Source organism: Amphiura filiformis, chromosome 4, assembly GCF_039555335.1.
Source record: "Amphiura filiformis chromosome 4, Afil_fr2py, whole genome shotgun sequence".
Lineage (NCBI taxonomy): Eukaryota > Metazoa > Echinodermata > Ophiuroidea > Amphilepidida > Amphiuridae > Amphiura > Amphiura filiformis.
This window is the reverse complement of record NC_092631.1, coordinates 56,573,144-56,717,322: the sequence shown is the minus strand read 5'-3', so window position 1 is coordinate 56,717,322 and position 144,179 is coordinate 56,573,144. Positions and strand designations below refer to the sequence as shown.

Below are 144,179 nucleotides of genomic sequence, written 5' to 3'. Positions count from 1 at the left end.
TAGTCCATGTCCCACTTAGGCCATTTCTCACTTAGGTCATTCCCACTAGGGCCATGTCCCACTTAGACCATGTCCCACTAGGGGTCCCACTTAGGCCATGTCCCACTAGGTCCATGTCCCACTAGGTCCATGTCCCACTAGGTCCATGTCCCACTAGGGCCATGTCCCACTAGGTCCATGTCCCACTAGGTCCATGTCCCACTAGGTCCATGTCCCACTAAGGCCATGTCCCACTAGGGCCATGTCCCACTAGGTCCATGTCCCACTAGGGCCATGTTCCACTAGGTCCATGTCCCACTAGGGCCATGTCCCACTTAAGCCGTGTATTCTCTCACTCTATACTTCTTTATGCCAAGTATATAAATTGAATTTCAAGTAACTTTGTATGTCTTTATTTCATATTATTATAAATATTTCTTCTTAAATATGATAATTGATTCTATTTGGTCATTTTACAGATGGGCAAAAGAAGATAATTTTTTGTTTGGCTTAAATATCACAACACGAGGGTTGACTATCAGAAGGCCTTAACTCACAAAGGAATCCTTTGAGAGTTAAGGCCTTCTGATTGTCAACCCTCGAATTGTCAGTTTAATATTTGCATGTAGTGTGAATGAAGGTCATTTGAATTATCCAAGAATAGTACCCATTAAAAATTGGATGTAAAATGTGGACCCCTCCACATTCACTAGCATGCAACAAAAATGTTTTCTTCACCTCTCTAAAAATATGCATTTTTGGGTTATTTTGAACAGTTTAACATGGGGAGGGGGCTATTTAAAAGTGACGGGTATGTGCCTACCAGAGTCTGGAAGTAGGGCCTTATGTTGTTTCAAAAAATGGGATTGTTATAAATATCTAAAGGTGGTCATTTGCTACAACATTTTGAAAAAAGGGTCATTGAGTACACAATTTTTGAAAAATACATTGTCAAGTCATCGGAGAGAAAATTTCCAAATTTTGCCGAGGCACATACCCGTCACCTCTAAAGTTGAGAGTCCCTAAGAAATTTGTTTTTTAATTTAGACCTCCTTGGATAATTGTACTCCGAAAGTGTAACTTTTTATCTGAGGTAGATTCCCGATTTTAATCCCAGGCCCAGTTTTAACAGCGGTTTTTGAAAGCAAAATGGCAAACACTAAAAAAGTGATTTACAGTTCAGTGTTTTTCATCTCAAAACAAATTATTAAGTTACAAAAATAATTTTCTGGGTGTAACAAGACCAGATTTTACAATTATAAGTAACATAATTATTATTAAGAAATTAAAGGCATGCGTTTTCATTGCTCAAATGCATTTAACCGAAATGTGGCATTTATCAAATTCAAAACTTTGGACTTGATGAGACAAAAATATGTTCAATGATTCGTTAAAAGTTTTGTGTTACTGTTTATGAGCTTTCGATGTTATATTTTAATATTTGAGTGACTATAGTGAGTTTTTGCCAGTTTTGCCGGTTTAAACCGGTCAAAAATGAAGTTTTTGCCACTTTACCGGCAAAACATGTTTTGCCGGCAAAAACCGAACCCTGGAACACACGAAGAAAGAAAGAAACAAACATTTGGATGATAACATAAGCAACATATATAATGTGGGGCCAAAATATTTGCCCCCTCTTGCACAAATTTCTGCCAACACAATTTGCAAACCTTAAACAGCCTGTTAAGCGGTCTAGATAATATTAATTTCCGCTCATGCCTTTCTTTTTCACATGCATATACACATACGCACTTATGGACAAGATCATCATTTATGGATCATTTCCATTCTCCATCATTATGTTGGCAAACAGTACCTTCTTCAATCTCTATCTCCTTGCTTTGTCCTACTGCTTTTCTTTCCTCTGTCTATTCTTCTCCCCCTTCATCAGCCTTTATCCTCCTCTGATGTCTTCCCATACTGCAGTTACTGTCCGTTTTCCTATACACAATACACAGTGCTCTTACCATTGACGCGTGACCTCTACAAATAGCGTACGTTAGAAGTATGGGGATTTGCCTAGTTAACGTCGCTGTGTGAAAAATAACTGGCCAATATTAAAAGTTCTAGAAAATATAGTTTTGTAACATGTCCTAAATTTTTAGCTAATTTAGATGTTTGGAAATATGCGTACTTTGGTGTTTTAGTGTATGTTATAGGTAATAGTACATTGCCTAGTTAACGTCGCTGTGTGAAAAATAACCGGCCAATATTAAAAGTACTCTTCTTAATTTCTAGAAAATATAGTTTTGTAACATGTCCTAAATTTTAGCTAATTTAGATGTTTGGAAATATTCGTACTTTGGTGTTTTAGGAAGGATATGTAAACGACAGATAACACCAAAAAATATGAAGAAATTATTTCCAAACCGTGTTAAGTCAACAATCATTATGTTGCTCATTTTCAAGAATGCTGGTTACAAAAAGCAGACCATTGTCTCATTTCGTGAACAAAGGCCAGTATACCATTGTTACCTTGAGTTTCTTTTATAATCGGTTACCCAACTGAAACCATCATACCAACTCATTGCGATACCGCACAGGTAAAACCAGAGAAGATGAGAAAACAATTCTCATCTTCTCTGGTAAAACAGATTTACATGTGCACAACCAGAGAAGATCTGATTTAATCAGTTGAGCTGTTTTCAATGAGTGTTATCTTGGTTTAATAGCTTTAATGGGGTTTAAGTCCTGCAAAGGTCGTAGTGAATTCTACTATAGACATGACTGCATCATGCTTATCTCCTTTTTCCTTTCTGTTCTTCTACATCTTGTCATCTTTTCATGTACACGTAACTAAGCCTATGTATTGGTCCGAATGGGACATGGCCTAAGTGGGACATGGCCCTAGTGGGACTTGGACCTAGTGAGACATGGACCTAGTGGGACATGGCCCTAGTGGGACATGGACCTAGTGGGACATGGCCCTAGTGGGACATGGACCTAGTGGGACATGGCCCTAGTGGGACATGGACCTAGTGGGACATGGCCCTAGTGGGACATGGCCCTAGTGGGACATGGCCCTAGTGGGACATGGACCTAGTGGGACATGGCCCTAGTGGGACATGGAGCAAGTGGGACATGGCCCTAGTGGGACATGGACCTAGTGGGACATGGCCCTAGTGGGACATGGCCCTAGTGGGATTGGACCAAATGGGATTGGACCAAGTGGGAACTGGACCAAGTGGGAATGGACCAAGTGGGAATGGACCTAGTGGGACATGGCCCTAGTGGGACATGGACCTAGTGGGACATGGCCCTAGTGGGACATGGACCTAGTGGGACATGGCCCAAGTGGGAATGGACCTAGTGGGACATGGCCCTAGTGGGACATGGACCTAGTGGGACATGGCCCTAGTGGGACATGGAGCAAGTGGGACATGGCCCTAGTGGGACATGGACCTAGTGGGACATGGCCCTAGTGGGACATGGCCCTAGTGGGATTGGACCAAATGGGATTGGACCAAGTGGGAACTGGACCAAGTGGGAATGGACCAAGTGGGAATGGACCAAATGGGATTGGACTAAGTGGGATTGGACCAAATGGGATTGGACCAAGTGGGAATAGGCCTTTATGTTTACCCAGACATGTGACACACAGAATGGGATTAATTAAATTGGCCCGGTCGAAAAGGTGGAGGGTCCCCTGACCCCCTGGCCCGGTTCCGCCGCCGATGCTAAAAGGGAAATGCTTTCTTCTATTAGGATTTAGGGCGACAGTTCCCCCATTTACCTACCGTTCTGTTTGCCTCTAACGATATACATGAGGTTATATAATAAAAATATCAATTAATCAGACCGACAAAGTAAAGTCATGCATTATATTCAGTTTTGATTATGTATTTTTCTTATTTCAGACTTTCTGTAGCTGTTGTCGTTGCGTTCCTTGCCTTGTTAGTTGGGTGGGTAATCTTCAAGAAGTATTATCGCAAAGAAAAAGAAGATATTCCTTACAACACATTCTCAACGATTCAAGTCAATAAAGGGTATTTTTAGGGCGAGATTTAGAAGTATTTGAAATCTTAGAAGATCTGGACGAACTTATTTTGCATATAATTTCTATGGGGATAATAATTTACATCCCCGGGTAACAATGGCCTAGTTTGTGATTGCATACGCAAGGGCTCTGGTAACAACGTTTGTACAGTATATTTATGGGACATGAGAGCACATCAGACATATCGAATTACATTCTGAATACGAAGAATGTCTGGTATCAAATAATTTTGATTTTTTAAATTCGCGATTAAAACTTGATATTTTGACATTGAAATTTTGATCTTTCGTTTTAAGAGTTTTGATTGCAATCGGGGTTGTTTGATGTAATGTAAAACTGTGTCATATTAAAATAAAGTTGAACAATGATGGCGCTATTTATCCTAAATCTTGTTTGCATCTTTACAAGGGGTAAACACTTGTATAATGGTATTAGAACATCAGAAAAATACTATCAAATGGCAAGGAAATTTTCAAAACACTTTTGATCATGAATTAAGTCATGTTATTTTGCTCATTTTAAAGTTAAAATATATGTAAATAGCGCCCTCATTTTTCACACAAATGTACAGTTTAGAGAATAAAAATTACCACATAAAAAACAGAAGGAAAAAATGAAACATTTGACATAGAAACGAAAATCTCTTTTAAAAAATAGCTTTAAAATATATGTGTATTAGTGTGATAGCTGTAGAATTGAACATTATAAAATGTTTTTAGTTAGAGAAATTAATAAATGATCACATCAAACAACCGTGAGGGATCCCCGGTTTTGTTCGCCAATTCCCCCGTAGAGCTCCGCAGTTTTAAAAGCGGCTACGTGTTTTTCTTTCATTTTACCTCATTATTTTGTCTTCAACTGATCAGAAAACAGTTGTTATTAAAGCAATAATATGTGATTTGCATAAAGAATAGTTTCTTATTTAAATGTTCCTTTTCACTGATAGCTACTGATCACATTTTCCCTTCGAGCCAAACAAATATGGTAAAACAAAGAAAATTGCTATTTCATTCTAGCGCCTACAATGCGTGTATCATCTCGCCGATCGTATTATTATCATAATTTGGCGGAGATTCGCGCAGCTGATGGGATATGCAATCAAGACGTAAGACGAATGCGTCAAGACGGACAGCGCCTATAATGCGTGTATCATCTCCCCGATTATCATGATTATTGGCGGAGCTTTACGCAGCTGATGGGATGTACAAACAAGACGTATGCCGTCGTATAGCGATATGCATACAGTTTATACAGTACGTCACTGATGCAATGATTCAATGATAGAAAGCCACGCGATGTGTTTATCCTGCAATCGATCGGTGAACTCAGAATAAAACAGGAGATCTCCGGTTTTAATATAAATGTTAAATTTAACTGTAATTAAAGCACTTCAGGCTTAGTCTTTCACAGGGCATCTATGTACACCGATGGCCATTACAATGGTGCAAAAAGTAGAAATTCGAAAAAACTTGAGGGCGTAGCTGTGGAGCAAATCACACATTATGGCTTTTATGTCATTTTTGACAATCAATATAACAAAATTAAACTATGACCGAAATCATACATTATTGCACATATAAGAAATTATATACATTAGGCATGTAAGCTCATGTAAGCCAACAATCATATTTATATTTCCATGTCTTGTGGTTCTTGACTGAAAGCAATATTGTAACATTTCCATAAGAAATAGATTTGCATTCCTATTCCACAAAATGTTAGTTTTCACTGTCAGATAATTTTGAGCAGAACAAATGAAGCAAACCAGAGAAAAACGCTATTTAGTTTAGATTAAAAATTTCATTCCTTATATCATACCATGGGATCTAAATAGAATAAATACGTTTCCTCTGGAGCATCATTTTTTCTTGTATTTTTTAAAGCTAGGTCACGCTAGCCTGCAACTCGCCTTAATGCTTATGCCGGACGTAAGCTTTAATCGTCAGTGTTCTGATTAAAGTCTATTGGATCTATTATATCTAAATTGTGTCCGTTTTACAATACAGTATAAAACAATCAAGGATATTGAACATAAAATACGAAGGAAAGTTAATAGTATTAATAATGACAACTTTCGTTTGTAAGAAATCATTATAATAAGCAACATCGACAATTATGACTGCAGACTCTCTTTATTTGTGTATAAAGTGTGAGAACAATAGAGGTTGCGATTTACACAAACAAGCCACAGGGCCGTCGCTAGACATTTCTCTCAGGGGGTTTAGAGAAAGCTTTAGGGCTCCTGGTTGGTCCAGGGGTAATGCCCAGGTGGTACTTTCTAAGATAACGTTTATATAAAGCAGCTCATGCTCTGGTAATTCCGACCTGTGTTATGAGCAACTCTGTACTGACTATGAAAGCCTGTGAATGACTTTTTAACTTCACTTTTTTTTCAAGCATCTATATCTCAGATTATTACATGTTCATATCGTGTTGCATATTAATGAATAGCTGATATTCCCCTTTACCGTGACACCACAGCGCAGCACATTGAAAGTGGGGGGGCGTGTTGTTCAGTTCCCCGAATGGAGTCTGATTAGGAGCAAATTTTGACGTTTTTAACATTTTTTCCCCCGAATGACCAACAAAAGTGGGGGCCATGGCCCCCCCCCCCCCCTTTGCGCACGCCACTGACACCACGTTTGAAACAATCTCCTTTTTCACGGCTGAGTACACCTCTTGTGAATGTAGTGGGGTCTCAAACTGAATGTGCCAAATTGACCATTATCCTGTGCAGCAGCTGTAATCTCATATCTTCGCAATCTCATGTCTTCGCAATCTGGGACCTAATGCAGTCCTCCAAGATGACAACGCTCGTCCCCACAGAGTAATCAACGACTACCTCATTACAGAACATGAGGGTAGGGAGAATGGAATGACCTGCCATCTACCCAGACCTCAACCCGATTGAACAATATTGTATGCTGTGCGTACCAGAGTATCCAATGCAACCACATTGAATGACCTGCGACGAATCCTGGTTGAAGAATAAGATGCTATCCAGAGCAACGAGTGACCACGCTGGTGAGGAACATAAGGAGGAGGTGCTAGGCAATTCTAGCTTCGTATTGTTTTTCCATCTACTATTGAGGTTAGTGATGAGTGTTTTTTTAACACAGAATAATGGTCAATTTGGCACATTCTGTTTGAGATTCTGCTACATTCACAAGACGTGTACTCAGACGTCAAAGAGGTGATTGTTTCAAATGCGGTGTCATTGTAAAGGGGATATGCAACTCGATATGAAAATGTCTCAAATAATCTGAGATATAGATGATGCTTGAAAAAATTTCCCAAACTTTTGTTGAGGAGTTTATTTTCTGTAAACCACTGAACAGGAAAACTGTGTTATATGTCCCACAGCATAAGTGTCTAATGAGTAAAGGTAAAAGGTAAAGGAGACGATCCTGTATAAACAGTGATCGGAGTGCCCATCTCTCTTTCATTGGCGATTGGACCAGACTCCTCCATGTAATGTTGCTATAGGGGATCGCTACACCTCCTCTACAGCGAGTCTGTTACCTTCCCAGCATTTAAGAATGCCGGTACCCATTTAAACACCTGGGTGGAGAGGAGTAATCGAGATAAAGTGCCTTACTCAAGGGCACAACACGATGGCGTCGCCGGGGCTCGAACCCGCAACCTTCCGATTATGAGTCAGTGCCCGTTCCGCTAGGCCAACGTGCTCAATGAGTAAAGACTTGCAACTAATAATGGAGCTCCAATGTAGAAGAGCCCCGCCGGGCATGAAAGCAAGGTGTCTCCAACGGAATTGGCATTTCAACTTGACCTTAATGTCGTAACTTTAACTTGCTCCTGGTTTTTCGGCGATAAACCAGGTTTTTTGATATGAAAAACCAGGTTTGTTGATTCGAGAAGCGGGGTTTTTGATAAACCTAGTTTATCGGCCGAAACATGGTTTATCGATCGAAAAACTAGGTGTTTATCGAATTTGATAAATCCAGTTCTCGATCATAAAACCGGGTTTCTCGGCCGAGAACCCAAGTTCGTCAAAAAACTTTGCTTTCATGTCCTGTGGGACTCCTCTCTCTATACTATATTTTATTGGAAGTCTACAATGGAAGTCAGCGACCTTCATGCTTTTGCCCAAAACATAAAGGGCGCAAGCCCGGCATGGGACTTCCATGCATTTCAAACTTTTTTCATTGCATTTCTACATGCATACTGAATCTTACAGCCTAGCTCACACACAAATACTGTTTGATGGCAAATTTATCTTGACACTCAGCTTTTCCTCATAACATTTCTTCTCATCTAGATTTTAAGTTTCTGGTACTTTAGTGATTAAGGGTTCCCACTCTTTCTAATTATCCAAGAAGCAAATCTTTTGACAATTCTGAACCGTCGTCTTTCAATAGCTTTCAATGAAAATATAGTACTAAGTTGGTATGCCTCATTCCCACCGTATAAAATGGTTTCAGCTTTGAGATAATGCCACAAAGTATATTATATGCATTTAGTAGAATGTTTGAAATTTCTAAAATGAACAGGAAAGCCCGTTCTTTGATATATTTCAATCTATCTCCATTGCATCTATAAGACAGGGTTGGGCGTATAGAACATCCTCTTTTAAAATTAAACATAGCAGCTCACGTTTGGGTAGTTCTGACCATGGGCGGAAAGGCTGCATTTAGTGCGCAACACTGTGCTATTAAAGTATAGCTGAGTGTGAATAACCATTTGACTACTTTCTCTAAACCACTGAACTGGAAAAACTGTGCAATGTGTCCCATAGAATACGTTTCTTATAAGTAAAGACTTAAGGGGTGGTGCAATAATTATGTGTACCCCGGGGGGGTGAATTAAAAGGGGGGGCAAGATTGTTTGGCAGCCCAAAAGGGGAGGGGGCAAAGATTTGTGGCAGGTCGAAAGGGGGGGTCAAGCGGTTTTTGGCAGGTCGAAAGGGGGGGGGGCAAGCAATTTTTGGCACAGATATTTTGGGCACCGTTTCTATATTACGCCCTAAAAAAGGCGTAGGAAAACGTTACGAACACGTTCAAATATGCAAAATTTCCTGCTCGCTGCGCTCGCATTATATGTTAAGACAATTTAAGGTTTTAAATTCGGGTTCCCCAAAATCTTGCATGTGTAAGGGGGGGCAAAGATTTTTGGCACGTCAAAGGGGGGCAAAGGTTTTTGGCACGTCGAAAGGGGGGCAAAGGTTTTTGGCACGGCCAAAGGGGGGCAAGCGATTTTGGCAGACCATTTTGAGAATTCACCCCGGGGTACACATAATTATTGCACCACCCTAAAGAGTTAACTCAATCGATAAGGCGTTCGACTATGGTGCGAAAGATTGCGGGTTCGAACCCTGGCGGTGCCTAGTACGCTCTCGTGGAAAAATTGAGTTAGCTTGAAATTCACCTGGACAAAGAACTTACTGCTAATTGTCTCGTTGTAACCCGTACGAAACTCGGGGAGCTGATCCTGGTTGCGAAGGTTATTTGGGGAATGTCTAGGGTGTGCGCTCTTGTAGCAGCAAAGTCCCTGAATTGTTGTTAAATGGTTTATGGAATGATGTGGGGCCATAGAGGTCAGCGACAACCTGTAAAGTGTGCTGAGTTTGTGGATCAACGTCTCGGCGTTATAATTATGCCTGTGCGTAGCGCACTATAAATCACTGCGCTTTTTTTAGAAGAGCCCCACAGGGTATGAAATCGAGGTGCCTCTAACGGAGTTGGCATTTTATCTTGACCTTCATGTATTTTAGCAGCGTAAACTTAATGTAACGACAATGTAGTGTAATTACTCAGGTATTTCAATTTGAGGTTTTTTGATTTGAAAAGCGAAGCGAAATTGGTTTCTTAAACTAGAACTCTTTTGCCAAGAAACCATCGGCCCCCCCCCCCCCCCTCCAAAAAAAACCCCCAGCTTTTTCGACGCAAAACAAAGTTTTTCTTTTCTATTGTGCATTTTATACCTGCCATAGACGACTCTCCCCGTGGAAACTTTGTTTTTCTAATCATGATAAAGGTTCAAAGCATCCGAACCAAACTGCAACAATGATTTATGACCTTTGATCTCGTATACATCGGCATTAATCTATATTTGACGTAAAGCTATGTAACTACTTTGTGCCATTCTGATAACGCGTGTCAGAAAACCAGTGTCAGAGGATTCATACCTAGCCTGGTTTTGATACCACTATTACCATGATTACCTGGTAGGATCGTCATTAAGACATGTTTGTGTTACCAAATTTTGACGGTGTTACTACTAGTATACTATTTATGTGTTCGGACCTCACACTAAACAGGAATGAATTATTTATAACTCACTATAAGCTTCTATACTGCTCAGGTAAAACACAAAATACTGCAAATTGATGATACCTGTTTGAGCTGTAATGTGGTGTACTTCATACTTCCTGTATTTAAAGATGGTGTTTTCGGGTTCAAAACTACGGACATCACGGTATTTGTCATGTATAATTGTTGCAATCGTCATATTGACATTATGTAACTTGACCCATGGACAAGCTTGTTCATCGTGTACTAGAGTAAATGACTGTTCTTGTAAGTGTTCGGACGGACGAGTTATTGATATATCAGCTTTGGGAAAGAAATCTGGAGGACCCAAGTAAGTGATAGTCCTAATACAAAGTAGTAATATTAATTTCCTGTTAAAACAAACTTGTCTCATCATCCGGACCTAAAAGTGTGTCTCCGCACGGAGTGACCGTTTAAACAAACAAAACAAAATAGATATCAATATGAAGATGATTTCATGAGAGTCCAATCTGACGACATCTACGAGGCGTGTTATTTTCACCTTGTTAACACGCTCAAAGATGAATGGTCAGATTTTTTCACATTCCGTTTTTTTATATTATATTGAGACCTAACATCACGAACATTAAATTAAAACTATCTGTTTCCAAAGTTGTGTTGTTTCAGCGGTTTCGATATGAGAAGTAAATACCCCGGGGGTCACTCCCATTGTGGCCTGTACACCATCCGCGATAATAAAAACGCGTAAAAAGGGTATTTTTTCGTGGGTAGGCATGATACGCGCGTATCGTGTTTAGGGTGTCAAAAACTCGAAAAATTGGAAAAAAGGGTAGCAAAATTGCAACTGCTAATACAATTGCGGAAACGAAATTTAGGGTATGAAATTTGATGCAAGGAATCAAATCCCTGTTTAGGGTGCTTTTCAAAAGTTGATTATCGCGGATGGTGTACATGCCACAATGGGAGTGACCCCCCCCCCCGGGTAAATACGTGCCATACGTGGTAACAGCTCTGCTATATGGTAGCCTATAAACTTCTGCGGGTTCCCTATTTTTATCGCGTTTTCGTTCTCACCATCTACATACAAAACAATCTCGGGCATTAACTTTTATTAGGGTATTGAGAATAATATGAGCTTTCTTCTTGTACCAAAATCTCAGTTTGGTGAGAAAAATAGGTGATGAGGCTGTAGATTTGGCATCATCTGGCCACACACCGACATAGACACTATCAATGATTCGCTAAATCAGAAAATCGAAAAGATCAACGACAATCAGACTTTTGCGTTTTTGTCAAGAATATAGATATGCTAAGAAGTGATAAGACCTAACTCGACCTAATATAGATGAAAGTGTACATTTTAGTCAATGTTAAAGGAGCTGTTTTTCAGTGGGCTGAGCTTTCGGAACTCTAGCGAGTGCCATCTTCAGACCGACTAAATAAACATGATGATGCGCCTTACATCCTTATATACACTAGGGGAACTGTCAATAGGACATGTCAATGTGATTGACATAAAGTGTCAAGAGGGGGATGTCAGTATGATGATGGGACCTCCCATTTCCCCACCTGTGGCTGACCTGTTTATGGAGCCTTTTGAACGGGGAGCTCTTTTGACTGCTCCTAATCCACCTGGGATTTGGAACCGCTATGTTGATGACACATTCTGTGTAATCGAACGCGTACACTATTAAAGCGTCCTTTTGACCCACCAGAACAATCTTCGTAAGGAATTTATCAAATTCACTTATGAGGAGGAGGCTAATGACCAACTTGCGTTACTTGACATTCTCGCTAAGAGAAAGCCTGACCTTTCACTCGATACTACAATCTACAGGAAGAAAACTCACACTGACCAGTATCTTAACTTTGACTCGCACAATCCAGAATCAGCCAAACGTTCAGTGCTGCGATCACTGTTCCAAAGAGCTGACAATGTTTCGTCGAATATTGAGGACAAACAACATGAGAAGACCCACATCCGACCGGCTTGTGAAAATAGTGATATATTCTTCACTTTTTTACCAACCATTCCTAAAACTGGTACTCCTTTGTGAGGAGTGGGGATGCACCTTTATTGGCCTGTACGGTAGTGGTGTAACCAAAGTCCAGCTCAATTCTCATTAATTTTTGTGTTAATATTTTAGTGCAATTGTCGAATGATCAAGTAAATAAATAAAATAAATTTATTTCAATAGGTTTTCATACCGTCTGCCAGATACTCCGCCACCGTTAAACATCTGGGAATACGCATTCAATCCCTGCTACAAGTTCTCTGATGACTACTGTAAAGACGTCGTGGTAGGTAGCGGATACTTTATAAATAGATTTGTCATATTCTTACGAATATTCTTCAAACCAGTTGTTCATTTTAAGAAGACTTAACATAAAACAAATTGTAACTTCAGCATAACTTTTTGTTGAATTTGAAACATACGGTAAACAAATTCCCATAAGAAAACACAATAAACATATTTAGGCCTGGGAAATAGATTGTCTGTGAAAAATGAGCAGGATCTGACTTTTTATGACGATTTGGCTAAACTTTAAAAATTTCAAAAACACAAAGCTATTCGTGAGGTGGCGTACGCTGTATGGGGTATAGGGCAGTGGCGTAGCCAGTGGGGGGCAGGGGCCGGTGCCCCCGCTCATGATTGCCGTCGGTTCATGTAAGGCCGTCGGTAGACGGAAGGCTCTGGTGAAAAACAAATTGGGTGAACAAATTGACTATTTTTACCGTGCTTAAAAGAAAAGAAGGGCAAAATTGGTAAAAAAATGTTAAATTTTTCATTGGTTTTAGGTTCGTAGTTTGCTCTTCACAACCATCGTAAAAAAAATTGGGTCTACAATTCTAAACATCCGTCGGTAAAAAATATTTCCGTCGGTACATTTACAAGTTGTGCCCCTCCGGTTCCGAAATCCTGGCTACGCCACTGGTATAGGGTGATCTAGTCGGCATTTTTTCTGGGAAAAAATGCTGGACTCCATATATAATTTCTACAATAGATGTCTTCATCTGACCTTCGACTTGCAGAAAGGGTAAGTTTTGAAGAACTGAGTCGCTCTGGAGTCAAGACAATGACGTTTTACCAGACCCTGTTTGTACACAAAGTCAGTGGGGGCTATTTACTGGTGTGCACCCTAATATCGTCTAAGGAATGTTTCTGATATTTTTTTACATAATAATCTCTGCAGGCTTGCCAACGAGCTACAGACCTCCAATCATCATACAAACTAGGCAATGCCAACTCAGCTGTCTGGTCTTCAGATGGAACTTCAGTTACCTATACAAGTATAGGAGGTGATTTACTAGAAAGGTAAGCATCAGATATTATTATCAGATAATTCCAGAACATCACTCTCTCCTTTCGTGGTGTAATACCTGAGATTATAAATTTTGATTCCACCTCGGATTTTTATTTTTGACTCCCTCAAACTGTACATCTAGAAATTAAATATAATACCAATGGCAACCTATCACGGGCCGTGTGGAGTTTGATTGACCGTACGATAGTCATGTTAGACGCTAGCTAGTAGAGCGATTGCGAACTTGGAGGCGTTTATGACCAACGTCGTACGGATTACGTGCGACTTCACCCGGATTGGTGTATTAGATGATAACACTGCCCGCTTTTGAGACTATTTTGCTCCACAACAGGTTTTGATCATCAAATCAGGAAAACATTCCATTTTTGGAAGGGACCATACAAAACAAAATCTATGGATATGAAATTATATTAGTAACATTTAGCCTAATTGTTTAATAATAGAATATATAGGGCTATCCGTTGCTTGCCATGTCGCACGCACCGCGGTTGCCCGTTCAGATGAAGCGTTATATCGCAAACTCATTTTTGGGATAGAATCATTCCAAAATGAATTCGTTCGAAACCGGGGAAAATTCGCAATCTATTCATCTCATTTCATCTTTACAAAGTTAAATTTAAAGGATTTTATGACGTGTGCGACTTTCAACTTATTCTATGAAGTGACCTTGAACTGTTGAATCGATTCATAACGTGATAAACATGTTTCTTACATTTTCTAATGCTTCTTTTCATTTTGAAACATCATACTTTGTGATCAAATTTGACCAATTTAGAACATATTTCACCATCTAGCATGTCTAGGGGGCATAGTTTATAGAAATCGCCGTTGCAGTTCAAAATCATGTTTCACGAATAAATTGCAAACTCTCAATTTTTTGTTATTTTCAAGTACAAACGTGATAAACGTCGCCTTATGATAAACCGTCCACTATTTTGACTACAGAGTGTGACGTTATTCGGGACGTTAGTGGTAAGCCGGTTTTGGCATGATCATGATCACTACTCTAGCTCGGTGAATCACGCGCATTCATGGCATTGGTCAATGAGTTTGCGAAATACCGTTCCAAATTTACTTTGACCATGGAGGTATTCAGCTATAATTTTAGCAAAACATATAAACATCGACTTTGTATTGGATTATAGTGTGACGTTGGTTATAGCCGGTTTTGGTATATATGATCACCACTCGATCACTCGCCCTCGGTGAATTACGCGTATGCCGTAGTCAAAGGAGAGTTTGCGAAATGCCGTTCCGATTTCTCTCTTCGAATTTTACGTCAACTTCATTAAATTCTTCATTCATTGTAGGGAAGTTCAAGTGGTTTTAAATAGATGTTCTTCCACACGGTGAAGTAAACTTCGTTTCGCGAACTCTCCCGTATATGCGGATGAGCACGATGACATAATCTATAGGCCTACGCGTCATGCACGGTCCGTCAGATTGCAAAATTTCATCAGCATGATCATAACCCATCTTTTTGTTGTCATGGCGTGTAGGCCTACCTTCTTTTCTGTGACCATTTTTTGCACAACCATTCACTCTTCTTGCAGGAAGTCCGTATTAACCTTGGTATGCGATCAAAGTGTACAACCTGGTAGTCCTACCTTTAAGATTTACGGAGAAGATCAATCCAACCCTCAACAATATGTGAGTACTAGCCTATACTATTTCGTCCGATTTAATTGTATTTTCATTTAGGCCTAATTCCATTTACATGATCTACAAGAATAATTTTATGATCGATCCTTCATGTAATTATTTCACACTTCTAAATTGTTTTTTGACGAGGGAGACGAAAGGCAGACACCTTCCACAACATTATTTGAGATTTGAGCAACTATAAATACAGACGTCTGTCCCGGGACGTCTGTACAAACATGTATTATTGTGAGACCATCTATTGTAAGAATTTTGTGGAGGGTATCTGCCATTCGTCTCTGTCGTTATAAAAACACCTATTTAGAGGCATATTTGCTTGTTAATATTTCTAAGGTAGACCTATGCTTAAAAAATATGGGACAAGGGTTACCCCAGCCCATGTTACATGTGGCGGCACCAGAAATTGATTTTCAAAGGAGCAATGGAGGAGGATCAAAGTGAATTTCAGTGATCGCAATTTCTTTACAATTGGGCCTTAGTTTGCTCTTCTTCCTTACAAATATTACCATTTATATACTTAATTTCCATATTCTAGGATTTTGAATTGACTAGTATATGTGCCTGTCCTGATGGATGTAAAGCCAGCGGAGGTGGAGGTGGAGGCGGACTCAGTTTTGGATCTATTTTATGTATATTGTAAGTAATTTCTAATCATTTTATTCATTAAGATACAATTAATGATCTCCTAATTTCGCTGTCTTGTTCGTGCAGCACTCTACTAGTCATTTTGCTTTAAAAACGCCTCGACGCCAGAACGCTGAAAACAGCGTTGTCCTGACAATAAGGTTTTTTTTCTAACATCAAGACAAATTTAATACTAAAGAGCGGCAAGTGTACACTTTTTCGTTTGAACTACTCTCTTTCTTACCGTTAACATAGTATCGTTTGCATATCGTTGTATCGTTTACATATCGTCGTATCGTTAACATATATCATCGTTCCGTTTACAAGCTTTTACATATCGCCGTATCGTTTACATATCGTCGTATTGTTTACAAATCGTCGTTTCGTTTACATACATCATCATACAGTACATATCGTCGTATCGTTTGCATATCGTCGTGCCGTTTACGTATCATCGTATCGTTAACACACGGTCGTATCGTTAACACATTTTTGCGACAAATGTTACTATTATAAACCAGCCCTATAATATATCTACATGCCTTGTGGGAGGCGCCGAGCGAGCAATGCAAAAATATATATATTGAAAAGTTAAAATACTTGCGATGTCGTCACAAAGCGGCAGTTTATATAAATCAGATTCGTCACTCTGGAGAAACCTAAATGACAGTTTCTGTGAACTCGAGTGCAATGCATTTTTTTATCATCTGTTTCTTATAGATTTGTAGTATTGGTATTTGTCTACATTGTAGGAGGCATGGTCTTTATGAAGGTAGTTAAAAAAGCTGAAGGCAAAGAAGTAGTTCCTAATGTTAACTTCTGGATGGAGTTGCCTAACTACATTAAGGTAGGCCTAATCGCGGAGAGTTATGCAATACAATTTTATTATGTCTAACTTTTTACTATGATTTAGGCTTCCATTTAGATGTATTTTGCCTTATAGTCTACATGGTCTAGGAGCAAGAGGTTTTGAAAATTGGTTGAGTTCAACACCCATGTCTACCAATTGTGTTACCTTGAGGTCCTAGTATAGACCCTCTAGATCACTGCTAGAGGGGTAGACTTGCTCAAGCCCTTTCGGACCTGAGGTCTGTGATATGATATCTTTTTCGTTTTTTCGTTTATATGGCCCTGGTCACTCCATCACCAAGCCACAGTTCTTAAATATGTTTAAAATAGGCCTATAGAATAGCCTTTTTACATACCAAATTTCTTAGTATTCTATCCATTGGTACATGTATACCCAGCCAGGTGCCTCAGTCCCTGATCATGCTGGTTATCAACTTTCCTGGTTATACTCTAATACTTGTTGTGTGCCAATAATCTTTAGTTATCTTTGCTAATTGCCCTAATCTCTTTTTAAGTGCTGAAGATTAATAGGTGTGATATGTTCTCCCTCCCCTCTAGCTGTTTTATATAGTGACAGGCCTTCAGGGTGTTCTTGCTGTTAGGAAAGAGTGACAGTTGACATATGGTCGAATCCAACCAAAAGTGTCCACGGGCCAAAAGTAAAAGTCCGAAATAAAAATGTCTCCACAATTTTTTCCTTTTGCCCATTGATTGATGACATATTGGCCTTATAGGAACCAAAAGTGCCATTACTAATCTTGAAAAATAAATCCAGGACGTGTGATAGTAAATGTGATATCAAAACCCAATGTTACCTACGAATACCACTAGGATGCTTTCACTATCGCAATACTAATCAACCTAAAACAAATGGAATATTCCCATTAACGCTTTTTTTCGTGTAATGTAGACCACAGGGTGTCAGGAAAATGCTAACTCAACCAAAAAATATTTGTTTTTATTTTTATAACGCGATCAATATGATCTTAGTCAATTTATGCTAGTTTATTTTTGAAAATGAAGTTTAGGTCAGTTTCTGTATTTTATTTATCAAATGAGTATGAATCAATTTACACATTGTATAAGAACGAGTATGATATATGTTTTCAAGAATATTAGGAATTATACGCATACACCTAACGCTTTATACAATGAAAAGGTGAAGAAACCTGGGTATTCGTAGGTAACATGAGCGATTTAACAATATCTATATTGAGTTTATAGGTTTAAATTTTGCTATTATGGTAATGAATTAATAAAGTGGTAGTTTTTAAATCCCTTTCAGATGGTACGTCCAAATGAATAAATGCTATTACCTTAGATCAAAAATTTTTTGTTGCTTTTAGCAAGACCACTTCAATTTGATATACAAGTAGTTAATCAGCAATTTTACATAATAAATAATTGTTGAATGAATCCGTATATGGGTAATAATAGTGTCCTGGGGTACCGCTTAAAGTTTTGACAATTAATTTCCATTGGTAGGGACACTTCATTACACATGTCATGTATTATGCTGTATTCGTAAGTAACATTTCAGTATTTGTAGGTAAGAATTAGACTTTTGGTGGATATCGCAATCAAAACTTCATTTTATAAAGCACTTTGAATGTATTATTTTCTTTATGTGCGTTTATTGATACTTTAGACCCTATCATGTATTAATAATGTCGGTTCACAACGGTTGAAAGAGGATTGAAGTAAGAAACAAAGGCACTAAAGTGACTTTAATTTGCTTAATTGCACGCAAATCGCTTAAAACCGTTATTGCAGACTTGTGAAGTCCATCTTGGAGTCAGTTACGTCTTGTGGCCTTTCGTTTGAGGGCAACTACAATTAGCTTTATACCAGGGTCCATCAATGTGTTGTCTAGATCATGAGACAATGTGAACAGTCGTTTTTTCCATGGTATTCGTAGGTAACCTTAGCGAAAACATCAAAAGTTACCTTCGAAAAAATCAATTTGGACACAAATTACTAAGAAACCAGAAGGTCGGTAAACATTTAAAATGAAGCACACATGACAGTTGACAAATCCAAGTATTTATCCCCTTCTAATCTTCTTTGAATCTGATTTTTCTTTCAAATGAGCAGACCGTCGTCTATTTCAGTACATATTTTTCACCAATTAAGCCGTATTCAGTTTTGCATGGTGGGCATGTATGTGAATTCGCAACTTTCATTGACATATGATTTGATAGCAAACATACAGGCCTTCGTTATGTACCAATATGGGCATTGGCATGAATGGCAGTGTTTCACAATACTGTCATGATGTCAAAGTGTATTCGTAGGTAACATTCGGTTACCGAAATTTACCTACGAATACTTGCTTTTATTGCTGATATCTCAGAAATATTTAAACGCAGGTTATTGAAACTTGGTAGAAATAAAGAGTGTATTACCCTGCACCTATTGCTTAACTATTGTTTACTATTCTCTCACTTTGTGGAAATGGCACAGCTTTTAACATGTATTCGGAGGTAATGCATATTTTTTACCAAACCTACCTTTGTGCCATTTAGAATTTCTGGCAGCTAAACACAATAATGTCCGAATGCAATGCATTTCAGTATTGGACATATCAAAGCTTGTATCAATTGCGCATTTATTAGTGATTTCCATTTTTTAAAGATATATCTAGTGCTATGAAAAATTGTATTCGTAGGTAAGGTAAAAAAATAAATTATCACAAAAAATTCATAATTATGTACAAATATGTGAAAAATTGAACAGGCAATCTTTGAATACACACCTTTCAGGAAATCAATTTAGATTCAATCCAATGACTTCTTTTCATAACTGATTTAGATGTTTTTAAAAATACTTTAAGAAATATTTTGAAAAAATGGGTAAACTCTGTGTCTAAGTTTTTCACAGAAGGGGTCTTATTATATATGGCGCGAAGCGTATGATCAAGGCGAATAAACACAATACAAAAACGAATGCCAATTGATTAATACTTTTAAGTTATGGCCCTGAACATGCCGTGTACACTTTTCGTTGGATTCGACCATATATCTGGACATATGGTCATAGTCATAGTGGTTGACCATAGATGACTTGTGGCTATATTATTTTTAATATTATAAAAACCATGAAAACACTAGTAGTCCATGGATAATGACAAAAGATCTCAGAGAGTAGTATCTGTGTAGAAACCATTATCTTAGAAGCACTTACGCCTTGAAATCAAGGCAACTAGAGGGGCAGTGGACTCCAATTGTAGGGTACGTTTTACGTTAGAGGTCACGAAAGGTCACACAGGGGTAAAAACTTGAAAATGCTTCGATCTTGTTCAGAGGTATATCAAATTACTCGTCTGATGACAATGTATAGTGTGTGCTTTCTAGTCGACCTATCGTTATTGAGTTATCCTACAAAAAACCTAATTTTTAGGCTAAATTACTCGTTTTTGGTTATACATGGATCAAAACTTACTCCAATTTGGGCAAAAATGGTAGCAAATTGTTTGTGAAGCTGAGTAGAACCAGAAAAAGAATAGTTTCGCCTGTCTACCGTGTTTGCTTACTGAGATAGAGTGCAAACTAGGTCAAAGGTCATTGAGTGCCCATAGGCCACTGATGATCTCTGACTTCCATTGTACGTAACAAGTAAACAGTTTAGAAGGTAATTTCTACAGCGTTTCTTGATTCTTTTATCAAGATAGGTTTGCCACCATTTTTGCCCAAATCGAAGTTGACATTTTGATCCCTCTATAACCCAAAACATGTCATTTTGCCTAAAAATGAGGTTTTGTAAGATAACTCAATAACAATAGATAGATAGCACAAAGTATACATTTTCTTAACCCTTGTCATCAGACGAGTAATTTGATATCTGTCTCAATAAGATCGAAGCATTTTCAATTTTTTTTTATCCCTGTGTGACCTTTCGTGACCTCTGGAACTTTAACAAATATTTCACCCCAGCATAAGCTGCCATTTTGGATTTATGCAAATTTGGCACTGTTCCACTACTTCTGGGACTTACGATATCTAATTGTTGCAATTTCATAATTTGACTTACCTAAAACTCATAACGAATTCAATGTGAAACAAAGCCATTTTACTAATTCAACACAAATACCCATTTGTTTTTTATTTTATTTTACTGCAGGACGGTTTCTTGTTTGTCAAAAACGGTTGTAAAGGAGATTCGAATTACGGCAGCATGTGAAGAATTACAAACCCTCCCGGTCCATGGATAACGACTGTAATGTAGACTTCTCTCTATCCTGCAAAACCTCCCAACAATGGGCAAAAAAGGGTGATAAAAATAGGGCTTCAAGCCAGCTCTTGAACAAATTCTGAGACTAGTTACTTGTCTCAGAAAATTTAAGGAATAATATTGGAACATTTTGAATGACAAATATAGGACAACAAAGGTCAAATACAGCAGGTATCAGAGACCAGTCCCAAAGATACTTCCAATATTTGCACGATGTGTGCATCATTTTGGAATGGCATGTCTATAAATAATATACTGGGCAAAAAATAGACACCAGTAAAATATACACTAGTGCAAGTATAGGAAAACATGTTAATTTCCTAAATGTTTAAAAAATATAGGAATTATAGGGCGTTTTGTAACAATTATAGGAAAATAAAGGAAGAGTTCAAAAATGTAGGAAATATATGGCTGCTCTGTAAAACCTCGGATCCGATAATTTTCACACAACATGCTGTTTTGAGGACCTTCTAAAAATATCATTCTACAAAAAAAAAAAAAAAAAAAAAAAAATGATGTGATTGTGAACATGCCTTAAATGTGAATTCAACACTGACAACGCACATACAAAATTATTGCTATGAGACAAATAAAACTTATCTTGGTTCAAGTGTCACCTTTGTCTTTATTGTTTGCCTTTTATTTACTTCAAAGTCAATAAATTACTATTACATTTTGATTCAAATTATTTTTAAAGTTGTAAATCTTGGGACATATGGAAAACCATTAGCCCATAACTAGTAAAGTTGAAAAACTTGGGGACATATGGCAAGCCATTTGCCCATAAGCAAAGTTGAAAAACTTGGGGACATATGGCAAGCCATTTGCCCATAAGCAAAGTTGAAAATCTTGGGACATATAGCAAGCCATTAGCCCATAACGATCAAAGTTGTAAATCATGGGACATATGTCAAGCCATTCACCCATAACTAGCAAAGTTGTAAATCGTGGGACATATGGCAAGCCATTAGCCCATAACTAGTAAAGTTGACAACTTGGGGACATATGGCAAGCCATTCGCCCATAACTAGCAATCCAGATATCTACTAAAGGAGTTTCACCATGTGTGGATTTTTACTGTGGTTGTTTTACAACAAACAATGCAATTGGAATGTCTTATAAAACCACATTTTGAAAATTCTCATTTTCCATGGAGTATCCAAGACCCCAATTTTTGATTCACGCTTGAACCTTACGCTCATTTAATGTGGTTTGAAGAACTAAGTCTACATTCTGTGGTCTTGTTGATGAAAGCCATAAATACTGATAACACTTCCTATGCAGGAATACAATCGGTTGTTTTGTATCCAAGATGAAACAAGCTTCAGACATAATTCTACCAGAAAATATGAGTTTTTGGCACAAATAAAATTTGCTTCCTAGGGTTAATAAATATATGATTTCATTAACTAGTAAGTTTGATCATCATCATTTTAATCGTATTTGTTTAGTTTTGATATAAATTAACAAAAATATTAGCTGACAGAGAGCTACCCACACATGAATTGGAAATTAGCTGTTTGAGAATTATTCAATATTATAATATTTCCAGCTTTACCAACAATATATTTGTTGTATGCTAGTTATGCTACTAATTCTTTTCTCCCCCCCCCCCCCCCCCCCCATTTGTAATTTATTTGTCCAATGTCACACTCTTTTACACTGGTTTTTAAGTGAATGGATTTAATAAGACTTAAAGCTATTACCATTATGTGGCCTAATACACCATCAATACATCCCTAATACTGCACTGGTTGAATACCATGTACCATCTTAAAGGGACATTCAGATATCTGTAAATTCCATGTCAATTTTTGGCACTTTCAGAATATTTAATAATATAGTAATTAATTCCTACAATGAAAAAGCTAGACACTTCATTGGCATGTCAAGTGATACAAATCATAATTCTTTATGCCGGAAAGCAAATCTAATAGGGGCGCCATCTCGAAGATATTTTGCTGGTTTATCTGAATAGAAAATTATTTATGGCATTCCCTGCTCATCAACAATTGTTAAGTGATTTCCATTTTTTTTGGTCTTTGACAGATCTCCGAAGGTCCCTTTAATAAACTCATAACTGAAACAGCTGCAAAATAAATAATACCAATAAATACCAACAATAATAATGAATGAAGACATTATAAATAATTGTAATTATGGTATAAATAACTCTCATTGTTAACTACCTATTTATGAGACAACTACTGTAAAGCATGAAACATTTTCGTGGATGAAAATTTCACAAATTTTGCGAGTGCAGTTGATTTACGAAATTTTCATGCACATAAATAATTTTTCTTCCTATAGACCTGTTAAGGAAATGTATAAAATCATTAAAATTTCATGTCGTAGAAACATGGGTTCTCTCCCAAATGTGAAATTTTAATGCAGCGAATATATCATGCTTTACAGTAATTGGACCCCCAAGGTATTAACACTTACTGTGCCCATCAGTATGGCTGCCAATATATAGTGCCTAGTTCTTATACAAATATAATGCTGGTTTAAGTTCATTTCTGTGTGAAAACATACATTTTCCGTAGATAGTACCAAATTTGGTTGTACTATTTTTAAATGTAATAATTTTAGTGATACTCATGTTAATACTTGGCTGCCATAGCATTATGATCAAGGTATAGAAAAAACAGGAAAATCACATTTTCAAGAATCTTTATTTTATTATCTGATGAAATACAACCACCAAATACGTCAGGCATAAAAGAATTAATCATGCCTTAATTCTATTAATGAGTCTCCAATTCTCTCGCCAATACCATGCGAATCTAGGCCAGGTAGCAGTAAGTGTTATTTTACAATATGAGAACCTTTTGTATTTGGCAATAGAAAATTGTACAAGAAATTCATAAAATGTCCTTTATACCAATATAAAATGCTGCAAGGGGTTTTCTCAAAATTGTGACCCAAAGTTATATCAAAAAGCATTTATAATGCACCCCAAATCTGCCACGCTTCCCTGCTACCATGCTCCACTTAGACGGTAAGACCCCCAGCTACATATAGTTAAATTTGGCAGCAGCCTGTTAATTTCTTTTCACTAGTTAAGCTTACCAGTCTATGGGGTTAAATGCATTTGTTTTTTCTGAATCTAGTGGAGTGCAGACTTTTCATGCCTTTTAACAAAATATGCGAGAAGTTTCCTAAATTGGACCAATTTACCATAACTTTTAATAGAAATAATCAAAATTTGTACATTTTTGGTATATTTGTAGGCATGCTTTTAGAATCCCAGTCACACCTGCCTACCCAATCAAATATCAAGAATCTAGTTATAGCCCATGTCTGAAAAAATAGGGAACTTGGGAACCTGGTTCCAGGAAAATTTTGTGATTTGGAGGAAAATTTTGAGTTCTAAATAAAGAAATGCATAAGGAATAGTGGGAAATTGGGGGGAAATCTTAAAGAGTTCCTGGGAAATTGTGCACTTTTTCCAGCCCTGGTTATAGCAGTCATGTACTTGGCTGGATGACTGATGGATCATTTATTGGACTACTCCACTTGAAATTTACACACATCGGGTAGTATTTGGGATTCAAACCAAATTTAAACATTTAAGGTATTTCAGATCCAATGTATTTAAATATGGATGAAGCATGTAAACACTTTTGGAATTCCCAAATAAAAATCCATCAGCATTCCAAAATCTTCCACTGAATTCTTCTAGAATTTGTTGCAAAACAGGCTAATATTGCCAACAGGATTGAGCATTTGGTACAACTGGAATTGGGATAAACATGTGTAACCTTCCAAAAAGGAAGGGGATTTCAAATGGAATGTATTGCGCTTAGCTCGCATAAGGTGACAGTAAACCTTGCGATAAATTTATTAAACAACTGTTTTTGATAATAAAACCCTGATGTTTGTAACTTTGACATCCTACCTGGGCAACTAGATGTCAATTTTATAAGTACTATCTATAGTATGCAATTTCCTAATATAGCATCATACTAACATCTACATCTATTCTAAGGCAAGCACACAAACTTATGTGATGTGATTCAACAAAACTAAGACAACAGGAAAAATAGTGACCATAACAAATGACAAAGACGTCCACTCACATGGACATTTCACTACATCAGTGCTGCATCTCTTCTACGAATATACACTTGATGGCATGTCATGAGATTTTAAATTGTCCAGCGATCAGTGATGCAATATCATGTAATTATACAAGATATTCAGGTAGGTCAGGTAATATTTGAACATAAATCTTGATCAAAGACCAAAGCTATAGTTAATTTTCTTTTGTACACTGTATTGTATGTTGGTCAAATCAAATCTACTAAACTCCTGATCAACTGGTGTATATTATCATTCCGATCTTGGAAACCTTATAATACTTCCAGTAGTTCCAAAACAAATGGAATTTCAATGAAGTAAACATTTCATTAATTTAGTATTAACACACAGAGTTTGTAATTAATTAATTTTCCTAATCCAATACTCATTTGGTTGGATCATATCACATACATTATATATAAAATATTTATTCTATGCAAGAGGCAGCTGTCTATGATCAATCTTATGCATGATTATACAAATTAAATTTTGACGTAACAAAAAATAGAAACATCCATAAAGCAAAATACCATTTGTGACAAGCTTCATACAACAATTACAATAGGAAAAAATATATACACAAGTAGTACAATCTAGGCAATGGTAAATAACTAATGAAGTAAACATAAATGCCCAAATTTAATAAGGTTAGCTTTTAAATACTGTAGTCGACTAGTCGTGAAACCGCATATAAAGCTGCTTCTTCCTAGCAGGGCTTATTACAGGAAATATGGTAAAAGTTAATCTTAATATTCTTGTCTGTTTTTGTCATTTTCAGTTTTTGATAATTTCTGTTTTTTCTGAACATAATACAAGTTCAAATAGTGCTTTGGTTTCCACAATGTTAAAGTACAAGCTATTTATAATTATATCAGGTTTTGAAAATTGAATGCACAAGAAAACCACCAACTCAGCTTATCCATTCATTGTGTGAACATAACAATGCAAAATATGAAAGAAAATTGTATGGTATTCCCTTCTGTTTTTGAAATTTTCAGTTTTTGTCAATTTCTGTTTTTGTAAACATTTACAACAAGTTCAAATAGAGCTTTGGTTTCTACAATGTTACAATTTTGAAGGAAAGTACAAGCTATTATAACAGGTTTTGAAAATTGAATGCACAAGAAAACCACCAACTCAGCTTATCCATTCATTGTGTTAAAATAACGATGCAAAAAGGAATATTGTACAGAATTTCAAAAACTAGAATTTAAATTCAACAAAACTCCCAAATGATTTTAGGAATACCTCCAGCTTTCAGCATCAGTGTACTTGCTGATTTTAAATTTGGTGGCCAGTTTTAATGTATCTTGCCAACACACATAAATGCTGATCTTATCTGAAAACAGAAAAAGAAATATAGTTTCCAACAAAGTTTCACATATCCTCCGACTTCAATTTCAATGCTTCTTTTGAACGATGCCGGTCACATTTTAAAAATAGGTTTTGGGAATGTTCTATTTTGTAACCTGCGAACACTTAAAAATCTATTCCGTACAGGTGTATTTTCTTTCAAAGATTGATTTAAAGAGAATGGATGCTGAATGGTCTCCCTTTGCTTACAGTCAGTCTGCTCCAAGTACAAAGTACCAACGCGAATGCACACATTGTGCCGACTTTGAAGGCATGCATACCTGAAGCAGAGACGCAGCACTGCACACTGTTTACTCGCACGTTGTCACTTTGTACTTCGGAGTGGACAAACTGTACTTTCCAAAACTGAATAATGCAAAGAAGCAAACATGATACATAAAGCAACTTGATAGCCTTCCAATACATAGCTCGCATCACCTTCCTCCTTGCGTATCTTAAATTGTAAGCTGCACCACGTTTTTGACGTGTGGTTTGACACCATCTACATTGGGCAGCGGTGTTGCAAGCTGGATGGCACCCCACATGCTGCTGTCGGTTTGTGCAGTGGATGAATATGACATAATCTGGCTGTTGCCTTTCAATGCACCTGGAGGGAAATATAAGCGAAAAGATACAAGTCTTCAGTGATGTTCTCATATATTACTATCACCTATATGAATAATAAAATACAAAGTCATTCACATTATTGATGGGGTTTCTTGTTTTCAGATCTCTTTTGTACTTGGTTCTCAATTTGAATAGGAATGTATTCAATTTAATATGGTCACTTGTGTTGAGAGTCATCTTTCTTTTACATGCAGTTGTAGCAAATCTGAATGACACAAAGAAATTAGGGATGGGTTATTCCGTTTATTTTCCTAATCGTTTAATGCATCAGTGATGCGTGCGTTTAACGTATTAACATGCACAGATCCAGCCCCGTCTACCGGCAAGATTTCATGAATATATGATAGGTGCGGTGCACCTCATAAAACCGGAATTTCTAACAGAATATGTTAGTACTGATGGCGCCGTACATAAGGTACAATTCGCGAAGTCAACGACCCAAACATGTCAGAAACTATGCATTATTTCGACATTTTAGTGTTAAATACTGAATGTTTTGAGCAAGGTTCATGTAAATTATTAATGTCGTCTTCAGATTTTGTTACTTTCATGGAAAATTGAAGGTTGAAAATGACTTGCGTGTTACACGTTTACCATAATTGCTTAACGTTTAACGGATCATGCGTGCGTTTAACGGTACATGCGTTTAACGCTCCCATGCCCTAAAGAAATATTATTACATTACGGACACTTACAGGTGACAGCACAGAAGGTGGCACCATTGGATTCACTCTTATAAAGCAGCAGGTTACCACTGAGAACCACAGCACTCACAAACGTAGCTCCATCGATTTCACAGAGCACAGGGGCGCTGCCCAGGACGGTACCACTCAACTTATAAGTTGTGTTGTTAGACTTGATGAGCACCGACACAGCAGCGGTCAGCGTGGCAGGTGCTTCGGCTTGATGGCTCACATTCACCTGGAATAAACAATACATATAACTGTGTGAGAAGAAATTTATATGGGCAATGGGCTGCTTCATGATAGATTTTGAAATTCGATTGCTCAGTGCCAGAAGTGGGTAAGTGCAATAGCTGCCATGTGTAGATGAGTACAATATACGGTGTAAATTGCCAAATGTTCACAGGGCAGCTATTGCACTGGCAATGAGCAGTCAAATTGTGTACGTACAGGAATCCAAAAATATTTATCTCATAAGGAATTGGGTTTTGAGATTGTACATCGGGTGATTACAATTGCAGACCTGAAACTGATCAATTTGTGAAAAAAGAGGAAAATGCTTGAGAAAAATAGCGCAAAATCATGCTAAAAAGCTCAAATTGGGTTGAAAATAACAAATAATGCATAAATTTCAGGAATAAAAAACAAGGAAATCAGCTAAAAAGAGGAAAGTTTCGGCTCTGCAGTTGCTCCTGCATGGAATATCTCAAGTCCCACTAGGCTCAGACTTGATACCTTAGTACATATTTTAAATTACAAAAGGCTGTTATTGCAGTCAAATAAGGAATCACACATTTTGAGTTGGTGAATCAACTTGAAATCAAGTTTCTTATGAAGCAATTGCATGTTTGGTTCAAAAGGTCATCAAGAGCACAAGCTGAGAATCATTTTGAAATCATCTTCAACTCAAACTTAACCTAGGCTATATTCACATATCCAATACATGCTAGAATTGCATGACTCATTCATCTATAATAGTTGTAGTCACGATTGGACGTGATCTAATTGGGTTTCATAAGTCACAAATAAGGTAAATATTTACAATAACTCCAGCTAAAGCTACACCGCAAATTTGTTTTACAAATTTGTTTTATGCAGACAGTGTAAATTTTGTATTTCAGGAGTTGTTTAATATGCAGAATTAAAATGCGCACTGATGTCACCGACTCACTGAGGTGAAAAGTTAAGTAGTAATCTATTGATTTCAAACAAACATCTCATCTCAATTGAGTCGAGAGGTAATCACAACAAGAATCCATTCCAAGCAACAAGCCTTGATAAAAAATGTGTCATCTCACCTGAATTCCAATCTCTTTGTTGAATACTGCAGCATTGACCAGATTGAGGGCTGATGTCGCCTGCTCCTTAAGTAATCCCATACACACTGCAGCTTGAAGGAAGGACCCTGCTTCCTTTAGTTCACCACCTGTATTACACAACAAAAATCACAGTGAAATGAAATAGTATCATCGAATATAATACTGTAATAATACATTTCTGTTCACCTTCACTCCAAGTTGATCTTCCATGCAGTATGCATTAAATCCATCCCCATTGGAGTTTCCACCAGAATCTATCTTCCTTTGTTTTTGAAACATATCAGTTGGCGATCCTGTTACAATGACATGGCAAGACATGGGCACCAAGGTCAGTCGTCACAAATATTAAACAATAAACATACGCAGTTGGCATACAACAATGGAGTAAGTCTACTAAATCACCACTGAATTGGTCCCCACAATGCCCTAGCAGTAGCATTATAGTCCTTTTCACTTCTCAACAAGTACTTTGTCAGAGATGCAGATGTGTACAGATGTTGGGCCACTGATTGCACGTGTAAACATGCCGGCTCAATACTATGTGCACTGGAGCACGCACTAACGTCACTCTCAAAAGGAAGCAAAATGGACTATAGTAGCATTTTGACCCTCGTTTTTAGGTCAAACCATTCACCATAGGCCTACTTACCGTATGTAGTTAGTTGTATCTCAGTCTGACTATTAGCCTTGCCAGTTAAAGCAGCAGCTAAGACGCCTAAACCTTCACCAACTTTAACCCACGGTTTGGTCTCCTCTTTTAATGCGTTTGCCAAGGCAGGGGCATTAAGCTGTAGATAGAAAAAGTATATAACACTAATTAATTAACCTTACAGCATTACTCACCATGGACAGGGTGTCAACAAAAGGCCTGATGAATATGCATCAACTTGGCTTTAGCATCTTTTCTTTGTATAAAAATGCTATCTTTGTTATTCCTGACAATATCACCACAAACAGTTTTTAAGATATGGTCTCACATAAAGCTTGACCAAGTTTTGATTTTGAAATTTGCAGTCAAGCTTTTACTTTGCTCTCTCAGGATGTTTCAGAGAGTGGTCAGGGAAGTAGAATTTTTAAATATTGCAGGTGAGCTATATACATAATTCGCCTGAGAACATTCAACTTGACTTCTATAAATTGTAGGCATGCAACCCACTGCTCCCCCAAGCATGTTTAGGAGAGTCATAAGGAGAGTGATTTCATTGAACATCATTGAGTTTTATGATTGCAAGTGTGCTACAAAATCGCACAATAACATGGATCTTAAAATTTACAATTTATTCTGTATTCAGTCATGTGATGAAATTTTAGGGGAGTTAGCAAGATCCAGGTTGCTGAACAAATCACACTCCTTGGTGAGGAGAGCTTTTAGGAAAGTGTTTGCTTCCACTCGCCTCAAGTCAAAGTCAAAAATACCAAAAATGTATACATTGTAACTTTACATACAAGGCCAAGTAAAATAAAAACCATGTTTCATTTCCGGGTTTTTATTTGTATTTCTGGTTTCTAATTATCACAAAACCTTCCAAGAGTGTTTCTTGTATATTAGCAAGGCCATGAAAAGCATCTTTACTTCCTAGGAATATTTTTTGAAAAATTTAAGTTATATGACTGCACAAAATAAAAATATAATTGAAGAAACCTCATAAAAGGAAGGGGGAGGGGACGTAGAACATGTTCATTTTTTTATTTGGCCTAACTTTACTATTAAAGGTCCAAAATCGTTGGCCGGGTCAACTGGCAGGTTAGTGCAGGAACTAAATACCAACAATTACTAAATGTTTATACTAGGATTTTGGCAGGTAACCTTGTCCTTACATATCACAATGTTCTTTTAGATGGTCAGGACCTTGGCGAGTTGGACATTTTTATTATCATGGATTATGTTATGCCATAAAATGCTGAGCTTGTGTAACACTTTATGAATGAATCCAGATGTGCTGCTAACTCTTTAAACATTCATAACAGGAAATTTTTGTGAGGGTTTAATTTTCCTGCTTTTCAAGGTTGAACAGACAGCCACAAATTTTTAATCCCACTAAAATATTTATTACACATAGTACTTAATGTAAATATATTTGGAAACGCGATTTAAACACTCACTAAACTGTCCAGAAATGATGAAATCACAAAAAATTAACCCATGAAAATATCCCAATATACAGTATTTGATCAATTCATTAAACAGCTAACAATTAAGATTATTAATACAAATAAACCCTATCTTATCTTTGAAATGCCTTGCATAAGGTGCCATGTATGCCATGTTTGATCATCAAACATGGTGTAATACAACGCACTGGTGTTTAATGAAAAGATCCATCACTATGAAAACACCTTTATGTAACTCTGACAAAAAGCTTGGGTTAGAAAAGCTTAGAATTACAATAAATCAATGAATTAACTGACTTTTTCTGCCTTTTAAGGACACATTCTCCCAGTGTTTTCTCCCATTCCATAGGCAGAAGGCTACATGGTCTACTTACTGCTCCAACCAGTGATTTTCCATTGACTGCATCAACAAACTGTTCTGCAATCTCCACGGCAACCCTGACCTGTGCCTCTTTTGTGCTGGCACCAAGATGAGGAGTGGTTACAACCAGTGGGTTCTGGATTAGAGCTTTGTTTGTTGGAGGCTCCTGAAATACAATTGCACAATATCAGCATTAGTTTACATGTTAGAAACATTATGTAATTGTAGATAAAGAAGAGTCGTTGATTTATATAATGCAATTACATATTACACTTTACAGAATGTCTCACACTTTATAAACCATTCATATATAACCATCATAGCCAGGATCTGCTCCCAGAGTTTTTTACAGGTAGACCCCGGGACTAATAGCAGTAAGTTCCTTGCCCAGGGGAATTTCAAGCTGGTTCAAATTTCCCACAAGAAGAGAAAAAAGGCACTGCAGGGTTCAGACTTGTACCAACATGCACCAGAGTCTAAAACCTTTGGCACCAGAAACAAATTTGTTCGATATTTGGATTGACCATCGATACTGCGTTGATGCTTGCTATTAATAAACTATCAACTAATTAATCAGAATGCTAAATTTTCATTTGTCAATATCACTAGAGGTAAAAATTACCATGTTATCACAATCAACAATAGAAAATTAATTGATCTCATATATAATATAAGGATCGATTAAGCATCGATGGTCGATTGAAAGTTCAAAATAATTTGTTTCTCTTGTCTTACCAATTGAGCCAATTGGACAGCTGTTTAGTTTTACAGACAGTTTAGACAATCTTGTGCAAAAGTTTTTTTACAAATCCCCTCACACAACTATTTAAACTTGAGAGCATTCTTTAAAAGAAGCGTAGTGATAACCTTTAGACAAAAAATTTAGCAACATCTTGCAACTTCCTGGATTCAGTGGTTGACCTGTACTTAAAAAACGTACAGTAGCTAATGTTTTGTAAGTCTGACAAAATATGTGCGCACCAAACAAAAGAATGGGATTTGTATGTGAACTGCAAAATACTAGTTATTTAGTATAATTTGGGAGGAATTTGATGTAGGAAAAATTTAAAAAATTTTCCTACATCAAATTCCTCCCAAATGTACAATCTCTTCACTTTTCTCACTGTAAAGATATGAGAATGTTAATCAAGTAGTTAAACTCATTTGGCTGCAGATAGTGCATAATAGCTTGCCTATCATTTAGATGATGAGAGTGTCTATCCAGTTTAAATCACTGACATTCTGTATTCATGTGCAGGATGAGTAGACACTTTATGTGTCAGGGCTTTAAAATTTAAAAAGTTTTTAAAGCCAGTGGTAAACATACCTCTTCAAATACATCCAAAGCTGCTCCACCACACTGACCAGACTCTAATGCAGTAACGAGGGCGCTTTCATCGATGACGCCACCTCTTGCTACGTTCACAACACGTACACCTTTCTTACACTGTGGAAAACTCTTCTCCCCAATCAAACCTGATGATTAAAAGAATCATACATTAACCAGTTAATAATAACAGCACTTAATATAGCGCTTTTCCAACCTGATCAAAGCACTTTACAAAGATACAAAAAATATACAAAAACATATAATACCTGAAAAAAGGTTTAAAAGCAACAATCAGAACAAGTGAGTTTTAAGGTTACTCTTGAAACTATCTACAGTGGGGGAAACTCTGATGTTTAAAGGGATATTGTTCCACAGTTTGGGTCCCTGTACACTGAAAGACCTATCACCAATTAATCTGTTGCTCCTGGGGACAACTAGACGAGTTCGTCTAACGCCGAGCGTAAACCCTCTCTGGTTGGGATATAGATCGTCAAACAATCAGACAGGTATATTGGTGACAGATCATTCAGTGACTTGTAGATGTATAAGAGGATTTTGAACTTGATGCATTTTTCGATGGGTAGCCAGTGGAGGGAGTCAAGAAGCTCGGATGACGAGTATAAGCGGCGAGGGACTTGGAATACAATGCGAGCAGCTCTGTTCAGTTTCAACTTAAAATCCATTTCAAAGAATGCCACTATATTCAACATTTGACATAGGTTATTGTTGTAAAGATTAGATGATTTTCTGATTCACACAGCTTTAACATAGCTTTCAGCTCACTCCCAAAGGTTCTACACCACTCGGTAGAATCGGGTTTCCCACACCTTGAAGCCTTTTAAAATTCAAGGACTTTTCAAGGACTTTCAAGTTCCAAAAGCATGATTTTCAAGGACTTGCCACAACACAAAAATCATGATGCGGCTCTCCATGCGACACATATTAACGAAAGTGACAACTCCTCTCCACTCCCCAAATTTTGTCAAAATTAATACTTTAGGTAAAATTCCAATTTTCAAGGACTTTCAAGGATCTTGTGCAAATTTCCAGGATTTTCAAGGCCTTGAAAAGGTGTTGTCAAATTCAAGCACTTTCAAGGACCACAGGAACCCTGTAGAATTATAGATGGCTGGCAAGAAGGACCACCCTCCATCCAGATCTTGGAACCCTGTTCCAGGGTTCCCCTGTTGCTGATCACCCAAAGACAACTATAGACACAACATCAGTATCATGGAACCTGGTTTGGTAGAGGGGTGTCTGAAGCGGTACAAATCAAAAGGAGGAGGAGCCTCAACAGGGATGGAGGGTCGTTCTACATGCCAGCCATCTACAACACTCTATTAAGTGGTGTGGAGCCTTCCGGTACTACGGTCTCGAAACAGATCTCTGAAATGTGCCACATGAAACAAGTTGGGGTTTAAAATGACTCGGCAGGAATGAGTTGAAAATTTTGAGCTGTTTTTCTAAGCAGTGTGAATCAGAAAATCATCTAATCTCTACAACTTTTTTTATATTTTTTGCACTTGTTCTGTTACCTTTTGTTTGTGGAATGAGTGGTACATGTACAGTGATGTAATCAGCCTTGGGCCAGAGATGTTCCAGCTCCATCCAATCCACTCCAAATTCAGCAGACACTTTGGCAGGAATGATGGGATCATAACCTATGGTCTGTAAAGTAGTGATGAAAACCAGGCATGATTATATCGTTATAAATTCAGCAGATCATGGCTTTCGGTAAATTCATGTTATGCATGCATTATTTTTTTAATTAGAGAACAAGGGATCAATGCTTCACCTACATTGTATAGAGGACAGCATATCATTTTCTTAAAGGTTATCATCATCGACCGTACTGCGATGCACCGTTAGCTATCCCTGTACGCTGCCCTCTTTTGATTACACTGTTATTATCCGATCTCTCTTAAAAATTGATATGCGGCCCTCTATTATGTAAAGCATAGATCCCTTGTTCTCTAATTCAAAAATAATGCACACGTAACATGAATTTTCCGAAAGCTGAATCAAGATTTGGCTGTCTGACAAATTAACGATATGAAAGCATGAAATGATGCTAAGTTTGCACCAGATGCCCAAAATGATGATGTAATCACAACAATGAGGTAGGTAAATGTCATTGCAAATGACACAAAAACACATGTTAATCCTGCTACTTGAATTTGAATATTTTGAACGTTAATATTGGGTGAATTTCAATGTGAGCTGCAAATGGCACCAGATAATACAATTAAAATTAACTTAATGTGCGCTATCCAATTAACAGTCACAAAAAACATTAGAACAATCCATGTAAACATCTGTCCTTACTTTAGATCTAAATTTTGACAACCAATCAGTACGAATCTGGAACTGTTCGAATTATGAAGACTTTTAATGAGCATGCCATCTGGCCACTCCCCATGAAGCATTGATGCAGCGCATGATATGTGTAGACACAACGGAACATAAAAAACAGCAATCATCACATCAATTTACATAATTGGTGTAATCAAGCAATACAAGTTACCGGTTGCGCAAAATCAATTTTAATTAATTTCAGCAGTTTGCAAAACATATGTTATCTAATATTAATTTATACTTGAAATGTTGCAATATTGTATTTCCACTCAAATCACTTACAATAATTGTGTTAGTTTAGCGTCTAACTTTCAACTGCTTATGATCAATAAATTGCACCGCAAGCTCCGATTTCCAAATAGCAACCCGACAGTAATATTAATTTGATTGGACTACATACCGTCATACCAAACGACTGCATACGTAATGCCACTTCCTTGCCAATTCTGCCCAGCCCAATGATTGCCAGAGTTTTACCGTACAGCTCATGACCCATGAACTTGCTTCTATCCCAACGACCTTCATTCATTGACATATGGGCTTGAGGAATGTTTCTGAAAAGTGAAACAAAGAAATCCATGCTAAGTCTTAGTATTTATAATTTCTAGCAATAAAATAAACATCTATAAAAAGAAATTGATCGCTTATGTTATTCCCACTCTCATATATCACACCAAGGAATTCCAAATAGTTGCCTTATTTCCCCCATTATTTGTCTATATATCAGGGACTATCTTTTGGAATTTGCAGGAGAGCATTAACTCTTCTGGAGCCTTCAAGGAGAGCTTTGTTAGTGCATTTACAATAGAATGGTCAACTAAACAGAGCTAAAAATCTCCTACATCAGATTTAATGAAAGTAGTAGACAGCGATTGCTCTGCCTCTCCTCAAAAGGCAGTCCCTGATATTCATGTATCAGCAAGGGTCAAAAAAACCTTATTTCCAGTGGCATAGCTCAACAAGCTTGGATCAAAAACAGATGGAGCATGAGTTTTTGTATCCAATATATTCAGAGGTCATTTTATGAGTGTATTGAGGTTTCTGTGTCCTGGATGGTACAGTGTTTGTAATCCTAGTGTATGCTGCAAAAGTGGACATTTTCGCACATTTATTTTTGCACTTTGCCAATATTTTGAACCATTTCTTGTGTTTTTAAATTAGTGATTCTAAGCTTCCATGCAATTGAGCTATATTCTCACGGTCGACGTTGTTCCATCTATTACACTTAACCACTTCTCACGTCTGTCAAAGGTGACTCCCTTGTGAAATCCCAAATGGTTTGTACACGGCCTTTCAGTTCAAGTCAATTTTTTCAGCACAGAAATACCAATTTGCCTTGTCTTTAGTAATTATTCAAAATTGATTTCCCTGATAAGAAATAAAACTTTGGGAATTGTTTCATCAAGAGGTATTTATTTCATGGCATGTTTTGTGATTTCATGTCTGAGGTGGACGAAATGGAACAGCCAAATCTCAGCAAACCAAAAGCAACCAATGGGAAGAAGTGATCTATCTATATGCCGACCTACAGAATACACACAAAAAAAGGAGTTATTCACCTCTTGCTATTTTTGCAGTAGCTGCTTCGAACGCGAAAAGCGCATGATAAATGCAGCACGAAAACGCCCACTTTCACAGCGGTACATTTCAACTTACCTTGAGAGAGAACAAATCATGCAACATGTGTGTTCAGCAGCACTCATTGTATTGCCACCAGGGGTGCTACAGGATAAAGAAAAACATAACAAAGGTTAATGAAAAAGATTTCTGATTAACAAGGTAAGATATCTTGTTATTTTAATTAAAACTTTGGTTATACACTGCCCGCATTTGTAGCATACTGCAGTGATGCCTACATTTACATCTGGAATCAGGGAGATTTCATACAGTAATCTGAATTCGCTGCCGTAGTGCACGTTAGTAACCATTGGTTACTGGTTCAAGCCTGGGCTCATACACTGGTTCCGAATTATGATATGCCATAGGCTTTGTGTTGTGATCATTTCAATCAGTGGTTCATAACAAAGAAAGCATGAGCCAGTTGACCTAGCAACGGTCATATTCTAACGTGCACTATATATGCCAGCGAATGGTTATCAGCAATTCTTAATCTTTTTGAAATTTTACTTAACAGACTATTTTTGTGGATAAGCAGTTTACAACAGCTCACTTTTTAATGTTAAAATATGATATAACTAGCACTGTGGAGCGGAGATTGCAAGACTTTTCACAGGGGAGGCAGCTGCCCCCCTTGACTACGTGGGTGGCTCAATCTTGTTAGTTAGATTGACAGAAACCGGATGTGAAGGAGCCAATGCATGACTAAGCAATATTGGACAGAGAGAATCAGATTGGAGACTTGGCAATATACAGATAAAGAAACAGATTGGAGATAAATAGTAAATACTGGTAAGTAAATGCATTTCTGGGAACCTCTTACATAATCTGAGAGACATGGCATACCATATTGCAAATAATTTTCAAGAAGCTTTTATTTTCAATGCTAAATTTCATAATTAACTTCATAACCACAAATAAAAAGATCTTTTTTTTTTTATCAAATAGAGGGTTTAATGTGTAGCTTTTTTTAAACTGTGAATTAAAACCATTCTACAAAGCTTAGTAACACCGTAAAAATTGCTGCATATATCACTGATGTCATTACACAGTAATTCTAACCAACTGATCTTCAAACAACTCTGTGAATGTTAAACTTATAATGTACAAAGTGTTGACAGGGCAGAATCGGGTTCAAGTGTAGTTTACTATCAGCTATTATGCGACTGTGATAAATGTTATTATGCCAATGGCAATGGATTGCTAGTTTGCAATTGAAGGCTTGAAAATGGACATTTTAAAATAGTGCCGTTTTTCAATATGATCAAAAACATACTTGATGTGGGGATACAAGTAAAACACAAAACAGTATGCCGAGGGGGACAAAAAGTTATACAGTGTTATAAGGTTCCTGGAGTTATAACCTGCAAAAACAAGGTGGACCAACATGTTCATTTTGTCAGTCAAATTCTTTTTCAAAACCATAGCTCAAATTCAAAATTCAAAATTTATTTTAAAAAAATACAAAGATTCAGATTCAGTCCTTTGACACATATTACCAAAAAATATGTTACCAAAGTTTGCTCATATTAAACTTTGTTCAAAACCATGAACTACATTTGTATGCTCATCTTTTCAAAGTAGTATGACATTTTCATGCAGTGGAAATCCTCCTTCATGCTTTCCTCCCATCTAATAATAACATTATAATGTGTAACTGTTACTGGTACTATATTCCATGTAGTCCAATTCCAGTGCCAAGAATTATGTCAAGACAGATGGATGGAGTAACATAGTACTACTACTGACAGGTATAAATAGAAATGTAAACTGAGTAACAAAGTACCTACACATATTAAATGGCCGCCCAGGTGCTCTGCATAGCCGTGGGCGAGATTGACATTAATAATTTAGTCTGTTGGAAGTTCATAACAAGGTAACACAACTTTTCAGATATCAAATTGCTTTAGATGAATGCAAGAAACTCCCAATGAACTGAAATCTGAATGCAAGAAGATTTAAATTCTGGGTATATATTTCATTCCTGCTTGATAACATTCCAGGATTTTCTTCCATTTTAAAATAAACCCATGATAAACTCTAACCACTGGTCCAAGACTGCATCCACAGGTAAAAAGGGGAAAACATCTTGCCTCAAACACCTACCTTACTGGACATGCATTTTCTTGTTTCAAATTGTACGTTCGTTTGTCTCGTAAAAAAAGTTGCAATTTTCTTGTTTTAAAAACAAAATTTTGATTAAAAAAAGCTCTATACATGTAGAGGCCATGCAGCCAAAAAAGCTGTATTTTACGGTTTTGAGATGTTTCAAATGGACAAATTATGTATCAAAATGTTCAGAAGAGCCAGGTAATGAATATTTTCTGCCATAATGTCAAATTTGTAACCCGCACACTCTACAATGTATTCCATTTCCATGTAAACTGTCACTCTATAGATTTTGTCATTTTTTACACAATTTGGGATGGTGGTAATATGATGCACATACATATTGGCAATGGTATTGTGCAATTCAATTACAATTTCTTTGCCATATTTCTTTATCAGAATGTCAATGTCTTTATCACTCAGACACCAGACATAAAGCCGTACTAGCATGGCCTGGCATTGAACTTATACATGTACCTGGTCCATTCCACATCACACAACATCATACGAATTCTTATCAACAGCACAAAGATTTTGTTTAAATCAAAGGTGCTTCAGATTTGTAATAAAATATTTATATCATTCAGTCTGTTTGAGTTATTTGTATAGTTTGTGTATCAAAAGGGGTACACTTGTAACTTGTGTCCACTTCATAATCTATAAAACAAAATGAATTGGTTTTGTACACATTTCTATGTTTTTCTGAAGTGACCATAAGTTACACATTTGCCCTGCTGGGATCCAAACTTATAATTTTTGGTGATTTTTCCCCAATTTCTTTTCACCTAATCAACTATGAATGAAGGTAAAAAAAAAGCAAAAATTCATGTGAATTGCACTGCAAACAACGCAATTGCATATTCTTAGCAGCCCGAAGGTGCTGTGCAATAATTATGTGTACCCCCGGGTGGTGAATTTTCAAAATGGTCTGCCAAAATCGCTTTCCCCCCCCCCTTTGGCCGTGCAAAAATCTTTGCCCCTCCTTTTGACATACCAAAAAACCTTTTCCCCCCCTTTTGACGTGCCAAAAATTCTTTGCCCCCCTCTTACACATGCAATATTTTGGGGAACCGTAATTTAAAACCTTAAATTGTCTTGTCATATAATATGTTCCTAACGTTTTTCCTACACCTAGGCGTAATATTATATAGAAATGGTACCTAAAATATCTGTGCCAAAAAATCGCTTGCCCCCTTCTTCGACCTGCCAAAAATAGTTGACCCCACCCCTTTCGACCTGCCAAAAATGCTTGCCCACCCTTTTGGCCTGCCAAAAAATCTTTGCCCCCCCTATAATTCACCAGACCGGGGGTACACATAATCATTGCACCACCCCTAAATTAGAGAGATTGTTCAACTTACTTCATAACAATAATACCCTGTCTTGATGCTGCATTGACATCTATGTTATCCACACCCGTTCCAGCTCTACCAATGATCTTCAGGTTCTTGGCTGCATCTATCACATCTGCTGTCACCTTTGTGGCAGAACGCACGATAAGACCATCATAATTCTAAATGAAAAGGAGAAATCATGACAGGAATACTGTTATACTGAAATGGTTTAGACAGGGATTTTAAAATTGGACAATGTTGGATGCCCCAATATGGCTGATGAGATTTTTAGCTGTGAAGTGCAAGGTTCTTTGAGTCAACAATAAGCGTCAACCCATATCTGCTTCATGTGGCATAACCCATGGTCATATCTTGGAGGTTTTTTACTCTGCCAAATAGGAATTCATCTGGATATTAATATACCGTTGGGGTTTATAAATAATGAACCTCACAAAACTAATTCCTTCAAATTATACAGTACAGTTCAATATTTACTGGGCGAGAGTCACCATTACTGTTTTAAATGCGCCCCATCCCTGAACAAAAAACCATGTTTATCAATAGAAATCCTGGTTCCTTGATCAACATAGCAGCTTTTTGGATCAAGAAATCAGGTTTAAAACAGCACTGCGCTCTTCAACCTAACCTACCCCGGGGGTCTCTCCCTGGTTGAAGGTACATGTATTATGTATTTCCAATAATTGGAACTCACAGCTCAAAAGTTCAAAATTTGTAGTTGCTACATGTACAACTAATGTATGGGGATGTGCAGCGTTCGAAATTTTGGTTGTCCGGTTGCCCGAGACAACCAAAAAAGTCGCCGGACAACCAAAAATACTGATTTGGTTGTCCGCCGGACAACCATAAATCTAGCCAAAAGTCACATTTGTAGGCCTACGGACAACCAAAAACTTAGACGGACAACCAGAAATTGTAATCTGGTTGTCCATGGGACAACCATTTATTTTTCCTAAATTCGAACACTGGGGATGTGCCATGGTTTTGAAAACGTTTTCTTTTTGAGGGATTTTGGTATATCGATTGGTTGGTGGGTTTTCAGTGATTGAAGATAATGCGCCCGCTTTTTTGAAGAAAAAAAGTGTCCTTAAAATCACTCACTTACGGTAAATTTGGGTGATTTTCGGGTGCTTGTTGAAAATTGGTATTCTGACGGGCAGCAAAAAGTAGGCAAAAAGTCAGCATGGTACAACCCCGTACAAATTTTTTTTGAACAAACCCCCAGGCCCCAGGAGGAAACCAGTTTAAGTTTTCTCTTTTCACTTTTATTGGACAAAATATGTGCCATTCTACAGGATTTTATGGGTAGACAACCTATTATATGTAGGGCCTACAGTTGTATCGCACCCATCTTGTCCTCTTGAACCTAGAGGGTTGAGTGCAGATATCAGAGCCGGGATGACCCCTTCTCTTTCCGAATAGCTCTGACACTTAAACGTGCACAGGGATGAATCTTCCTGAACACAGGACCAACGGCTTTGTAAACGTGACTTCCGAATCACGGACGTCGCACATACACTACCTATATAAAGATCTGCACGTGCTAAGCAAGGTATGGGGCTGAGAAGAAATTCTACAATTAAATTCTGTGAAGCAAGGCATTAGCCAGAGGGGTGTCTTTAGGGTGTCCAAAATGGTCAAAAATACCTTATTCTTCAAAATCAGGGTGTCCACTTTCTATTCACTCCATTATAAAAATCAGAATTTTAGGGTGTCCAAATTGAAAACAGGGTGTCCAAATGACACCTGGACACCCCTCTGGCTAATGCCTTGCTGTGAAGTAACTTAACTCAAATTCTATTTCCGACCATATAGGAACGTTTTGGGAGGGAAGAGAATTTTCACCTAGAGATGGCAAGCCCAAGGCTCGAACCCTCATCGATCGTATCTCCCGGCAGGCAGCGCAACGCCTTAACCGCTCGGCCATCTCACCCTCTTGCCATACTTCTATTTCTGCGTAGAAGTAGTCCGACGAATAGGACCATTTTTTTTCTCAGGTACCAACTATAGTAGTACATGCACTCATCATGCAGACTCTGATCACTCAAGAAATTATTTAGATTGACCGCAAAAGTCGTCTTACTTGCGCCATATGAGATAGTGATCACACACACTGCACATGATGAGCTGCTACATGTAGCTGAACACAGAAGTAGAAGCGGTTTTGCAGGGTCTGAAATTCGCGACCAAGTGCGAGAATCCTTTTGGATTCTCCCAGTGGAATTTTGCATGAATCCATGGATTCTCGCCACATAACTTTGTATGATAAATTTGAAATATTTACGAGAATCCATTTAGATTCTTGCAATTTTGTTGACGAGAATCTTTGCGAGAATCGATTCTCGGATTCTCGCCGAATTTCTGACCCTGTTTTGCCATCTCTGTATTCAAGTACATCATGCCGCACACCACCTGTGCACATTACACACTGGATCACAGGACCTGAATCAGTGGAAGGTCCTACAAACATCCATGACTATGCATGCATGCATTGATTGAATTTAAAAATCAAATGAGTTTGGCATTTAAGATTTGGGCCTGGGGGAATTGAAAACTCATAACTGTAACTAAAACTAATGGCTATAAAGTGTGAGCTGTGACTGTGTAAGTATGTTTTTGAAAGCTTTGCATTGCAAGCAGTTTAAACATGTATGCAAGAGAATAGGATGGAAAAACAAAACAACAACACCAACCTGAATTTCCTTTATCAATTCGTCTTTGGAAAGCTTTGTCTTTGTTTCCACTGCGATTCCATTTTTCTGTAAAATTTCCGCACAGCCAGGAGCCACGTTATCGCTAATAAGAACCTTTTGAAGTGAAAAAGCCATGTTTCTATAGACTCCACAGAACTGTCGAATTAAATTATGACAAATGCTCATATGATCTGAAAATTACAAGAAGATGCGATGAGCTGACTGCTGCAGTTTTCGAGCTGGTGGCTGGACTGGACACATGTACAGAAGCATGCATGACATAAGTGCACCCACATGTGGTTTCTACACTGACATGTCAAAGGTTGTATTTATTAACCTTTGACACTTCGTGATGGGTTATTCCAAATATTCGGAGGTAAATTGGAAGGTGATACGTGGAAAATAAGCGAATGGCTACAATTTATTTCTCCACAAAAATGGTTATATGCCTGTTATTTAAATAATTTAAAGCCTTTTGGACATCTTAACATGCAAATGCGTTGTTCAGGTGTAAAATTAATGATCATGACTGGTGTGAGATTGTAATTTTAATTTAAAAAAATGATAGGCCTACAGAACTTTATTGGTATTTTCCCTAGTACATAAAAAATCAACGAGTCTGAAAAGTTTTAATTAAATTTCGCGCCACGTCACTAATATTTATGTTGTGTCATCACATGAAAGCCTGATGGAAACCATGGAAATAGTTCCTAATAGTTTGGGAGTCTCGGGGGCCTATTTTAGGCATGCTGTCAGTCTGGTTTCTTAAATTTGCAAACTCGATTGTATAAAATACAACCCCAAATAAGCAATAGAATATTCCCAATACATGTCAATAATAATTATAGCACATGGCAGTGTTAAAATCAATGATTTGATTTTAGAATTGCATCAGAAAGTTTTGACTCAAGGCCATTGGGATGCCCACTTAAAATATTCCAATACTTATTATTAGACCAATAGGACTTGTTTTATAGTCAGGTTTTATAGTCAGATCAGCCTCAGATCATAGACCCTGGCAGAGGCAGGTCTCACTGGAAAAGGTCCTGGTCAGATTTTTTCATAGATCCGTAGCTAGCCTACTGCTCACGTCACATTGCATGCCATTTTTAAGTTTTTTTAATGCCTACGTTTAAAGGCATATTCAGCGATTTGCTCATAAATCTTTGCACCTTTGTTAATAGTAGTGTGCTAACATAGCCTGCCAGTGGTTAAGCCAAAAATTATGTAATTTCTCAGGCTACTTTAGAAATTAGTGTAACGGTTGCGCCAATGTAACGGTTTAATTTTTAGGGTGATTTTCTTTTTGTTCAACTTTGGATCCAGGGACTTATTCGGGCGATATCAAATGTCCAATCCCGTTACACAAAATAAATAGACACACAGATGGAAACTTGAAGATATATACGATGTTATACTCCGGCTTTAATATAATAATATCTGATGATTCGTAGAAACAATGAAGATAGATGCAATATATTTAATGAATATGATGACGATTGAATTGATATTGACAAGTTGGCTGCTAAGATGGAATATTTGATGTTAATCAGTTGAATGCTCGGATGGAAGTGAAGTTAAAATGATCAGAGACAAGTTCATATGGGAAAAACACTTGAAAACCAATTTAAGTACCATCTCTGCAACAGCATAAATAATAACCTTAACTAAGCATTTACTTAATACAAATATTAACAATACATAACCTGATAAAGAGATAAAACTTTCTCATGAATAATTCATAAGTAAATGACCTACACTCAATCTCAAGCTAGTGTGTTCCAAGAAACAAATTAATTGGATAAGAGGCAATAAATTTACACCACACTTAAGTTTTAGGATAACAATACACACTCATATAAAAGGAATCAATTGCTAAATTGCTCTTAAAACTTCTATGAATGGAAGACAATAAACAATGAAGACATAAAACATTTGATGAACTCATAAACTTGAGAAGCAAAGGATGCCTACAGTTTCATGATCAATGCATGAGGTGAATGACCTTTTCAAATTAAAGATAAACCATGACCTATTAAAAACAATTTTAAAGACAATAATGATTACGATGGAAAATAACTTAACTTGATGATGATTATGATCGATTAATTACACAACAGATAGAAATATAATTTGATATGAAACCAAAAACCTACATTAATTAATTAAGAATGACACAATCAAAATAAACAAAATAATAAACATGATAAATAATGATATTACCTTAAGTACTAACATTTCAAACCCTACCCTTATTATTAAGATCAACCATTCTGATGCCGGTTACATTCACCCCTGCTGCAAAGAAGATGACGTCTCGGCATTTTACATGAAATTTGGAAAATGATAATTTGAATGTTACAAATTTCAACAAAAACATAATAATCAAATACATGTACATACTTAAGTGATGCAACTATCTCTTTTCAATTTAAAGTGCATTATGACCTGCTAATTTGGTATGAAATCCAAAAGGTACACTTTGCTGTAAATAATACCAAACAATACAAAAGAATCAATAACCACACTTCCACTTTTATGACTTTCATGACCACATCCAAATCTGACTTACAAATCAAAAGAAACTTTTCATGATAAACCAATTAACACTTTGGAAGAAACAAAACTTCACAATGTTATGAATACAATGCCTCATTTAAATTAAGCATGATAAACAAGACTTAAATTTGGAAGAAAATAAAGGCCTACATCACTGTAGAATACATTTTTGAGATTCTACTTTTAATTTAGTCATGTGAAAATGACACAGATCAAAAATAAACAAGTGAATAACTTTGCATGAATACGAATACGGTGGAAAACAAACAAGTTATAAGATGACAAGATAATTATGAACTTAATGAACTCAAGATGGACGATACATAATTAACAAATCATAAATATTCCTGACAATGAAATCAAGAACAAAATAGAACACAATGATTGATGGTTCTACATATAACTCTTTCATGTAGATGATAATGATACATGATGATATCATGATGATGAATGAGACATGATATCATAAAATAATAAAACATTTGGTGAGTAGCTATTTGGAAAAATGTGATGACATGTTGCGCTAATTAAGATCATCTTTTTCTGTGATCTTCATGCCAAAAACATAATTAATAAAATATAGGTTCAGTTTATAAAACCTACACTACTCAAACAAAATAGTGACCCATAAAACTTCTAAAAACAATCCTAGCAAACCATAATCTTTATGATATGATTATTCAACAAAATAAAACAACACAATGTTAAGGTTCATAACTTAGATAAATTGGTTGGCAAATTACTCAAGATGGTATCATGATGGAAATGAAAAATACCTTTGTTTAAATAACTGATGCCAAACACAAATATTCAGATGATTTGATGATAATTTTGTATTGACAATTGCATGCAAATTGGATCACTTTTGGTAATGATCTAAAATATGCCAAAACACAAAATACCACAACAATAGGTTTAGTTTGGAAACCTCTTCAAATCAATTCATAAAACATCAGTTTGCATAATGAAAATCAATAAACATGTAAAACAACAGGAGACTATCAAAAACTCTGTTTTAAGAGAAATTGGATGTGAGCAATTATGATGCTCAACTTAACTCCTTTGGCCTACATAAAACATTGAGTGAAATAAAATAATGAGGTAAGCAATGGCTTCTAACTCAAAGCAATAACATGATTAATAAAATGCTATCAGATTTTATAAGGAAAATAATAGAATCGCAAAAGAGGACCGCAACTCTTAATTTGAAAGAGGAACTAAGTTTGAATAAGTGCACGTCTTCAAACTTACTCTTTGCAAAACTATATATATATAAACATGATTAACACCTCTAAAATAATGATTTAAGAATTTAAGTTGTACACAAGAAGACAACAAACTTAATCATGATCATAAAATGAAGCATTAAGAAACATTATTTGACAAACATAATATAAAGTTACTGAGATAGGGGTGACACCTACATTCAACTCTGCTGTGAGGAAATGGCGTCCTCGACATTTATATAATTATGACAGTTTAAGACATGATGACAATAATGTTTGAACTTTGATGCAGATTTTAGCAATATACACTTCATTATAATATTTTGATAGAGTCAGTATTTGAATGATATTATTCAGATGACAAAAATATGTAGATCGCACAATAATTTGGAATTTAAATGTTGTATAATAATGTCATTTGAAGTGTTTTTCAATAGTCAGTTTACTTTTGTTGTTCTACTGCTCGCTGGTAATATATCTTCCATCTCCGATAGCAATTGTATAACGTAGTGGCGACGAGTTCTTGTTCCTTGCTAATGTAAAATAGGTGACATAATTTATCAAGCAAATGTCCATATTGTTCCAAGTTAGTATGTTGATGGTTGCAGAAGATCTTATTTGCGTTGGCACTTGTTGCATTCGCGATTTCAGAGTCTGTGAGAGTTGGTTCAGATGGGTTATACAAAGTGCGATGCGAGGGGTGAGTGTTTATAACGTTATATCCAGATGGCCGAAAAGAATGATACTTCCTAAGTACAGTCACAAATGGTGGTATAATATTAGTAAGATGTCCATGGTGGTCAATTTCTAGAAGGTGTTGGCATAAACATAACAGTACTTCCAAAATATCTTGGGATGGGACACGACGGGAAATGTCTTCAAGTTGACACAATATAAGAAAATTAAACTTTCTGTCCAGTAACTGGTCACAACAATCATCAGTTTGTAAGTTGCTCAATTTCTCCCAAGCTTCAGACATAGCAATTTTATCATGTTCACTAACCAGGTGACTATCAAGAGTTTGTGCATGGTTGATAGCTGTCGGTGTGGAAATTAGTTCAGACTCAGAGTCACAACGTGTATCAGATTCAGATGGTTCAGATGATAGATCTTCAGGAGGAATGTCATCATGGATAGAGTGTTCAGATGTTTGATCACTAGTGTCACAGGGGAAATCGTCAGAATTATATTCAAACATATCATCATCAGTGTCAACATGATCAGGTTCACTTTCTGGTTCAGTTGCATGACATTCATCAGAAGGAACAGTATGCGTAACAGATTGATGCTGGACTCTATGGTTGAAGTATGGTCTGTCCATGGCATAGCTACTTCCAAGAACACATACGCCTCCAGGGCCGGTGACATGGATGGCTTCAGGAGTGCGTCCTGGAATAAGCACGATGTCAAATACAACTGCTTCACCGTCGCCTACACTCGCTTGAACTTTTGCTGGATTGTTCCTGGTGATTCCACGCCAATGCACGAACACATCTTCTCTGGTGTCATCGCGAGTGATGAATCCATATCCATCCTTGACGTTGAACCACTTAACATGTCCTGATATCTGATGAGCAAGATATGATGGAGATGAACGCTGTCTAAGGTGATGGAGATGACGAAGATGATTCACTTCAGCTTCCAGGGCTTCCAGTCGTGAAATAATATTAGATATCATGATGTAGTCCAAGGGTCGTGGGTACCCTGATCCAATTCGTTGAAGATAAAGTTCTCACCAAACGAAAACTGCTCAGGCCCACGTTGAAGACGCCAATGTAACGGGGGTGGGAAAAACTCCCGCTACACAATAAATAAGAAATGGACACAGATGGAAGACTTGTAGATATACGCTGTTGTTATGCTCCGGCTTTAATATAATAATATCTGATGATTCGTAGAAACAATGAAGATGGATACAATATAAATATATTTAATGAATATGATGACGATTGAATTGATATTGACAAGTTGGCTGCTAAGATGGAATATTTGATGTTAATCAGTTGAATGCTCGGATGGAAGTGAAGTTAAAATGATCAGAGACAAGTTCATATGGGAAAAACACTTGAAAACCAATTTAAGTACCATCTCTGCAACAGCATAAATAATAACCTTAACTAAGCATTTACTTAATACAAATATTAACAATACATAACCTGATAAAGAGATAAAACTTTCTCATGAATAATTCATAAGTAAATGACCTACACTCAATCTCAAGCTAGTGTGTTCCAAGAAACAAATTAATTGGATAAGAGGCAATAAATTTACACCACACTTAAGTTTTTAGGATAACAATACACACTCATATAAAAGGAATCAATTGCTAAATTGCTCTTAAAACTTCTATGAATGGAAGACAATAAACAATGAAGACATAAAACATTTGATGAACTCATAAACTTGAGAAGCAAAGGATGCCTACAGTTTCATGATCAATGCATGAGGTGAATGACCTTTTCAAATTAAAGATAAACCATGACCTATTAAAAACAATTTTAAAGACAATAATGATTACGATGGAAAATAACTTAACTTGATGATGATTATGATCGATTAATTACACAACAGATAGAAATATAATTATGAAAGGAAACCAAAAACCTACATAATTAATTAAGAATGACACAATCAAAATAAACAAAATAATAAACATGATAAATAATGATATTACCTTAAGTACTAACATTTCAAACCCTACCCTTATTATTAAGATCAACCATTCTGATGCCGGTTACATTAGCTTCAACTTTGTCACTACTGCTATATTTTCCTTGTTTGTTTTGTTTGTCTTGTGTGTTTTTTGCCATCTTCTCACTTCAGAAATACCACTATTTGAATGACTCTGAGCAATTTATGCACAATTTTTTTTTAACACTTTCGGCTTTGCTGTTATCACTGAACACAGAGGATGATTTAAGGAAGCCCCATCATGCACTGCAAACGTGTTATCACTAGAGTTTCAACTGCCACTTTATTTTTCAAATCCCATTGAATTCTGTGCAAAAGATGTTGTTTAAGAATTGTGCATGTGTCATTATTACTTGGTCGATTTCAGAACAAAAGTGATGTATGCATAAAGGATAATTCACACCTTCTGTAGGTAACATAAAATGTGAAATCGACTAGCATTTTGAATGCGTTTTTATTGTAAATATATCAGTCCAAATTCAAATTTAACCATGCCCGTCAAAGCAATGTGCGAGCAGTGGTGTCATGTTCACTCACACAGCTGTGCTAACCGCAAGTCCCGGGGGGAGTACTCAAGTTTGGTTTTGGTAGGGACGTGCCGCTGAGATTTTGGAAGTAGACCCATAAATATACCAATTTTTCACTGAAATTTGGACCCATTGATTTACCAAAAGTCAAAATTTTCGGCCGAATTTACCCAAAATTGTCTTAGTTTTTACAAATTTTCCCAAAATTTTGGGAAAATTTTGAAAATTTTGGCTAGATTAAGGAAAAATTGGGCTGTTTTCCGAAAAATTTTGAAAAAAGGACCCATTCATATACCAAAATAGGCTTTGAAAAAGGGGTCATTGATATACCAGAAGGCTGAAAATGCTACCCATGTTTGCGGCACGTCCCCGTATGGTCATTTGTACTGAGTACCCCCCCCCCCGGGCCGCAAGTCAACACGGTGGGAAGTGCTTAAATCATCATGCACTGAACAGGCCACTGAATAGGCCTATAACTTGATTCTTGCAAGATGAGTTTGTGATAATCAAATTTGATTCATGCAAAGTTCAACAAAACTGCACCACTGGCAGGGGTAGCGCGAGCACAAAAAATCAACGGGTCCAATTTAATTTTTTTGGACCCTTTGGTACCTGCAAAACCAACATTTAAGGGGTCCAATGAGAATTTAAGGAGTCGGACCTGTCCGAAATTCTAAACTTTGGAACTTGTCAAATATTCCAGTGAAATTATTAGTGTCGTTGGCCTATGGTGATTTGGAAAATTTACTGATCTTTTTATTTTTTTACTTTTGATCGACGATTCTTATACTGATTTACGCCTCCGTGCATCGTAAAACTAAGGAGTCCATACAGTTTTTGTCAGACCCTTTGGTCACTTTCAACTTGTGATTTAAGGAGTCCAAAATGGCCAAAATAAAAAAAAATAAGGAGTCCCTGGACGCGCAAACTCCTTAAATGCGACCCCCGACCACTGATGAAACATCTCATAGGCTTCCATGTGGTAGTGGACTGAATTTTGACACTTTGACTATAATATTTTAATCTAAATTCTCTTTTCAAGTAAGTTTTTGCCAAATATTCTTGGACAGGTGTCCTTTAATAGAATATGCAACAACAATTTGAAACAGACTTTTAAATATATAGAAATATAACCTTTGAAATTGAGTGAGTCAAGTTCTTTATGGACCACCCTGTACAATAAATAACACACAAGAAATAAGGATATAGATTGATTTCAAATTTTTAATATGACATCAAAAGAAAATTACATGGAGACTTACAACACAAAGTATAATCATTCTCGGTTCTGTAAAATAATTATTAACAAGTTACACATATTGCACAAGCTATAATTTGTTTGTCATACAATATTACTATACTGAATGGGAACAACAAATTACGAATTAATGGTATAATGCCATGGCATTCAATATGAAAAAATTCTTTACAGGGGCACTTTGTGATCCACAGCCTAGCCTAGCCTAACCCCCCCGGGTACTCAAGTTTGGTTTTGGTAGGGACGTGCCGCTGAGAATTTGAAAGTGGACCCATATACCAATTTTTCAAGAAATTTGGACCCATTGATATACCAAGTCAAAATTTTCGGCCGAATTTAACCCAAATTGTCTTAGTTTTTACAAATTTTGGCTAGATTAAGGAAAATTGGGCTATTATCCGAAAAAATTAATAACATTTTGAAAAAAGGACCCATTCATATACCAAAATAGGCTTTGAAAAAGGGGTCATTGATATACCAAAAGGCTGAAAATGCTACCCATATTTGTGGCACGTCCTTGTATGGTCATTTGTACTGAGAACCCCCCTCCCCCGTGCCTAAACCCCCTCCCAACAAAATTACAACATTGCAGTGGCATAGCCAGGGAAAAAAGGGGGGCAGCTTCCCCCTGTGAGAAGTCTTGCCCCCTGTGGCCTGCTGGCTGTCCATTTTAAGCCCATATTTGTCAAAGTTTGCTCCCTTGTAGGCTGCCTTGTCCCCTCCCCTCTGAAAAAGTGCTGGCTACGCCACTGCAACACAGTGGCTTATTTAAGGAACCCGATATCGATATTAACGTTTGCACAGTATTTTTTGAGCTGACAGTACACAATATCGAATTACATTCTGAATACGAGGAATGTTCTTCTGATATCAAATAATTTTAATGCTTTGAAATTTGCGATATAATACAAATTTTATGACATATTATTAAAATTTAATATTTTGTAAATATTTGTCCTAGAAGTAAACTATATAAATCTAATGATATGTACTTTATAAAGTGAATTAAATGTAGCTGGGATGAAAAGCTGACGATCAATTGAAAAATTTGACCTTTCATATTGAAGATATACATTTTTCCCCCAAAAGACCTACATTTTTTATGTTTGTGGGAAAAAATCCATATCTTCAATACGACAAGTCAAAATGTTCAAATGTTAAATTTCAAAAATATCAATTGTTAATCATTTGCCATAAAATGTGTATTATATAGCAAAATGCAAAAAATAAAAATAATTTGATATCAGAAGGACATTCTTCGTATTCAGAATGCAATTTGATATGTCTGATGTGTTCTCATGTCCCAGAAAAAATACTGTCCAAATGTTGCTACCAAAGCCCATAATGCACATAAGCTTTTGGATATTTACTGAAATATGCCACAAAAAGAGGATGATAGAATCATGAAATACTCCTTAGACTAGAATCATGAAATACTCCTCAGACAGTACTTATTCAGCTCCCTCACCCCCTCCTCATCTTTTACTGGGTAGGCCAGCTCAATCTACAGAAAGAAAATCAACCAACAGGTAGGGCAGAGTGCCCCCTCCCAACAAAAAACAAAAGAGGAAAGTGCCCCTCTGATGAAAAATGAGAAGAAAATCGGAAGGGCAAAGGAAAAGAAACAAGGCAAGGTAGCTTAAGTTTCTGAAAAAAGACTTTAATAGGACAATGTGCATGGGTAGTATGCAAATATTTGATATTTTACACTATTTTGGCCCATGATCGGGATGAACTTTGGTGGGAAACAGACTTTTAAATTATTGAACAGTAGCTTTATAACATCTATTTCAGGTGAACAATGAATAACTAAGCTGCATATTAATTCAAATGACATTTTCATTATTATATTATTGCATATGTATTATCACATGTTTTTCTTATGTTTAGGCCTAAATATTTATTTAGAAATATTATATAATAACCAATAATTATGTTATGTTTTGATCAATATTGCAATCTTTAAACCTGAAATGCTGATTGTCACATACTTTCTACATACTTGTGAAATATTAGTTCCTATTCACAGTTATCATTTGAGAGATTATGATGCAAGAGCATTTATTTTACAACCAAATTATTATGCATTAACCAGCAAACAGAAAACGTTTCACACAAAATATTTAATGGATACATATATAAATGGTATAAAACGTTTTAATATTAATATTCCAACACCTTTTTGAAAACTTCCTGCAAAACATTCTAACATAATGTTATTTAAGTGTTGACAAAATGTTTGCCAAATAAGGTTTTGATAACATTTTCAATTTTTTTTTCATATAAAACATTTCATAAACATTTTCATGACCCTTCCCTGACATTTAAATGTTTTAAACGTTTTGACCTAAACCAAGAGAAGTCTATAACATTTCAAAAACTTTTTTGTGTTGGCTGGGTACATATATGAATGCAACAAAAAGAACAATTTGTCCGGTTCTGGCAAACATTTAAAAGTATAACATAGAAAACAAATGCAGATATATGAACAAAATTATACAAATTAATCACTTGGAGGTTGTGGTCTTGCAACATAACAAAACAAAAATTTAGAAAGCTATCACCACATTGACCTCAAATGTCCACTTTTTTGTTGAATTCAAACAAAAAAATATAACAAATAGGTCTCAATTTGAAAGAAAAACTTTTTGAGTGAAAATGTACCAAAAAAAGTCCACTTTTTCCATCCAAGCCATTTGTGACGCGATCAAGCAAAATCAGTCAGAACTCGGAAATATTGATTTTGAGATATAGCCAAACAAAGGAAGCATTTCCTTTGTTTCCTATTGTTTAAGAAACTCTTTAATTGCTCATATCTTTGGAACTGGTTGTTCAATTTCAATGGGATTTCCTTCAAAATGTAGCCTTGTAAATGCTTTTCACTATCCTACAAGAAACTGAAAATTTAATATTTCTGAGTTCCGACTGATTTTGCTTCATCACATCTCATTTTTTACTCTCATAAATGACAAAAAAAGTACCACACCCTATCACAATCAGTCCATGCGATGGGTCTGACCCTACCTGAGAATATCCTAGAACCCAAATCTACTTTTGATTGATATTACCCAAGAAAGGACAAATTAAATCACTATAGTATGTCAACTTTGGTGCCCAATGCATTCTAACAAAAGTAAATGTTCATAGCTGCAAGAAACTATGAAATTCAAACTTATTTACTATAGTTGGAAGTATGGCCAAAAGAATAGGTACATTCACAAATGTGTTATCCCAAAATGTTTTATCTCAAAATGTAATATCATAATATGCTTTTGTATAATATGCCTGCAGATGTTTGAGCCTGGTCATTGTACCTTCTCAACCCTCCTGTCTGGCCTTTACTGTTTTCTTTTTCAATACATCCCTGTTTTTATGTGTATTATGAATAAATTTGAAATGATGAAACTAAACTAAACTACATTTTCACTTGTTATGTACTGTGGTCTACATGAGTACCAATGCCATACAAATGTTACAGCAACATAAATCTCTTAATTCACAACATAGCTACATAGCTAGGAAGTGAATAACATGAAAGGAAAGGAGATAGCTAAAAATACACTCCTCAGGGTATTTCACGGGGTTATAAGAACTATTTTCATACCCTACTTTATCATGTTTCTAAAATTACCTTGTTTAGAGTCACACTAATCTTTTACTTCAATCCAAATTTAGTTCAAAACAAGCCAGGGATGTCAACTTTATGGAATTGCTTGGTGTGAGATATTGTAGAAAAGGTGTGTAGCGGGACAGAAATATTGTTTGCCGACTAAAAATGTTAATTTTTGAAACCTGATTTTTGTTGCAAGGGTGTTCAAGAATTGAGAATCTTAAAAGTGGGCAGAGATTTAGGGATGAAAGCTTTTTCCTTGAACTATATTTTAACGATATGTGAGATACCTTGGCGTGAGAATGTACCCAAATGTGTGAAAATATGTGAGACTCATGCTGAAATGTGAATGCATAAGAGATGACAGCCCTACACGTAATCCAAGCATTACACTGGAATGGGTATAATGTAAAGTGACCAGAAAACACATCTTAACTTGGATACATTATATTGAAAATTCAATTAAAATTGTAACCCAGTTTTTCAAACATCATATAAATCACTTTACCCCTTCCCTTAGTTGACAGTAGACAAATTGCCTAATCCCATGGGCACTATTGACTTTTGTACAGTGCCTCCGATTGGTTAATTACATGATATAATCATCTGAGTAACCAATCAAAATAGAGCTTTTAGATCTCTTAATAGCAATTAACCCTTCAGACCTACTGACTATTCTTACCACATCTCTGATTGGCCCAATACATGGTATAACCCTCTTTGTAACCAATCAAAATAGCTCTTAGAGGCTGAATCGGCTGGTACTGCCCATAGGCTTAAAGGAAGAGGATTGAGGACCTTTACCCCCCCCCCCCATACTCAACTGACACATGGATTGTTTGTAATTCTTAAGAATTAAACCAAAATGGTTAACAAAGGGCTATAAAAGTATTTGGCCACAGAATCCAAAATTTAATATTATGATTATCCATATACCGTAAACGTTCACCTAATGGCGCATCTGGGTTCCTTTGCCTTGGAGTAAATATCATGTACAAATAGAAAGCTCCCTCCTCTAAAAATCACAAAAAGAATTCGGGGTATGTGCCCTTTATTTGCTGGTGGGATTTTTATGGGAGGGCACTTTTAGTTTGTGTCTTAAGTTCCAGTTATGTCAAGGGAGCCCATAGCGCCATTAGGCGAACGTTTATGGTATTCAACCCAAATGTTTCACATGAGTACATATATAAAGTTTCTATATCAATATCAAATTCTTCATTTTGATACGAAAAATTTGGCAATGTGGATATGAGGTTGCCAATTTGAACATCCTCCATAAACAACAAAATCCAAAAGTTACTTGCAGCCTCCATTAAAAACAACAATAACAACAACAACAACAAACCATGCTTATATAGCACTTTACATTAAAGTCCCCAAGTGCTGTTACAAGGAACAATAATTTAGAGAAAATAATCATAGAATTTATCTTACAACAAAAATCAGCACATTAAAGCAATTGTAAATAAATGTATTTTAAGGAAAGTTTTAAAACAATTAACAGTGAAGAGTTCTTCACATGTGATGATGATCAGTAGGGCTGATGATGCGTTCAGGATTGGACGTGAAAATTTCCCCACTCAAAAATAGTAAGTCCAGTTGACTAGATTATAGTTCAATATTAATATTGTTTACTACCTGGATGAATGATAATCTTCGCAAACACATGTGATGGTAAACTTTTCCCAAATTCAGCCACAGTAATGGAGTTGTTGGTGATTAGCTAAATAGGTGAAATTGAGTGGGGAATTGAAGACTATGTGGAGGGAAAACCAAGCAAAAATGGCTGATTTTGTTTCAAAATATGTGTAAAGTCACTGAATTATAATGTAGATGGATTTTTACTTTCACTTCAACATTAATCCTTTTCCCAAGATTCCACCCTTATTCTGCATTTTCTGTTGCTGATCTAAGATCTTTATGAATTATTGTAATTTATTGTAGTCCACATTTCATTGATATCTTCCAAATACACACCTGAAAATACCAGGTGGTGAATGACGTGCATTCTCTAAATTCAGTAAATTTCCATTGTCAACCGTGTAATTGAATGGGATTATTTTGAAATTTTAAAACGCTTGAAATATCACAAACAAATACATGTAGGCCTATGTTAATAAATAATATAAATACAAGCTAAAAGCGTTGGGGTTCGATAATGAACCCCACAAAACTAACCGAGTATATGGAAAATGCCATACGGTCGGGCGGTTTCACAAGCTGCCGGCTCTATCATGCCACTCGCCGCCTGGAAAATACCTTCAATAGTAAAGACTTCTCCCTCAATGGATTTAACAAAGTAAGCTGCATTATGTGAAAATAGTACGATCTTAATTTAGGCCTGTAAAATTGACACAGACATTAGAATTTCAGACCCGGCCCTTGAAATTGCTGGCTTGTTTTTACACACTACCCTTACCAAATCAAGCAGATGACTTTGGTCTTGTTTACCTAAACTACCACTGATTCTTCTTTATAAACAAAATACCACTTGTTGCACTTGAACTTTTCTAACACTGACCTATTCCAGTTGAAATCCATATACCCCATATGGAAGACATGACCTTAATCTTCAGGGAGTGTGAATTTCAAATGGGGTTGCCTGAATGGGTTACTCCATTTGGTATCTACACTCCCTGTGTGGGAGATTAAGGTCATGTCTTCCATAGGGTGTAGGGATTTCAATGGAAAAGCTCATTATGATTTAAAACATTTCAAACCCAAATACAAAAACATTTATTTGTAATTATAATAATCAAAAATATACACAAACAATATAGCAACTTTATAAATACAATTTTCTTTCCTGTATATAAATTTCCACTATAAAATAAGACACAGTAACAATACATAATAATACAATAACATTTTGTAGCAAATGTCAACATTTAAAGCATAATAATTGTAAAACTGGAATATTATCAAATTGCCTGTTATACAAATAGCATGCATTATTACAAAGTGATAGCAAAGCACAAAACAATTATTTCTATAATTACAAAACTATTTTGTAAATTATATAAAACAGTGTACCATATTCATTCATTTCCATGTCCCTATACGCACATACCCAGCAATTTGCAAATTTGAAAATAGACACTCAAACTAGCTGCTTTCATTTGAAGCTTACCATATCACAAAGTTGTGATGGGATGTTCAGCCTTAAAAATGCCACAAATTTGCCATTATAAACAATTTGTGCTTTTAGATTATAATGGGGCCAAAAATACTAAAAATACTGATTAATTTTCACATGCTTTTGCTGAGCTGTTTCTACCACCTGAGACTAATATACCTAAACCACCATAATTATTAGGAAAATAAACTGACCTTAATTTGTCAACAGATGGTGCACTTACCACCACCAGATGGTGAAGGACAGTACAATATTTTATGTTTTCTCATTAATGAAACAAATAAGCGCCCACCCAAAATGACTTTGACATGGAATGAATACAGCACACTGTTAAATATTTTGGATGAATACAGTAAATTCTTATCATCTTTTTTCCTTTAATTTAATTGCTTCTTGCCTGTGTTGTATGAGACAACAAAGTACATCCGAGTAGTCAACTGCTCAATTGCCTGTATCGTTTGCGTTGCATGTAACATGGTGTGCGTGCAGTGAACTCGCTCCTCTGCATGGTGTAATATTTTGAATCCGTGTGTTAAGGACTCAATGGATTCACCGATTTCTAACACAGGAGTGACTTGATAAAAATAGCCGTAAAGAGTGAATGTACACATGCAAATATGATTTTATGCGTGCATGATTCTCTTGGTCGGGCTGACGTCACAAAGGGGAAATAGCCTTGTAAAACCAGTGTGCGCATGTGCAGCGCATGTGCAGTTCCCCTTTCTCAAGCTGGTTGCTATGGGCGCGCTTGTGCAAAGGGGACGAAGGGGACAATGTTCCCGGATGTCCGACCGAGTGAATCTGTTTAAGAGTGAGGATAAAAGTATTGTTTTGAGACCCAGCAATGTCTCTCACCTGATATAACACAGAGAAAGCATTATTTTTGCATGAAAGCCTTAAAATAATGCAGTCTTCTGTGTTATATCTGGCAATAGAGATACTGCTTGGATACTTTTATTCTCTAATTATTTGACATCAGCGCCTTGATATAAATGCATCAACATTCCGACAATCGTTTTAAAAACATTTTGTTTCACCTATACATGATGTGTTAATATGTGTAATTTATAACATATGAGATAGGAAATTGAACATGAACAGGCACATACGTTGTGTACACTGGTCACCCCTTAGGCAGGCCAGCCTCACAAATATCTCCATGCAACAGAACCACATATAGTACAAGTAGCAAAGAAGGCACTATTATATACATCAATATCTAATATATAATATGAGTTTCTGTTATTTTCATACTGTTGAATGAATTACCTTTGGATTTTACAATTTAACATAATTGAAAATATTTGGATTTTGAGACAATATAATCCATGTCCATTTGGGGGTTATTAAGGGGGTTACCTATGCACATGTGTTGTGAAATTGCTACATGTAAACAGGCATGCTATGTGTTGCATATTTTCATAGTACGTGCACACCACTACATAAGGGTACCCCCCATCTATGAACCTTTATGTTATCTCATACATCCTGCCACGGTCATGTTCCATCATTCTTTAAATGATCTCAAACACCTAAAGTATGTTCTACTTAAAAGTTGACAACATGCCCTTTATCTCATTTTATGTAAGATCCATGCATTTTGGTGTACAAACAATGTATGTTAAGTTCCATCTTATACTGGACAGACTAAACTTTCAACCATTATTTATTTTTGAATACACTACAGACATTTCATTATTTGGCTATTCCAGTTGCCATCCACAGTGGGAATTGGTTTTTCAAATGCAATATGCTAGGGGTTAATCAATCTGAAACCCATACTCCCCTGTATGTAAGTTTACCCATATTCAGGGACAGGCGATTTGCGCGGAAAAAAATAGCAAATTGCGCGGAACATTTTTTTTCAGTGCAAATCATGTATCCCTAAATTGCGCGGAAAAAAATTTCCGCACAAATCGCTTGTCCCTGCCCATATCTTCCACAACTTGAGTGAGCATTTCAAATGTAAGTTACCAAATTGCCTATTCTATTTAAAACACATACTCCCTCTGTGGAAAACTTAAACTAAATCTTTCACAAGGGGAGAGTGGATTTCAAATAGAATAGCTCCTTTCGCTTACAAGTAGTCATCATCTTCAGTGCTCTCTTCCAGCTTCTCTTCCACCTTGGGAACTTCTTCCAGCTTAGGAACTTCCCTCCTCTCAATTTCATTCTGCTTCACCTCCCACTGGATCACCATAATCTCTGATAAATCACTGATTTTTGTTTCTTCCCCTTCTTCAACATTCTCTTTCCCGGTACCTTCTGTTAGGGATTCTGCTTTTTCATTCTTTTCTTCCTCTTTCACTTCTTCCTCTCCTCCCTCTGCTTTCACCATTTCCTCCGCTCTTCTTTTCTCCTCTTCCTCTTCTTCTTTCTTCTTTTCTTCTTCTTCCTTCTTCTTTTCTTCTTCTTTCTTCCTTTCCTCTTCTTTCTTCCTTTCTGCTTCTTTCTTTTCTTCTTCTTTCTTCTTTTCTTCTGCTTTCTTCTTTTCAGATGCTTTCCCTTTTTCCGCTGTTATCTCCTTTCCATTGTTCTTTTCCTCTTTCTTTTCAAGCTTTTCCTCTTCCTTTGGTGGTACGCTCTCTTCATCAATCTTCCACTCCCCTCCAGCGAAACTTGAAATCCATGATGACACTGCTGATTTTGCACTTGTTAGAGCACCACCAACTGCCTTGCCTGTATGGAAAACAGCATCGCTTGTTTTGGTGATGGCGCTGTTCAGCCTCTTTCCACGATCAGTTGTTTGCATTGCACTGAAATAAAGAAATTATCAGAAAAAAAGGGAGGCAAATGATATTAATTTCTGATCTTGCAATATACACTCATATACATCAGATTCCTCCTGCTGCTGCATCAAAGCACCAGTCCAGTACAGGTGTGTGTACTGTATATGCCATTCGGATGTAACAGTGTACTCTTAAGGCCAGAGTAATGGAAGACACATTCGTCCACGACCGAATTTGAGATTTTTTGATATTTATCAACACTAAGATGTATTCTTTCACTTGAAACTGATAAAATACAACTTGCTAATATTTATTCGTCTTTTTGCTTGATTTCTTTCACTCTTTTCAACTCTAGAAAGTCACATGGCTCAAGACAGCTTAGGAAATTGGCGGGAAATAATGAGTCCGAAATGCGCGAATGCAAAATATTGTGATTACTGCTGCGATTCAGCGTCGGCGTGACGCTTGGCATAACTCTGCTGGCGTATGTCCAACGAGTCAAGCGCATTCGGTATGTTGTTAACGCCAGCAAATGTGGTGTAAACAAAACAAAAATTTGCAGTCAAAATGCCACTTGGATTTTTTAATTATTTTGAATTTTGGCGCACTGAAAGCAGAGATTATAGATTCATTGGTGCAAAAAGATGCATATTTAGACCATGCACCAGATACAGCTTTTACAAGTGTGAAAGTCTTACCGTTTTAAAATTTAAGGACGTTTTGTGCATAATTTTGACATTTTTTTACTAAAACGTCGATTTCTCAGAGTTCACTTTTGACAATAATTTTTGTGACAAGATAACTCGAAAAATATGCAAGCAAAGGGTAAACTTTTTGCACTATCCGTTAGAGTACATCAAAGTCTAGGGAAGGTTTTTTAATTTTTTCAAAATATTTGTTTTAAACAAAAAATATACACCATTATGTGCAATTTTTAGCTTAATAATGTGACAAAATGGCTTTTTTCACGTTGTTTTTCAATATTTCAAAAAATAAAAAACCTTCCCTAAGTTCATGTCTCTTCTTCATGAAAAGCTAACTGAATTTTTTTTACTCTAACGGATTTTTTTTCTAAGTTGTCACAAAAAATTAGGGCAAAAAAGTGAATTTTTGTGATTTTTTCAAAAACTTGAGATTTTTGAACAAATCTGACGTCACCATGGGATTCCTTGACTCATTTCCTTTCCAAAAATGTATAGTTTTATATACTTTGGACATACAATTCAGAAATAATGAAGCTCGAAAAGGTCCATGTTCTCTCCCATTACTCTGCCCTTAAGTACCCACAAAGGTACTCCCTGGAGCACCTATAAAATAGGTGTGCAATAGTGTGTCTCTGGGGGCATCAGCAATAAGAATCTGGTAGTGTATGAGAAGAAACAAAATAATAGCAGCTTTGCAATGTTACCTCTATTTATTTAAACTTTTCCCCTATCATAATTTAAATTTGGCAATTATTTGGAAGTGACATTGCCAAAAGTTCCAAAAAAGCCCAATTTGAGGAATTGCAATCCAAACGACACATGGGACAATCGGGGCTTTACAGTTGCACCCTACTCTTGAAGATATGGTAAGAATAGTCATCGGGGCTGAAGTTCAAAGCTTAAATTTCTAAGAGATCTAATAGCTCTATTTTGATTGGTTACCAAGATGATTATGTCATGTTATTAACCAATCAGGGGCAGTGTAAGAAAGGGAGTTAGTACCCAAGAGGTTAAGATATTGACCTAGAAATCACACCAAAAGAGTCACAACAACAAGCTAAGTACTTAACACCATTATATAGGCCATATCCATAAGTTAAACTTAAAAGCCAATCACAGGAAGTTAATATAATTGGGTTAACTTATGCAATTAAAATATTAACATTATAGTACCAAATCAACTACATTTGGAATTACATTGTGTGGTATTGTACAATAATTGTCACATTAAAGGTACTTTTCGTGATCCACAACCTCATCCCCCCATTTTTGAGATTTTTATACTACTGGAAACCTCAGGCTACATATGTTTATATACAAAAATTTCTTGCAGATTAATTTGTTTAGCAAAGATGTCGTCCAATTTGTATTTCATTTGGGTACACCAGTACGTCATTACAACACAGTGCCCTATTTAACAGTGCTAATACACACAATCATTCAACAACTCTTCCTATACCTTTGTACAGGAGTCAACCGTTGTTAATCTGTGATGAATCCACACTTGTACAATAGCATATATGCGAACGCAAGCGTGAATATGCGTTAATGCGTGAGCGCATAAATTCGTCATGCCTGGAACGTGTGTGCATACACACTTACAAGTTGAATTCCTTATTTTTTGGAGGTAGCGGCTAAACATTGCCGCTTTAGTCTGTAGTCTTATTGCTGAAATCACCGATCTTTTTGTAAGGCTGACGGTCAATGATGATTAACTGACATACCTCATGAAATAATCCTTTGAATTATACGGTCTTTAGCTTGTTTTCGTTGTTGAAAGGGATTCAATCATGTTTCACCGTTGTTCATTACCATTTAACAACTCGCGTCCGGCGCGTCGAGTGGATAACTTCACTCGGGCAGCTAAAGCTGCCCTCGCAAAGTAAACCATGCAGACGACGCGGACGCATCGTTGTTAAACATGATTGAATCCCTTAATTAATCATGCATAACTCGCAAACACAAAATCTGAATCAACTAAAATTTTGGGAATGAGTTTTTTCATGGATATCTACTAAAAATATCACAAAAAGAGGATGCTAGGTTCACAAAATACAACTTTAAAATTATGTTGGTTTTTTTAATAGTGGTGCATTATATTATTAACCAAATTAGAATCATGTATTTGAATCAGAGACTAGTATACTAGTCTCAGATTTGAATTGCACATGCCATGTGACTTTCAAAGCATAAAAATCATGCCTTTAATTTGCTTATCAGGTCATTACAAAGTTTATACCAGTTATATGAGTTTATTTTCAGCAAGTTAAACAAAATTTATGTTGGCACCATATCTGCCAATCACTGTATCCTGCCTTGAAGTCTGATTTTCATATCACTCATAACCAGCATGAATTCTATTTAAAAAGTAGCTCTGAAATGGTGCTGTAATACACTTCTGTGAGTTTGTCACTTCTGCAATTTTCTGGTGGAAAAGTATTGCTTGATAATGTAGCTACCCTATTCAACCCAGCAATCAATCCAGTAATTAATCAATGCAGTAACCAATCAATTCATTACTCAATCAATTAAAATTTACTTTATAGTGCCAGTTTTATTGGTGCTGTATAATGTTATTATTTACACATCTTTCTTCTGTTAGGCATTGGAATGGTTGCCTGAAAAGGTACCAATTTTCCTTCAGTATAGTACTTTTTTCATACCATTTCGCCATAGTAGACTACAGAAACAGAGAAACCATAAAAATCATATCAAATAAAAATAGTTCAACAATTTTCATTGGTTTCTCTATGACTGCAATTAAAATTCCAGGGTCTATTTTTCATGGAAAAATTAAAAATTTATTCCCATTTTCATATGGTTTCAAATACCAGGTTTGACAAAAATTAAATTCATGTGATTTTTAAATATTAAAACATCTTCTTTCCTTATTTATAGTATATTTTTAGTCAGTATGAGTTTTCTAGTTCATAGACTAATCTGATTGGACAATCTCATGATTTTGGGTGTCGTCTATCAGGTCATAGATGACCCCACATCATGAGTATTGATAATGTGTAACACGCTTGTACAGGTGCGCGTATGTGACATGTGGTGTGCACACAGTGCGTAATGCTTGCACTAACTTACAGTGAAGATGTGATGTTGTAAACAAGTTTCATGGATTTTATTACAAAATAAGGGAGTTTTTATGACAGTAACTTAATTTTTGCTAAATAAAATAATATTTAACTGACTAAGCATGAGAATAACCAATATGAATTTTTGGTTTTTTTAAGCTTTTAACTATCCTCTACTAGAAAACAAGCAGGTCCAATATGTTATTGTAGTGGATGACTACTCAAAATATTAGACCTGTTTGTCATCTATCACACAGTAGAGGATAGTAACACTGTAATTTCCTTTTGGTTTATTCTCTGAGTATCTTACCTGTGTAGTCTAATCTTCATGTCGCTCACACCTAGTCCACCTGTGAATGGATGCCTGCGACAGAAACATAATATAACAAAATGTTACGAAAACCACCAGAGTACTCCCTCATACCAAAAACACATACTGTATTTCCTCCAATAGTCACCCCCTTCAATTAAACGCCCCTCATCATTTTGTTCAGCCAAGATGTTTCAAAAATGATATTTCCATGCTATCTTGTGTAGTAAGCTTACCAAGGTGCACACATGATGGCAAAAGTCGAATCGTAAACCTGGAAGTGAACTGGAAGTCATCGTTCCCAAGTTCATAGTTCATCATTTCAGCACAAGTTTTAAGCTTACCTAGTGATTTTAACAGGAATTAATCGTTCTAAAAATGACCTCTAATAAACGCCCACTTTTGGAAAATGCAACGCCCCTGGGGGCAACTATTCGAGGATATACGGCATATTAGTCAATGAAAAAAACAACCCTGTTTTCCAGATTTTGAATTTTGTTGTTATAAGGGGGTATAACTACACCCCTGCCCAATTTTGTGCCTATTTTGGCATTTTTCTCAAAAATTATAGCGCATTGGGGACAAGTAAGATATGTATATTATAGGGGCACGGACTACAACTACTGCACTGGAAATTTTATTTCAGCACAGACAACAGTTGTGGAGTAACAGTCAAAAATGAGGGAAATAAATAACTACTTGCTTTGAGTTGCTGAATTTTCAGTACAGTTGTTGTAGTCCTTGCCCTATAATATACATATCTTACTTGTCACCAATGCGCTTTAATTTTTTTATTTACATGTTGACCTCAAATGACCTAATATGCAGACTTGTCATGTTAGCTACCAACATTCAAAACTGGACCCCAGCTCATGATGTATACTACCTGTGTGACCAACTGACTGCTCAAGATATCACCTGCCTAATGGATTACCTGCTTAATAGATTGAGGTTGTAAACCTTTAATGACAAAGTGGACAATATTAATTACTTATTAATAAGCCATGACTTATAGTGGGTGAGCCCCAGGGGTTGGGAGGTACCACCTGGGGGAGAGCTGCACCTTATAGTTGGCTATAAACAAATGGTAGTAATTAACACTAATTGATTATCATTAGAGTCAACATCAGAGATTTGGAACATCTTAATAAATTGAACTTAAAGATTCGTCTCTGACTGAAAACAAGCAGGCTGATGATCCTTCATGTAATTATTTCATGCATGCTAATCCTAATCCTAATTTCAGTTGTTACGAGTCGCTTAATGACTCAAGGCCAAAAACACCTTTTTCCAAATTCACTTCAGAATGCAATCAAAAGATAAGTATGGTTTAACAATAATTGTGGGAGTCAACATAAACACATACAATCAATCATACATATACACTAAAGCACTAAAGTTACTTATCCAGCACCCTTCTTCCTCTTGATTGTAATGTTCTATTTCTCAATGTTCTTGATGTATATCCTGATTCACTTGTCCTACAAAGATCACTGCTCAGTGAAGTTCACTGAAGACTTTTATATCCTTTGCATAATTATTGCACCCAGATGTAATCCAAGTCTGTAAAATTACTTTGAGCTGTCAAATAACTTCATAATTGACTACTTACCCAGGGTGAATGTAGTCTATATTTTCATACACCTGACTCTTCCATATGCGGTAATTATGTGTAGTCTTCCACGCACGCACCCAGATATCATTGAAATCACCTTCCTGTTCTGCATCTATAGATATGATAATCATAATTATGGAAATAATGCATCAATAGCATCAAACTAGGAAAAATTCACGTATAATTGTGACCGCCCACCATAAATGGGCAGTAATTGCAGCGTTTTCACTGTTTAAGATCTACTGGACAGGCAAATTCTCCTCAAAATAAGATTTACAATGATATATTACCATGTCCCTTTTGCTTGTTTGCAAGGTAGCAAAAATTCAGAGCTTAGAGTTGAGAAATCTTTTGTTTTCTATTGTTTTTTGAAAAGTTTAATGGCCCATATTTCAAATTAAGCTTAGCTGATATTACGGCCTATTCATGGTGGATGGTCACAATAGTATGTCTCTGATGGAACTTGTCTGACGGCAAACCCGCTAAAAACTTAATAATTGTTATGAACTCCTGTTGTGAAAGCCTATCCCACAATTTGAATGTTGTCGAGTACAACCATGCCTTGATACACACACATCAAAAATGTACTTCTTTTTACAACATTGTCTTCTTTCTGGTTGATGGATCAAATTTTCAAGTTTTTAGAAATAGTTAATAACAGGTACACTATTTTTAATTTTTGTGAGTCGGTGATGTCAACACGTTGAGGCATCTGTTTGACGTATGCATCTGTGCATGTATGCATGCACCAGAACTTTGAGTGAACACTTGAGGAGCTACGCCCAAAGAAAAGCACACTGATGTCACTGACTCCCCAAGGGAAAAATAGTATAGAGATAGTCTTACTTCCATGTGCTGATGTAGCCAACAGTGATAGCAGGTAAACTTTGAATTGTGCTCTTATCCACTCATCACCACCTTCCCAACCTGCAACAAAATACAATAAGATAACATCAATCAGGTGCCTAGGTATAAGTGACAATACCTGACTTAGGTAACACTTTGTTGTATTGATAGAAAATTCATAGTACAGATTACGATAAAGTCCCTGTAGTTCCTATACAATTGTTTGTCTTGCACATTCATGATGAGGGCCTATTGTTCTCTCACATATGCTTAATAAATCATGCACTAAGCACAGATAGAATTAGAGAAGGAAAACCGGGACTCCCTCTACTGCCACGTACAATTGCTACATCAGCTATGGGGAGAAAATTAGGGGTATTCGGGTCCTTGCCGACGGTGCGCGGAGACGAACGAAAACAATTCTGCATCTCATCATTAGTGTCTTGGTATCGCGTGCAGGTCGCATCTCTGTGCATCTCTTAAATGCGCCCATCATCCATGGCGTGCTTGCATTGCCTCGAACGCATTCCGAGGGAAACCGAGTACCCCCAATTTTTGCTCCATGACTGTATCATGATGTCCGTCGAGTCCCGGTTCTCTGTCTCTAATTCTGTGGCATTAAGTTACATGCGCTTGCAAAACAAAAGAGTAGTACAGAGAGAGAGCTGCAGTGTTTACTTTGTGCACTTCATGAAATGATTGGTTTTCTCTAAAGTTTTACCTGTACCTGAAATTATATGACATTCCAGTAAACTAAACAATCATTACTCTACAAGAGTTTTAATACTAGTCTGAAGGATATCATCAGTAGATCAGTTCTGTTTGCCCATCTAACCTAAAACAGCAAGAGCCATGGTTGCATTGTAATACACACAGTCTGTTCTACTATTAAAAGTGGGTTCAAAAGAAATTTATTTCAAGATTCCGTTGATTAGCATTGCCCATAACCAACTAACCATAATAGTCCTCTATCCCACCTGTCTGATCTAAGAAGACGTCCTCTTGCTCATCAGCAACATTCTTGACTAGGAAGTCAGCAAATCTAAGATCCGCCGTGGACAGGTGCAGTTGACGTCGTACTTCAGGATCATATACTATCACTTTGCCTTCATTAACCTGTAAAAAATATTGACAGCTAACAGTATTAATAAGATATGAGCAACAATAAGTGCCTGTCTTACAATAGGGTATGTACTTTGCACAACTTTGTGATTTACACAACCAGAGCACAATAGCAAAATTAAACAAACTTCTGATGTTAACATTTTGAATCAACCATGTCTGTGTTAATTAGTTGGTCTTTTTTGGCCTCATAACTGCTAAATTGTTGGTCTACAGTATATAAGAGTATACATATTTAGAATGGCAAAGACTTGACCCATCCATCTGTAAGGTCAAATTTGAGCAAAAATGCTCAGTTTTGGAGAAAATCCACTGGGTTAATTTTTATGTGGGAAACATAACAAAAAATTGTTGAATAAATTTTTTTTAAATTTTTTTTTAAAAACCAGATATAAATATCAAGGACCACCCTCCCCCTTTTTTTTTTTTTTTTTTTTTTTTTTTTTGAATTTTGATCAACTTCACCAAATTTTTTTGAAATTTGGGTGAAATCAGGCTTTTATTTTATTTTTTTATTACAAAATTGAGCATCTTTTAACCATTTTTGGTGAACATTTCCCAAAGTTGGTCAAAATTTGCAACAAAAAAAAATCAAAAACAGGTCCTAAATATTTATATCTAGTTTTTAAAATTCATACAAAAAAAATTTTTTGAAGATTTTTTTTGTTCCATTTTGAAAAAAAAATTGGGTAAAAAAGGGTTTTTCTGGATTTTCTCCAAAACTGAGCATTTTTGCTCAAATTTCACCTCACAGAAGAATTTGTATCCTTTAACATACATTAGACCAACAATTTAGCAGTTATGAGGCCCAAAAGTTTCTATAATTCCAGGGTTAATACCACCCTTAACCTTACAAATGGCAAATGTGAAAGTGATCTCCTTTGGATAAAATCTTTTTATGGACACAAGGACTACCGAGTATCATGTACGTAGCCAAAACAAAATATCGAGTGCTTAGAGCCAGAACCACCTATGTCCATTTGTTTTCTCAATTACATGTCACTCATTTCAACAACAAATGGATGGTTAATTCTGCCCTCCATAAGAAAATGTAAGTGAATTGGGGTATAGTGACCATGCATATACCCCAAAGTCACTTGGATTTATTATGGAGGGCATAATTATCCATCCATTTGTTGCAGAAATGAGTAACATGTAATTGAGAAAACAAATGGACATAGGTGGTTCTGGCTCTAAGCCCTCGATATAATAGAAAAATATGTCGAGTGTATTAATTAAAAAGTGTCTTATTGAACTATGTGCAGGGTTTGTCCAACAAGCACCTGTCACCTGGGATTTATTCATTTGCCTTGGAGATGGATGCATTCAGAGTACTTTGATTTGATAAAAATGGCAAAACTCTTAGTGTATTAATTGGGTTCAAACTTCATATTACTTGCTGCTCAAAAATTAGAAAAATCAAACCACTTGCCAAGAATGTTGATGCTTGTCCAATGCACTCGCCCTTAATTAATCTATAATCAGCTTACCTCAACAAGGACATCTACCAGATGTCTTTGATGCTTGAACAGGGCATTAGATGCACCAATTACAAAGCATCTCACATTCACATCTTGTAGCAAGTCGTGTTGTTGTAGTGATATGTATGGATGACACAAAGCTCCCTATATAACAAACAAAGAACAAGGTGTTCAGGTCAGTCCATTGTATCATTTTCAATTTCCTGCGATGTGAATACTTTAGATGCCAATAACCTGCTGCCCCAGTTACTGCGCATAAACTGCAAGATTGAGAAAATTGAGGCAAGCAGCGTTATTAAGATCCTGCTTTTGAAGGGTTGCAGTGCCTAGAAAATCAATGATGAAATGAAAGTTATCTTCGGTGGTGTTTGTGATATGTCACTTTTGCTTTTTGGAAAAGGAATTTTTATTTCATCACAGATTTTCTGGGCACTGTAACCCTTACAATGGAACTTAATCATACTACAAGCCTCAATTTTCTCCATTTTGCTGATTATGCCGTTACATAACTAGCGCCTGTAAAAAAAGTAAACATAATTATGAGACCATTTTTGCACCATAGTGTACATAAGGACCTGTGATTGCACTGACAAAATGTCATTGATATAGCTCTTTCACTTCTGGGCGATTTCAAAAACTTTTTGATACCCCCTCGTACAATACAACTGAATATTTTTACAACATCACTTACCTTTCCAAAAAGAGCAAGCGGAAATCCAAAATTGTCTGTTTCAAGTTCAGTTGGACCTGGTGTACTTGGCAAAATAACAAAGTCATCATCTACACCGCTACATCTGTGTTCTGATCCACTGTAGTCTATTGATGAGTTTCTTGCACTTCCTACTGGCGTATCGCAATCATCGGACATGGTCTGTATGGAGTCTAAGCTACAATTTGCAAGTCTGTTGGTATTATCTGCCTTACCAGTAGCCTGTGAGGTCGACTGCAGGCTGAATCTCTTGGTGTCAAAGTAAGGTCCGTACAACTCATGATCGATCATTTCTAGAAGTTCATCTTCTAACACTTTGACAGTTGGGAACTTATCATTTGAGTCTTCTGTGACATCTAATGATTTGCTTGATACAGATACATCAGAGCTTATCGTGGACCATTCTGATAGGCGTGAGCTTGTACCAGTGTCCGAAAGCATAGAACTTGTACCTAGATCATCGCGAGAGGTTGACGCATCGTAACTGTTCAAACTTGCACTACAACTACTGCTACTGGTTGTGTCGTAGTTTTTATTCACTAAAGTATCAAAATAAGCATTGATGCGTGCATTGATGTCTACGCTTTCACTTGAATGAGCACTGATGTTATCACCTTCAAATAATTGCTCATCTTTATTCGCTTCACTTTTCTGATACTGATTAAGTCCACTTTGGTGCTGGCTATTTCTTGCAGAAGACTTGCTCCATTTGTTACTACCATTTTTGGAAATTTTAGAATTTCTAGATAATTTTGTATCATTATTACACAATATATCAGCTCTTGATTGTCCACTGTTTTTTTGCGTGATTAAATCACTGCCTGTCCTCTTATTATTGTTTAATGACCCTTGACATGTTGATTCACCCTTCATATCCATCTCAGGAGTAAACCGAATGTGTCTCTCCTGTCCGCCATTTTCTTGTTCACCATCTATGTTCTGAAAACTTCTCCTAGAAACCGCCATATTTGCAGCCGATGTTAACGAGTCCATATCATTATCATCAAGACTGCGGCCAAAGTTCATGACCCCTCTCTGACCCCCATTTGAGTTTGTATTCACATTATCCTGTGGTGACGTTGAGAGAGTTCCTACTGTACTTTCATCTGTTGTGTCAGTGATATCCACTTTGCTTGTCTGCGACATCATACTCTTGCCTCTGTGGGGCGCTTTCCGTCGTCTGCTATAGTTTGGCACATGGGACATATCAATGTTCATATATTCATTGGTGTCAATACCAAAGTCTTCTAATACAAGGCTAGGGGTTGTGGGTTTGTAGTATCTATAGCAAGCTGCTTCTGTAAGGCCATTTTGTATCATTCCTGAACAGAAAGGAAAAAAGACGAGTGTTAATGTCATGATTGAATTTGACTGAGACAATATCAAAATGGAATGGGAGTGGAAGTGGAAGTGGTAATGGAGATGGAAATGGAAATGGAAATGGAAATGGAAGTGGAAATTGATATGGGAATGGGAATGAAAATGTGAATGTGAATGTGAATGGAATGGAATGGAATGGAATGGAATGGAATGGAATGGAATGGAATGGAATGGAATGGAATGGAATGGAATGGAATGGAATGGAATATACATGTAATGTAAATAATGTAATGTAAACTTATAAAGCACAAAAACAAAATACGAGAAAACAAGTAAATTATACAGATACAGGAAGAACATGGAACATACATATAATCAGTGTAAGAAAGACTGTTTACAAAACAGTGCTACCACAGAGGCACGAAAGGAATCACATTCACAGGGTTAAATAAATTATAAATTATAATAAATAATAAATTTTGGATTTATATAGCGCCTTTAGGCAGATCTCGGAGGATTCAAAGTCCTGTAATTTCGCTGCCATGGTGAATCATCACAATCAGATTGCATCAACTAGGCTGGTTGCAGCCTAGTTGCAGCCTTAAATTGTAACATTTGCCAATTATCTGTGCAGCTCCCCAAATTCCATTGAGTGAAGGAAGTTTTTGATAACCAAACAAATGATCACCTAATTTTTATTGAAGCAGGAGGAAACCAAAGATCCCAGGGAAACCTGCGAGAGCATGGATCGGGATAAACCAAGTGGACATAGAGTCCCTTGGGCATTGCTGGGGCTTGAACCACCGACCTCAAGTGATGCAAGGCGAGGGAACAACTGCTGCACCACCTCACTCTCCCAAAGAGCGAGTTGTGATTCAAAACGTTGCATTTCAATTCACAGAAAAGTAATCATAATAATTATGGATTTTTGTCTGTATCAAATTCTTTTTTTGCAACCCTAGGAATTTTTTTTCTAAAGCTAGGAAACATTTTTGCCTTATTAACTCTCATAGTTAGTAACAAGTATAATAGTGGTAGTTGTTATTTGATTATGACTTTAATTTGTTTTTCATGCCTGTTTCGTTGGATCTATAACAAGTTGCTTCGGTAAGGCCATGCTGTATCATTCCTGAATAAAAGAGGCAAAAAAGATGAGTGTCAATTAACGTCATGACTGAATTAGACTAAGATAATATCGATTTTGTTTCTGTTATAAATATAAACATAATTATGTAATAATATAATTTATAAAGCAAAACACCTGCCTTAAAAAGCAGACACTGTTAGCGCTGACAAAATACAGGAAAACAATTATACAGATACAGGAAGAACATAAAACACACATGATCAGAGTAAGGAAGGCTGTTTGTTGGTACTAAATCTATACGAAAAGAATCACATATAAATGATCACACAAGGTGGATGTAAGGGTTGTGCTTCAAAACATTACATTTCAAGCAGTGGCGATGCTGGGATTTCCAATTTTTGTCAGGGGAGGCCCCCACAAAAAAAAATTCGAACCTAGTTTAACACCGAAGCAAACACCAGCTTTACAACTTAAAGAAGGAGAAGCGGGCTGAAATAGCTGTACACTGGCTATGCCTGCTGAAATTTTGTCAGGGACAGTTGTACACCGGCTATGCCTGCCTCCCCTATTCAAAATATTGGCCGGCCCATCCATTTTGACAAGATAATGGCTAGGCAAAAGACAAACCTTGTCTTTTATTCTCTAATATTTCATTAACTTTAATTTCCTTTTTTCGTTATTTGTTCTCAATTTGTTTTTCTATCTCTATTGGGCTATTCCAGTTGAGATCCATACACCCCTCTGGAAGACATGACATTAATCTTCCACACAGAGCTAGAGAGTGTGAATTTCAGATGTGGTTACCCCAATGGGTGACTCCATTAAAAATCTACACCCTCTGGGGGAAATATTAAAGTCGCATCTTCCATAGGGGGAGTATGGCTGTCAAATGAAATAGCCCATATTTGGGCACCCTCAATACAAACCTGGAAACAATGAGACAAATGTCAGAACTGAAGAGCAAAGTTTTTCAGCTGGTGAACAGTAAAATAGCACTCTTCTCTCTAACATTAGTAACTTGAAAATAACCAGGATCTGGAAGGAATAAAAGTGGAATAATGTTAGTAACATCACATACTGAACACCAATATTGGGTTATTCTAGCTGAAATTCATACACCCTCTATGGAAGACATGACCTTAATCTTCTACACAAGGGGTGTAGATTTCAAATGGAATCAGATAACCCTATATGATCAAGGTCAAGTCTTCCACAGGGGTGTATGGATTTCAACTGGAATAGCCTTTTTTTCCCTTACAATATCACTGATTGGCTCAACACATGATATAGTCCGCTTTGTAATCAATCAAAATAGTTCCTAGAGGCTGATAATTTGGTAGATAGTGCCGCTGGGGTTTATCAAAGTGCACTTTTTTCTGCATCTAATTTTACTAAACATGCTGCTTTTCTTTGATAAATATGAAGACACAATATTCATAGAGTAAATTGTTTCCTTGGTCTTCAATATATTTACGTCATTCAACACAAATCTAAATATACCTGCACTACCTGTCTACATGGTGCTGATCAATGTAAAGACATCAAAAAAATTGCAAATAAGTGACACTTTATTTGTCAAGACATATTGTGCCATAAATTTGTCCAGACATACTCTGCCATAAGGTGTAATATGATATCATACAACAGACTCAAGATTGAATGATAGATAACATAGTCACACTTAAGGGGGCACCTAAACTACACATACTTCACTTAAACTTTGTATTTCAACTTTCTGAAGTTAAAGTGGAATATAAGGAAATTTCTGGAAATTAGAAAATGCTCTGAACATGTTTTAAAGAGATTAATTGAGTAACATGTAGAGCAAAGTACACTAATCAATGCCTTTTGCTTGAAAAATGCAAATTATCTCATTAATTATGTAATTATGCAAATTAGAAGGTGGCTAGACAATATAATACATTAGAACATGTAAGAAAACCTTTGACCAAGTTTCAAGGCAAAAATATGCAAAATAAAAGTACCCTGAACATTTATGCATTATTATCATTATTATTATTATTAAATAAATTACATATTAATGAGTCTTTTTAGTTATTTTAGCTCCATTCATTATTGATAAAGACAATAAGATACAAAGAAATTATGAAAACCTTATGTCCAATATTAGCTTCAAACAAAAGGCATATTGGTGAGTGTACTTTGGCCCTACTCAATTGAGCTATTTAAAACATGCTTTGAGCAATACCCAATTTCCAGAAATATCCTCCTTAACACGGACCATAGTTTTTTTGCTATCGGTAGGCAGAGAAGGAACAAAAAAAGAGAAGATGAAAAAAGATTTGACTTGGTACCCCCAGGAATTGACCCTTGGACCCCTTGGGTGTCACGCACATGATCACCCACCTCATGCCATGGGGGTGTTGTTAGCCCGGCTAGCGATTTGGCACCTATTATGACTTACATTTAAGTGATTGCATCAATGATACACGTGGTATGCATGCATACGCAGTGGATTTCCTTGTAAAGATTTTATAGAGTTAGGGTTAAAGAACCTTTTCGTTGTGCACCAAAAAGGAATGTGTGTCTGGTTTATGTAGTTAAAATGACACATACATACCCACCACAAATGTTCTTTATACCAATCAATTAATTGACCACAAACACTTATATTTTCTGTCACCCATGGATATAAGCCGAAATTACATGACATTTTCCAGATTTTAACCTAGCCCTTTAAAGTATGCCCATTTTGAGCTAGAGCAGACAGTTTCTGCCACATATAATAGGATTTTGTACGTGACTGATAAGTGGTAACCATGGACACCATTTTCAACACTTCAACTTGATTTTGGTGCCTTGGATGGAAACTCCTGATCAAATCTATGGGTGGAGAGCATTGGGCTATTCCATTTCAAACCCACAGCCCCTGTAGAAGATTACACTGTTATTTCAATTCCAGTTTACCTAAATTGGGCAATCGGTGTAAACTATTTTATGCATTTTATGTTAAAATCCAGGTGAAAACAGTAGAATTCTGTCGGTCCGACATCCAGGCTATTTCTAGTCTTGGGCCCTAACTGCACATAGCTCAATTGCTAACATGCCGACAGAAACTGGCTGCGAAGGAGGCTACATAGCGATGTTGTTCATTCCAACTTAGAGTGAAATTCAATTCCAAAAATATCAATGCCATGGAATTTAATTTTAAGTTTGTCAGTATAATTAACAGTAAATCAAGTAATTAGATACTTGTTTGACTTGACTGACTATTTGCGATCGAAATGTACACAAAACCAATGACAGCAATCATCAACAACAACATTCGAATCAACGACTTAATTTCACTCGATCGTGAGTTGCATCATTAACCAGAAGTGACGTGGCACCAACCAACATAATAGGTTGAATAATAGGATTTCAACCAATTTGGACCCCATAGGAAATTTTGTTTGAAAATCTCAAATCTATCACAACTTTTCCGTGTTTTTTGGATGAAAAATGTTGGATTTGGAATTGCTAAAATGGTTGAATTTGGTTGGAATTCTAAAATCTTCTTAAAGAGGTTTTCAAATAGAATATCCCATTGTGGCCTGGAAGAAGAGGTAAATTAAATTAATGAAAATGTGACCCAATCTGATCCATGGAGGCCAAATTCGGCAAATTTGAAATTGAGATAAAGGTAAAAAAATATTGAGTAAAAAAAACCAATAAAATAGATAAGAAAGTAGACATCTCAAAACTTCATAACTTTAGATCCAAGTATGCTAGACCTTTGGTGTTTTCAGTATATGATAGCTAAATGTTTGTGGTAATAATTATACTAACTCAATTTTTAAAAATGCCGCCTTTGGCCCCCATGGACCAGACCGTGTCAAAAATGAACTCTCCTGTAGGAGAGGGTAAATAATTAATTTCTTATAGCTGATGTTCCTTACAGCTATTTATATACAATTCATGATATCACAGTGTAGCTTATACTTTCGTTCATGTGTGTATGCTATCACACAAGTCGTGCATAGCAGCACAATGATGCCATACATGCAGCTAGTAAGATTTACCTTGTGCTTAAATCGTAGCACTAATTCCCTGAGATCCAACCCTAGGAATACTTGTGAGTCATCCAGTAGTCTACTGTGTAGGCTTAGATTCAAACTTTTGTATAGGTCCTGTAGGCAGAGAATAAAGAAAATGAAGAGGTTATACATTTGTGGAGTGAAAGGAAAATGGGGAACACAGAAGAATCTGTTTCAGTTCAACATTAAGTTTTGCAATCTGAACTTTAGCAAAGAGGGATCTATTCTTTGGTTTACCTCAAGTTTGATAGTGACACCAATGCTTGTATGTGTGTGTTTGTATGCTCAGTGCGATTAAACATACGCACACGACGACCTGCAAAATATGCACCTAAGTCACTGCCAAACTTGAGGTGAACCAATGTATATTCTTAGTCAGTGGGAGTGGTCTAGTTCATAGACACATAATCTGCATGATTGAGTGTTGATAACGCGGAACACGCTTGTAGAGGTTCGCGTATGTGTCGCGTTATATGCGTAGACTAGTGCGAGATACACGAACGCGCCAGCAGTACGCGCAACAGAATACGTGAAGTTGTAAACAAGTTTCGTTCATTTTATAATAAGGGGTGTTTTTATGACGGTAACTTTGTTTTTGCTTAAAAAAATAATTTACAGTTATTAAAATAATAATTAACTGACTAAAAATGAGAATAAACGATAGGAATTGTTGTTTTTACTATCCTCTACCTATGATAGAAGACAGGCAGGTCCAATATTTTTATCGCAGTGGCATCCACTACTCAAAATATTGGACCTGCCTGTCGTCTATCACACGGTAGAGGATAGTAAAAACAACAATTCCTATCGTTTATTCTCTAAGTGTAGTGCAATTATTGTAGATTACTATTATCTTGATACTGTTGATGGTCAACAAGAATGGTCAACAAGACTTATAAATGTAAACTGTTACAAGGATGGATACTCATTGTTTAGATACACCCTGTACTACAGCTTCCTTCAGAATTCCATGCTCAATCTTGGGTCCCCTTATTAGAGTTTGTACAGACTTCTGTTCATTTCCTTGAACTACCAAGATTTGTTATTTTTATCAATCTTGTGTACTTGATCTTGTCCTTGTGATATCTTGTCTTCCCCTTATAGTTTTCTTTATATAGTATCTTTAAGATGTGATCAAGAACAGGTGTGTACTTGAACTGAACTATTATCATATTGTTGTGTATTTATTTATGATTTTCACTGGTGTTAATAATAATAAGGCTTGTGTCCAAGGTTATTATCTGATCTTGTACCCATCTGATGAATACATACTTATACAGAACAGGTATTTGAATAAATGTTCAGATTCTGTATGTTGTATGGCCTACAATCATGCCGAAAACCGAGGTGGGGGCAGTGGCACTCATGTATAAATGTAATAAGCAGCCACATGAATTGACTTTTCAAAAATATCCATAATGTGTCAATTTGACCCCAAACAAGGATTTTACACATGCAAGAACATCCTTCTACCTTGTTAGCCAATTTGATGGTGATGTAAGAAAAAAATTAATTAGGTCAAAATAAGAACAACTGTGGCCTTAAATTGAGCCAAAGGAGTTAAGATGCCTGTTACACCTGTGGGTCAATTTTGTCAGTATTTCCCCAATTTTCCCAGAACATCCTTACCACCTTGTTAGCCAGGACTAATTACCCAAGTCTTCAAATACCCCTAAACAACGATAATGGAAAGTCAGCTTCATAGTAACCAAAATGATGTGACAGGAAAAGGCCTTGGCTATCGCACGAGTATAATGTGCGATGTAAATATCCAAATAATTTATTCAAAAATGTAATGGATGTATAATTTTGTAATTAGGGCATGCATGCTTTGTAAAGCGCTTAGCGACTTCTGTTTTAAGCGCTTCATAAATGTTTCTTTATTATTCTTATTATTCATGGCATTACAAAGTCTTCTAGAGATTGAGTGGGTTTAGAAATTGCTCTCTACTGCAGTGTTATCAAAGTCCAACATTGTCAGCAAGTAAGTTTAAAACTAGCCTCAGCGAGGATGGTACAGAAGAGAAACACCCATTTTCTATGAAATCAAGCTATTTTAGACTCTAAGCACGGATCCGTGTTTTGCATTCCAAAACCACCCATAACCCATGTTTTTATTTGTGTGGATGCTTACAGGTACTTTTCTGAAAGTGTGGAACAAGGGCTGATTTGACCATTTTGTTAAATCAGGACCCATTTTGGGGGATTTTTTCTCAAATTAGGACCCCATGTTTACGGTTTCTTGCAAAAAAGTGACCCTACAGTGGCACATCCCCTTTATATACGTGAGTACCCCTGCTCCCGTCCACACCTCTGTTGAAGTGACCGTTTATAGTAAAAATTTGAACATAGTTCTGTGCATGGACAATGCTTCCCCGGCACCCGCACTCCGTGCATCCGGCTTGTCGGTGAACTTTAAAAACACCCCCTTTTGCCTCTCATTTCACAAAGTTTTTTAGGGGAAAAACACCCCTTTTTTTAGCGTACAAATATTACCACTATCCCCTGCCCAAAAACTTGCAGCTGCCAGGGGGTGTCACTATAAGGCAAACCTAATCATTTTGATTAATTTCCAATTTGATGGTGATATAAGAATAAAATTAATTAGTTGCAAAATGGGCCAAAATGCAAACAAATGTGGCCTTAAACTGGGCCTTAAACTGAGCCAAAGGAGTTAAGATGCCCATTACACCAGTTGGTCAATTTTGTCAGTATTTTCCTCATATTTCAAGCCGGGGGTAAAAGTAAGTATCCAGTAGGCACCCCGGTCAGTAAGACGCTGTATCAGTGCCTCTTGTAAATATGCATTTTTAAATTTCTTACATTTATAACACTTAATTTGTATAACTTTTAATATCACAATTTTGCATCCTCACGTCTTATAAGAGTACTTAGTGACTCAATTACCACAGTGTGTTTCCTAATATGAATTGGATCATGAAAAACGTACACTTGCTAATCTCCACCCCTGGATCAAATCCAACAATTAATGCACATGAAATAAAAAGACATTTTTCCGGACAAGCTGTGAGGTAGTCACTCTATTATACTGATGTACTACTTTCAGGACCAATTTAAGTAAAACTGGAAAATTGTTTTACCAATTTGCTTGTTAAAATAATATTTGACAGTTGTACAACTGACAATTGTAGAATTAGTATAATGTCTAACTGGTATCCCTTCACAACACAAAAATGCTGAATTTAATTTGTTTTTCAAAACATGGAAGTTCAAGAAACAAAGACATGCAGTATTGTATTTCATTCAAGAAAATAGATCAACTAATTTGAGAAATTGCTTGAAGTTTCAAACCGGTAAAGAAGTTTTGACTTTGAATTCACATCAAAACAGCTTTTGTTTTTCTTGTTACTAAATCCAGTTTATTTTTTAGGATAACTAAAAAAGTTGTAACGGTTGAAGTCTCAAGTAGTTTTTTAAGGTGATTTTATATGGCTTTTCAAACATGCTCATCTGTCAGTACACAGTTTAATAACTTGAATAGGCTTCTATATGCTTAGACTGTCCTTTGAATGTGTTGAGTACAAAAACTCATACTCCACACATTGAGGTTAACTTTTGAGCTATGCTTGTTGAATGGCGGTTATTGAACTTTGCAATCACAGATGAGATCAGTTTAGTTCATATGTATAGTACCCGCATTGGGCTATTCCATTTGAATTCCATACACCCCTTATAGGAGACATGACCTTAATCTTCTACACAGGGAGTGTGAATTTCAAATGGGGTTACCTGAATGGAACTATATAATACGACCAGGGAAGAACCACAAAGAACCAACATAAAGGCATATGAGTGAAATTGCAATAATGTGTAAGAGGCTAGATTCTACTTATTTTCTAGCTTGTTTCTAGTTGTTTCTGCCCAGTTTCTTGTTGCCTAACCCTAATAAATGAACTGCGGTTCTTCTCTGCATTTTGATGTCTAAATATACCTCCTGAATGGGTGACTCAATTTGAAATATACACCCTGGGAGATTTAAGGACATATCTTCCATAGGGGGTGCATGGACTTCAACTGGAATATCCCATTGTTTATCAGAACTAACAGGATTTATATTTAGGCGTTCGTTCCCATTAGTCTATATAATGTTGAAGGTTAAAAACACATATAGGTCAACATATAGGCCTAGTCAAGAACATTAAAGCATTGTTTTGATACAATATTAAAACGATAATAAAGTAAATCCTGTCAATCACAAGAATCCTTTTTTCTGGATAACCATATTTATGACAAGTCTAAAAATACTTACAAATGAAAAAGTAAAAAGCATTTTCTTATTTTTTAAAAGAAACCCACTACAGCCCCAGCTTGGGAGCTGTTTTAAAATGCTACATCAAATCACTAAAGCTATAAAATCCTCACAGAATTCAAAGAGTAACTAATTGGTTCAGTCCATTAGCTTTTAAGAAATTATAAAACTAGCTTCCAGTTTCAGCTCTATGTGAACTTTTACATGGATGAAAGGTTCTGGTGAAATGATAAATATGCTGTACATTAGAGCTAACACAAGTTATTTTAACCATGACTAGATACTGTAAGTTGACTACAGCCACAGAGTGTAGAGTCTTTACTATGGTACTCCAGCTCCACTGGCATATGTATGTGTGTGGTGTTTGTTGGGGGTGGGGTGTTCGTATGTGTGCATTTGTAAACACCATCAAATGAGGACAAACAGTTGGTTACAATCCAATTAACTGTGGACATCCATCAACCGCAGACATCCTCAGTTCCTTTTCCCCCACCAGTGTATTGCAAACAATGTACAAATGCACATGATCATTGTCTAATTTGCCCGTATAGGCATCAGGTCTCAAATTTGAAAATGGTAAAACTTCACACGAGTCCACCGTTTGGTGCGGAGTTTCAGGTGTAAAAGTCCGAAAGATAGGTCCTTACATGGAAAATTCTGGATGCTTGTTTGCCAGTCTTTACCAGTATAGGCGGGGTGGGTGGGTATATGTATCAATTAGTACAACCAAACATGACGGGGACAAAATGTAAAAGTGAATTTTCAAGAGATGGCAATATCACAAATAAAGACAACTGTGTTAGCTACTGGGAAGTTATTTTTTTATAGCTAAATGGGCTCTGGTAAATTTGAGAACCCTAGAATTGCTCGTAATAGTTCATAAGTGATATCATATTTTAAATTTAAATGAAAAATCCCTAGTGCAGTGTCAAGAACAAGTCAATGTAATAATTATATATAGGTACCAATTTGTAATGTTAGCTTCCTGGCATGGTGTGGTAAGTCCGATTTCAGCTCTGTGACAGGAAATGTTGCAGCGTAATTTGAAGTGATGAAAACCTAACTATACATTTTCATTTAATTTTTTCAAGTTGAATATAGTAATAGTATACAAACCATTTTTATCTGTTTTTTTCTTCTGAATCTAAATATATCCATTATAAGGGAGACAAAATCCTGTCTATAAGTAAGCAGGTTTGTTCAGTCGCTTGTAACTACATTCGAATGTAAACCTGCATGTAGTGCCCTAAACGCACTCGCATGTAGCTACATGCAAGTTACAAGTGATGATTTTACATGTAAGATATCTTACATGTAGCGAGCTACATTCGAATGTAAGGCCAGTGTGAACAAGACTTGCATGTAAACTCGCATGTAAGCATGACCTTGATGACCCAATCCTATTCTGATTGTGCATAATCATGGCATAATTTACTAGTGAAGGTCACTCTTACTTTTGAGTTGGCTTACAAGTAAGTCCCGTGTGGACACACACTCGCTTGTAGCATAATTTAATTGCTGACTCGCTTGTAAGTTACATTCGAAAGTAGGCTACGTCTAAACACACCTAATATTTAAGAATCCATTTTACTATCACCATAAATATTGCATTAATATACTGCCAATATGACTGTAAAATTATATCCTTGTCATTTTCAATTGGTTATTTCCATACACATACCCCACATGCAAATATTTAACAGGGGAAGAGCAAGGGACCCCACTCCAGCTGCAAAGCTTTCCCGAGAAAAATAACCAGAGGTACCAAGGCCTTGGGTGCCCGGGGGCACTCCCACTTTGGAGGTGACGCGTAATGTAGGGCTGTTAAGACCCCCTTTTTCAGAGTCGCTCTCACCCAATGACCCCATATTTTTTTACGAACACATGTTCTGTCACCCGAAGACCCCTTATTTTTCCATTTAATCTGTCACCCAAAGACCCTTATTTTTCAATTTGAACAACAACTTTCATTTATCACTGACTTTGTTACCTATTTTTGAAAAAACAAAGAAATTTGAAGCCTTTTTGAACTAAAATTTTGATTTTCGAGGTTTTTTGACGCTGTTTCGGCTCTCACCCAAAGGTTCCAAAAGTCATGTTCTCACCCAATGACCCCATATTTTTTACATTTTGGTCTCACCGAATGCCAAAAATCATGCTCTCACCCAATGACCCCATATTTTTTAGATTTTGCTCTCACCGAATGCCCCTTACTGCGAAAGTGCCAGCCCTACACCTATATCCATTTCATATTGAAGTGCCCCCCCCCTGGGCTTGGGTGCTCCATGCTTTTGCATTGGTGCCTCCAAAATGTTAACTTTGGACACATCTTCTAGATTGGCTCAATGTGCTCTAGCAGATTTTAACCAAATTGCCTGGCTACCATCCAAAAAAAAAAGCCAGAATGAACTTATTACCCTGTAGCCCACCCCATTACAAAATGATTTTATTTTTTAAATTGTGCTCTTTTACGGAGGATTTTTTCAAACAAGGACTCATGCCTGACGATTTTCTGTAAAAACCTTATCTAGAGATTTTTTGTGAAAAACAGACGCATTTGAGCGGGACATCGCATACATTTTTGTATAATTTAACATGGAAGAAACTTGCCCCCTACAAATATACCAGCATCAACATTTGTTTTAAAATTGTCAAAATAAAATAAACCAAGCTTGCAGTAGACTAATAGGTTACTCATATTCCAGGCAGCTAGCTCACCAGCAAGCAGCTTGCAGCTTCCCTGGATTTCATGTCACCAAAAGACTGTACTGGAAATTGAATGATGTTGATTTGTTGAAAGAACTATTTATATGTGACATTTAAAAACAATCAGAAAAGACAAATCTAGAATAAAGTGTGAAAGCAGCTGCAGATATTTTCATTTATAATTCTTGTGACAATGCAAAAAAATATTGTGTTTTCTATATTTGAAGAGCTTATTTCCAAAGTCCAAACCCATGTTTCTGATTTACCTGCACGATATTGCAATGGGTTGTGATGCTGTAGTATTATGATTTCAGTTGGATGCACCATTACAAAGCAAACAGTAGATGAATGCACAGTAACAATACTGTGTTTCCTAAAGGAGAACAATAGTCTGCATATTGTTATGCAGTATTGTTGTGGTAAATGGCTTGTTTGTGGTACAACTCATTGTTGCTAATGTCAAACTTGTCAAAGTACAGGGTGAGTCAAAAAAAGTGCAATAAAGAGAAGCATCCATTTTTATTTAAGAACCGAGTCGAACCTTTTAGGTTTTAAAACATTTTATAATTGATATATCCGTCAGTGACCTTGTGTGAACAAATCAAGAAATTAGCATTTACCGTTTTGTTTTTATGACACATTTTGTAGCGATACCCAATTTTAATGTTTGTCCAAGAGACATCTAAAATTTGAATGTCATCCCACTCTGTGTAAGGTAGATTTGGAACAACTGCCATTTTCTAAACCTCATTGGAATTGAAATAAAACGGAGCACCCAAAGTGTTATTGCCCTTGGTCTTGTTTAAGGAAAAGAAACATTTATTTGTTGTTATTTTCATTTTACCTTTACTTAAAAGATGTTTATTCTCTATCAAATCATAGGCGGGTTTTTCAAATGTCAAAATTAAATGCGCGCAAATTGAAGTGGAGTGAATTACAAAATATCCAGTAAGTTGGACATGTTGGGATTAAAAAAACTGGAGTTGGAGTCGAGTGAGGTATGAATGACTTAAAGTAATGTTAGAAAGTTTGTTTGAACAGAAAAAAAGTTAAAATAACGCAAAAATCAACCTTATTTAAGTTAAAGTCTATTTCAAAGCTGGTGCCTTTACCGTGCATTGTGTGCTCTCATTCCAAAATACTTGGTTCTTCGTGGACAAATAATGAAATTGGGTATCGCAGCAAAAGGACTCATAAAAATTAAACGGTAGTCGTGGTTCACTTCATATTTTCACAGAAGGTGACTATTGAGTGTGGCATTTATAAAATTTTCAATAAAGGGAAAGTTCGACTTGGTTCTTGCATAAATATCGATTCTTTGCTGCATTGCACTTTTTTTGACTCACCCTGTATAAACTGTTATTGTATCACACAAGTAAATGAGACACATGTGGTTGAGGACTTAACACGGTGTGGAAATATGCTCTTCATTTAATGGTTTAATGCATACTTCAAGCCTTTCACAAAGAAGAGAAAATCGTACAAGGGAAAACTTTGTCTTGGTCAGAAAGTTGTGCACTTTGGTACACAAATCTTGCATGCTGTTCTTCTCTTAAATATTTTCTCAAACTTTGCCACTTTTCTGAATAAAATGCCTGAAGTTGGTCAATTTGGATAGAGCTAAAACAAGAGTCAAAGTCATTGAAAATCTGTGGGTGTGTTACATCACAAATCTATCATCAATGTCCCCTGCTAGAGTGACGCCCCCTGTAGCAATAGCTTTGGGCACTTGAAATACATTGCAAGTATTTTTAAATTGGGCTAGGACATTAAACCATCCTCAAGATCAAGGCCATATATTAACCTACACCATTTGAGCAGTTACCCCCATGCACTTCCACCCACAAACCCCGATAATAGCCTATAAATCCTTCTTGACTGGTAGTTAACAGGAAAGCTGCAAAATCCAACACGGAAATGGAGGGATTAGTTCGGACAAGTCCTGAGATGTTAACTACTTAATTTATCAAGTCACCTTAGATGTACTGTATACAGGAAATAAGTTACTCTGGGGGGCTTGTGTCCCCTACATATGATTAGAAGTGATGCCCCCCCCTTCTGAGTGCTGACAATAATTTTGGACATTTGAAATGCATTTTCTAAATTAAGCCCAATCATTATCATATATATTGAAGATCAAGGGTAACAACTTTTTACTCATAGGCCATATATTAACCTACACCATTTGAGCAGTTACCCCCATGCACTTCCACCCACAAACCCCGATAATAGCCTATAAATCCTGCTTGACTGGTAGTTAACAGGAAAGCCACAAAATCCAACACGGATATTGAGGGATGTTAACAGCTTAATATATCAAGCCACCTTATATAGTTGTACTGTATGCAGGAATTAGGTGGCTACAGTGTACCTGCATACGGTCCTACTGATTACAAAAAATGGGTTACTGAACCAATTAATATTTGCACCACAGAAGAAAAGGGGGACTTAGGGGAGGAACTTTTTTTGGTGTACCCTTCGTGTAAGAGAATACCAAACAAATCCCAACTCTAGTCCTAACCCTAATCCTACCCTAACCCTAATTCTTAACCCTAACTCTAATCCTATTAGTATTTTATGCTCTCTTACACTAAGGATAAACCCTTTTCTTGGGGGGGGGGGGAGGGAGACTTTATACAGGGCAACCCACATTTTGTGGATAACAAATGGGAAATAAAATATTTGAATGTAGAAATGTGAGGGGAAAAGGGGGGCACATTTTTTTGCACAGGAAATGGAAAACACACAATTCTTGATCCAAGTCCCAAGTTGTTTTTTTATATTGGCAACATATTAACTCTCTACTTACCATACTTGTGATTTGCCATTTGTGATTTTTAAAATAATTTTACTCAGGGTTGAACTTCGAGCAGAACATCAATTCTTGGGAATGACTATAGAATACCTACCACTCCCAAACACTTACCCTAGACCTAACGATACCCCTGATTCCACATCTAACCGTCAATGGCGTAGCATTATAGGGGCACAGGGGGCACATGCCCGCTCACCATCCATTTGAAAATTCAGAAAACCCCATAGGAAAATTGCCAAAATGGCTTGTGCCCCCCCCCCCCCTGGGTCCCATGTCCCCTATCATGGTTGATGACCAGTTTTATTTTATATATCTCAATGATGCAAAATTTCACCAAATTTTCAGCAAACAGTTTTAAAGACATTACAGTATAAGCACATAAAAGTCTTACCATTGACTATAAATAACCTGTGAAAAAAGATGTCAGAGTTGGGTTGCATTATTGGGACACCTTGTAGCTCTTTGTATAGTTATAACGATTCTTGTAAAAAAAACTACAATGTATGGTGATTCTTGTAAATTAAAATATGCTCAAATACTTTTTATTCCACAAAAATCCCTTTAAATGCAATGAAATTTTGACCCTTGTTCTGGAATGTGCTATTCTAGTTGAAATCCATACACCCCCTATGGAAGACATGACCTTAATCTCCCACAAAGGGGTGTAGATTTCAAACAGAGTCCATTTGAGATTCACACCCCTGTGTGGGAGATTTAACATTTTCCATAAGGGGTGTAATGATTTCAACTGGAATAGCGCAATGTGAGGTTTGACATTACCTCTAAGATGGCCGTCTTTGAGAAGTCCCTCTCGCTGAAGTAGGCATGAGTTATCAGCTTGAGTTTGGCCTGAATCAAACCATACAGGGGCTGAAAAGAACAAGAAATGTCAAAATTGTTAACTTTCTTTTTCAGAAGCTTTGCTACTTTCTAGCTACTTGGTACAGAATTTTAAGCTTGCTTTGATTTATATGACTACAGTTGAGTGTATTATTTATATTTAGTCTATTTGATGATTCAATCCATCAACATTAATCATATATGGCATAATCTTTCATAATAGTTGGTCAAACAAAACAAACATTACAGAGAAAATGATATCGGCAGCATTCAACTAGTTGTCAATTTTTTCCCTGTGATTACACCAGTCAGTTTGACCACTTACATGTAAGTACATTGGCCGTAGAGACTGACATCCCAAGTTTATTAAACAATTATATTCACTCAACATCACAGCAGCTAAAGGGAGTATCCCATCATGCATTGCAGTCTATCTGCTTGCTCCATAGCAAATGTATGCAAAATATAAACAAGAGCTGCTTAGATATTGATAGCTATGGATAGTTTCACAATACTTTAGAGATCATATTTTTTCAAACAAATGTCTAAGCTCCCCTGATATAAACGAGTAATTGAAAGTTGAAGTGTGGGATTTTATGTACACTTTCTATGGCATGTATGTGCAGTTCTACTATGGTACTGCAGACCATGATGGGATAATACAATTTTTAACAGCTGAATTCTCCTGTTCAATGGTCAAGTTGATAGACATTACAATCATGCCAGCTGTCAGATAGATAATTAATTGGCTTACAAATTAAGTCATCCAGCTTTATTACAGCTCAATTAAGTCAATTGCAAGGTGAACTCATATCTGTGTATCTCTAGAGGATCATTTGATTTCATCGCAACACTGAACTTAAATTTTAGCTGAATGAGAAAGCTTCAATTGTTTTCTATGATACAAATCTGTGGATATTTAATGGTTTTTGGAATCCTCAGTGTCATGATATAGTGTACCCGGTAGTTAAAAAATCACTCAATATGTGGTATGATCGAGCAAAATCAGTCTGAAGTTGATCATATTCAATTTTCAATTTTCTTTTTGGATTGTAACAAGCATTTGTGAAGCTACATTTTGCAGAAAACCCCATTGAAATTGGACAACCAGTTCAAAAGATATGAACAGTTAAAACAATAGGAAACAAAAGGAAATACTTCTGTTCTTTGGCCATATTCTTAAAATCAATATTCCTGATGTCCGACTGATTTTGCTTGATCACATCACATATTATGTATCAATCAACCACTGGTGAATCTCTCAAGGCAATTCATTTTATCCCACAGTTAAAGCAAGAGCTTTAGGTAAACCTGTATTATCCGTCAATTTCTTCGAATTATGTTGAACAAAACTCATTAAAATTCTAATAAAAATAAAAATAATGGTGTCAAATGTGTATTTTTACTGTATAAATTACTGTTATACCCCCACTGTCGGTAAAAATTGCCTATTTGCCCCCTCTGTCGATCGCTAAAATGATAAACAGAGGGCAGTATTATTCTATTATTAATAATTAAATACTGCCCTCTGTTGGCGATTTCGCATCAATGTCTGCGAGACAGATCAGAGAAGGTATTATGGCGACTCGTCACTCTTCCGTGCCAAATTTGCGAAGCGATTTTTCACGACTGAGAGTTACAGTGACGTCAGCACCATCTTGCTTTATCATACAATAATATGTATTTAGCAGTAAACCCCGATAGAAATTGATGACGTCATCGTAATAATTCCTTGATTTCATCGGCATCAAGATTCTGGTCTCAAAACTCAGAGGCTGGAATTTGGCGATTATAATCAACAGAGGGCGCTATGTAGAGTAATTAATGACAGGGGTGAAAGATCAGCTTCACTAATATTTATCAAAGAAATACGATTTATTGAGTCATTGGCGATGACTGTATTTAAAATAATTGGTGATTTTTTAATCATGATTGTTTCAACGTCATGCATACGTATTGTAACACACATTTGACACCATAATTAATCAGATATTATAATTATTAGTATTTGCTTCTACAAATTGGAGAAAAATTAACGGACAATACAGGTTTTCCTATTGCTCATGGTTAAAGTGTACTCCAGCTACAGTTCTTTAGCTCTGGGGTGTCACTTGAATATAAAAGTGCTATGCATCCGCAATAATAATCTGACAAAAAAGGTTCAGATTTTGAGGGTCATTTAGGGTCCAAATTTGGCTATGTAGCTGTTTAGGGGCCTATCAACACTGAGAGTCTCTTTTTTGAACTGCAAATATCGGAATTTTGGGTTAAAGTTTTTTATAAAGCATTTTTGAAGAATTAGTGAAAATAAATTTTCATATTTCTGCTCTGGGTCTGAGCTATACCTAGTAGTGTTTTAACCATTAAGATCAGTAAAAAGGTGGTGGCTGCACCATTTATAGTATTAAAGGTTGACAGTTAGTATGCCATTTAAAGAAGCAAAATTGAACCATCAGTTGTGTCATTTAGGATTTATTTTGAGGACTGATTAACAAGAATGAGTAGCACTTTTATATTTGAGTAACCCCACTCACTTATTTCAGCTTTTTATAAAATACAAAATGAGGCAAAATAGGTCTACTTGGGGGCAGTTGAGTTTTTATTCACAAAAGCTCCTCTGTTCTCAATGCTGATAAATGTATGTGCACATTTGTTAGCAGACATCAAGTCAAATTGATTAAGTGGAAGGAAACCCCAAGTTGAAGTGATTTCATTTGGTACTGGTTATGCACTTATCAAGTCTTTCCCGGCCCTGGGGACCCGGGACATAGCGGGAACATGCCGGACGAGCCGGGATGTACACAAAATCATTGCCCCGCAGGCCGGGACGTTAGCCGGGACTTCGCCGGGGATGTACATGTAGATCGCCCCGCTATGCCGGGCCAATCATTCATGTTAGCGGGCTTTTGCCGGGTGTACAATTTTTCCCCGCACTGCCGGGACATAGCGGGACTTTCACAAAGAAGTCACACCATTAAAAAACATCAGTACCCGGTACCGTATACCAAGAACTGCCGATTTTGACATGCATATTCTTCTGTAATGCACTATTTTCATGATTGTGTCGCTACAAAGCAAACTGAGGAGTGGGGTAATTACTTGTTATAAGAAACCAATATTATATTAAAACCAATTTCGTGCATCTATAAATGAAAGTCTACTTTTTTTAAAACACTTTATTTTGTTTAAATCCTTGCGTCTGCATGTAAGTTAAAGCTTAAACATGTCGATGTCTTTTAAATTATCGGCATGCACTATTAAATCGGCCGTGTTGTGTACGATTACTGCTATCCAAATAATCCAATCGATCTTTTTTTTATTAGGCCTATAATGTCGTTCATTCAATAATCGACACAGGTATATTAAACTCTGCAAGATGGGCCGGGGCATAGCCCGGATTGTACATTGTTTTAACGCAAGTCCCGCCCATGGGGTCGGGATTGTGCCGGATTGTCACACTGTAGCCCGGCTAGCGGGGCCGAGTCATAGCGGGGATGTACAGAAAATGTATGCCCCGTAGGCCGGGACTTTTAACGGGTCAGTGCCGGGATGTCACGCTGGCAAAATGTACTTCCCCGGCTAAGTCCCCGCTAGTCCCCCCCAGGGCAGGGGAAAGACTTGATAAGTGCATTAGTGTTTCTTCCTAGATGGAAGCCTGTAGATCACAAGCCAGGGACAAGAGAAGACTCTACAGAGCTGTCACTTTGACTTGCCTTGTGTTTATTATATTTGTCATGTTTATACATAATGCACTATTTGTCTGGGCCCCCTCATATCAGAAAGTGACAGAACCATGGTGATATCCATTGCATCAGTTTATGCAGATTACAGCAGTTATTGTTTTATAGTACAGTTTGAAAGAAAAAAAATTATCAGGAAACATATATGTGACATGATCAAGGGGAATGAGTCGCATGTCTAACCTGGTCGAAAATGAGTTTTACACATGTTTCTTAAGAGGACATTTAGAGCTTTCAGAAACTGGAAACCCTATGTTGATACGACTCTTCCTGGCAAAGTTATGTCAATTTATCAATCGCTGGAAACAATATAAAACAAAAGAATTTTAACACTTTCTTTGCCAATATCTCAAAATCAATATTAGCGACATCCGACTCATTTCCCTTGATCATGTTACATATAGGCCCTAATCAACAGTAGGTAATGTTTGATAGATTCAAAGCTAGCCGAACTGAAAGATCCAAAATTATATATTATCCCGAGTAGAAAAATGTTTTCTCAAAGGTATAATATAGAGCAAAGTTGCAAAGAACAAACAGAAAACAACACACACACAACCCTGTGGGTGTTTGCCGCCAAGCGAGGACAGTGTGTATTACTATCTAGCCGAGGACGTGTGTATCATGTTTTCATCGCCAAACCATGGACTAAAATGACAGATTTTTTGTGTGTATAATACGAAACAGAATTTCATCAACTACCGACTGTAGTTTTTACAGGTATAGTCCTCGGTTCAAGGCAAATATCACTATAATGCATTCAGCCTGCATTTGAGGTCTTTTGCAGTAGTTTGAGACTGAGGACTGTCCTCGGTTGGAAGTAAGTCCGCAGTTTAGGGTGAAAAATCTGGTGTGTGTCCTCATTTCCGCAAACACGCACGCACCCCCCTACCCACCCACACCCCAAACATACACCCACAAAGAAAAACAACAACATTTTTTCCAGTATGGGATGCAGTGGTTTAGACACCACATCTTGAATTCCATTTCCACACTTTCATATGCACGTCTTCTGTTAATATCAACGTTAAGCCAAGTACACATACACATTCATTAATAGATGTCACTCTCATCTCATATATTTTGGCGGAAGGAAAGAGCGGCTTAAGTCAGCTCCTCTGGCCTTGACTTTAAGGTCATACAAAGTTAAATGACATTTCACTTGGTACCCCCCTGAATCAGAACTATACTGCATCAGTAAACCAGACCTGAGTGGAAAATCAGACAGTTAAATGATAGCAGAAGACAATAACATGTAATTAAGTCTTCAACACACACTTTATTTTTTTCTGTTATTGTATCCTTTTCCAGCAAGCACATTCTTTCAAATAATGCTGACATCTGTTTTGTAAAGAAGTACCTTTTGACAGGCACCGATCCAGCATTTTGAAAGAGGGGGCCACTCTAAAAAATTTCAGGGTGTTGCCTGGCTTACCTAAATGTGGCCTTGGGGGGAAACCTGAGGGAGTTCCTCCTCTGAGTCGTAAATGGAAAAAGGAGGTAAAATCACCAATTTTCAGCGCACCTGAAAAGGGTGTCCGAACAACTTTTGTTGTTGTCTTTTTACTTTTTTTAGGGGGCCCAGGCCCTCCGGTCCGTCCTGCATCCACCAATGCCTTTTGATATTATCTATTACACATCCCATACTTTGTTGTATATATTTTTGTTTGTTTACTTTCCTTCTTTGTTTGTTTATTTTGTTCTTCTTTGTTTTTTGTTGACATGAATGCAAGAAGATTTAGAAATCAAGGATTCGGTGCAACAGCAACAAAGTCCCATCTCCATTAGTTCCCTTGTGTAATGGTATACAAATATTAACTGTCTATGAGTGTGATGGTCGAAATATAATCACGAGGTGAAAGATGGATTGTTCCATTCCACGAACCGGAACGGAGAGTGGAATGGAACAATACATCTTTCACCGAGTGATTATATTTCGACCATTACACAAATTTAAGACAGTTAATATTTGTTTTATATCACTCATACATAAATTCTGTTGCTCAAAAATACTATTTAAGATAGGGAATACATTTTTTCATCAACATAACACCACGTTTTGCCGTGACATACTTAACATTTTGGTGTCCACCCCATAACTAAATCGGCGAGTCTAAGAGTCAGTGCACGGCTTGGCGCAGGCGCACTACGGCGCAGCACTATGATGGTAAAAACTATCACACGGAGAGGCTGATGGTAAAAATGATAAATGGCTATCAACCAATGAACTGTCTAGAATTTATGTACATGTATGAGTGATATAATATGTATAATGCAATCGTGGTTATGAATACACTATTATCCACAGCAGCTAATGGAGATACGTCTTTGTTGCACTGAGCCTGTACAATTGAAATCAGTTTTTTTCAACTTACCAAAGTACTGAGTATGCACACACTCTTCTGTACTGTACCTCTTGTGTACTCCGGCTGCTGGCTTTTAAGGTCCTACACACAAACAAAATGAAAAAGCAATGTAACATTTATGAATACCAATAATAAGTGATTGAAAGAAAAAGTATAGTTGTCTGTTTCATCTCAATTTCTCAACTTCAAAAATGCAGTGGGCCAAAAAAAATCAATTTTTAAAGAAAGAATAAAATGATAGAATAGTAGAATGGACCATTAAATTATCAGGAAGCTTCCAATATAACCATCTAAGAACAGTCAAGTTAGCTCAATTGGTGAGGTGTTAAGACTCTGGTGCATTGGTGTGCGGCTGTGCAAGTTCGAGCTCCGGCGCAGTCCTGTTTGTTCTCTTGAAATAATTGAACTTGAAATATTATTCCCCTGAGCAAGGAACTGACTGCCTGTTATCTTTGTTACTTACCAGAACTTGGGGAGCTGATCCAGGCTGTGATGGTTATTTATTTATTGTTGTATGTATAGGGTGTGTGTAGTCCCTGATTGTTACTAAATGGTTTATATGGTGTGTCTTGGACCACTGTGATTAGCAAATTCCTGTAAAGTGTACTGAGCCTTATGGGTTTATGCCTGTGCATAGCACACTTGTTACAATTCACTACGCTTTGTCAGGGACTGCCTTTTGAGAGGAGTGAGAACAATCACTCCACTATAGCTCTTCTTAAGTTGCATTTGCAAGAGCGGTTTATAGCTCCTCCAGACGACTCATTAAATTCTTTATGCTTTAATGGCCACAGGTGCAAACAGCTCTTGAAGCTCTTCTTGAAGAGACCAGAAGAGCATTCTACAGCTCTTCTAATTTTCAAAAGGCAGTCCCTGCTTTGTTTTTAATCAAATAATTCCACAAAGAGTAAGCAGATGCACTGAAAATGATTACTAAATTGTCTGCATTTAAAAATGTTGCAAGAAACAAATCAGTTTTTGTGAAAACCTTGTGATAGCTGATAATTTGTTACTCAATGCTTAATTTATTTACAAATAAACTTATTTACAAATGTTCTTTTCCACCCTTACAAGGGCCCCATCAAATATAATTGAGCATCTCTGGTTAACATTGATAATATTTAATTGTATATACGTGCACAAACAATTCCTAAATTGGTTTTTCCAGCTTATTCTACATACATGACAGATTGACAGTACCTAAAAATAGCAGTACCAATCTCTAAACATATATCAGAAGATGTTGTCCCCACAGTTGTACCCATACATGACAGTATATATTCAGTGTGTGTCAATCTCTAAATAAATCAGAAGATATCCCACAGTTGTTATACCAGGCCCTCAACAAATCAGGGGATTGCTATAAGGCCAAGTAAAAAATAAAACATGTTTCACGTCCGGGTTTTCGAAAAAAAGGAGGAAGAAGGGGCTTTTTATTTTCTATTTTTTATCGTAAAATTGGTGTAAATACCCATACTTAGAGCTGTTTTAGCATATACAGTAATGCCAAGAAAAAGGAGGAGGCCCTTTTTTATTTGTTGTTCTGGGAGTTACACCCCCTCTAATGATCACAAAACCTTCCTAAAATGTTTCTTGTATCTTAACAAGGTTATAGAAAGCATCCCAACTTCCTAGACATATTTTTTGAAAAGTTATAGCTGAATTTCAAAAAATAAAAATATATTTGAGGAAACCTCAAAAAAGGAAGCGGGAGGGGACGTGAAACATGTTTCTTTTTTTATTTGGCCTAATGTGTCTTAGATATAATCAGAGTCCAGTGATTTTCGATGTGCAAAATCTCGTTTAATTTACTGGAAGGCCCTGTACAAACCAATAGGGATTTTGGAGACATGTCCCCTTGGACAGACGTAAGAAATGAGCATCCCGACTGAGAGAATTCTAATGTAAACATTCTTTAATTGTTTGTCGTCATCTGTATCATTGGCAGCAAGAGTACTTTTTGTATACATTTTGTGCACATTTTGTTTATTGGACTATTCCAGTTGAAAACCATACACCCCCTATGAAAGACATGACCTTAATCCGGGAGCTTAATCTCCCACACAAGGTGTCGATTTCAAATGAAGTCACCATTCAGGTGACCCCATTTGAAATTCAAACTCCCTGTGTGGACGATTAAAATCATGTCTTCCATAGGGGGTGTATGGATTTCAAATGGAATAGCCCATTGTGGACCTCATAATCTATGTTGTAAGAGTAGGGCAAAAAAAATACATATTTTTTTATTATTATATTTTTCTTGCAATTTCTGCAAAATATGACATGCCATGTAATACTTTGCATAGAGAATTATTTTTATGTTGATACAATTTACATGTATTCTACTGCATGTCGTGTACAGTCCATTTGGACTTGCCGATACACTGAACTTTCTGGATCTCAACATATTCAGGCTTCAAAATACTGTGGAAAATGTGATTCAAATCAATGCAGGAAACGCAGAAATCAAGTCAGAATTTGTGAGTAATTGATGATGCATTAATACCGCAGTTAAACACATATTTTTAATATTATAAACTAAAATATGACATTATGACATTTAAAAAATAAAATAAAAATAGCGACCATGTTTTTTCAGATTTTTGGGTTGGTCGATGATACGGGCAAGTCAACTTTCTTTTTTATAAAGCCTAATTGTGTAAATATGTTGTACTGTGGAAAAGAATCTAGTTGCTTGATATATAGTCTTTTTTATATTTGGAAAAGCAACCATGATCAGGGCACATTACCTAGCTCATAGTAGATTCAAAGCTGGTAAAACATTTCTTCAGACAGCTGTATATTGAATCTCATGCATCAGCAAATTTCCCAGCTATTATGTAATTTATTAAACCGAAAGGGAAGCTGGGACTAACTGACAAATATTGAGACTGGGGATTTACCAGTATAGAGTTCATTCAACTGTGTAGCACAGAGCTACAGCAGACTTTCTTTTAGCAGATGCTATCATGTGTTTGCTAAATGTTGTTGGCATACAACAATCATGTCATCATTAATAAATGATGAAAATTTCCATCATTGGCTAGTTTGTAACACGATCGTGTCTTAATTGCCTACAAAAATTTCCTGTGTGAACGCATTTCGTCGTTGTATTAATGTTTACTCAAACAACCAAATTCCATGGTTAACATCATGAATGACGACACACATAATTACCACAACCAATCATGACACAGTGATAATGTGTTGACCATGTGGACGCTATCATCATTCACCATTTATTGTAACTGTGTCGTAATCAGGAAATTGTGACACAATGATGAAACTATATTTTGTGTGGACTGAGTCTTGATCCTCTCCACACGGGTGTCGACTGTAGACGACAGTTTCAATTTTTCTTTGAAAATTCAAAAATTTCAGAATTGGACATTTTCATTATTATATTTGGAATCAGCATGAAAAAGTGCATTAAACTGAGTACAAACAAGCCTAGTATTGGTTCTTGTGATAGCTCTTGATATTTTGAGAAGATAGACTTTTTATGTTGACACGTACCTATGGCTAGCACACAGAACATTAACTATACTTTGATCAGATCGTAATTGGCGGAATTGTTAGCAGGCTATGATCACTAGCCGAAAAGTAGACCCACGTTAAGAGTGATATATAGTTGACCTGTCTGATCTATATTGTGCTTCTTAAATAAAGTAGACAAAAGTATAGGACTTCAATTTATAATTTGTGATGCTTTTGGCTAGATGTCACAAGGCAATTCTCAAAATAAAATACATTGATATTAATCCACGATGTTAAGGCCTGCCGATTACGAGCTGATCAAACTATAGTCACCATAACTTCCTCTTTCAATGTCTCAGCAGCAAATTACAGTTGGCCTATAAATTAGTGACAAAGCACAACTATCGTCAAAAGGAATACTTAATATAATATTACATATAAGAAAATGATCTTCCTCTTGACAACACTTGTTTCCGGTGGAGAGAAGTCAGAAATCTTGTCACCGGGAATTGACAAGTTAATATCAAAGTTGACATTAATCTGGGGTACACCCTTCTTGACAATGCCTTATTTTGTAATGCACTCCAATGTACGTCAAAAGCATAAGGTCTTGACATTTATCAGTAGTGCAATTCTGTCCATAAACCATCAACATTCAAGGATCTGCAACATTACAAAACAAACATTTTACAGGCCTAAAGATTAGCTCTGAATGTTAAATACATGTAGGTCAATAAGAATAATAGCAGTTGATTCCTGTGATATGTTCATCCGGATCCAGCAGGAGCAATTACACCCATGAAACGGGATTGCCCCGAGAGAAAATTTCTTATCCTTCCCAGAATCTTTGCAACATGACACATTACCTCATTTCATACTCCCATTACTTTGTACAGGTTTCCTTTGTTTTCATTTTGAGAATAGACTGGCTAAACAAGGGTCAATAGTCAAGAAATAAACATATTTTGCAAGATCTGGATGTGCTCTGTTCATTGAGATACATATTGTCGCTATCGACCCATGTTACACAAGCTAGCAAATCAGTACAGAAAAGTGAAATGGGAGAAAATATGAGAAATGCATTATGGGAAGTGTAAGATATCTTCTCTGGATTGTCCTGACTTCAAAACCAGAACCAATCGCGGCACAGTGATGAAGTGTTGACCATGTGAACGCTATCATCATTCAATTTATTGTAATAGTGTCATAATCAGGAAATTGTGACACAATAATGAAGGAATACTACTGGGTCTTAACTAGTCACCATCGCTTCCTCTCTCATGTCTCAGCACCAAAATACAGCAGGCCTATTTGTATAATTATAAATTAGTGATAAAGCACAACTATCATCAAAAGGAATATTTATATATATTACAAAGGAAAATGATCTCCGTGTTGATAAAACTTATGTTCAAGGTCAAAACCAAAATGCTTGTTAAAAGTTATTGGGACACAAAAGTTATTGTATTATAGCCATATTTTGCTTACTTTGAATGTGCTGGCTGCTATAGAACTAGCCAATTTTGCAAACCGCGATGCCCATTGAATAGCGAGCGATACTTTTGTTGAGCTATCTTAGATAATCGTACAGGTATCAAGCATAAACATTTCCCTGACCTTCCAACCCGCCCCATCACCACCAATAAATTTTGGGTACTACTGTACTTGTAGCATTGATCAGGAGAATGGGGAATTCATGCATTTTATTTTCAAAAAGCATTTTTTTATAGCCTATATCTTATCTTATTCACAGACCATTCACTCGGTCGGACATCCAGGAACATAATAGTCTCCTTTGTCCCCTTTGCACAAGCGCCCATATAGCAACCAGCTAGATGAAGGGGAACTACACATGTGCACACAAGGCTATTTCCCTTGTGTGATGTCAGCCCAACTAAGAGAATGCAGACCAAAGGGATTTTACAAAGTCTCAGCCATCTATGTAGCTATATTTTTTACATATTCATGAGGACTAATATGGGAATACCTTACATCACACAGAAGCCCAAGTTTTACTGCTCCTTACCTTGGTATCAATTTACCGATAGCATGATACACCATACACTGTGTCTTTGCAAGATCCTTTCCCTAACCCAAGTTTTACTGCCTCTTACCTTGGTATAAATTTGCCGATAGCATGATACACCATACACTGTGTCTTTGCAAGATCCTTTCCCTAACCCAAGTTTTACTGCATCTTACCTTGGTATCAATTTGCCGATAGCATGATACACCATACACTGTGTCTTTGCAAGATCCTTTCCCTAACCCAAGTTTTACTGCATCTTACCTTGGTATCAATTTGCCGATAGCATGATACACCATACACTGTGTCTTTGCAAGATCCTTTCCCTAACCCAAGTTTGACTGCATCTTACCTTGGTATCAATTTGTCGATAGCATGATACACCATACACTGTGTCTTTGCAAGATCCTTTCCCTAACCCAAGTTTTACCGCATCTTACCTTGGTATCAATTTGCCGATAGCATGATACACCATACACTGTGTCTTTGCAAGATCCTTTCCCTGACCCAGGTTTTACTGCATCTTACCTTGGTATAAATTTGCCGATAGCATGATACACCATACACTGTGTCTTTACAAGATCCTTTCCTTAACCCAAGTTTTACTACATCTTACCTTGGTATCAATTTGCCGATAGCATGATACACCATACACTGTGTCTTTACAAGATCCTTTCCCTAACCCAAGTTTTACTACATCTTACCTTGGTATCAATTTGCCGATAGCATGATACACCATACACTGTGTCTTTACAAGATCCTTTCCCTAACTCAAGTTTTACTCCGCGATCTTACCTTGGTATCAATTTGCCGATAGCATGATACACCATACACTGTGTCTTTGCAAGATCCTTTCCCTAACCCAAGTTTTACCGCATCTTACCTTGGTATCAATTTGCCGATAGCATGATACACCATACACTGTGTCTTTGCAAGATCCTTTCCCTAACCCAAGTTTTACCGCATCTTACCTTGGTATCAATTTGCCGATAGCATGATACACCATACACTGTGTCTTTGCAAGATCCTTTCCCTAACCCAAGTTTTACTACATCTTACCTTGGTATCAATTTGCCGATAGCATGATACACCATACACTGTGTCTTTGCAAGATCCTTTCCCTAACCCAAGTTTTACTGCATCTTACCTTGGTATCAATTTGCCGATAGCATGATACACCATACACTGTGTCTTTACAAGATCCTTTCCCTAACCCAAGTTTTACCGCATCTTACCTTGGTATCAATTTGTCGATAGCATGATACACCATACACTGTGTCTTTACAAGATCCTTTCCCTAACCCAAGTTTTACCGCATCTTACCTTGGTATCAATTTGCCGATAGCATGATACACCATACACTGTGTCTTTGCAAGATCCTTTCCCTAACCCAAGTTTTACCGCATCTTACCTTGGTATCAATTTGTCGATAGCATGATACACCATACACTGTGTCTTTACAAGATCCTTTCCCTAACCCAAGTTTTACCGCATCTTACCTTGGTATCAATTTGCCGATAGCATGATACACCATACACTGTGTCTTTACAAGATCCTTTCCCTAACCCAAGTTTTACGCATCTTACCTTGGTATCAATTTGCCGATAGCATGATACACCATACACTGTGTCTTTGCAAGATCCTTTCCCTAACCCAAGTTTTACCGCATCTTACCTTGGTATCAATTTGTCGATAGCATGATACACCATACACTGTGTCTTTACAAGATCCTTTCCCTAACCCAAGTTTTACTGCATCTTACCTTGGTATCAATTTGCCGATAGCATGATACACCATACACTGTGTCTTTGCAAGATCCTTTCCCTAACCCAAGTTTTACCGCATCTTACCTTGGTATCAATTTGCCGATAGCATGATACACCATACACTGTGTCTTTGCAAGATCCTTTCCCTAACCCAAGTTTTACCGCATCTTACCTTGGTATCAATTTGTCGATAGCATGATACACCATACACTGTGTCTTTGCAAGATCCTTTCCCTAACCCAAGTTTGACTGCATCTTACCTTGGTATCAATTTGCCGATAGCATGATACACCATATACTGTGTCTTTGCAAGATCCTTTCCCTAACCCAAGTTTTACCGCATCTTACCTTGGTATCAATTTGTCGATAGCATGATACACCATACACTGTGTCTTTACAAGATCCTTTCCCTAACCCAAGTTCTACTGCATCTTACCTTGGTATCAATTTGTCGATAGCATGATACACCATACACTGTGTCTTTGCAAGATCCTTTCCCTAACCCAAGTTTGACTGCATCTTACCTTGGTATCAATTTGCCGATAGCATGATACACCATATACTGTGTCTTTGCAAGATCCTTTCCCTAACCCAAGTTTTACCGCATCTTACCTTGGTATCAATTTGTCGATAGCATGATACACCATACACTGTGTCTTTACAAGATCCTTTCCCTAACCCAAGTTCTACTGCATCTTACCTTGGTATCAATTTGCCGATAGCATGATACACCATACACTGTGTCTTTGCAAGATCCTTTCCCTGGTAAATGGAAATATATTGTATCTGAAACAACAACACAAAAGGAAAGAGAAAGTGAAATCATTACTATTTTACAGAATACCAAAATTGATAGTAAAACCTTTTAAAATGAAGATCATTTTACAGATAAAAACAAAAGTGGTCTGAAAACAGGTCTGAAACAAGAGTCTGAACATTCTGAAATTTGGAAAGCTCTTGTACTATTTTTAAGTTATTTTCATCATTAAAGATGTCAACAATATGTCAACAAATGTCATGCTCCTAAAATAACATTTACACACTTCGATACTGGCACAGGTTCAAATAATTAAATTACCTTGTATCAGGTCTCTCAATTAAATGTGTCAGGCTATTGCATAACTAAACTGCACATAGTATCATTAATTAAACGACAGTAAGACTACAGCAAGGGCCAACTTCTTAAAGAAATCAATATACAACAATTGTAACACACATGATGTTCTCCCTACCTCCCAGCACCCTGATCTTGTCATTTATTGGCCTCATCTTGGCAAGATTTGTAATATTGAGTTATACATATCCTTCGAAACAAACATTGTTGATGCCCATCAGAGGAAAGTCTTGTTAATGATCTTACTGAAGGAGGGCTCAAAGTTGATATTCATGCTTTTGAAATTGGTAGTAGAGGTTACCTATCTCCTGAAAATATCTCTACTCTTAAAGGTCCGTAACCCGATTGACAGCATCATCCCCGATTTTTTCATTGTTGATGAGGTTTTGGTATCACATAATAGATACTATTTTTCTCATTACTATCCTGAAATTTGACGCTCCAAGTCGATGTATTTCGGAGAAATCATGAATCACAGCGGTTTTTACAGGTATACCAGTTTGTAAACAATGGTAAATACTTTGGATTTCTGGGAGGAATTATGAGCGAAATATCAGTCACCGCAACAGCTACTTTGGTTTCGCGTCATACACATTCTGTGAAAAAAGCGAACCACACTAACTGCTGAGGAGATGGTGCGCCGTATATAGTTATGAAAACGGCAGCATTAAGCGTGGTGTTACCCGAGAGGTACCGGTTCAAAACCCGGTCTCGGAAGGTTTTTTCCTCTCCATTTTACCCAAACTTTTTTATATTCATTTGAAATGTACATATTGCAAGGGAAATATATTTTGTTTCCTTTTTTCTGAAACGGTACGAAAAAAAAAATTTCCGTTCAATACGGGCGGGCATTGTACAGCATGTCAGCATTCGTCATTGCCTGCCCAGAATGCAATTCACGTATACCAAGGTATTGAATTGCAAATTTGGCTATTTATTCACATTTACACTGAAAATGCTCTCGTTTTTTCACAAAGCAGCATAAAGGAGGCGATATTTGATATTATTATGTAATTTTAAAGACAATCCATATCCAAAACCAATAGGGTTACCCCCCTTTAACTCATAACTCTCTGGTACAACTCAAACTTTTAAGAACGTTCGGAATAATCTCATAAAAATTGTCCTGTGCATATCTTTTAGTAAATATTGTTCAAAATCCGAACCATCATGGATTGATCCACCACTGTTTAAACTATAATGTCTTTTAACAATTGTTTTTACAGTACGATAGCAACTTAGCTCACTTCTGGTAATTTTTACCGGCGTGACCTCTGCTGTTACATACAGGGTGTCCAAAAAAAAGAGGCCCCTCATTGCGCCCTCTTTTTCTCCTATTTCTGAGAAGTTGATTAAATATATTTTGATATGTAAAGAAACCTTTAATCGTTAGCTTTAATAAACCAAAACAATTATTTCAATCGGCTCACAACTTTTGAAGATATGCCCTTTTGAATAAAAGTACCCGTTTTTCACTCTGTCCACGGATAGCAAACAGAAAGGTTGGGATGGCTCATGCTATGGAGTGGCCTACACGATCACCAGATCTCACACCAATTGATTTTTTTCCTTTGTGGCAAAATCCAAGATCTTCTGTAACGTATTACTGAATGCATTCGCAAGTATCAGACGCACAAGGATGGTATGCAACGCAATTGATGCAATGAGGACAAGGGCTGAAACCTGTATTCGCCAAGGAGGCAACCAGGTAGAGGGCAGAGCAGCACAGTAAACTCACTTCAGAAGAACTAAATACAAACCAAACAGCCTTTTAGGGCTACCTTTTATCCTAAAAATAGAAATGACTTATGTTGTAAATAAAAAAAAGAAAGCAAGAAACAACAAAGTAAGAAGGTAAGAAACATAAAACAAAAAGGCATAAACAACCAAGAAGAAATAAGTAATTGCAAGTAAAGCAAAAGAAGTCCCATTCGGCATCCATTTTACCCACAAATTAATGACACTATTTACAAAATCCATTGCCCATAAACCCACCGGTAAAGCCCATTCCATAAATAAAGTTATTTTATAAAGTTATCATTGAGGAATGTTTGATATTAATGCATGGTATGTGTACTCCTTTTCAATCTTTGAAGTAGCGAAACCTTCTCCGTGGACAGAGTGAAAAGCAGGTACATTTCTTTGAAAGAGCATATCTTCAAAAGTTGTGAGCCGATGCTTAAATAAACCAAAACAATTATATCAAACAACTCAAGGTTTCTTTACATACCAAAATATATTTGATCAATGAGGGTTTTTTTTTTTTGGGACACCCTGTATAACATAATGTTGAAAATCAGGTTGCAAATCGTTTTTTCAGAAAACATCAAAAATGGAATACACGAAGTCGTTTCTCCCTTTATTTCCATATTGAGCCCATAGATAAGATATAAAACATGAGTATACGGCAAAGAATAACGTGTGAAAGTTGAATTATTGTGGAAAAATGAATGCTTTTGGTGCGAAGTAGCCTAAAAATGAGAGAAAATGCATGTCACGATCACTAAAATGGTTATATCTACAGCTTTGGGGAAACGCTGGTTTAATGCTTTTCTGTTATGATAAACATTAATTAACCTGAGCTTGTATTAAATTTTCAGCGAAAATGAGCGGTGGAATAACCTAGTCGTAGGTTGAAAAGTTGCGTTCTTTGAGTCCTCGTGTCGTTAGCGCACGTTGCAAGTGTCATAAGCAGTTTTGAAAAGATTGTTGTTGAATGAGATACTTGAACATGTTGAACGAGAAATAAGATAGCAAAATAATAACCTTTGCAAGAACAAGATGCGATGGCTTAGTGGACAGAGCGAAAGTCTGCAGTGCGGAAGGTTGAGAGTTCGATTCCCATGTTATTCTTAGAATTTTTCAGCTCGTTTTTCTTACTTTTTTTTTCTCTCCCTTTTGTCTTTAATAATATAGGCCTAATGAATGTCAGCTTGAAGGCCCACTTTTTTCATGATTTATTTTTTGTTGCTAAGTATTTCATATTTAGGCCTAATCCTACATTCGATTTGATATCTTTTTAAAAAATTGCATTTAAGTTCAGTAGCTTTCAATATGAAATAATTTCAAATAAAGCATGTCAAACTTAAGTAATATTTAAAAGTTCAAGATTATATATAGGCTTATCAAATAAAGGAACGTCAACACAGATTTTCACAATTTGTTAATTGGACTAGACCCCTCCCCTATCGACAACATACTTTATGAGCTTTTATGCATAGTATATTAAATCACGAGATGCACGAATTTCAAACCTAATATTTTGGCATATTTGTCATTTTTACACAATGTCCAACTTACACCTCGGATTACCATGATTACACCTAATTGGAATCAGCCAAGTTCATTTTCTAGATAGAGCAACTAACTTTGATGTCTTATTTAATCCCCCATAGAACACCACACTAAAGCGGTCAAGATATTAGGTGTTTTCTTTCATTTTATCTCGCTACTTCTGCTTCAAAATTATGTAATGTGAAAACCTTCCTGACAGTTATTTACACTAAGCCAAAAAAGAAACTTATAATTTTTCACAAGGTCATATCTTAAAATCCTCTCCATAAAAATGAACAAAAATTGCACACAGGATCACTTCAATACTCTACTCTAAACACTGGTCAGTAACCAAACAGTTGTCCAATTGACACAACAGCAAAATGCACTGACATGCAACACCTTCCTGGACCACATTCACAGTGCAACAGATTTATTTGACTGGGTTCCAATAATTCGTCTGTACATGAACAAAAATTGCAAACAGGATTACTTCAATACTCTACTCTAAACACATGTCAGTAATCAAGCAGTTGTCCAACTGACACAACAGTAAAATGCACTGGCACGGAACAGCTTCCGGGATCACATTCACAGGCGAATAATTGGAACCCAGCCAAAGAAATCTGTTGCGCTGTGAATGTGGTCCAGGAAGGTGTTGCATGTCAGTGCATTTTGCTGTTGTGTCAGTTGGACAACTGCATAGTTAGTGACATGTGTTTAGTGGAGAGTATTGAGGCAATCCTGTGTGTAATTTTGGTTAATTTTGATAGACAGGATTTTAAAATATGACCTTAGCTTAGTGTATTAATATAATAAATATTTAGAATTGCAGATTCATAGGTGTTCCAACTGCATTTAAACCTCATCAGACACTACGACAGACCTTAGTTGCACCAAAGGATAAGGTCGATAAGTTGAAACAGTCAGGAGCAGTCTATAAAATTGCATGTTCTGATTGTCGCGCCACATACATCGGGGAGACCAGTAGAAGCTTGAAAAACGGCTTGCGGAACACAAGTCAAAAGCAGCTGGCTCCAAATCAGCCGTACAAGAACATGTAAGCAAGTAAAAACACGCACCAAATAGACTGGGACAACGTGAAAGTACTGGAGAAAGAAACTAAAGACTTTCCCAGGAGGGTTCTGGAAGCCATCCAAATCAAGAAACAAGGACCTTCACTTAACCGAGACACAGGATTGGAATTGGATCCTGTGTGGGACAACCTGATCAAACCCAGCGGCACCAGGGGCAGGACTTTTCCCGACTTCTGTGACGTGATCCAGTGTGATGTCACATGATCAGGTTGGTCTCTAGCCGTTTCCAAGAAATACATCAGAGCCAACAACATCGGCTGGTGACGAGGAAGTTCCTCGAAAGCGCTCCCGGTAAGCGAAAATAAACAAGTAGTGTTGAAGTTTAATTTAATTTACTTTCATTATAAATATTGTTATAATTTTTGGAATAACAAAACTTCAAATAAAACTTGAAATATTGTCTGAAAGGTCTATTATTAAGTAAATTGCTGTATCTAGCTCAAACCAAATCATACTGAATTAAGTGTGGTATTAAAAATTCAATTTCTGTTCTGTAAAACCAATTGGTTTTACTCATGGCTGGATTTACCATAGGGCCAGATGGGCCCGGGCCCAGGGCCCCCAAATGTTGGGGCCCCCAAAATTGCCCTGTGCAGCGTGCATCTTCCATTGTAGCCGAAAAACACCATGTTTTGGGCCAAAATAGCCTACAAAAATTGCAAAATTTGTCGCGCTTTTATATGGCACAATTTAGCTTTAATTTGCGCTAAAATAGCCTAAAATTTAAATTTTTCGCGCGCTTGACCACTTGAGTGCACAAGCCTTCCTCACGGTGCGTTTGGGGCCCCCAAAAAGGTAAATCCGGCCCTGGTTTTACTGAGTGTTAATTTCACTAAGAAATTATATCTTATTTTAATTATTTAATACTTATTGTGTGCAGTTTATATTGATTGATTGATTGATATATTAACTATTAGGAAAAAAATGACCACTGCCAACTTGAATTTTGTGGCTTTATAGTGTAGGTAACAATTTTACATTATGTAGATCCTTTGTCATATTAACATTTTTCGTAAACCTCATTATTTTATTCGGAGATACACAGAGAAAGCAATGGTGTCTGAAGGCAAAGGAGGTCAAGGATGTGTTTTCATTCTTATATCTATAAAATCTGCCCTATCAGGTTAGATTAGTGTCTAAAATGGCCCAAATGACAATTACAGACTTGAATCTCACAAATGAATATTTAAACATCCTGCACCCACACTACTTGTTGCCTGTCTTCCAGTTAAATTCAATAATTATGTTCAACTTTCAGTATCTACTCTGTGTACTCAGCCAGTAAGATAATAATAAGACATGTGATGAAACTAAAACTTCTACATTTGAGAATGCATTCTAATTTTGGTCTGTGAAATTTCATTTTCTAAATCTAAACATGTTTTCTGCAATAGTTCACTACAGTTACACGACATAATTAGAAAGTGTAAATATCAATCCTACATACACTACTAGTTATTATAGGCACATTTGTGGAACCAGTTTTGGTTTGATTCTTTAATAAGAAAATATATTTTATAAAATACTGCAAAAGTGCATAATCTAAGAATATTAATTTTGGCGCTTTTTGCGCTTTTCACCCTCATACCCTTTATTACAGATAATACAGTATCTTTCAAATGAAAATAAAATTAACAAAATGCTTTCTTGTTTTTATTTCTCTAATTTCAAAGAATCCATTACTTCGAAATATTGAGTTGTTCACTGTGATATTCTATATCCTATCATCACAGCTAAGATAATAAGACCATATCCTGTCTGGTCTAACCTGTTGTTTAAAAATAACAATAGTAAGAAACCAAATCAAAAAAGTATGCCAAACAAACTATTAGAATTGTAATAAAAACATTTCACTTTCAGCAAGCAACACTTGTTTGTTTGCATGTTTGCATTTGTTTTCAACGATAAATGTGGACCCCTATGATATTTCGCTTTGAAGTGTGTAAGAGATTGGCAGAGCGTGATACACTCCATAATAATGCATGGGGAATAGGTCCCCATGAATCGTAGGTGTAATACCAGGTCCACAGTTTGGCGGCTAAATATCATATCTTACCACAAAAGTCCACACTTTCAATAGTGAAATGTCAGTGAGTGTGTAGAGCATGGTTATGCTGTTTTACTAATTAGGAGGCTAATAGGGTCCATGTAGGCATGTTTTGGGTGGTTTTTTTTGGAAAATTACAGGATCAAATCAGCTTATAACAATGCATATAGCAATGTAACCACAAAGGTGAAAGTACATAAAACCTTGGGGGAACAATTATACATGTAAGCAGGACGGTGTACATTACAACATTGAATACATAAGGCCAAGATAAGAAAAAGTTTGTTTCTCAACCTCGCCCACGTAACTATGTGATATCAGTTTTGTCATGTAGGTCTACCCAACCAGCCCATTTGGGGCATTTTTTAGTTGTCATGCATTTCAATCGATTTCTTCTGCAATTGTCTCAATATGACACGGTTCAGTGATGATACTGCACAAAAGGTCTGTATCATGTCTGAAATGGATTTACTGTATACCTTCTTTGTAGTTGTGTGCTCCATCTGGGAGTGCAAGGAATGGCAGGTGTTTCCATTCATCCGGCAGCTCAGAACTTTGGTTTGGTTGACCTTCAATCAGCGGAGGGTAGGAATAATCCACCTAAAACAGTGAAGGAGAAACATTGAAAAGGTCATTATGTCCCGATAATATCAATAACCATTGGAGGTAACTTGGTATATTGCCTGGCAAACAGTCATTCTCATCATCCGTCGAATGCCTTTATCGTAACCCAGCACAGATTGAATGTAGCTTATTGGGCGGATCTCTAAATTCCAACTCGACTGCATTTGTTCTATCTCACATGTCATTGACAAAACACTCATGAGATGGTCATTTTTATGATCACAAAGTTGCATCCCATGAGTTGTGAGGGTGAGAGGGAGGGGAAGAGGGGGTGAGAGGAGATAGCCAGCTGTACAAAGAGAGAATGACAGAGATTGACAGAGATAGGGAAAGAGACTGTGAAGCGATCAAGCATATTCAATGATTCGTTTGCTGTGAAAAATCAACTTTCTGTTCCTTTAAGGTGGTAATACACCCCCTGATCAATTTTGTGACTAATTTTGCATTTTTCTCAAAAAATAACTACACACTGGTAACAAAAGTTATGTATATAGGGGCAAGGAATCCAATTACTTCACAGAAATTTCAGTGATTCAAAACAAGTGGTTCATATGTTAAGAAATGAGATACATTGTACATTCTAGCGGCACCTCTTTTCTTATCATAAATAACGTACAGCTTGTCTTGAGTCACTGAAATTCCAGTGTAGTAACTGGATTCCTTGCCCCTAAATAACCATAACTTTTGTTACCAGTGTGTTATTATTTTTTGAGAAAAATGCAAAAATATTCAAATTTATCAGGGGTGTAGTACCACCTTAAACACTCTTGCCCATGTGATGGACATTAAAAAGTACATTAACAGTAATTATTTATCAACTGGTCTTTAATCACACATTTATGCACTCTGTAGATAGATTGAGCATTAATGATTTTGAACTGATGTCAAACAGATCCATGTTCTGTGACACTTTAATACGTCACATAGTTTCAGGGGCGTCGCCGGACCCCCGGGGCCAGACCAATATGATTCGGGGGTGTATAGCATATTTTGCCAATGGAAATATTTTGTGAATTGTAGACCCAATTTTTTTTTTTTGCCAGGACGGCGCTCAATAATCTAAAAAGTGGGGGGGGTAGGAGTCAAAAAAAATTTCAATTAGTAACTACAACAATAGGTCTATTACGTAACAACGTAACACATTAATCTTTTACATGTCTCTTGCAATTTGCCGACAATCACATAGCTTTGACTATATTTGCCGACAATCACATGGTTTTGACGACAACAGTCAAGTTTTGCCGACAAAATTAGGTATGGGGGTGTCACACTCCCCCATACCCCCCTTCTAGCGTCGCCCCTGCATGGTTTCAACATTGCGCACTTTCTGGGTCACACTTTTAATAATAGGTTTAGCTCCCTCTGATCAGTATCTCCTATGAATTACATTTACAGCAAATATAGAAACTTAAAAGATTATCTAGATAATATACAATACTTCTTCCCAGGAAACTGAGATGGAAATGGGGGAAAAATGAAAAAGATGGAAATGTTGATCTTTTCTTTTAAGGTGAAAGTTACTAATTTATCATAAAACTTTTGCATCAAGGTTAAACAAGTTTTTACCTATAGATACAAATATACCTTTCATTTTGTCGAAGAAGCTTTATTTTGTTTCAAAATTCATGTTTCTATCACGTAAAAGAGCTGTATGCAAAACCAGGGATGCAAAACCGGTGATGCAAACTCTGACACTTTCATGTAGCATGAGCACTTGATGATACATTTTGATGGTAATTTACACTAGCATATATCATGCATTTTCAAGCTTGTTTGATATCTTTTTACTGTGTGGCGCAAATCTGCATTTATTCAAGATGGCAAATTTCTCAAAAAACAATGTATTTTTTGTGAAAATCCCCTCATTACCCTCAGACCGAGAAAGCCAAAAAGGACAAGGACACAAAGATTTTGCTAATCATGGATGGCACTCCATCAAGTTGCCTTTTATTGAGCGTTTGAATTTGTTTCAGAATTCACACCAATTACCTTTGATCTCAGCCGAAATAAAATTAACGAAATATATAATATTCTCATAGAGAAAACGTTATTGGACACATTTGGAACACGACAGCCGCCATCGAATTCCCCTTACCCCAGTGACCGCGACTGGAGTAAAGTGTTACACTTTGTACTATTGAAATCAGATCAAAACCTATCCTAGGGTAGACCTACCCCCTAGAATTAAATTCCGAGTGTACAACTCTGAAACCGTTGATTAACCTAACATATCATGGCGGAGACCCACACAAGGTATATATACTACTGGTGCATACAATACAAGATCTCCGAGGGTGGCTGTCCCTGGGATTCCACCAACAGGTGTGTAATTGACCTGAAGGTTACAATGGATAAAAGGATTATTGTGACTTACTCGTCTACCTGTGCATGTGTATCATTATAATTTACAAAAAGAATATCTAAAAATCCCAATCTTCAACAATTACTAATGTACTATACTCGAGCAACAACCAAATTTTTGCACATATAACTCTTTTAACATGTACTGATTAATGACAGCTCTCCATTTTCTAGAACTGATATATATATAATTTATAGAAGGAGGAACAATATTATATTGTGACCCTTATCTTTGAAGATCTTGTGCTTATTTGAAGATCTCTGAAAGCCTTTCTCTCTGTTACCTATGGCATCTGTGATAAACACATTTGGAACTTACAGGCTGGTTAATTTAAAATAACATTCTGAAAATTTGTACCATTTTGCTTGTACTCCTGATCTATTGAGACTTTCTGCTTATCCAGTATTTCTCTATATTGCAATAACATAATTTATATAACATTTAACGATAATGTCCTCACTACTTTACTTGCAGCTATTTCTGTAAAGGATTCCCTCTTCGCATGTGCTGATTTAAGCCCTTATATCACCTAAGGACAATTATAAATAATCATACTAATGCAACATAATTGACATATCATAATACATTTACTTTGTTTGTTATTGAGCTGTTAACTTCTCTCTATTCCCTTTACTTCATGAGAGTGAATTATCACTCTTAATTATGTGTTCACTAATATATACTTTTCATTGCCCCCATACCCTTATTGGGAGTGGTGGGTGGGGAAATTTCTTTCCGATGTTTACTTGATGGAGAGACATTCATAAATGACTCACAAACTCGATCGCAGAGTACATGTAGATGTTTACAAAATCGATGTCACCTATTGATCCCCATGCCAACACCACACAACACACAGCATGGAGCTAGCATGACCATACCCGGATCGACAAACACAATAGGGATCGTCCATTTCTCGCCATGGGTAAATTTGTTTTCCTTTCGCTTTGCTCGTAAAACATTATTTCACAAATTCTGTGCCAACTTTCACTCATCTTTTCATGTGATGGAAGTGATGCTGATTTTATGAAGGTATGTTTTTTGATTTTCCAGGGCTTTTTAGTGTTTTTTCGAGATAAAAACTGCCTAGAGCTGAATAGCCATTTTCACTTGCTTTCAAAAAGTTGTTTTAAACTTGTTTTTTACCCCATATTTTCTCTCATTTATAAATACCCTACCCTCCTTTCAATAGGCCTACATGTTTGGCAACTGTTTAATCATGGTAAACCTTGATGCAGAAGTAATAATTCAGTCCCTATAATAGCTATGGTGGTCTAAAGGAAAAGATCGCCAGAAATTTCACTTTCCCATATATACAAAAAAATACATTAATGTGGAGAAATGTTGCCAACTTATTAAAAACTTGAGCCTATTTTCCCAGGAAATGATGACAGGTTTGGAGATGGTCACCTTTCTCATTTCATCTTAGCCTTCATTTCTGCTCATTCCCAATACATAGCCTAAACTGGCCTGCATCATGCTACCCGGTGGGTTTTTGTGTGTAAATTTCTGGCTTTTTGTAAGCATTAGTCACATTCACATTTTCGTACTTACGGCGGAAGGGTCGGTAGGAGAAAAAGGGTTGGAGTAGTAGCAGTGTGAAAGGTAATGCCAGGCATAACCTTGCTCAGGGTCAGAATTTTTTTTTACAGTGCGAGAATCAATCTTGATTCTTGCAGAATACATTTGCAGGAATCATTTGATTCTTGCAAATCAACTTCCGTGTAAACTACAAATCTTTGATTCACGCAAATCTGTTTACGAGAATCTTTGGGAGCATCGATTTGCGGATTCTCGCCGAAATTCTGACCCTGCTTGCTTGGTGTAAGTTTAATACACCAAGGATAAGTCTGCCAATTTTCTTCTAACAATTGTCAGGAGTAGCTGGTATGAGTATTTCTATGCTAGGAGTATCTGCCAGTGTGAACATTGTGAATATTGTCACTTGGCAATGTCTTCACAAATAAAGTGTATTTACTAGACCATAGGTCCTTTTTGAATCAAACATATCCCCAAGGGGGCCACTAGTCATTGACCGTGGGGCATGGGTATCATCTATGTCAAACAAAAAATTCACATAAAAAGGGTAATTTTTAAGATCAAATCACTGTAACATGAATAGGGTTTAAAAGGAAATTTAAGAAAATGGGTACATTCTTGCTCAATAAATCCTACGTACCATACTAAGTTGTGTAATCACAGATTTGTATTTCAAATAGAGTCCAGTAAATTGATACTATAGGGGATATAATGCCAATAATTGTTTAGGGTATATCTAGAAATGACATGCTGCTTTTTGAAGGTCCATGTTCACAGATGATACCCCTTGTCAATGTCCCCTGGTAACTCATCCCTCCGAGATTGAACACATCCCTCCTAGATTGACCATATCAACACATTGAATATTGGGGGGGTCGATATGAGGCCTTCTCTAATGCAAAACGCTGAGGGTTGGGTGCGGGAGGGGGTGATATGCATGTATCTTATATAAATTGTACCTTGACTTATGAATTTTACCTTCAAATTGTGAATTTTACCCTAAAATTATTAATTTTACCTAAAATTATTGGGCGATATGGTACTTGCCCTCCCCCCCCCCAATTATTGGGGTGGCCCCCAGCCCCTACCCCCTGGTTTCAGAGCCACTGCATATGGTAATTAGAAAACAAAAATGATCTTACCAATTTAATTCCATCTACATAATGTACATCATTAATTTTACTCTCAATTTGTAGTGTTTTGCATCTGAAAAAAATAGAAAATTTTGAGGTACTGGGTACCTTGGCAGGAAATACACAACTATGACTAATACTTAGTCTTTAATATCAGCCTACAATATTATTTCTCATGGGATTGAAATAGCTTGGAATCGTGCCTAGATGCTTCACCTCAATGGTAGAAAATGATACATTCATGAAGGCAATATAGGCCAACTTCATGTAAGAACACTTTCCTCTGTTTATCCTTGAATCAACTTTACAAGTGCTTACTTATATTTAAAACTAGCGGGATACCCGCGCTTCGCGCGGGTCCCCGCTAGATGAGTAAATGGGAGCGGTCACTAAAACAGGAGGAATTTTTTTTTTTTTTTTTTTTTTTTTTTTACCGACCCATCCATAGGCCTACCTTTTCAGTTTTGTCTTCTTTTCTTTTCTGGCACGGAAAGTTGTTCTGTGCATATTATGCACCCGTGACGTGCGCGTCACATTGCTCAATCACGCCGACGTACTAACGCCAACCCCTGCTGCCAGTTAGTTACGGTACGCGCTACCACTGAGTTTTGACAACAAAAAATTCCGGGAAAAAACCCGGTTGTAACCATAGTTGCACTGATTTTGAGGCCAATTCTTGGTCTTGACCGTTTTCAACCAAACAAAGTGCAATGCGTTCCCCGTATATTCCTCAATCTCCCGTATGAATGTGGCTGTAAAACTAAACGACGATTCATTATAGGCCTAGAATAAATAATAAAATTCACGCGACGTAGCCTTAATCTCTTGGCTGCCAACTTCGGTGCAGTGGCGGAAAATGGGGTGCGTAAAGGCGAAAAGCTCGTAAGATCATTCTTAAAGCACGCGATGTTGTGCATCTAGATAGCCTGAATCATTTCTTGGCCACCTCACAGTTGGCAGAAAACAGGGCAATGTTGCTCTGCGTATGGTTTTTAATGGAAATATTATTACGCAGCGGTTCACACTGTCCTTATTACCCACAATGCCACTGCATGCGATTTTGCATAGCAACACGACAGTTTTTATGTTATTCTCTTAGTTACCATCAATTTTTACAAAAAAGAACCTCAGATGGTTTAATGGCAATATGTACCCGATCAATGTACGAATAAATCAGAGCTGAAAGTGAAATCATCTCTGAGTCTATTCGCGCACAAGATTTAGCGACTTCCTTTTATTTATATAGATGCCAACAATTCTGGAAATATGGAAATTAGCTTTCCTTTATTGCTTTGAGGTGAATTAGATTGCCTAAATACATAGGTGGCGGCAGCAGGGGGGGCCTCACAAAAAATTTGGACAAATACTCAAAATTTCCCAGAAAAGAAACAACATTTGCAAGAGGCAGGGGGTGCGATGCCAAATAACAATCCGAAACTGAATAAAAAAGGTCAATTTTTTATGAAAAAAAGTTGAAAATCTGCCCTTTTTTGAAGAAAAAATTCACAAAAAGTCTATGTTTTGTCCGCTGCACCCCCAAATTTATCCTGCTACAGACCTGATTATTTGCATGGTCAGATTACATCATTGCTTCAAAACCAATAGACTGTCACAATTCTTGGTAATCAACTAAATACTTGGAAATAGGTGACCAATTAGACCATCCAATTTCGCTCTATTAATATATTTTGCACCATATAATGATGTAAGCCTAGTTATGCCTATATATTAATTTAAAGGATGTGGTTAAATATATTATTAGGATTAAAAGGAACCTGAAATGGGTACTTTTTTGATAAATTACTTTTTTTTTAAATCTTTTTTAATACTAAGCTGGTCACATGCACAGTATTTGCACCCAGGTTTATGAACAATGTTTCCACTTTTTTATGGCCTAGAATTTGGTGGAGAATCAAACCCAGATCTATTTGCATCTAGACTTATGTTTCATAAAGATTACAGGACTTGATTTAGAATATAAAACCTACATTCAAAAATGAGCTTTTTTCCCAAAAAAGCAGGCTGAAAAGTGCTTGCACAGCAGCAAAGTTACATGCACAACTGAAAACCTATATGCATTTGTGCAGTGCTGTACGGTGCGACCATTTTAGGCGCATTGGCGACTAGATTTTTGCTGATGGCGACTAAATATTCAATCCCTGGCGCCAATGGCGACCAACTGCTGAAGCTTTTAATCGCCAAAAACAAAACATGTATGTAATGTAGCATTCAAGAGTACGAATATATGCTACGAATATGCATTTATCATCATGTCTCAATGGGGACTTCCTGGAAAACATATAGGCCTACGCTGTACATGCTGCGTATGAAGTATGTAGCGTTCAATGGGAATATGTAGATCAGAGTACAGCAGCTATGAACATTCAACACATGTGGCTGTTCAGTTTACGTTGGCACCTCAGATTTTTTACCTGGGAGCAAAATTTGGGCGCCTTAATTTATAAAGTTAGGAGCCATTGGCTCCCCAATCAGTTTTTGCACCGTACAGCACTGAATTTGTGCGTAAATCGATCCCTGTGAAGATGGGATATCCAGTAGCTACCATGTCTTCCTCTCCAGGCCAAAGTTCTTTTCATTTTACAAAATCAAATTATTTATGTCATACCATCAGATCTTGCAGACTTTTAAGATTTTAGAATTTCCCTATTTGTGCTTTAAATAACTCAAATTTAGATAAAACAGGAAGACTAGCTCTTAAAATTAAATAAATCTCCTGGCTACATTTTGCCTTTCTACTCCTCAAGCTGTAAAATACTACCTCTATGAGAATTTTGCATACTTTAAGTTTGAACACTATGCAGTCAAAGATTTCATTTTCAATGTTGTTTTCAGTGAATAGATTCATCAGGTTTGTAAATCAAATCAAGTAGTAATTTGTGTTTGGCAAAACCAGTAATTGCGATCTCACTTATGTTGGCGAAGCCTCACGTTTGTTTGGGATAAGACTTGCGGAGCACAAAGCGGAAGTAAAGAAAGCCAACAAGAAAAAGTTTACTCGGTCAGAACGTAGGGCATCCGAGCAAGAACAAACAAAGACAGTCATATCGGATCATGTCGCAAGGGCAAATCATGTAGTCAATTGGGAGGACTCCAAGATTCTGGGCAAGGAGCATGTCAGAAAGTCAAAAGAAGTACAAGAAGCGATGGAGATCAGAAAGAGGGGGACCAAGACCATGAATAGAGAGGAAGGCACTTATTTCCTAAGTCACGTATTTGACCCACTTTTGAAGACTGGAAGTAAGACTACTCAAAACCAGTTTCCCGGGAAAGTGGATCAGATGCTCACATCTGATGAAGTCCTCCGACGAGATGGACGAAATATTAGTAAGTAAAAACTTACTGGTTTTGCCAAACACAAATCTACTTGAGTCAATGTTGTTTTGTTGTCAAATTTAAGTGACATTGGAACACAGATGACTATGCTTCATCTTTTGGACACAGGACACGTCACTTAGGGGATGAAGGATATTGCAACAGCTCTATTGCAAAATAGTGTAATTTAAAGAGAAAATTACCCCCAAAATGTTAAGTTGCTTTCATCATGGAATAGCATATCCACAGCAAAAGTGACAGCGCATATTGCGGAAAATTTATACGTCTAACTGCTCAATGCTCTGATATGTCATGCTTTAAATACCGGTAGTGCAATTAAGATGCAGTCAGGGCACATTAAAATGTGAATTAAATGTACTTCACATGGTGTGAATGGACGAATCAAAGTGTGCATTTTTGACACAAATTTTATATCTTTTATTATCATTCTTATTCAAATTAAATAATCCCTCAAAACTAGGATTTCCCCGTCGTCAAACATGTAGATGAAAAAATTCCATCACAAACTTGTTTATCAGTTTCGCAAGTACAATGTACTTCATGCAAAAATGATATGTGTATTACAGTGTTGGAGTCTCAAGGTCAAAGTCTCGAGATTGTCTCAAGACCTGTTTTGGCTAGTCTCGGTCTTGGGACATCCATGTCACGGTCTCGAACCTCAATGGTCGCGGACCTCAATTTTTCATCAAAACTAGTCGAGACCTTTATGTCACAAGAACAAATATATATATGGACTGCACCGGGCCCCAACTCGCATGGCCAAACAACAATGCACCAGAGTCTAACACTTGACCGATTGAGTTAACTTGGCTGCTAATAGTATTAACATGTTTTGCCATGTTCTGTGACGACATAGTGAGCATATCCACTACCGGTATCCTCTGTACTAGGTATGTAATAGATACCCAGGAAGTAACCAACCAAATTACAGAGTAAAATATGTCAAGGAAGTATAACAAACTGCAAATAATATTTTCATTTTGTGAATATCCAACCACATATTATATACCAATCCAGCTAATTTTTTATACATCATGTATTATACAATTACACAAAAAAAAACATATAGGCTACACTACTGGTTTGGCTCTTTGACAGGTTGTGTATACATACAATGTAACTTATAGCCAGGTAATCCAAATTCTGTATTTAGAAGAGGTTTGCATGAGTTAATGTTTTCCAGTGGCGGCACCAGGAACTTTTTTTCGGGATGGGGGTTGGCATGGGGGGCAAAATCGACCAATTTTGCGCAAAATTGCAGAAAAAAGTGGAAATGTACGTAATATGGGGTTTTTGCCTCAAAAGTGGGGGGAACTAGGGAAAGAAAAATATTTGGGGGAAAATGCACCCCTTGCCCCCCCCCCCCCCCCTTAGCACCGCCACTGATGTTTTCTACATTTGGGTCATTGGGTCGCTTGCCGCGAGGTTTGAGCGATCTCATGCTCCGCTTGTTTGCGTTTATTTTTGGTGTTTGTACTGTGTGTTGCTCTGTGAATTTTGGATATATGGTTTGCCATGGCGGTCTCATTCTCCTGGTCATCTTTTATGGCTCTAGCACGATACCATCTCTTGGTTCTGGCAGTGTTATTTTCTTCACGATGCATACCTATATTGCATACGCCATTATACATGCCATACCAACAAGCTGAACCAAGCCTGAGTAATTTGACATCCATCATTGATCGTGAGCAACGAATATCGTACAATCGTGATCAATTGATCGCTATTCAACCTGCACGCTTGACTAAAGATTTGGCTTCCAAACTTCGATCGCTAGAAATTGGCACTGGCCTACCACGTAAGCGTTACCACCGCAAAATGGTAAGCCTATGGAAATTAATCGTGATCATCTGAAATGGATGTGTTTCAATACTCAATCATGTCGCGATGTAGCTATTGACATTTCTGAAATTATCCTCGATAATGACCTTGACATCTTAATGTTAACTGAAACGTGGCTATACGCTGAAGGTGATGAGGCATATGAAAGTACAATGACCCCACGGTGGAAGCTCTATAGTCCGACGGTTCTTTATTCTGACGGTTCTTTAGTCCGAAGGTTCTTTAATCCGATGGTTCTTTATTACGAAGGTTCTTTATTCCGACGGTTCTTTATTTGAAGGTTCTATGGTCCGAATCTAAAAAAGGTTCCCTAATCCGAATATTAAAAGAGGTCCTTTAATCCGAATTTTAAAATCGGTTCTCTAGTCCGAATATGAAAATAGGCTCTATAGTCGAATTAAAAAAAGGTTCTCTAGTCCGAATATAGAAATAGGTTCTCTAATCCGAATTTGAAAAAAGGTTCTCTAGTCCGAAATTGCAAAACGGTTCTATAGTCCGAAACGGATACCGTATTCTTTAGTCCGAATTGGTAAACGGGTTCTATAGTCCGAATTTTATTTTTATCATTTGTTTCAGTGTCAAATCATCAATTGTTAACGCGGCTGTGTACTCTAGACATTGCTTCTTTCGCGAAATTGAGCTTTTTTGAAATGTATTTACTTTGTTATGTTTTTTATAAATACAAGGAAAGAAAATCCAGATTTGTTAACTCCAACTGCTCTATTTTATGGATTTTATTTCACTATTTCACTCGTTTCCGCAATTTAAAAGGAAAGAAAATCTTTGTTGTATCGTCGGGGTATACGCGCAACAACGCATCGCGTTTTGTAGACGCGAAATTTGTTAACGCACAGATACGCTACGCACATAACGCTTCTCTGCATCGTGGCGCATCTTATGGAAGCACCACGGAAGCACTGATTTCATAAAAACCTAGCGGTCAAATGGCTCCGTTTTAGGTGATAAAATACGATATGAATAGATTTCGCCCAAACTTCTCAAGGGGCTGTGGATTTATCCGATGTTCACGTAATGTAAGGTAGAAAAACGAGAACTGCCGCATTCTCCTGTGAGCTTCGATCAAAGTGCAAAATGTGACCACTTTAAACTTCAACGGCCTTTATTTCAATGTTCATTTTCTCGGTAAAATGACGATTTATAGGTACATGATAACTCAATAAATACAGCATCTATAGGTAAGCAATTATGCTCATCATATAAAGCATGATCGACTTAAGAAAGCGGGTTTCTCATTTTTTATATTTTGGTCTATTTCCGATTTTAGGCATCATTTTGTGCAAATAGGCGTTTGTGAATTTTAAAAAGTTCATTTTGATGCCTTATATGGTCAATATCTCAAAAAATAAGGCCAATATCAAAAAACTAAAAAACTGTTTTTGGAGCCTCAAGATTAAGCTAAAAACAAAACAAACATTTTAGGAAAGAGTATTTTTTTTTTATGATGTACCGAACAAAAATTGCCAAAAACTCACTTTTTTGTGATTTTATTCATAATTGTTGTTTTTACACCAAATCTGTATTTATATTAAGATTCATTGATGTATTGCCTTTATAAAAACGTATACTTTTATATGTCTTAAGTGAATAATTACAAAGTTATGGCACTTTTACTACATGCATGTCTGAGAGTACACAGCTGCCTTAAATACAAATCCGCTGCTGTTCAACATGGTTGGTTTCTCTGGATATTTTCCGTAGCGTACATTGACGTTTAATCTGGTGATATTTTCTTCATTTTTATCCGTTTTTCATTCCATTATAATATTATATACTAACTAGAGCGGTTCTCGGGTTGCGCGGTTTTCGGCATACGCGGTTGATGTGTAAGGTTGTTGGGTGATGGTATGGTAGTGGTTGTGTTTAAATGTGAGTTTCTTTTCAGAACCCTGTATGGGCGAAGCCTGGATGGTGGATGGGAAGTGTGGGGTGATTAAAGAAGGAAATAATATGGAAATGTAATAGGCCGCACAGCTGTGTAATGTTTATGTTTTACAAGATGTCCAGAGCATGGGTTGGGATATGGGATATCCCCTCGTGGTGTCGAGTTCACAACAGGTGTTGGTATTGCTTTTAACAACCCGAGCCGTGTGTTAGAAGTTTTTGTATGTATAGACAGTTTTCTAGCAATGTTGACTGTACCCACCAAGTTTCATGCCCATACGACAGATTTTAGTCATTTGACCTCAGATGACCCCTGAGTGACCTTGGATTACCCCCAAAATGACCTTCCAAAAAATTGACTCTTAATGTTGACTGTACTCACCAAATTTCATGCTGTTATGGCACTTTTTAGTAATTTGACCTCAGATGACCCCTGGGTGACCTCGGATGACACCGAACTGACCTTCCAATAATTTGACTCTAAATGTTGACTATACCCAACACGTTTCGTGCCCATATAACATTTTTTAGCAATTTGACCTCAGATGCCTCTGGGTGACCTCGGATGACCCCGAAATGACCTTCCAAAAATTTGACTCTAAGTATTGACTATACCCACCAAGTTTCGTGCCCATATGACAGTTTTTAGTAATTTGACCTCAGATGATCCCTGCGTCACCTTGGATGACTCCGAAATCTATTCAGCTCTGTAAGAACATCAACTACAAATACAACTGACCAAGTTTAGGCATGTTGTTAAAACCCCTGCAGACCCTATAAGGGAATAAACCAAAAGATCGATGACGTCCTATAAACGCAATAACTAGTTTCATTTCTCAGCCGACCCCCTCCCTTCCTGCCAAAAACGTAATAATGAAATGTTGAAAATTTTGACATAATAATAATAATGACAAATTCTTCAGACCGATGTTTTTGTACAGACGTAATCGAGTATTTTTACCCCTCCCCCATAAACGAAACTAGTTTCGTTTATAGGACGTCATTGATCTTTTGGTTTGTTCCCCAATACTCGGCATCATCGCACATGTTGACTTCCAAACTTCATCACAACATAAACTTCGAAAATGATCCATTCATACTGTCCCATTCATTGACACCTTCGGTTTGCCAGTGAGCAAAATACACGTGCTCTGTTCACTATACACAGCAAGGTATAGGTAGCTATGTGTATGATATTACAACCTCTACCTTGCTGCATTTGATTTCCCGGTTTGATTTGCAGTTCTGACAACTGGCCTGCGCCGGTTTAACCAACCAGGTCAGACCTTTGGAGCGGGGCTAGACAGGGATGACAGAATGCTGTGTCGTCATAAATTAAATAAAATTTATTACTTTTGGTAAGCAAGGGTTGTCTGAGAAGAAAAAATGTGGAAAGGTGAAAAGCAAAATGAAAAAATGAAGAAAAACAGAAGGGGAAAATAGGGAGGAACGAGAGGGAAGTTATGATTTCCTTTCTCCATGCTCAAAATTAAATGTTGAGATTAAAGTTTTCATTTTTCGTTGGAAAGGGTGTGCCCGAGTGATTGCGTATTAAAACAAACGTTAACAAACGAAAACAAATTTTTTGGCTCTATGTAAAGTTTGGAAGGATTTTTGTTTCTCAAAAAAAAAAATATCTGGTGTCATAATGAGTCAAAAGATGTATGTTTTATACAGTAAATGAAGTAAAAATTATGATGCGCAGTGATTATGCCATCTTATTAAATTTCAAATCTTTCTCGTCTTTTTGTCAAAATTCAAACAACAAGTATGTGATAGCTGATTTATTGCTGAACCGCACCAAGTATTTAGTTTTGTTTAGTTTTGGCTTTAAAATACCCAAACAATTAAGTTTCCAACGATACAGTTCTTTCAGGGACACCCTGTATATAGCATGTTTGTACTACATTGTACAGTATCGATTTTATTGAAGGTCACTGGTAAACAAACACTTGATAGTCTGTGCCTCGGGCCAGACTGTATGTGGCTATCACGATGTTTGTTCGGATCGCCCAACACAAATTGGCTGTGTAGGAGACTAGGACTGTGCAAATAAATGAAAGACTTTATAGCAAGTGCGAGCGTTTCCAAAAAGCAATACAAAAGCAAACAAAAAATACACCCATTGCCCGCTATTTACCGCACGAAATGTACGACTCTAATCAGGTACCGCACGAAATGAACGACTCTAATCAGCTGCGGCAATTCCCCAATGGTGCATAGGCCTATACTTTACACATATTTTTATTCGTGCATTTGACGGACTTAGGTGTTTTTGTTTTTGTTAAATTTCTCCTCTCCTGAAGACATATTATTATAGAAAATCTATCTACTTCTTCATTCGCATACATACTACATACTCTGCAACTTTCAATCTACACAGTGGCTAGATAACCCGTTAAACGTGCGAACAAATATTGCAAAACAAAATTAAAGTATGGCTCTAGCCTATGGCTAACGCCCATACAATAATACTCTACGATGTATTCGGTCATGTCGAGTTCAAATTTTCATAGCGCCTTCCCGCCATGTAAATGCTGCGGCTTTTTCATTTAAACAAATTTTAGTCATTTAAACAAATTAATTTACAGAATAGTTAAAGTATAGTTTTATCTTGCGATTTGGGGGTGCCCGGGGTGTAAACTGTTTGTACGGGTAGTCTTGTGATTAAATCATCATCATTTTCGACCCGTACTCTACCCTGAAAACCCGTTTCTGGCCATTTTTCAATCCGAGGTCCTGCTTTATTCAAAAATTGTGTTATGCAACTTTTTTGGCGATCCAAGTTCATGTGCAGGTCTCAAATATTTATTTAAGCTATAACATGCATCTTTTTTTACACAGAAAGGCCAAAATATCTCTAAAAAGACTTTTGTTTTTACTGGAATCCATCTACATTACATCGTGATTTGGTGGTGTACGCCCTTTTAGCAGCAGAGTCATCTCGTTTACCATAAACTCTGCTTTAGTCTTATTTAGCTAGAGGTTATGTTAATGTTTTAAAAATTCGGACTATAGAACCTTTTACTAATTCGGACTAAAGAACACGGTATCCGTTTGAATATAGAACCGTTTTGCAATTTCGGACTAGAGATTCCTTTTTTGAATTCGGATTATAGAGCCTCTTTCTGTATTCGGATTATAGAACCCTTTTTAAAATTCGGACTATAGAGCCTATTTCTATATTCGGACTATAGAACCCTTTTTAAATTCGGACTATAGAGACTATTTTCATATTCGGACTAGAGAACCGTTTTAAAATTCGGACTATAGAACTTTCGAAATAAAAAATCGTCGGAATAAAGAACCCCTTTTCAATTTTTTTTTCGGACTAGAGAACCTCTTTTAAAATTCGGAATAACGAATGCTATGAACACGTGTTCGGACTAGCGAACCTTCGGACTAAAGGACTTTCGGATTATAGAACCTTCGGATTATAGAGCAGTCCCCGACCCCACATGGTTACAAGTCTTACTCTTTCCCACGCTGCGGAAAAAGAGGAGGTGGAATTGCTTTCATCATTAGATCCAACTTATCCAGATATGTCAAATTTACTCTGTTGAACTACTCTTCCTTTGAGAAAGTGTTGAAATGAAGTTATGTGTTAACCAACTTTCAGTTACATGCATTTGTTTATATAGAATCCATCATACCAAGAAGAATAATGTAACTTTTAATGGTTTCATGCGACTTTGTCGATATGCTTTCCTCATACTGCCGGATTCAAACAGTGATTTGTCATTCATTGGTGACTTTAACCTGCACTTCGATGAACCTGATGAATCTTGTGTGAAACGCGTTAATGCTGTGTTATCCGACTTTCAACTCTTGCAACTTGTAGATAAACCTACCCATATTAAAAATCATATTCTCGATTGGGCCGTAGTACGGAATGAAAGATCTCACATAACTTTTAATGATGTTCGTATTTATCGTGGGATATCGGATCATTTTGCTATTTTAGGACAGATTATCATCTTAAGACCTGCTCCTGCTAAACGTGTTGTGACCTCGCGAAATCTGCGGGCAATTGATACAGATCAACTGAAAGAGGACTTGTCTGTGCTGTCCCTTAGCATGAATAACTTGACTGTCGATAGTCTTCTTGATACCTATAATGATACCCTCCGACAGACACTCGATCAGCATGCTCCGTTGACCACTCGCAGTGTTAAGGATAGACCATCCGCCCCCTGGCTCACCACAGAAGTCAGGAATGCGCGACGTAGGCGTCGACGTGCCGAACGACTCTGGCGCAAGACAAAACTGTCTGTTCACGAAGAGTTGTATATTAACGCTAGGAACGATACTATCAAGCATGTTACTGCCGCGAAGAAAGACTACTATGGAAGTAAAATAGACTCTGTCGGTTTTTCCACCAAACAACTTTTCAATGTGTCAAATGAGCTTCTGGGCAAATCAAAATCTCGTGCCCTTCCATCTAATATTCCTGTAGATGAATTGCCAGACAAGTTTTGCCAATTCTTCTCTGACAAAATAACAGGCCTAAGAGAGGAATTAGATTCTCGGCATTGCCAGCCTCCATGCTTTGCTATTTATGAAGGTCCAGTGTTTGATAATTTTTCTCAGGTTTGTGAAGAGGATATTGTTGCTATGATGAAGGAAATGCCCAATAAAACCTGCATCCTGGACCCACTACCAACTGTGCCGAGAGCCTGGTTCCTCTAATCACTCGCATCATTAACGAGTCTCTTCTATTAGGTTTTGTACCATCTAAACTTAAAGAGGCTGTTGTAGTTCCAATTCTTAAGAAACATGGACTTGACTGTAATAATCTAAAGAACTTCAGACCGGTATCCAATCTACCGTTCATCTCAAAACTTCTCGAAAGAGTGGTTCTTCGTCAATTGCAGCAACACCTTTTTGAAAATAACCTATTGGAAATAAATCAATCTGCGTATAGGAAGGGTCATAGTGTTGAAACCGCAGTACTGAGTGTCATAGACCGCCTGCTCAAAAACTCTGATGAGAAATTTGTCTCACTCGTTGCCCTCCTTGACCTCAGTGCTGCGTTTGATACGCTTGACCACTCAATTCTTCTTAGACGCCTTGAAATCACTTTCGGTATCAGTGGCAATGTCCTTAAATGGTTTCATTCATATGTGTCACAAAGATTCCAATCTGTCATTGTTAATGATTCTACTTCAAATCCGTGCCCACTTTTGTACGGATTGAGGTAACTAAGAAGATTGAGGTAACTAAGATCGCAATTCAAGAATGTATCAGTGACATTTTATGTTGGATGGACAGCAATAAGCTAATGCTAAACACAGATAAGACCGAGGTTATGATTGTGGGCACCACTTCGCGTGTTAAGCATGCAGGTTGCTAGTAATTCCATCACAATTTTGAATTCTGATATCAAAATACAGGAGTCTGTTAAGTACCTTGGGGTGAGATTGGATCAAACGTTATCCATGTCCAGTCACATCAGTGAAGTTTGCCGTTCATCATTTTTGTCTTTAAGACGTATTGGGTGTATTCGGCCTTATCTGTCTGATAAAGCTACATCACATGTCTTGTCAATTCAATTATTACATCACGTCTTGACTTCTGTAACTCGTCCTTGACTGGTATCACCACTGACCAACTTAACAGACTTCAAAGAATACAAAATTGCGCGGCCGTTTAATCATGAAGAAAAGGAAGTATGAGCATATCATCACCCCCGTCATATATGAGCTTCACTGGCTGCCATTAGAATTTCGGATTCAGTATAAGTTAGCTGTTTTTGCTTTTCGGCACTTTGAAGATACTTTACCAACTTATCTGTCTGCTACGCTCTGCACGTACAAACCAGCTCGATCACTTCGATCTTCTACTGAAAGCAGGCTGCGACAAATCGCCTGTCGGATAGCCCGGGGCAATCACATTTTTTGTAGGGCAATTAAAACTCTGAAGAGCTGTGCCCGATCGGGCAAGTCTAAAGTTAAACCAATTAAAGCTTGATGATTTAAAATGGAGTATTTCTGTCCAACTTGGTGTGTTCACAGAAGTAAAAAAACGTCAAAACAAAGTAGAAAACTTCTTGAAATGGAACTCAAATTTCGCTAGGCACTCGTATCCCACACCAGACTTGCAGACATATACATGTATATATGCTAATGAACATCATGCCGTTACGTGACGTATTGGAAGTTTGGCCAATTATAGAACCTGTTTTGTGCAAATATCATGACGTCAATGACGTCAGCTGGCCATGTATTTGCATATGATTGAGATTGAGATGTACTAGTGGTTGGCGAAATACGTAAATCGCCGTGACTTTACTGACAAAATTTCACATAAAATACACATTATTTTCCACATGTAAGAAACAAACAGTGAAATAATTGAATGAAATGTTCATTTTTTATGCATTTCATGAATACTCATTTATTTATCAACTTAACTGAGAAAAGTATTGGATTTCCGTAAGAATGAAACTGCCAAATTCGGCACACTTACGGTACTATGCACTGCACTGCATTATGAGTACGGTATGTGACTTTGTTGCCGGGAATATGGGTTAATTTCGGGCAACCAATTTTTGGATATTGCCTGCCCGATCGGGCAAGCTAAAAAATAAAATTTGTCGCGGCCTGACTGAAAGATTATTGAAATCTCCTCGTGTAAATCTAAAATCGGCTGGTGAACGCTCCTTTCATTTCGCTGCCCCGGCTGTTTGGAACTCGCTTCCAAACAGCCTCCATCACTACATTCGCTTACTCAGTTCAAAAAGCAACTTAAAACTCATCTTTTTCTTCGTGCTTTTCCGGATTCACATATGTAACTTGTTTGTCTTTATTGTTTGTGCGCCTTGAGTTCTTTTGAAGATTGCGCGCCTACTAAGAACCCTCCATTATTATTATTATTATTATTATGAAGGTAACTAATACCAAAATGTCTTTGCCATTGGAAATGACATTTTACTGTGTACATGTACCAAGTGTTGTTGATCAGTTATAAAAACTACTTCTGAAGTTCTGAATGTCTATAGATTCCCAACATGTATAAATCGCTTCATTTGCGATCATACACAGAAATTGGATTATATAACTTGTTCAGGGGTTACTACAAATGGGATATATCACCTGACTGACCAATACAAGATGGACTTAAAATACATAAATTAATAGATTACAAAAGGATTACAAAACAGATAAAGGAAATTGAAATGAGCTGTCCATTAATTATATTGTCAGCTGCATTCCTAGTACTGGAATTTAAGTGATAATTTTTTTGTGTGTAATTTTACACACTTTCGCGATTTGAGTTTTCTTACATAGGCCTAGATACAATCTGCGTGTTTTTATTTTCGCGGTAGCTGTGTTGCCGCGAAAAGTGTGAAAATTAATGGCACCACACGTGTATGTACTCTTTACAAAAATGCAAAAAGCTGATTTTTGATCATGTTTTATTTACCAAATCATCACTGATAGTGATAGTGCCATAGGCGCATATGTGTGTTATCATTTATGTCTGATAGGAAGAGAATCAAGCACAAGTCAACAACCTTGCATATTGTACATTACAAATTGAGGGGAAATTGTCTCTATTCAAGGGGAAATTGGGAGGGAAACTCAAATTCCTTCTTCTTTTCTACAAATTTCAATGTCTGAATATTTATTGCAGAATTGGTTATATATTTTCACTTTATTTGCCAAATAAATATCCTGTAGAGTGTAGAAAGTTGAACTGTAATAGTGCAGCATTCAGTCCTGGTTTACCCTGGGAAAAATATGCGCATGTTGCAAGGCCTATCCACTTCAACACAGCATTTTCTGTTCATGTGAATCATATACCCCTTTTTGCTCCTCATATCAAAACTGCTGGGGTAATACAACTTGGATACAAACAGAATGTTTTTAGGTAGGCCTCATGTAAAATAGAAAACAGAACATGAAAAAATCAAAATATGACCACCCACCTTTAAGTATAAATTGTAAGATTTGAAACTGAATGTTTGTGGTTTTTTTTGTTTTTTGTTTTTTGCCTTCTCCCCAACAGAATGTGAAACTGTAACCCCTCAATTTGATGCAAGGAATCAAATCCCTGTTTAATGTGTGAAAACAGGCATGTGTTACCTGTTTAGGGTATCGTTTTAGCCAAGGGTTAAATCCTTGTTTAGGGTGCTTTTCAAAAGTTGATTATTGCGGATGGTGTACAGGCCACAATGGGAGTGACCCCCCTGGGCCTCACCCCCTTAGTTCTATTTCCATCTCTTCCCCTCCTCTACACCTCTACCCACCACCTGTCACCTGCTGGAAGTTCTGGAAAAGACTAGTACCCAGGAAATAAAACCCAGAAGTTGAAAGAAAAGTCAAATTCAAAAACAGGAAGTATTGGAGCTCCAGGTAACTACACTTTTAAAAATCCATCATTTTCAATGGATAATCACTGACAACTACATTGTACATGTAGCAAAGCAAATTCTCTCAATGCTGAGCAAATAGTGCTGATGATAGACTAATTGGCTTGACTCACAGGTGGTGTCCACACAATTTATTTTTGGTGCTTTCTATATTTTATATATTTTATGTATATTTCTTATTCTAACAACCTAATGATTCAAAATCTGGTGGGTGATAAGTCACCCATGGGGCATTTTGAAATAAATGACCCCACACTGTTGGTAACCCACGCTTTAGAAAGGGTGGGTTTGAAGGGTCCACAAAATGCTTAAAAGGGTGGGTTTGAAAAATTTCTGGGTAAAATGTTTGTCCAAATATAAAGTGTGGGCACTGATAAAAAGGGTGGGTTTAGAAATCAACAATTGCCATTTCAAACCTTACTATTTTCCAATTGAATGACACTAAATGAAACACACAAAAATTTATTGAAATCCCATTCCGTTTAGCCATCTAAAACTTATGTAATTCTCTTTGGATGCAAATCTGCACCTCCTGGACCACCATAACCACTAAAGTATCTATGATCAGTAACCACGCTTAGAAAGGGTGGGTTTCAGAGTTTTGGTATAAAATAAAAAGGGTGGGTTTGTATCACCACTGCCAACTATGCCCCATATAGGGTTACATAGGGGTCAAAAATTCAAATATTACTTCAAAATATATCAAATTATTCGTCTACATTTGTAGGCCCAAGGTTCACAAACATGTTTCTACGTGTATGTGCCACAACAGGTCAAGGATCAATATTCAATCTGCACAAGGGTCAAAAATTAAAGCTGCCCTGGGCAATTTTCGTAAAAGTTATACTATATAGCAAATTTTAATACCAAAAGGAATTCTAAAATAATAGTTTCCACTTGTTATAATTACTGAGATTGAAGATAAGGCAATAAGTAGGAGTGAGCTATATTGGGGTCAAATTTATGTTGCTCCGTTTACAGTTTTTTGTATTCCATTTAGGGGCTGTGCAATAATTATGAGCCCTGGGGAGGGTAAAATTGGGGGGCAAGACATTTTGGCAAGCCAAAAGGGGGGGGCAAGCAATTTTGGCAAGCGAGAGGGGGGCAAGCGATTTTTGGCACGCACTCACAGGGCGTCTTTTTAATAAAACGCTCTAAGAAGGCTTAGGAAAGCGGCACGGAAACGCTTAAATATGCAAATTTTTCTACTGCCACGCTGCAACATACATCTAGACCATTTAAAGTTTGGAATTTGGGATCCCAAAAATTTGGCCTGTTCAGGGGGGGGCAAAGAATTTTTGGCGGGCCGAGAGGGGGGGGCAAGCGATTTTTGGCGAGCCGCTCGAAATTTTACCCCGGGGGCTGATAATTATTGCACAGCCCCTTAGCCCATCTCAACATGAAATGGCAGAATTTTTAGATATAGACCCAACAAAAAAGTTTCCAGCCCTCAAGTGTCACCAAACTTTATACTGTGAAATGAGTGCATTTGGGTGCAAAATCCTGCAAAGTATTTATTTTTTTAGTATTTTGATGATATTTTGGTGTCTAAATATACATGAGGTCAAGATATCAAGTTTTGAAAGTTCCAAGAAACTTTTCAAGATTTTGCACAAGTTTCTGTCCAATTTTTATTTTGAGGTTAACATCAAGACCGACCGACTTACGAAATTTGAGTTTTCTATCAAGTTTACTTTGTCTGTAGTACCCGTTTGAATGTATTTTCAATGCTCCTATTCAAATGCATTGGGGTCAACACACTTTTCTCCCATAGAGTTCAATGTAAGCATAACTGTAGACATCAATTTTGACCTTAAATGTCAATTTTCACAAAAACGCAATGTGTTTATCCAATTTTCATGGAACTTTAAAGAATAGGTATTTCGACTTCATTTACATAGGCCTATATATTTAGACACCAAAATCATATTAAAATACCAAAATACAAATAATCTGAAGGATTTTGCACCATAATTCACTCATTTCACTAGATAAAAGCTGCACACTTTTTTGTACGGTCTATATCCAAATATTTTGTCATTTCATGTTGAGATCTAGGTCAAGTTGAATAGAAAAAAAACTGTTAACAGAGAAAAACAACCAAAAAAGCATTTTTGACCCCCATAACGCTCACTCCTAATATAAGCTGCCATTTGATCCTGCAATTGTCTCTGTAGCAGTGGGGCCCCTATATTGTCCTCATCATCCGAGTCCTTGGTCTCCGAGTCCGAGTCCCTGACAATTTCTGATTTTCTGATGTCCGAGTCCTCAATGTACGAGTCCTTGCGTCTCAAAGTGTTTTCACTACCGGTAATACAAGGGGCCCATATCAACCACTGATCTACATGAATCGAAGCCATGGGTTCCTAACAGTCTTGAGGGCCGATGACACACATTCGATCTACCACTGTCCTGATCCCTGGCATTGCCATTGATCATGTCAATCAATTATCATAAAATTATACTGACATGACTGATGTATGGTAATTTGGTATAGATCTTTTTCCTGTGACGTCACTTAATCGATTGGGGTCTGTTGTTTGAAACAACAAGTGCGTTCCCCATGTGCCCGCAATGTGAAAACACCAAATTCTGTATATATTTTCTCCTCGGTTTTGTCATCTTTCAGTTTCACTTCAGTTTCCACAAAACAATTCATGAAAGGTATAAACAGGAACTGTATATTGGGTACAGGTTTTGTTTCACTTTCAGCTTACATGTATAAACTTTGATACGAAAAAATACAAAAGATACAGAAAATTTGTGATGCTATTTGATAATGAATCTTTGTTTTGTTTACACAATTTTGTTTACTTTCAGGGTCAGAATTTCGGCAAAGATTCTCGTAAACAGATTTGCGTGAATCAAAGATGATTCTCGCAAACGTTTGTAGTTTACACAGAAGATGATTTGCGAGAATCAAATGATTCCCGCAAATTTATTCTGCAAGAATCAAGATTGATTCGCGCACTGTGAAACGAAATTCTGACCCTGTACATGTGTACTTTTCATAGCGTGACAAACTATTTCCAGTCAACCTTTGACATGCATGAGCGCAGTATTTGCATTTGGGTGCGGATAACTCGAATGCTGGACCTATGATATCGATTGATTGGAAAAAGGTCTACATGTTATGTACATGAACATGATGATGACTGGTCCAGATGTTGAGTTTTGTCAACTCAACTCAGCTCAGTCATGCAGTCATATGACTCAACAACATAACACTAAAGACATACCTGACATCCACGTTTATGATGAAACCCGACCACAACAACATGAAGTATCGGTGGCAGGCCAGTACCCTCACTCTCCTCAGCCTCTGCCATGATGGTAGATCAAAAAGTTAAGCTTTCAGCCTGAAGTCTTTACCAATACTGCCAGGTCTCCAATGTTGTGCAGCTGCTGCAGCAGAAATGATTCTGAAAACCGGAAGAGCAATCAATTTTCTGCCTGCGGTGCTAGATCTTTTCTAAAATTTCCCTATATATTATAAAATAAGATCGATTTCCTATGAAAAATTACTTTTTTTGCATTTATCTGTTATTTGATAAATTACAAAGTCTCTAAATGTATTATTTTTGAAACTTTTTGATGCAAATAGTGATTAATTTAAAAACATTATTTTCCTATTTCTCATTTTAGAAACGTGATGTAAACAAGAAGGTCACGCCAGGTCATCTCGTATCAGCTGCAGTGAGTCAGTGTACTTGTGGCAAAAGAATTGATTTATTCCGTGATTTGTATTGTAAGTATACTATAATAACCAAAATAAAATAAAATACACATATCTACTGATTTCTGGGTGATTGTGGCAAAGTTACACGTCTGGAGAAATCAAGAGAAAAAGTTGGATAATCAGATCAGTCAGCAGTGCAGTGCAGTGCCAGTGTACTGAATGAACTGGCTTGAACATGTTGAAGTAAGCTTAAGCTTAAATTTTTGTTAAAAGTTTAAAACTTAACTATAATAGTACTATTACTATAGACGGGCGCAGACATCCGGGTGCTTAGCAACAAATTGAGCTTAATTCCCTAGCAACAAGTGAGTCAAAATAAAAACATACTATGCACGCACGCAACATAATCGTAGGCATCACACACACGATGCGCAGTAGGCCTTTATGGCCTTTATAATTGATTTGCGCATATTGTTTTCACCAGGATTTGATTATTTTCACCTGCATGACATAGCCCCACCCTTGGCTGTAATATTTTCCTTTTACAAAATACAAATTAAGCGTACTGCTAACTATCCAGCACAGTGCTTATTATTTTGCACAAGGTCCTATATGCACACGCTTGATGCCATGGGCGTATACACGAATCAGTCAAAATTAAGGAACTTCAAGAATTTATACTATATTTGCAAAGTAAACCTTTGACGCATGTGTAATATTATTTTTTCAGATTTCCTTTTATAAATTAAGCATACTGCTAGCTGTCCAGCGCTTATTATTTTACACAAGGTCCTGTGCACACGCTTGAAAGAAAGTGTTTTGTTATGAACCAATCGCGTCACCTAATTTTGGAAATCAGAAAAAAGTTGTTTTTTTCTATTTACTGTACAAAAAGAAGAAAAAAGAAATCCCGACCGACCGTCCCAATTTTTAAAATTCAGTTGAGGGCAAGCAAACAATTATTTTGGCCTAATTATGTGGTTCAATTAGTTTTTCAAAAAAACAAATCCAGACTGCCATGATCAAGTGTCTTTTTTCAATGTATCAATAGAGGATTAGGTGAACAAAAGATGCAATAGAAGTAGTAAGCTATTCTTAAAATTATGGTTATTTGAGTTTTCACATTGCATGCAAGGAATGGCTTTCATTGAGTTACAATGTACAAGACTTGAGCCAAACCAAACCATCATGTGTAAATTCGAAACTACTTCCTATTCAATAAAAAAAAATATTATCCTGTTTTGTCAAATGAAATGCAGCTAAATCCTAATCCTTTCATTTAGTTCTAATTGGCAATGAAAGTTCAATTTTAATATCTGATCAATTTTTTTAAATAAGGGCCAAAAACTGTTTTTAGGGTATTTTTCGTATGCTGTGACAATCAAGCTCAAAGACTAATTTCAAGTTTTGCATTCCAACTTTTGGAAAATACATTTTTTAATATTTTCCAATTATAAACCAATTATCAAAAATAACATAAAATATTAAAAATTTGAGCACCTTTTTAGCCTATAATCCAGATTTTGAATGCTTAGAATTGTACCAAGTCTTATAATTTTGTGATAATATACAATTGTAAGAAAACATGCAAAATTATATGTTTTTCCCAATTTTTTCTCAAATTGTCCAAATATTAAAATTTCACTTTCATTTACCAGTTAGAACTAACTAAAGGATTAGGATTTAGTTATGTTTCATTTGACAAAACAAGATAATATACTTTTTTAATTTCAAAAAATTAGGGCAGTATTTTTCTGGAATTGGGAGTAGAGTAAGGACCGTCGATGTTAGGATTTTTAAAAATCGATATATTGGTCACTCATTATCGATAATAATCGATAAATCGATTTTCCTCCCAATTTTAGTGACCTGAAAATTCAAGTCACTAAGCTTCAAATATTTGAATACTTGCGAATTGCGCTGCCAGCGGAAAAGTCGGGTGTCAAATCATTTGTGAAAAGATGTTTAAGTATGGGCTTAAAATCATCAACATCACTCGGTCTCATTGATTCTAGAAGTTTTTACATTTCAAAATATGTCTGTACTGACATAATTGCGGCGGTTAAGGTGGTTTTGGATGATATTTCTGGAAATCAAGAAATGCTCTGAGCATGTTTTCAATAGACTAATTGAGTAGGGCAAAGTACACTGATCAGTATGCCTTTTGTTTGAAGCAAATCGGACATACGGTTTTCAGAATATGTCAATTTATATTTTCTTTGTATCTTATTGTTTTTATCAATAATCAATGTAGCTAATGAGCTAAAATGACTGTAAAGGCTCATTAATATGTAATTTTTGCCAATATTTTGCTACAAATCCATGCATAAATGTTCATAGTACTTTTATTTTGCATACTTTTGCCCTGAAACTTGGTCAAAGTGTTTCTAATATGTTCTAATGTATTATATAGTGAAGCCGCCCCTAATTTGCATATTTGCATAATTAATGAGCTAATTTGCATAAATGCTAATTAATTATGCAAATATGCAAATTAGGGGGCGGGTTCACTATATAATACATTAGAACATATAAGGAACACTTTGACCAAGTTTCAAGGCAAAAGTATGCAAAATAAAAGTACCCTGAACATTTATGCATGGATTTTAGCAAAATATTGGCAAAAATTATATGTTAATGAGCTTCTCCAGCCATTTTAGCTCATTAACTTTATTGATTATTGATAAAAACAATAAGATACAAAGAAAATATAAATTGACATATTTTGAAAACCGTATGTCCGATTTGCTTCAAACAAAAGGCATATTGATAGTTGTGCTTTGCTCTACTCAATTAATCTGTTTAAAACATGCTTAGAGCACTTCCATAATGCCTCCAATACCACCTTAACACACTGCTTACGCCCAATTTTTGGATTTTTTTTTTCATTATCGGCAACTCCGATATATCGATTTTCTTTCCGAAAGTGATATCGGCGATATTGATATTATTGCATAGCCGATTTTTTGATTATTATCGATTCATCGACGGTCCTTGAGAGTAGAGTTCTCAAGAAAGTCATCATGTTTTGTTCATTGATTTCAGTTGGGAATTTCTAGGTATGCTACCTTGTATTTTAGATATCAGGGTATCCTGGTATTTGACACAATAATTCATGACACCAACAACACATACCTGATGATGACTTAACTGTTTTAACAGTGCGAGTACATTTTTGTTTGTTTCTATTTATTGCAGTTCTAAGAGATTCAACATGGTGTTGCCTCGTCCGTATGCTGTGCAGCTTCTCCTGGTAGCTGCTATACTACTATGTCTTCCTCCATTTGTACTGTCTTCTCTCGGTGATAAAAGTATTCCATTTCAAAACTACCTCAGGAAATGCTTGATTGCCAACTGCAGCTCTCAAGACAAACTCATGCATTTTGAGGAGGTGCAACCACACTACATGCAGGTAATTAAAGGTCCATTTAGTGATCCCAGAGTTTTGAAAGTGTTGAAAAATAAAATTGTGAATCAATAAAATGCTTAAAAGTGAAAGATTAGTCATTTTTGTCATAGGGTATTTTTGAATTGAAAATTTGATAAAAAACAAGGAAAACAGCATTATTGATTAAATTGAAGCCCCATTCAAATACATGTAGCTAATGAATTAAAGCTTTGTGCATGTCTTATTTCGTCTTACAGCTTTTTGCTTAACCACCAATAGGGTACACATCCATGACATGCATGACATGAACACAGTTTCACAGTGTGCTTTTGTCTCAACCAGGGAGACTTTGTGAAATTATTTTCTCACTTACACATTTGTGTCTCAATAGCTTGATTAATTCTAAGTGTTGACATAAAGTATTGTTTATATTTGCAGCTTTTAGGATGGAATTGCAAGGAAGAATGCAAATATCACAGTATGTGGAACACTGTACATCATTTTATAAAACATAAACTGGAGGTCCCACAATTCTATGGAAAGGTAAGAGCTATATAGGACATAATTTGATGGAATTTGTTGTACTGTTGCATTGAAAAGGGGGTGCTTAGACTGTTGTCAATCAAACCTTTTGTAGGGTGAGCTTATTAGTGGAGAGGCAGTACAATGTATGCCATGCAGCAAACTGATATACTTGCTTTAAAAGATGTGGTTGTGCCTATTGCCTAATAACAGTAATGCACTGAAATATACAAAATGTCTTTTTTATGACAATACACTACATTAGGTTTGTGTCTTAATATGTGACTATTAAGCACAAACCCAGGTGATTACTTGCCAATGTAGGTTCTGCCATACATGTATATTGCCTCCTAGGGAGTCTCATATTTGGTTTGGGTGGGGATGTGCAGATGGGACTCTGAAAAACTATCTTGCTGTGATGAAAAACAGACCCAAAATTACACACATTTTTGGGAAAAAATTCACAAATTTTGCTAAACTACAATGAAAAATAGCACTTTTTTGAGAAAATTTTGAAGAAAAAAAACATCTTAAACCAAAATTTTATGAAATTGAGGGCCATCAATAAACCAAAATGGCTGAAAATGTACAGAGTCTAAACAATTTGAAGTGAATAAAATGCACCCCAAATCTGCTGCACATCCCTTTACCCTAGTTTCCACTAAGAAGAACCCCCAGGGTTGCCTCCTATCAGGTTGATACAGTTGTCTTTACATGTTTATATCATTTTGATTGTGTTGAATTGCAGTGGCCATTCATTCGCATTCTTGGTATCCAGGAACCAGCATCTGTGATATTTTCAGTACTGAATGGTTTAGCTAACATCTACATGATATGGAGAATGAGACAGCGTATACCAAAGAAAGCACCAATGTGCAATATATGGCAGGGATATGCTATGGTGAGTTTATAGTGCATTTAGCTTAATTATTGCAGGGCAACATCAACTCAAAACACATCCCACATATAAAGGAATAAAAGAGAAGATGAACCTGTGAGTGTTAGGGTTAATATTTTGCCTACCTGACTCGAAAGTTAAACATCCACCGACTTGCAGGTGAGGTATCATATATAGCCCTATCATACTGTCAATCCTAGAGTAAACACAGACATATTTTAAAATAACAAACCGAAAATTGAATGTGAACTTTCATTTACCTTATATGTAAACAATATGATAACATCATCAGGCAGTAGTAGTAATTAATTGACAATCTGGAATCTTCTCCAGATGTGGAAAACTTTGGTGGTGTCTAGAAGAGGGTATAATCAGAAACCATGCATGTTATGTGGACCTAGAACAATAATATTTACCTTTATAGGACACTGTTTGGACACTTGAAATATATAAATAATAATCATAGTCATAGAAGAAAGCAGAACTAACAGCAATCTGATGGAATCAGGAAGAATTTAGGCCTACATCTACCAAAAACAATTGTACTCAGTGCAACTAAAGAGGATTTGTTGCTGGGCTCCTTTATTTGTTCATTTAGCATAAGTACAGTCAAATTAACATGAAAATAATAATATATTTGTTATATTTTGTTCCAGATTGCTAGTGTAGCCTGGGTATTTTCAACAATCTTCCATGCCAGAGACGTAGGATGGACAGAGGTATGAAATGTGCACTACTTTTGAAATCCCACCTAAAATGGTGACTTTTTTAAAGTGTGTATTGTTGAGCTTCAACTGTTAAAACTTGTGCTTTGCCATATACATTTTGATATACCACAAAAAAGTAAGTGTAATAGGTAATTGCAGCAATGAATTGACTATCAACTGATGCTGAATATGCAAAGTCACAGCAATAGGAGAAGAGTGTGTATTTAAATGGAATTAAAACACTGGAAAATGATATATCAAATTGAAATATTCATGTCAATGTGTACTTAATGCTATGATATGAGCTTGTAAAAGGCAAGAATTATTTGGTGCCTGTTACTACCCATGTCAATAAAGTTCCAACTTACACCCTTGTAAATTCACAAAAGCACACATCCCACAATATGCAAAGCAGTCTGCATAGGTGCTGTGCCCAGCTTTGTGTATGCCATTATGTATCAATCCACACTGTCCCACCTATTACAAGCTGATCATGGTATAGGTAGTATCAATGACATGTTGTTTGTTCGTTCTGTTCTTCTCATCATCTACCTGGATGATGGTGTTTTTTTGTCTTTCACAGTATTTGGACTATTTTGCTGCATTTGCTCTCACGATAACAGGACTATGGACAGCCTGTATAAGGTAAATACAATAATAAGATTTTATTCAAATTACTTTTGCAAAAAGTAATTCAAACACCTATATTACTTCTGAATTTTCCTTACCAGGACCACTTTTACTGCCCATCCATGTCATCAGCTGGAATTGGTAGCTCTGATGATTTCTTGGACACAGCTAGAGAACAACCTAGTGGCCTCACACAGGGTGACAAATAGAAGTTGATATATTCCTGTCCCTGGTCTTGCAACTTTAATTTGATAAGAGACACTACAAAAGCACAATGATCGAATATGTCACCTGCCTACCACAAAATGGGCGTAAAGTCGCAAGTTGGTAGTTTCGAGACATTGTGGCTGTTACATTGGTGTTCTTTTTTTGGGGGGGTTGGTTCGTACCAAGACAATAGTATGTCAGTATGCCCTTTGTGAATTGGGGGCACAATGGGCCATTAATGAAGGACATACTACTGGCTTGTACAGGTGCACGACAAACAAAGAACATCAACTCAGCAGCCAGGATATCGCAAAACTACCAATTTGCAACTGTACACTCATTTTGTGGTAGCAGGTCACATAAATCTATGTTTGTTCATTTGTTTGTTTGGTCATCATATTTTTTTCTTTTCAAAATAAGTACACCATCACGTTTTTGCTTTTCCTTTCAGAATCTTTGCATATCAAAGGGACTCTATGAATGTGAAGATAGCAGTGCCAATTACACTTGTTCTTCTCTGCATTTATGTGAGACATGTGTATTACTTAGCTAAGATTCATTTTGACTATGGGTACAACATGAAGGTTAATGTTATAGTAGGTAAGTTGGCACATTTCTAGAAAAGCATGAGAAACAAAATTGCACTTTTTTCTTATGCATTTGCAGGGAGAACCTTGTTTTGGGAGCATGATAGCAGATCATGGCAAAGGGTAGATTGAGGGGTAAATGGTTATTCCACACAAAACCTATCAGAGCTGTTTGTTAGGTGTCTCACTTTTCAGCACTTTTGATCTGCATTCGCCGGTCATCTCAAAACGAGATTCTTCCTCAAAGTGTGTGTTGCGTGTGTGTACACTTGTCACATGTGTGCTTTAATTGCCGCTTTGCAAAGGCTTTCTTGGACATTGCTAGAAAAGTGTGGGGACAGATAAAAAATTACTGTTAAAGTGTGAACAAATTCTTCTAAATATTGGAAATTTCTAAAACTAACTTTCAGCACAACAACCACATCGAGGTGTGACACACATCGTCATCAGAGGAAGTCCTGTGATATTGTGTTGGACTTCCCCTTTTGTCCAACACAATATTGTAGGACTTGAATTTGTTGTGCTGATAGTCCATTTAAACTTTTAGAAATTTTATCCCCATTCTTACATTCAACTCTGCTATTCATGTTACTAGATACGGCATTTAACTATTGTATTGACAAGCTTCACTGATATTTCCCAACTTGTTTCCCATGCAGGTATATGTATGTCCTTATTATGGGTCTCATGGAGTTTATACAGAATAAAAAGGCAGCCATATTTATGGAAAACCATAGCAACAGTCATCATTGGCAACCTATTAGTACTCTTAGAATTAATGGATTTTCCTCCGTTATTATGGACATTTGATGCCCATTCACTATGGCATGCTGGTACATCACCTATGCCTCTCTTATTTTTTAGGTAAGCATACTCTTAACCCTATTGACATTGCTGCCTTTCTTATAATGCTCCTGATTGGTTAACATGATATAATCATCTGAGGACCAGTCAAAATAGAGCTTTTAGATCCCTGACCAATTTTAAGCTATAATCCTATTAGCACTACTGACTATTCTCACCATATCAGTGATTGGCTCAATGCATGATATAGTCCTCATTGTAAGCAATCAAAATAGTTCTTAATTAAATGCTGATGATTCAGTTATACCATTCAGCAAATTACTTCAGCGCTGTCCGTCTGCTCTGTCTGATTATCACGTAAAAAGAACTAGCGAATTTGAGGTGCCGATGTGATGATGATGTGATACAATTAGCCAATCAGAACCACGCCAAATTGGCAGACTGCTGAAGTTCTCTGCTGAAAAATATAGTAGTGCTCACAGCACTGATGAAATGTATGATTTTGCAAAACAACAGAAAGAAGCTCAAGGCTCAGTCAATGTTTAGGCTGCATAGATTTATTCTGTCATAGTAGTCCTACAAATCAAACTATATTACACCAAATCTTTATATTTACATAGTTTTTTTTTCATCTTTCAGGCCCATTTTCAAACGAAAAAAAACAAACACATACGGTAATATTTATTGCCTCATATCTGCCATACTTTTGACGTAATGGCTGAATGTGAATATTAGGAATGCTAATTGTAAACATATAGCTGTATCACAGTAGCAGTACAAATCATTTGTGCACCTGTTGTGTTACACAATTAAAAAAAAAAATTTGTATACCTCTTTCTTTGAAATATAAGCATGCTACTGCAATTTATATTGCCCAGTCAAAACATTATCCTTCCAACTTCAGTTTTGGAATGCAAGTTTGCAAGACATATTCCATTTGGCTTTTTCAAGGCAGTGATGCCAGGACTTTTTTACAGGTATTTGTCATTTGTGGTGTGTACAGATGCACCATATTTGATCATGCGTGTAAACATGCTAATTCTTTGAGTCAATGCACACAATTTAATATTGCGCGCACTGGAACATGCATTGACATCACTGCCTTGAAGCCGCTTGGACCATTGAAATATTATTGGGAAGCATAGTGCAATATTAGATTTTAATAGATACAGTATATCCAACTTGGATATGGAACGTTAGGAGTGTATTAGGTTGAGTTGGAAAACATGGCAGCTTAAAACAACAGATTGTCAGCAAAATAGCAGATAAAAAAAAGTATTATTGAGAAAATATAAAATATATATGACAAAATTAATTAAGCATATATCTTACTACTTCATTTTACAGCTTTTGTATTGATGACAGCCTGTACCTTCTTCAGTATTCAGAGGGATTCAAGAAAGGTGTATAACCGGCCGAAAAATGACAGATGCTGTCTCTAGAACATCCATGTCGACATTCTGTCCAAGGAATCACCCGTCCAAAATAATAGATGCCAAAAGCTTGCTGCTGTGGGTATTAGATTAGAGTGATGCAAAGTCTTACAAATGTAAAGTACTTACATTTTATGAAGTCTTGACTTATTCAAACTGTCATCTGGTTATATGAAAGAAAAGCTGTGGGTACAAAATTCTTTATGTCAGATGAAATTTGGAAATCATGTTTCTGCAGCATGTATCAAATTTTTACCCCTACTTGGGCAACTCCACACCGGAAGTTGGATCTGTTCACAACAGTGTGCGCAGACTGCATTGCGCCATGACTGCCTTACATGCACACAACATTCATCAGCGCCCTACACGTATACGATCATTTCCCGGATGCAGATTTGAGTGGCGTGCAGACACTTGCTGTTACGAATGTAGATCCCAGGAGTGCACATTGATGCAGATCCAACTTTCGTGTGGAATCGCTCGCCTCTTGTACCTTGTTTGAACCTTCTATGGTTTAATGACAGCATTAATTATTTGGAGCTGATTTTACCATTTTTTCAAGCAAGGTATGGATTTTTTATTGAGTTAAAGAACAACTGCAATTTTTTGTATTTTGTGCAATTTTTTGTATTAACATCATTTGGGCTATTCCATTTGAAATCCACTCATAACCTGTGACAGATTTACAGTTTAGCTGTTTTATCTTAAATTCCCACTGAAAACTGGGTACAATTATGAATCTACCATATTCATTCCATTAACCGCCTGGGGCGCTTTTTTTTGACATTGTTTACATAATTGCAAATGTAAACAATGGCCCAAAATATGGATTTTAATTGTATATATGTTTGCATGTTTGATGTAGTTGGTTCCTGCGCATAATGATAGGGGACCATGTATAGTAAAGTCGCTGAGTGGGCGCTTATAGGGGCATGGGCGGTTATAATGGAACGAATATGGTAGCCCACTTGGATGAACTTTGTTCAGCAAAATCTTCCACACCTTTCCACTGCTGGATCTGAAATTGCTCAAACTTGAATTTAGTCAGAATTCATGGGTACAGAGTTCAAATGGAGAATTTCATTGTTTATCACTGGATTGTTTTATCATATGTTACACGATCTGGTCCATGGGGGCCAAAGGAGGCATTTTTGAAAATTGAGTTACTGTTATTATTACTTTATAATAGGCTATCATTCACTGAAAACACCAAAGGTCTAGCATACTTGGTTCTAAAGTTATGAAGTTTTTGATGTCTATTTTCTTATGTATTTTATTGTTTTTTACTCCATATTTTTACCTTTATCTCAGTTTCAAATTTACCGCCTTTGGCCCCCATGGACCAGATCGTGTCACATATTGGATACTGAAATAAGCTTTCATTGGGGTATTCCAGTTGAAAACCATAGACTCCATATATGGAAGACCTGACCTTAATCTTCCACTTACAGAGAGTGAACTTCAAATGGGGTTACCTGAATGGCTGACTCCATTTGAAATCTACACCCCCTTTGTGAGAGATTAAGGTTGTGTCTTTCATAGGGGGTATATAGATTTCAACTGGAACAGCCCATTGTAAGCATGTGCATGTAATTTATACTATTTTTTATTTTATTTTATGTTGAATCTAAAATGAGGAATATAGCAATATCGATAAATTTTTGTAAAACATTTTCATGTCATGGGTTTCATGATAA

The 144,179-nt window shown here is 36.7% G+C and overlaps 5 protein-coding genes across 12 annotated transcripts in view; 3 read left to right on the top strand and 2 right to left on the bottom strand.

Annotated features, from left to right (window-relative positions):
- Positions 1–6,070, top strand: part of LOC140151104 (uncharacterized) — a 15,105-nt gene extending 9,035 nt beyond the window's left edge. The window contains exon 7 of the mRNA XM_072173324.1: positions 3,837–6,070. Within this exon, the coding sequence (XP_072029425.1) occupies positions 3,837–3,975 (139 nt within the window). The 3' untranslated portion in view covers positions 3,976–6,070. The remainder of the gene's footprint in view (positions 1–3,836) is intronic.
- LOC140151103 (uncharacterized) overlaps positions 1–21,329 on the top strand; it is a 52,646-nt gene extending 31,317 nt beyond the window's left edge. For all 4 annotated transcript variants that reach the window (XM_072173323.1, XM_072173322.1, XM_072173321.1 and 1 more), the window contains exons 7-8: positions 16,561–16,687; positions 20,809–21,329. In XM_072173323.1, the coding sequence (XP_072029424.1) occupies positions 16,561–16,687; positions 20,809–20,868 (187 nt within the window). In that variant the 3' untranslated portion in view covers positions 20,869–21,329. The remainder of the gene's footprint in view (positions 1–16,560; positions 16,688–20,808) is intronic.
- Positions 21,330–25,159: 3,830 nt separating this feature from the next.
- Positions 25,160–43,173, bottom strand: LOC140151102 (D-3-phosphoglycerate dehydrogenase-like). The gene is made up of 11 exons (XM_072173319.1): positions 42,914–43,173; positions 40,230–40,381; positions 36,799–36,864; positions 35,543–35,696; positions 34,323–34,455; positions 32,785–32,933; positions 31,471–31,623; positions 29,634–29,772; positions 28,964–29,091; positions 27,678–27,903; positions 25,160–26,962 (listed from the first exon to the last, which is right to left on the bottom strand). Exons 1-11 carry the CDS (start codon positions 43,097–43,099, stop codon positions 26,811–26,813), a joined length of 1,638 nt encoding a protein of 545 aa, XP_072029420.1. The 5' UTR covers positions 43,100–43,173; the 3' UTR covers positions 25,160–26,810.
- A 16,682-nt stretch (positions 43,174–59,855) lies between these two features.
- Positions 59,856–133,043, bottom strand: LOC140151110 (late secretory pathway protein AVL9 homolog). Of its 4 annotated transcripts, none has more exons than XM_072173330.1 (15): positions 132,867–133,043; positions 108,977–109,097; positions 101,667–101,752; positions 93,707–93,778; positions 87,532–87,621; positions 76,946–77,053; positions 73,850–73,958; positions 72,912–72,965; positions 70,499–71,838; positions 69,817–69,951; positions 68,161–68,320; positions 67,205–67,285; positions 66,356–66,470; positions 64,744–64,797; positions 59,856–60,676 (listed from the first exon to the last, which is right to left on the bottom strand). In XM_072173330.1, exons 1-15 carry the CDS (start codon positions 132,954–132,956, stop codon positions 59,998–60,000), a joined length of 3,294 nt encoding a protein of 1,097 aa, XP_072029431.1. In that variant the 5' UTR covers positions 132,957–133,043; the 3' UTR covers positions 59,856–59,997. The 4 variants fall into 4 exon arrangements, with proteins under 4 accessions (XP_072029431.1, XP_072029432.1, XP_072029433.1 ...); XM_072173331.1 differs by having other exon boundaries at positions 68,182–68,320; XM_072173332.1 differs by lacking the exon at positions 72,912–72,965.
- A 260-nt stretch (positions 133,044–133,303) lies between these two features.
- On the top strand, positions 133,304–143,667 carry LOC140151101 (post-GPI attachment to proteins factor 3-like). Of its 2 annotated transcripts, none has more exons than XM_072173318.1 (9): positions 133,304–133,375; positions 136,505–136,718; positions 137,133–137,237; positions 137,965–138,117; positions 138,771–138,833; positions 139,405–139,466; positions 140,110–140,258; positions 140,905–141,109; positions 142,397–143,667. In XM_072173318.1, exons 2-9 carry the CDS (start codon positions 136,521–136,523, stop codon positions 142,458–142,460), a joined length of 999 nt encoding a protein of 332 aa, XP_072029419.1. In that variant the 5' UTR covers positions 133,304–133,375; positions 136,505–136,520; the 3' UTR covers positions 142,461–143,667. The 2 variants fall into 2 exon arrangements, with proteins under 2 accessions (XP_072029419.1, XP_072029418.1); XM_072173317.1 differs by lacking the exon at positions 133,304–133,375 and adding an exon at positions 133,477–133,549.
- The last annotated feature ends 512 nt before the right edge of the window (positions 143,668–144,179 follow it).

Excerpts from the sequence above, each read along its gene's own strand:
- LOC140151110 (XM_072173330.1), bottom strand. The coding sequence starts at position 132,956 with ATGGCAGAGGCTGAGGAGAGTGAGGGTACTGGCCTGCCACCGATACTT. Across the intron at positions 77,054-87,531 it reads CAAAGACGGCCATCTTAGAG|GACCTATACAAAAGTTTGAA; the intron begins GTAATGTCAAAC and ends CTCTGCCTACAG. Across the intron at positions 73,959-76,945 it reads TGCTACGATTTAAGCACAAG|ATCCTGGTTATTTTCAAGTT; the intron begins GTAAATCTTACT and ends TATTCCTTCCAG.
- LOC140151102 (XM_072173319.1), bottom strand. The coding sequence starts at position 43,099 with ATGAGCATTTGTCATAATTTAATTCGACAGTTCTGTGGAGTCTATAGA. Across the intron at positions 27,904-28,963 it reads ACAAAGAGATTGGAATTCAG|GTGAATGTGAGCCATCAAGC; the intron begins GTGAGATGACAC and ends TGTTTATTCCAG. Across the intron at positions 26,963-27,677 it reads CACCTTCTGTGCTGTCACCT|GTGCATTGAAAGGCAACAGC; the intron begins GTAAGTGTCCGT and ends ATTTCCCTCCAG.
- LOC140151101 (XM_072173317.1), top strand. Across the intron at positions 136,719-137,132 it reads TGCAACCACACTACATGCAG|CTTTTAGGATGGAATTGCAA; the intron begins GTAATTAAAGGT and ends TTATATTTGCAG. Across the intron at positions 139,467-140,109 it reads CTATGGACAGCCTGTATAAG|AATCTTTGCATATCAAAGGG; the intron begins GTAAATACAATA and ends TTTTCCTTTCAG.